The sequence below is a fragment of the Eriocheir sinensis genome, chromosome 29 (genome assembly GCF_024679095.1).
Source record: "Eriocheir sinensis breed Jianghai 21 chromosome 29, ASM2467909v1, whole genome shotgun sequence".
NCBI lineage: Eukaryota > Metazoa > Arthropoda > Malacostraca > Decapoda > Varunidae > Eriocheir > Eriocheir sinensis.
Genome location: NC_066537.1, coordinates 9795802 through 9936805, shown reverse-complemented (window position 1 = coordinate 9936805; position 141004 = coordinate 9795802). Strand labels below are relative to the sequence as shown.

At 42.9% G+C, this 141004-nt stretch overlaps 9 protein-coding genes and 2 long non-coding RNA genes across 28 annotated transcripts in view; 6 read left to right on the top strand and 5 right to left on the bottom strand.

Moving 5' to 3' along the window:
- Positions 1-15740: 15740 nt before the first annotated feature.
- LOC127005024 (uncharacterized) lies at positions 15741-21928 on the bottom strand. The gene is made up of 3 exons (XR_007758217.1): positions 21763-21928; positions 18568-18785; positions 15741-16034 (listed from the first exon to the last, which is right to left on the bottom strand). It is a non-coding gene; the product is annotated as an uncharacterized LOC127005024 (long non-coding RNA).
- Positions 21929-31429: 9501 nt separating this feature from the next.
- Positions 31430-43195, bottom strand: LOC127005023 (uncharacterized). Of its 3 annotated transcripts, XM_050873470.1 has the most exons (5): positions 42260-43195; positions 41933-42087; positions 40281-40344; positions 38485-38569; positions 31430-38150 (listed from the first exon to the last, which is right to left on the bottom strand). In XM_050873470.1, exons 3-5 carry the CDS (start codon positions 40300-40302, stop codon positions 37682-37684), a joined length of 576 nt encoding a protein of 191 aa, XP_050729427.1. In that variant the 5' UTR covers positions 40303-40344; positions 41933-42087; positions 42260-43195; the 3' UTR covers positions 31430-37681. The 3 variants fall into 3 exon arrangements, with proteins under 3 accessions (XP_050729427.1, XP_050729426.1, XP_050729428.1); XM_050873469.1 differs by lacking the exon at positions 41933-42087 and having other exon boundaries at positions 42277-43193; XM_050873471.1 differs by lacking the exons at positions 41933-42087; positions 42260-43195 and adding an exon at positions 42105-42186.
- Positions 43196-44650: 1455 nt separating this feature from the next.
- Positions 44651-55676, bottom strand: LOC127005021 (uncharacterized). Its single transcript, XM_050873464.1, has 10 exons — positions 52814-55676; positions 51642-52490; positions 50918-51061; positions 50245-50401; positions 49665-49828; positions 48269-48406; positions 47553-47676; positions 46855-47071; positions 45643-45742; positions 44651-45552 (listed from the first exon to the last, which is right to left on the bottom strand). The coding sequence occupies exons 1-10, from the start codon at positions 54599-54601 to the stop codon at positions 45418-45420; spliced, it is 3816 nt and encodes a 1271-aa protein (XP_050729421.1). The 5' UTR covers positions 54602-55676; the 3' UTR covers positions 44651-45417.
- LOC127005020 (mucin-17-like) lies at positions 47679-75607 on the top strand. Of its 4 annotated transcripts, none has more exons than XM_050873463.1 (15): positions 47679-47704; positions 59795-59949; positions 60630-60857; positions 61258-61391; positions 61746-61872; positions 62212-62418; positions 62744-62940; positions 63420-63533; positions 63907-64533; positions 64912-65100; positions 65779-66432; positions 66638-66913; positions 67246-67365; positions 67604-69092; positions 71081-75607. In XM_050873463.1, the coding sequence occupies exons 1-15, from the start codon at positions 47694-47696 to the stop codon at positions 71533-71535; spliced, it is 4983 nt and encodes a 1660-aa protein (XP_050729420.1). In that variant the 5' UTR covers positions 47679-47693; the 3' UTR covers positions 71536-75607. The 4 variants fall into 4 exon arrangements, with proteins under 4 accessions (XP_050729420.1, XP_050729419.1, XP_050729418.1 ...); XM_050873462.1 differs by lacking the exon at positions 47679-47704 and adding an exon at positions 57920-58297 and having other exon boundaries at positions 60636-60857; XM_050873461.1 differs by lacking the exon at positions 47679-47704 and adding an exon at positions 57920-58297 and having other exon boundaries at positions 64915-65100.
- Positions 75608-76529: 922 nt separating this feature from the next.
- Positions 76530-92766, top strand: LOC127005022 (uncharacterized). Of its 4 annotated transcripts, XM_050873466.1 has the most exons (6): positions 78710-79244; positions 79936-80029; positions 80542-80708; positions 81113-82056; positions 83452-83580; positions 84733-92766. In XM_050873466.1, exons 3-6 carry the CDS (start codon positions 80588-80590, stop codon positions 85297-85299), a joined length of 1761 nt encoding a protein of 586 aa, XP_050729423.1. In that variant the 5' UTR covers positions 78710-79244; positions 79936-80029; positions 80542-80587; the 3' UTR covers positions 85300-92766. The 4 variants fall into 4 exon arrangements, with proteins under 4 accessions (XP_050729424.1, XP_050729423.1, XP_050729422.1 ...); XM_050873467.1 differs by lacking the exons at positions 78710-79244; positions 79936-80029 and adding an exon at positions 76530-76548; XM_050873465.1 differs by lacking the exon at positions 79936-80029 and having other exon boundaries at positions 78712-79244.
- Positions 92767-95514: 2748 nt separating this feature from the next.
- LOC127005015 (F-box-like/WD repeat-containing protein TBL1XR1) lies at positions 95515-108321 on the top strand. 5 transcript variants are annotated; one of them, XM_050873451.1, is made up of 11 exons: positions 95515-95663; positions 96753-96817; positions 97041-97186; positions 97550-97688; positions 98226-98370; positions 99180-99318; positions 99836-99997; positions 100707-100964; positions 101326-101453; positions 101826-101991; positions 102858-108321. In XM_050873451.1, exons 2-11 carry the CDS (start codon positions 96760-96762, stop codon positions 102984-102986), a joined length of 1470 nt encoding a protein of 489 aa, XP_050729408.1. In that variant the 5' UTR covers positions 95515-95663; positions 96753-96759; the 3' UTR covers positions 102987-108321. The 5 variants fall into 5 exon arrangements, with proteins under 5 accessions (XP_050729408.1, XP_050729407.1, XP_050729406.1 ...); XM_050873450.1 differs by having other exon boundaries at positions 95531-95633; XM_050873449.1 differs by lacking the exon at positions 95515-95663 and adding an exon at positions 95723-95888 and having other exon boundaries at positions 98238-98370.
- Positions 108322-111564: 3243 nt separating this feature from the next.
- Positions 111565-117957, top strand: LOC127005018 (ATP synthase subunit b, mitochondrial-like). Its single transcript, XM_050873456.1, has 5 exons — positions 111565-111708; positions 113129-113311; positions 113790-113953; positions 114612-114800; positions 117522-117957. Exons 1-5 carry the CDS (start codon positions 111681-111683, stop codon positions 117696-117698), a joined length of 741 nt encoding a protein of 246 aa, XP_050729413.1. The 5' UTR covers positions 111565-111680; the 3' UTR covers positions 117699-117957.
- Positions 117958-118009: 52 nt separating this feature from the next.
- LOC127005019 (ribonuclease H2 subunit C-like) lies at positions 118010-129145 on the bottom strand. Of its 3 annotated transcripts, none has more exons than XM_050873459.1 (4): positions 128953-129145; positions 126660-126892; positions 125504-125553; positions 118010-120138 (listed from the first exon to the last, which is right to left on the bottom strand). In XM_050873459.1, the coding sequence occupies exons 1-3, from the start codon at positions 129110-129112 to the stop codon at positions 125533-125535; spliced, it is 414 nt and encodes a 137-aa protein (XP_050729416.1). In that variant the 5' UTR covers positions 129113-129145; the 3' UTR covers positions 118010-120138; positions 125504-125532. The 3 variants fall into 3 exon arrangements, with proteins under 3 accessions (XP_050729416.1, XP_050729415.1, XP_050729414.1); XM_050873458.1 differs by lacking the exon at positions 118010-120138 and adding an exon at positions 124495-124745; XM_050873457.1 differs by lacking the exon at positions 118010-120138 and having other exon boundaries at positions 124495-125553; positions 128953-129143.
- On the top strand, positions 121057-125267 carry LOC127005016 (ubiA prenyltransferase domain-containing protein 1 homolog). Of its 3 annotated transcripts, none has more exons than XM_050873454.1 (2): positions 121057-121203; positions 121726-125267. In XM_050873454.1, the coding sequence occupies exon 2, from the start codon at positions 121730-121732 to the stop codon at positions 122684-122686; it is 957 nt and encodes a 318-aa protein (XP_050729411.1). In that variant the 5' UTR covers positions 121057-121203; positions 121726-121729; the 3' UTR covers positions 122687-125267. The 3 variants fall into 3 exon arrangements, with proteins under 3 accessions (XP_050729411.1, XP_050729412.1, XP_050729410.1); XM_050873455.1 differs by lacking the exon at positions 121057-121203 and adding an exon at positions 121216-121496; XM_050873453.1 differs by lacking the exon at positions 121057-121203 and adding an exon at positions 121216-121515.
- Positions 129146-131955: 2810 nt separating the features above from the next.
- Positions 131956-135382, top strand: LOC127005014 (uncharacterized). 2 transcript variants are annotated; one of them, XR_007758213.1, is made up of 7 exons: positions 131956-132204; positions 132338-132675; positions 132819-132945; positions 133074-133262; positions 133338-133486; positions 133645-134187; positions 134333-135382. It is a non-coding gene; the product is annotated as an uncharacterized LOC127005014 (long non-coding RNA). The 2 variants fall into 2 exon arrangements; XR_007758212.1 differs by having other exon boundaries at positions 133074-133486.
- Positions 135383-137510: 2128 nt separating this feature from the next.
- Positions 137511-141004, bottom strand: part of LOC127005013 (mitogen-activated protein kinase kinase kinase 1-like) — a 56632-nt gene continuing 53138 nt past the window's right edge. Inside the window, exon 13 of the mRNA XM_050873446.1 lies at positions 137511-141004. This exon is cut by the window's right edge and continues 370 nt beyond it. The gene's annotated coding sequence lies outside the window, so the exon portion shown is untranslated.

Here is a 141004-nt window from a genome sequence, read left to right as displayed (position 1 = left end):
GACACACACACACACACACACACACACACACACAAACAAACAAACGAACAAACAAACAAATAAAAGTACTAAAAATAAAATAAATAAGTAAATAAATAAATAAAATAAATAAGAAATGAAAAATAAATGAAAAAGTAAAAAAATATAAATAAAATAAATAAATGAAATAGGATAAAATTACTGAAAAAAAATATATATATACCTTCTCTTTTTGATCTCTTGCTTTACTTTATTGACAGGAACAGCGCCTAATGCTTTTTTGTTGCTTTTGTTGTTGTTGTTGTTGTTGTTGTTGTTTGTCCTTGATCTGCTTCCCCTTACTGTAAAATAAATAAATAAATAAATAAAATAAAATATAACTGGAAAAAAAAGGAAAGGATAAAAACACACTAACCTTCGCCTTATCTCGCCTTACGCAAACACACACACACACACACACACACACACACACACACACACACACACACACACACACACACACACACACACACACACACACACACACACACACACACACACACACACACACACACACACACACACACACACACACACACACACACACACACACACACACACACACACACACGAGGGTACTACAAACAAACAATGGATGTCAATATAAATTAAAAAAAACTCACCCAAAAAAATAATTAATATATAAAAAACGAAAGACGTGGAAAGTAAACTCTGGGAACCAAACCAAAAATAAAAGAAAATCAAATATAAAAAAAAATACAAAGAAAAATAAAAAAAATAATAAAAAAAAAATCATAAAGAGTAAAAATCATAAACAAGGGAACCGAACACACACACACACACACACACACACACACACACACACACACACACACACACACACACACACACAAAATGTATAAAATAAAATATGTTAAAATAAAATTAAATAGAATGGGAAATAAAATGAATAAAATGGGAAATAAAGTAGGAAATAATAAATGGGAAATAAAATAAAAATAAAATAAAAATAAAATAAAATAAATGGGAAATAAAATGTAAATAAGGTAAATGTGAAATAAAATAAAAATAAAATAAATGGGAAATAAAATGTAAATAAGATAAATGGGAAATAAAATAAAAAATAAGATAAATGGGAAATAAAATGAATAAAATAGAATAAGTTAAAATAAAATGAAATAGGATGGAAAAAATAAAAAGTTAACCTTCGCCTTATCTCTCTTACGCAAACACACACACACACACACACACACACACACACACACACACACACACACACACACACATCAAACAATGCCTTATATGGACGTGTATCTCATCTCTGCTATCAGGAACAGGACAGGTGCAGGGAGTGACTGACGCCACTGTTCTTACCTGCGCACACAGAAAAAAAAAGGAGAGATAGAAGAAGAAATAGAAAAATATAAATGAATGCGGAATATGGGATCAAACCAGGAGGGGAAGTGTTTGAATTAGGAAGAAAGGAAAGAAAAATATCAGAGGTAAAAAAAGGTAATAGGCAAGGAAGGGAAACACACACACACACACACACACAGAGGGAAAGAATCAGGGAGATAAAGTGATGTAAGAGATGAAGAGAAAAAAAAAGTATAACATGAAGAAAGGAAGAAAGGAAGGAAGGAAAGAGAGTGAAGAGAAGGCAATATAAGGGAAGATAAAGGAAGGGAGGGAGAGGGAAGGGAAGGGAAGGTAAAGCAAGGGAAAGGAGCAAAAAACAGGAAGTAGGAAAGAAAGAAGAGAGTAGAGAAATTAAACAAGGGAAGAAAGATACGGAGGGAAGGAAGAAGAGAAATAAAGGAAGGAAGTGAAAGAAATAAAAGGAAGAGATAAAGAAAGGAACAAAGAAAGGAAGGAAGGGAAACGGGAGGGAAGAAGTAGAGGAATTAAAGAAAGGAAGAAAGATACGAAGATAGGGAGGGAGGAGATAGGAAGTCAGATATACAGGAGGAAGGGAAAGAGATAAATGAAGGAAGGAAGGAAGGAAGATAAAGGAATAGAAAGAAAAAACCCAACAACAACAACACTCATTTTCATTACGTAACTTGAGATAAGATAAGGATTCGTCTGTCCGTCCGTCCGTCCTCCTCCTCCTCCTCTCTCCTTCCTCATTCCTTCCTTTCCTTCCTCATTTTTTAACTCCTTGAGAAATAAATAGTACCATCCAACACCAGTCTTCCTCCTCCTCCTCCTCCTCTTCCTCCTCCTCTCTCCTTCCTCATGCCTTCCTTTCCTTCCTCATTTTTTAACTCCTTGAGAAATATACTAGTTTCATCCAACACCAGTCTTCCTCCTCCTCCTCCTCCTCCTCCTCCTCCTCCTCCTCCTCGAAGTCATTTCCGGCCTCCGTGTTCATCTTGTCTGTCTGTCTGTCTGGGTTTTCCTGGATTTCTCTCGTTATAGATTTTTATTTATTTATTTATTTTTGTGTTTGTTTGTTTGTCTTTTCTATAACTTTTGATGTGATTGTCTTTTTAGTTTGTTTGTTTAATATTTGATTGTGTTTGTTTAAATTGTTCCCTTCCTTTCTTTTGCTTTCTCTTCCTTTCCCTTCCCTTCCTTTCCTTTTCTTCTCTGATGGTGTTTTCTTTTATAATTTTTCACTTCTTTTCCCTTCCTTTCATTTCCTTTCTCCTGCCTTTTCCTTCCCATTCCCTTCCCTTCCTTTCCCTTCCTTTTACTTGCTTTCTCTTCCTTTTTCCTTCCCTTCACTTCCCTTTCCTTTCCTTGCCTTCCCTCCCCTTCCCTTCTCTTCTCTTTCCTTTCTTTTTTCTCCCTTCCCTTCCCTTCCCTTTCGTTTCCTTTCCTTCTCTTTCCTACCCTTCATTTCCCTTCTTTTCCCATTCCCTTCCCTTCTCTTTCCTTCCCTCCCCTTCCCTTCCCTTCCTTTCTCTTTCCTACCCTTCCTTTCCCTTCTCTTTCCTTCCCTTTTCTTCCTTTCCCTTCCCTTCTCTTCTCTTCTTTTCCTTTCTCTTCTCTCTCCTCTTCCCTTCCATTCTCCTCTCTTCTCTCTCCTTTCTCTCTTCTCCCTTCCTTTCCCTTCCCACAATGAACACCACAGAGCCGGGTATCGATCCTTGGCCATCTGAGCAGAAGTCGGGGCATCATACCGCCAACATTCCCGGCACTCAGCGGCGTTCATTACGAGATTTTTTTACTCGTTTATTCACTTCCCCTTAAAATGCCTTTCCTTTGTTTTCTCCTTTTCCTTCCCCTTTCCTTCCCTTCCTTTCCTTTCTTTTGATTTGTCTTACATTCCCCTTCCTTTAACGACCTTTCTTTCTCTTCCCTTCCATTGTCTTCTTTTCCCTTCCCTTGTCTTCTCTTATCTTCCCTTCCCTTCCCTTCTATTCCCCTCCCTTCCCTTCTATTCCCTTCCCTTCCCTTCCCTTCCTTTCTCTTCCCTTCCCTTCCATTCTATTCCCTTCCCTTCCCTTCCCTTCCCTTCCCTTTTCGTCCCGTCCCTTCCCTACTACTACTACTACTACTACTACTACTACTACTACTACTACTACTCCCACCACCACCACTACCACCACCACCAACAACAACAACAACAACAACAACCTGACCACAGCAACCCAGACAGACAGACACAGACAGACAGAACCGGATCAATAGTGTTGGGGTGTCCTTTCCGGCGTGTGTGTGTGTGTGTGTGTGTGTGTGTGTGTGTACGAAAGGTTACTTCTTTATTCCCTTAAATGCCAAAGTCAGAATGAGTCAGCTTTCTTTCCTTTTTTCCTTTCTTTCTTTCTTTTTTCTTTCTTTCTTTTTCTTTTTTCCTTTCATTCTTTCTTTCTTTCTTTTTTATTTATCTATTTATTTATTTGTTTATTTATTTTCAAAGTCATTTACCTGTTCATTTATTATCAACGTATGAATTTTACAGCATTTTTTATAGTAATGCCGAGATATCCATAAATTAGTACACACACACAAACACACACACACACACACACACACACACACACACACACACACCTGTACGATACTTGTAGCTTACGTATTTTTTTCTTTCTTGTTATTCACTATACTTAGAAGTGTGTGTGTGTGTTCTCTCTGGGTCTAAATTCTTACTGGTATTGATCGCATTAAAAGCGACGTGTGAGAGAGAGAGAGAGAGAGAGAGAGAGAGAGAGAGTAAACAGACAGCAATGCATCGTACACACACACACACACACACACACACACACACACACACACACACACACAACTTCGGAATAGCGAAGCACCGAACAAGGACGAGAAGAAGACTTACAAAATAAAAAGAGGAAAAAAATAACTGGCGACCCCCCTTCCCCCCCTCTCCCCCCTCCCCATAAAAAAAACGGATTCAGCAAGCACGGAAGAAAACATAAAGGAGGAGGAGGAGGAAGAGGAGGAGGAGGAGGACAAACACACAAACGATGAAAAATAACAATATGGAGGAGGAGGAGAAGGAAGAGATGAAGAAGGAGGTGGAGGAGGAGAAGAGGAGGAGGAGGAGGAGGAGGACAGACACACAAGCAAAGGAAAATAACAGCAGACATATGGAGAAGGAAGAGATGGAGGAGGAGGAGGAGGAGGAAGAGGAGGAAAATGGCAAACACACCTGTCGAAGGAGAAGAAAACCAGACACATCGAGAAGGAAGAGGAGAAAGAAAAGAAGAAGCAGGAGAAGGAGGAGGAGGAGGAAGAAGAAAGACAGAGATAGTCAAGGCTGTTTAAAGGGGGAGGGGGGAGGGGGAGGGGAAGAGGGGAGGGACGTGTGTGTGTGTGTGTGTGTGTGTGTGTGTGTGTGTAGAGAAAGGGGAAAGTGAGATAAAGAAAATGAAGGGGAAAAAGAAGGGGGAGTGGTTGAGAGGGGAGGAGGAGGGGGAGGGGGAAGATACGTGGCGAAGTTAAGGGGAGTGAACGGAGAGGGAGGGGAGACGATGGGGAAGAGGAGAAGGGAAAGGGATGGTAGGAGAGAAGGAAGAGGATGGGGAAAAGATGAAAGAAAAGGGACAGAAGATAACAGGAAAAAGAAGGAAAGGATGGAAAGGGAAGATGATAGGGGAGAGGAAGGGAAAGAAATGGATGAGGAGGGAGGGAAAGGAAGGAGGGGAAAGAGACAGGAAGAATATAGAGAAGAGATGGAAGAGAAGGAGGGGTATGGAACAGAAAGATGATAAGAAAGGGAAAGGGGGAAAAGAAAAGACGGGAAGAGGAATGGAAGTGAAGGTATTTTGAAAGAAAGGAAACAGTGAAAAAGGTCAAGGAGAGATGGGGAGGAAATGGGGAAGTCAAGCATGGGTGAAGGGTGAAGAGAAGAGGGAGAAACAGAGAACAGGACGAAGGGAGAAATGAGGAAGTGGAGGGGAAGAGGAGAAAAGAAATGGGAGAGAGATAAGAGTGTATGAATTTGTATATATGTCGGGGAAGGAAAGGGATGGATGGGTCTAAGGCATGGGAAGAAAGGGGAAAGAGGAAATAGGAAGAGAAGAAAGGAAAAGGAAAATGGAAAGAGAAAAGAGTGTATTTGTATATATTTAGAAGTTGAGATAGCAAAAGGAAAGGGGAGGGGAAAAAAAGGTATAAGGAAGGGGAAGGAATGGGGAAAAGAGGAAATGGGGGGAGGAAGAAAAGAAGAAAAAATATAAGGGAGAGAGAGAAAAAAAACACTGTATTTGTATAAGTCTAGAAACGGAGATGGGCAAAAAAGTAAATAGGAAGAAAGGAAGGGAAACATGGAAACATGGAAATGCAGGCAACAGAAAGCCTGTTGGGTCATTACGAGGTTGCCCGCTTTGGTGATTTAATCTGCTCGACAGCTACTTGGGGCCTGGGGAGCAGATGAACGCACCTCGACATTGAGGAGCAGATGAACGCACCTCGATATTGAGGAGCAGATGAACGCACCTCAATATTCAGTTTACTCCCGACGCAGCGAAGTGACGGTCGATTCTACATTTGAAGAAGTTAATGGTATTCGCATTTACTACATCTGAAGGAAGATTGTTCCAGTGGCGAATGACTCAGTTTGAAAAGAAACTCTTTCCGATGTCTGTGTTACATCGACTAGACTGAATGGGTAAACCGTTATTTCTAGTTTCTTTCTAGGAAAGGAAAGAAATGAAAACAAAAGAGAAGAAAAGAAAGAGGAGAGAAAAAGAAAAACAATCTATTTGTATAAGCCTAGAAGCTGAGATAGGCAGAAGTAAACAGAGGGAGGGAGGGAAGGGAAGGGAAGGGAAGGGGTTGGGGAGGAAAGGGGAGGGGAAGGGACAGGAAGGGAAGCGGAGGTGATGGGGTAGAGAGGGAAGGGGGCAGGATAGGAAGGTGATGATGGTGCAGGAAGGTGGGAGGGAAGGGAAGGGAAGGGGTTGGGGAAGGGGAGGGACAGGAAGGGAAGGGGGGGTGATGGGTTCGGGAAGGGAAGCCACATACTGTCTACACGTGTATAGTACAGGTATGGCTTCGTCTTTTGCTGCATTGCGAAGGACGAAGGGGAAGAAGACTCAGGAAAGGGGGAAGAAGAAAGGGGGATAAAGAAGGGGAAGAGGGGAAAAGGAAAGGGAGGAGGATGAAGAGGAAGGGAGGGATAAGAAAGGGCAAGAGGATGAAAAGAAAGGGAAGGGAAAGGGAGAGGGAGAGAGAGGGAGGAAAGGAGATAGATAGATCGATAGATAGATACAGAGAGAGAGAGAGAGAGAGAGAGAGAGAGAGAGAGATAACAAACAGCTCTAGAGGAGAAAATGAGAAAAAAAAAGAAAAAAAAAGTAAAAGAGAGAGAGAGAGAGAGAGAGAGAGAGAGAGAGAGATAACAAACAGTTCTTGAGGGGAAAATGAGAAATAAATAAAGAAAAAAAAAGAAAGTAAATATTTAGTCAGGAAAAGTAGGTCAAGGAATAAATTAAAAAAAACAACTCAGCAAACAATTTTAAGGTAAACGAAACAACACGTGTGGACTGATTGATTCGTTCTCTCTCTCTCTCTCTCTCTCTCTCTCTCTCTCTCTCTCTCTCTCTCTCTCTCTCAAGAAAAAACACACACACACACACACACACACACACACACACACACACACATACACACACACATATCCCTTCATTCCTCTCTCTAACTTTCCTCCCTTCGTTTCTCTTCCTTTCCCTTCTTCCCTTTCCTTCCCTTCCCTTCCCTTCCCTTCCCTTTCCTTTCCTTTCCCTTCCCTTTCCTTCCCTTCCCTTCCCTTCCCTTTCCTTTCCTTACTCTTCCCTTCTTTCATAGCTACTTCCCTTTTTCCTCCTCTTCCTTCCCTTCCCTCCCTTTCCCCCCTCTTTCCTTTCTCTTTCCCATTCCTTCCCTTCCCTTCCCTTCCCTTCCTTCCCTCCCTTCTTCCTTACCTCCTTCCCGCATTACTTCCCCATTTCCTTCCCTTATTCCACATTCCACCACCCTTTCTTTCCTCCCTTCCCTTCCCTTCCCTTCCCTTCTCCTCCCTTCCCTTTCTTGTCCTTTTCTCCCTTCCCACAATACTTCCCTCCTTCCTTCACCTTCCCTCCCATTCTCCTCCCTTCCCTTTCTTGTCCTTTTCTCCCTTCCCACAATACTTCACTCCTTCATTCACCTTCCCTTCCCTCCCCCTCCCTCCCTTCCTTTCCTCTCCCCTTCCTTCCCTTCCTTTCCCTTTCCTTACCACACCCCTTTCCTCCTTCCCACAATATATCCTTCCCTTCTTCCCTTCCCTTCCCCTCCCCTCCCCTCCCCTCCCCTCCCCTCCCTTCCCCACCCTTCCCTTCCCTTCCCCTCCCTTCCTATCCTCTACAGCGAAGCCACAATAAGTATAACACGTGTCTAAGGAACAAAGGCAAGAGTATGGGATCGCACTACTACAGGGAAGTCAAAGCTCTCTTCTGACTGGCTAAGAAGCTGGGATATAAGGCAGTGTCTCGCCACACACGAGCCGCCAGCAAGGGTGTTATAACTGTTATTCTACTAGATAATTCTTTACAAGAAGTCCTCCTCCCCTTCCGCCACTCCAGCCCCCCCCTACCCCCCAACATAACCCTGGGGACTTGTTAGGGTAGGCGGTGGCCGAAGTGATAGCGTACTGGACCCACATTCGCCGCGTGATGGACGACGCGGGTTCGAATCCTCACGCTACCACTCGGATTTTTCAGTCACCGCCGAGTGGCTTAAAACTACCCACATGCTGTCCTGAAGACCACCCATCAACCCGGACTCTAGAGGAAGCCGTTCAAGCGAATCAAGAACGAGTTCCGGGGGGCAGCATGAGCCAATGCAAGATGGCGCCACTATAAACACTCGCCTGCGCCAGAACGGGCTGGGCCGACCATCAGGCCCCACCTGGAAGAAGCCTTGGGCCGACCATCAGGCCCCACCGGGAAGATGCCTACCGGCGCAATAGGCAACAACGTAAAAAAAAAAAAAAAAAAAAAAAAAAAAAAATCTATTATAACATAACCTAGCAGCCGGTCTGTTGACGAGTGTCGGGCGTGTCACCCCGCCACCACCGCCGCCCAAATCCGTCCCGCGCTGCGTAATTTTCGACAGCCCCTCACATCCTAACCTCCGAAGGAAAAAGATCGTAGAAGTTTTTTAAGGATTTCTTTAGGGAAGTTTTGGAAGTCCATTCTTTAAGTACTCCCAATTCCTCTTGAGCTGTTGCTGGGTTTTGCCTTCCGACACCGAGAAGTTCACATTGAAATTCTCGGTGATCCTCTCCCATGCTGTTTTGCGTGCCAAAACAGCACTGTAGTCCGATGGCTTCCTGTGGACGACCGGGTTGTCTCTTATTTAGTTCACTAGAAACAGTTTCTGTGAATAAGAAAGCGGGGAGGTCTTGTCTCTTGTAGCCATTTTCAAAGAATGCGGCGCTATACTACATCAGCTGATACACAGGCCAGCCAACCTACTAGGGCGGGAGCTACCAACCTTTGCGAATCGTCCGCAATTCTGTGGTATGCAAGGTCACGAGAGTGGTTGTCTAGCTAACAATACACTACTGGGTTTGCGAGTGTTTAAGAAATCGAAACAGAACTTTCGGGTGCTAGCACACCACCGTGGTGTGTTGACCTACGAAACGAAATTTTAGAAGTTTAAGAAAACGGGGGAAGGAGACGAACAAATGGTATGGAGGAAGAAGGAATGATGAAGGGAAGGAAGCAAGAGAGGAAAGGAAAGAGGACAGAAATGTGGAAAGGGAGAGAAGGGACGGAAAGGGAAAGGAGGAAACGGGAAGGCAAAGGAAAGCAAGAAAGGGAAGGGAAGGGAAGGAAAGGGAGAAAAAGGGAAGGACTTTTTACGTTTTTTTTTTTTAAAGGAAAGGGAGGAAGGAAAGGAAGGAAGGAGGAAATGAAGAGGGAAAGAAGAAAAGATAGAGAGAAGAGAGAGAAAGGGAAGGAAGGAAGAAGTGAAGGTGAGAAAGTAAAGGAATAAGAGAGAGAGAGAGAGAGAGAGAGAGAGAGAGAGAGAGAGAGAGAGAGAGAGAATAAAAGAGAAAAAGAAAGAAGGGAAGGAAGAGGAAAGGAAGCAAACATCAATTTCTTCATTCCTCTCTTCCTTCCTTCCTTCTTCCTTCCTTTCCTCCTTCCTTCCTTCCTTCCTTCCTTCATTCATTCATTCCTTTGTAATTACCTAACGATTTACTCATTTTCTGGGAAGCACGAAAGGGGGAGAGGAGGAGGAGGAGGAGGAAGAGGAGGAGGAGGAGATAGATTGCAGGAAGATGATTGACGAATGCATTATAGACCGCAACAGAGAGAGAGAGAGAGAGAGAGAGAGAGAGAGAGAGAGAGAGAGAGAGAGAGAATGTACCCTCCCATCCACTATTCTTTTTTCTTTTTTGTTCTTTATCTATCTTTCCTCTTCCACCTTCTCCTTATCTCCCTCTTCCTCCCTTTTCCCTTCTTTTCCTTTACCTCATTTTCCTTTTCCTTACTTTCCTTTCCTTTTCTTTTCCTTCCTTTCACTTTATTTTCCTACCTATACCTTCCTTTTTTTCTCCATCTTCTTTTCCTTTGTAGTCATTCTTCCTTCCTTTCTTTCTTCCTTCCTTATTTATTTTACTTCTATCTTCTCTCCTTTTTTCCTTCCTTCCTTCCGACATACGTACTCTCTCTCTCTCTCTCTCTCTCTCTCTCTCTCTCTCTTCCCCCCCTCCACCCCAACGCACGCAGGTGAGGTCATGCTAGGTCAGGTGGCGAGAACGTGAATTTGGACAGGTTCTGAACGAGGGCAGGTAAGGTACGGGGGAAGGGGGGTGGGGGGAGGGTTGTGGTGGTGGTGGTGGTGGTGGTGAGGCCAGAACAGGTGGGTATCAAGTGACTGTGTGTGTGTGTGTGTGTGTGTGTGTGTGTGTTTGACTCTGTAACGTATTTTCGTATTATTATTATTATTATTATTATTATTATTATTATTATTATTATCATTATTACAATTATTCTTATCGTTGTTGCTGTTCTTATTGTTCTTTATCTTCTTTCTCGTCCTCCTCCTACTCCTCCTCCTCCTCATCATCATCATCATCATTTTTTCCTCTTTTTTTATCATTATTATTATTTTCGTGTCCTTATTTTTATCCCTTGTCCTCCTCCTCCTCCTCCTTTTTTCTTCTTTTTTTTTACTATCTTTTTATCCCTCCTCCTCCTCCTGTTTTTCTTCCTTTTTTATCATTATTAATATTTTCGTGTCCTTGTCTCACCTGGGTCCTTGCCACCTTAATTACTGTTTACCTGACACCAAAACACCATAATATACACCTTCCTGACCCCCCTTCCCTCTCTCTAACCCCCCCTCCCTTCCCCCTCTCTCTTTCACCCTCACTGTCTCTCTCTGTGTCTTCGTTTTTCTTTATCTCTGTTTAACTTTCCTTCTCACCTTGTTTTCTTCCTCCTCTTCCTCCTCCTCCTCTCTTCTCTCTCCTTCTCCCCCTTCTCTCTCATTCTCTTTCTCCTTTCATCTCTTCCTCTTTCTCTCTCCCCCTTTTCCTTCTACTCCTACCCTCTCAGTCTCTCTTTCTCTCTCTTTTTTCCTTTGTCCTTTTCCCCCTTTACTCTCTTCTCCCTTCCCCTCTCCCTCTTTCTCACTCAAACTTTCCTGTCTCCCTTTTTTACTTTCCTCCTCCTCTTTTTTCTCCTCCTCCTCCTCCTCCTCCTGTCCTTCCCTCCCACCTGTTTCTTCTCTTCTAAGTGATGAAGAGAGATAGTTTTTACTCTCTCTCTCTCTCTCTCTCTCTGATTTACTTACTTGGCCTTATTTTAATGAGAGAGAGAGAGATAGAGAGAGAGAGAGAGAGAGAGAGAGAGAGAGAGAGAGAGAGAGAGAGAGAGAGAGAACGAAGGAAAGAAAGAAAAGAAAGGAAAATATATGAAGGATGGAAATAATAAGTAAGAAAAAAGAAAGACAGGAAAGGAAAAAAAAGACGGAAAAAAAGGGAGGAAAATATAAAGAAAAAGGATGAATGATAAAAAAGCAGAAAACAAGGAAAAAAACGAGAGCATAAAAGGAAAAAAAATTGAAAACAACAACAAAAATAAAGAAGGAAGTAAGGAAAGAAAAGAAACAAAAGAATGAATGATAGAAAAAAAAAGAAAAAACGAGAGGAAAATAGGAAATCAAAGAGAAAACAACAACACAAACAAACAAACAATAAGACAGACAGACAGAACAGGTGACACAAAGTTGATTCAGTACAGAGGTGGACAGGTGACAGGAGGAGGAGGAGGAGGAGGAGGAGGAGGAGGAGGAGGGGCATAGTCTTCCTTCTCTTCTTTGCTTCTATGTAGTAAGTCACGTGGAGGCAACGGCGGTGGTGGATCAAGAAGAGGAGGAGGAGGAGGAGGAGGAGGAGGAGGAGGAGGAGGAGGATAGGGATGTATAGTATGTTGCAGGGGAGGTATTCGTAGAGAGAGGGGAGATGGAAGGGAGAGACAAGGGAAGCATGTGGATGGAGGAAACAAGTGGAGGAGGAGGAGGAGGAGGAGGAAAGGAAGTGGATTAAGGAACTTCCACTATTATTCAAGAGTTATCTCCATCTGTTTAAATTATCTTTCCCCATGAAGCAGCGAGCAGCGTTTTTTTTTATTATTGTTTCCTTTTTTGTATGTGCCCTTGAGCCGTCTCCTTTGTTGTAAAAAAAAAAAAAAACAGCAGTATTAATTATAAAATATATTCGTCTTTTATCTCATTCTCTCGCGCTATGTTTGTCTCGCTAAAACTTTAAATAAAAGTAATAAATCTCTGGTCCTGATACCGAACATGACACAGAAAAGTAAAAGAAAGAACATAATTTAATCGGAGAAGCAAATGAGTAAAAAAAAAATCATCGCCTTCTCTCGCGGTGTGTGTGTGTGTGTGTGTGTGTGTGTGTGTGTCGCTTATTTTATTTTATTTCACAGGTACGTTCATTTGTCTACCTCATCTACTGTGACACACGAGGAACCAGCTAAATTAGGCGTAGTTAATCAAGTCAAGCTAACCAAGGCGAACCGAGGTATGATAAGTGTTTTTTTTTCACGTTTCTCGACTTTTTATTTCCTCTTTTAGTGTTCCTGTTCTCTGTTTCCTTTGATCTTTTGTTGTTTTCATCATTGTTATCATCATCATCATCATCTTCAACAACAGACACAATCATCATTCGTTATTTCTTCTATTTTTATCTTCCTCTTCCTCATCCACTCTACGATTATTATTTTTTTTTAACTGAGGTCTTTTTTGTACTTTTATCCTTCTTAGTATTTCATCATCATCATTATCATCTTCAACAACAGACACAATCATCATTCATTTCTTCTATTTTATCTATCTCTTCCCCATCCACTTTACGATATTTTTATTTTCTTTTTAACCAAGATCTTTTTTGCATGTTTTTATCCTTCCTCGTACTTCAACATCATCGTCTTCCTCCTCCTCCTTATCATCCTTATCCTCAACCATTCTACCATTTTCTAACCGAGGTCTTTCTTACATTCTTTTATCCTTCTTTGTACTTCAACATTATCCATCGTCTTCCTCCTCCTCCTTATCATCCTTATCCTCAACCATTCTACCACTTTCTAACCGAGGTCTTTCTTACATTCTTTTATCCTTCCTAGTATTTCATCATCATCATCCTACGTCATCATCATACGCAATATATGAATTCGCGAACCTCATTTATCGTGAACCTCAAGTATCGCGAACCTCAAGTATATCATTACGTTGAAAAGAAGTGTCGCCTCTCAGCCTGTCCCAGCGCTTGCCACGCCCCTCGGTTAGCGCGGTCCCTTGAATTACGCGGATTTCCAAGTATTCCCGGGTGTCATACTGCGTGTCTTGTCCCAGCGTAAAGCCCGTTCGTTGCGTAAGGGAGGAGGAAAGTGTTGAGAGAGAGAGGGTAGAGAGAGAGTAGAGAGAGGGAGAGAGAAGGTAGAGAGAGGGAGAGAGAAGGTAGAGAGAGGGAGAGTAGGCGAAGTCTTAAATTTATCTACGCAGTTCTCTCTCTCTCTCTCTCCCTTATCTTTCCTTGCCGTTTCCTCTCTCTCTCTCTCTCTCTCTCTCTCTCTCTCTCTCTCTCTCAAGGTGAAGAAGGGGAGGGAGGAGGGACGGAGGGACCCACGGAAGGCCTCCTCTAATGTACGTGTGAATGTTTATTGATGTTCATTTGTTTATTTATATCTGTATCGCGTCTGTGCATGCATTTCCTTATCCAGCGAAGGTCGGTCAAGGAGTTCTGTAATCTTTTAGTGACAGTAAAGGAAGCAGCTCAAGGGTAAATATATAAATGGGGGAGATAAAAAGTCCCGCTAATCACTCTGCTCCTATAAAAATAAAAATAAGAGATAGAGGAATGATCGAAAGAAAGGTCAGTGTAGGGTGAAGTGACTCTAAGTAGTTGCTTTGTTGTTGTTGTTGTTTTTGTTGTTGTTTTCAGTGATTTATGAATGTGCCAGGGTAGGGTGGAGAAGTGTCTTGAACCTCCCCTCTTAATAAGTTGTTTTGTTGTTGTTGTTGTTGTTGTTTTCAGTGATTTATGAAAATGACCCCCAAACAAACTCTGACGCAAAACAAACAAGCAAACGAGCAAAAAACTAAGTCAACTTTCGAAGATAGATTCATAAGGAAGACTGTGAACTACCTTGCTATCTTTAAGTATCTTGTTATGAATGTGACTGAAGGCTCATTAACGTTAAAAGAAAGAAGAAATGAAGAAAGAAATAAAAAGTCAACGTTTTAAGATACATAAGGAAGACTGTGAACTATCTTATTATCTTAGAGTATCTTGTTATGAATGTGACTGAAGACTCATTAACGCAAACAACAACAACAATTACTAAGTCAGTGTTTTAAGATACGCAAGAAAGACTCAGAACTATCTTATTATCTTAGAGTATCTTGTTATGGATGTGACTCAAGGCTCATTAACACCCCCCCCCCCCCAAAAAAAAAAAAAAAAAAAAAACTAAGGCAACATTTCAAGATACCCAAGGGAGACTGAACTATCTTGTTATCTTTGAACCATCTTGTTATATTGTGCTAATCCCGTCCGATATATATATATATATATATATATATATATATATATATATAGAGAGAGAGAGAGAGAGAGAGAGAGAGAGAGAGAGAGAGAGAGAGAGAGAGAGAGAGAGAGAGAGAGAGATGGCTGAAACGAAACAGGGAGAGGTGATGGAATTGGAAGGAGGTGAGGGAGAGGAGGAATGAGGTGATGGGAAAGGAAGGAGATAAGGGAGAGGAAGGAGGAGGTCGGTGGTTATTGGTCAGTCTAGACATTTATTATTCGAATTTATTAACACACATTAAAAAGCTAATCAATATACATATCAAACATGCTAAAGTTTGTTCATAACGATAATACAGGCAACATACAAGTGGAGGTCGATAACGAGGGTTCTCTGGCACTGTATATAGCAAAATTAATAATCTGACACTGATCCAGGGTGGGCGGCATCTCCCTTCACACTTCGTCATCGGTGTACCTTTGTTCCCACGTTTTCCTGAAGCATAACATTACAAGCCTGCGTGACTGGGCTTGCAATACACGAGTCAATATATACGGAAACCAGGAACAGAGAGACGAAAGTGGCTTGTAGATCAAAGAATTGAAGAATAATTTTGAATGAACGCCGTCTGTGGACGAAGCTAAACCTCATGATCACGACAGAAATATAAGTAGAAAGTTAACGGGACTCCCGCCTGGACTGGATGACCTCCCTCTGGTATACCTCTCAGGAGGCGGTGGCCGAGTGGTCACCGTGCGGACGTGGTGAGCCCGTGGACGTAGGTTCAAGCCCCACCAAAACACGCTGATTAGCCGTCGCCGAGTGGCGGAAGATTACCCACATGCTGCCCAGATCTTCAATCAACCCGAACTTCAGCGACTTCGGTCAAGAGGAGCACCGGGGGGCAGCGTGGGCCAAGCAAGAGTCATATATCATGGCAGCAACTATAAATTAAATTTGCCTGCGGCACTAACGGGCTGGGGCTGCCCAAGAGGCACTTTAAGACAGCCCACCGGCGCAACAGGTAGCACCTAAAAAAAATATATGTATAGCCACTCAAACTGCTGCTTTATATGGCATATGTTTAACTTTGTTGAGGCATTAAAGACCACAGGAGGAGACAGAAATTAAGGGGGTGTGAAGAAGCCCATCAACAATTAGGTCTCAAAGAGCAGCCTCCCTTGTTCACCTTGTTCCCTCAAATCAACCAACAGAACTACAACTAAGGTAAACTACAACTAGAGGTAAACTTCTAGGCCGCCTCCCTTGTTTATCTCCTTGAACTTGTAGCCTCTGTTACCCAATAACTTTTGAACCTCTGGCTTGATCTTGGGTATGCCGTCAGGGCTGTGCAGGCCACGCCCTGTTATTATTCGCACACAACAACAGCGACCTCGCGACTGTTTCAGGAACATTTGCGTCACTCGTATTGCTTCCAAGACCCTCAACGTATGAAGGTCTAGCTCATGGATGCCTTGCTTTATTTTCACAACTTCACTTTCATCTACGATCCCTTTGAAGTTGTAGAAAGTTGAGCAGATACGGGACGGGCCATCAGGTGGTGTAGGTTGTCTGGAATGCAAGGAAAGTCTGAGAACACATATTTGTATTAGGCTAGTGTCACACATTCACGATCTTGACTCCCGACGCCTCCCAACGTTAGAGAATGTCGCCATGCCTCTTCCCGACCACCTTCAAGTTATCCCGGAGATCGTTTGCAGCATCGCCATAATTATCTCAACGACCGTCGCAGCGCCTCAGGCCACACGCCGACGGTTTTGGAAATTTCAAACTAATCGGCGCCCTCCCCGACATCTGTCATCCGTTGGCAATAAACCACGACCGTTGGATGTCCATCTCAACAACATCGTTTCGACGTCGCCAATGGTCGCCATTTAAGGGGATGTATTTACGATGGTCGTAACGTAGCCTACGTCTGGCAGCGCAACACTTTCTAACATCGGGAGGCGTCGGGAGTCAAGATCGTGAATGTGTGACATTAGCCTTACCTGCATGCCTTTTGAAATTCATTCACTCCGCCAGTTCTTTTCCCCTTTACAGAAGCTGTCCATATACAAGGGCCTGATGGTCGGCCCCGGCCTGTTATGGCGCAGGCAAGTGTTTATAGTAGCGCCATCTTGCTTGGCTCATGCTGTCCTCCGGAGCTCATCTTTGATCCTCTTTTTTCAAAGAGAGAATCTGAAGTCCGGGTTTATAAGTGGTCTTCAGGACGGCATGTGGGTAGTCTTAGGCCACTCGCTGGTGACTGAAAAATCCTAGCTTGAGGTGGCGGACGGGACGCGAACCCCGTTGTGGTGTCGTCAGCCATCCCGTATCGTGAAATATCCCATCCAGAATACATTCATGAATTTTGACACGGGACCGTGTCTTTTGTCGACTGCTTTTCGGGATCTGTCCCACCCAAGTTTATTCATATTATTATAAAAGCAAATGATGACGTATTTATGTATATAACTAGGATATCACTCTTCTTCTTCTTGTGACCTCTTCCGCTCTGCATCGCTTTTTAGGTCCTCCTTGGTACTTTTTACACTTAAATGCTTCACTTAGTTACTCTGTGAAAGTAAAGATTGGATTCCGCGATGCGAAATTCAGGATGGGATGTCTACGACACGGGATGGCAGACGACACCATACCCCTGCACACGACTTTCTACTCTTGCTTATTCTAGCCAAATATCTTATGCAAGAGCTAACCTGTATCTTCATTGTTTCATCCCTTCTACTGTTAAACTCTGGAATAGCATTCCTCCGTCTGTATTTCCTCCTGCCTACGACTTTAATTAAACTCTTTCAAGAGACCCTTCACCTTTCGAAATTGACCTCTCTTCTGGCCTCTCATATATTTTTCTTTTGATGGAGCAGCGCCTATGGGGATATTTTTTTAGTAATGTCGCCCACAATAATAATGTGTTCCGAAGATGACATTGAGCTGATAAGGAGTCAAGTTTGGTGTCGCTGTAGAACACTTCCTTTTCTACACTCCACACTTCTCAGTACGATTGTAGTTGCAAGAAAACAGTTACTTTAAAATTTCACCACGTTTTTCATTAGGTAAAAGGGGCCAATAGGCGCACCTAACATCACCAAATGTGGGGTACAAACTTGGCGGAGGGACTGTTTTTGTGCCGCGAGAGGCAGTAGTGGGCTAAAGAGTAGCCTATCGGGATTTTTTGTTTTTATTTATAAATGATTCACGAGACATCCTTGAGTTACGTCAAAGTATGTGCTTATCTTTGTATTCATTCACACACACACTGGTAATATTTCTGTGGTGTTTGATTCGCTTTATTGGGTGAAAGTCTACTGTGATAGTCACAAATTCGTGTCACTAGTAAAACTGAAATTAGTAATGTAACTTATGCCTCCATGAAATATACACAAATAGATAAATATGAAAGCTCACGAAGTCACAAGAAGTGACATCACCTGGTTTGCGCAGTAAAAATATGCTTATTTTTGGATCTGGATATTAATGCGCAGGGCACCTTTCAAGAGCATAACGCGCACATATATGCTTATTTAAGGTATGACACCCGCAAAATGGCGTGCGGTGCTGCCTCGTGCCACAGTTGTCGGATAAAATATGAACGTATTTTCATATTACTGTTCTGTTGTTTATTCAATGTTCTGTTCAAGAAAAAGAGTATTCATAATTTTAGTTAGTTTTTGGTTACAAGGATTCTTTACGAAATACAATTATAACATTACCGCCTATATATATATATATATATATATATATATATATATATATATATATATATATATATATATATATATATATATATATATATATATATATATATATATATATATATATATATATATATATATATATATATATGAGTTAGGAAACGTACTGGATCCTGAATCGGCTATGGTGCTACTAGGTGCGCCTTTGCCCGGAGTCCAATTAAAGCAAGGAACGGCCCCGCTCATTTCCCTGTTCATCCACTGACATACTCAACATTTCCTTAATGGACTCACTCACGAGATCGCTCCTTAATACAGTCACATATTCACTCACTCTGGTTTGTTTATACACAGCACATCGACTCCCGTTACTCATGCCCTCACAAGCTCACCTGTAATTGGAGAGACACTCCCGCAGGTACCGATATATGAAGTAGATGCAGATGACCTTAAGAACCAGGGTGATAAAATCTGCTTCTGTCATTTTCTCTCAGCTCCCACTCAGCCTTGGCTCAACAGGTGGACCACAACGTGTGCGTCAACTCCCCGGCAGTGTTTACATGGGAATTTGGGAAATTACGTGAAGACACTGCACTGAGCTGAGGCTTGTCTGTAACAGGGATGGAGTGATTACAAGAACTGTGTATTCGAATATGAATACGAACAATTCAAATTCCAAAGAATACGAATATGAAATCGAATACACTAAAGTGGTTTTAATACGAATACAAATACGAATACTTCTTGAAAGTATTCATGAATACATTCATGAATACTTTTCATTAAAAAATACCTTCTCGACGTAACTGGGTGTAGAACTGCTCTGAAGTAATGCAGCAGTAAAATGAGCTCATGAACCAGGGTTGGAAAGTTTTTTTTTTTTTTTTTTTTTGGGAGGGGGGATTATTTTATAGTTTATTCCTCGCATTTATATGTAAATCAATTTAAATAAGCAATTAAAAAGTAGTCTAGAGTAAAACAAAAGGTTTGAAGTGTTATCTGAAGGTTAGACACTTGTTTAGGTCCTGATGATACAGGTTATTAACTTGTACTGTACAGGAAACGAACGGGTGAGGTTTGACTACCGGTCAGTTCCTCAGTCTCTCCATGTCGTGAGTGAGTCACACTGTTTAAGGGCAAGGTATATATATTTTTTTTTTTAGTGAAAAATTCGACCAAATATGGAAAATGAGTTAAGCACACTGAAAAATACTCTGACTTTCTGGCAACACTATTTGCCCACTTTTAGGTCAATACGAGGATATTTAAAGTGATTTAAAGGGTCAGAAGTAAACAAACCACGCCTCTTAAATGTGAGTGTGTCAACTCTTTGTTCTGTAATTTCATAGCTATTTATCTTTTTTTTATGGATTATTTTTAGTTGGCAACATCTGGCATTTGTCCCAGGCTGCTGGAAAGGGAGGTAAGGCCCAAGGCCATCTATAGTTTGCCTCAGGCGGCAAGTTTAGTACGCGTGCGTCGGAGTTTCATCGGGCGCCTTCTCGTCCCGTTTTCTCAGTTGCAAGTTATTGACCTTTCATTGATTATATCTCGTTTGTTTTTCATTCTTTTTGCTTCAATCTTTTTGTATCATCTTCTTAATTACGTTTTCAAATGGTTTTGTTTTCCACTTTTGGAATTGGTAAATGATCTATATTTTTTTTCAAAGCGTATTTGGAGATCTTATGAGCCGTGTTGAAGTTGTTACTTTTTTTTTCACCATGAATTAACATGTTAAGGAATAAAATCAAAAATAAAATAAATTCCTGAATGATTAATCTCATCAGTGACAACTTCAAAATTAGTATATGTTATTAATTTATTTACAAGTAATCGATCAAAACTGCATATAAAGTTTAAGGGTTTTTTCCCACTTTTATTTTCTTCTTCTTTCTTTTTCATATATCGTCTTGAAACTTTCTACAGGAGTAAGTAGGTATCATAGCTATTACCTGAAAATATTTCACGTAAATTGAAGCAGTATTTAATTTTTCTCGAAAAATAACTTCACTTGGCCCTTAATTGTTGTGCTTACCGGGGCACCCTGCTGCGGTTAGTAATTACCCTAATATAAATTTAGCATAAATTATAGTCGAGTCAGAGAGAAGAAAAGTAGTGTTATTTCCTGTATGTGTGTTTGTGTCTCATCACTTAGACCAGGATTTTTCGACCTGGGGTACGCCAAGGGTCTGTCAGGGGGTACGCGCTCCCCACGGGTCGTTAGGGTTAGGGGCCTGGCCGCCCACTGACTTGTACTGTACGCGTACTGGACAGGGAGAGAGGCGCGAGGTGTGGTCGGGCACGCACCACTCGACGGTCGTGAACTGGAGATAGGTGTTGCAGCTTTTTGGCAGGTTGGTCTCTTTGTGGCTACTGTCTTTACTGATCTATTAATTTCGGAATGCTGTGTCGATTTCAGTAACATTATTATCGCAAAATGCTTGGCATTGACAAGTATAAGATTGAGCCCTGACTTATTCTTAATGGAAAAGGTTGATGAAATAGAAAACACTAGTTTTTCCATGTGTACGTAGTGGTGTTGAGCGAAACGATTTACTACAGCGGCGATGTATAGTCACGATGTAAGATGGCCTTAATTTAAGTGTGATTTGTGGTGTGACTGTGTGATATGGCTGGGTGTAATGTGGAGTATCTGAGTATGGTTCGGCTTGGTGAAACCGTGTCGTAGCGTGGTGGTTGTGTGATGATGTGTCAGGTGTGTGTGGATGGGAGTGATGTGGGGCACCGTGTACTGATGGGTACTGTTATATATCGTACCTTTTTTTGGGGGGGAAGATCATTATGGATTTTACTTTTTATATTTAATTTACATATATGGACCCTATTTATCAATAGGGGTATTTTTGGGTAGGTTTTTTAATGCCAACCCTGTTGACATGAACACACGTTCAGCGTCCCCACTGGCAAGTAGCAATTAGTCAGACTCCCGCATGTACAGGCCGCTCTCTCTGCAAACCTTGTACTATACACGACGATTACACGTCCGCCCATTGGCAGTGTTGCCAGGTCTAGGGAAATTTCCCTTTTCTCGGGAAAAATGGACCTATGCAAGGTAAAAGGAAAGAAATTTAAAAATTGGTCCAAATCTAGGGAAAAACTGATAAACTGCCACACAGTCGTTCTGGCTGTGATACGGCAAGAGTCTATTCTACTCCATAAAAGAAAATAATACACGAAAAGTACCCAGAGAGAGAGAGAGAGAGAGAGAGAGAGAGAGAGAGGTGGTGGGGGGAGTGGCAGAGAGGGAGGGGAGACACAATACGTACAGGAACAGTTCCCGTCCGGTGTGCGAGTGGCTGGAGGAGGGAGGGATCGAGGGAGAGGGGAGGGATACAAAGTCCCCGGCAGTTGTTAATATGGGAAATTACGTGAAAACACTGCACTGAGCTGAGGCTTGTCTGTAATAGGGATGGAGTGATTACAAGAATTAGAGTGTATTCGAATACGAATATTTCAAATTCCAACAAATACGAATACGAATTCAAATACTCTGAAATGGTTTTAATTCGAATACCAATACGAATACTTATTGAAAGTATTCATGAACATTTTTCATTGAAAAATACCTTCTTGGCGGAGCTGGCTGTAGAACTGTTCTGAAGTAATGCAGCAGCAAAATGAGCTCATGAACAAGCGTCCAGCGTCCACACTGGCAAGTGGCAACTGAGTCCCTCATGCATGGCTCATGCATGACGCATGATCATGCATCCGGCCGCGCCGCGCTGTCACAGTCTGCAAACCCTGTACTCTACACGACGATTACACGTCCGCCCAGCAGAAGGCAGGAGTTGCCTGTTATTTCTGATAATAAATTTTGAAGTATTCGTCCAAATATTCGCAGAATACAAGGCCTTTCCCCTTGTATTCGAATGCGAATGAGAATACTTTGATTTCTACTAATATTTATTCGAATACGAATACACCCAAAGTCGGTATTCGAATACGAATACTCCATCTCTAGTCTGTAAGGAGTAAAATGGCTGAATGAAGATTTGGCAATGCTTATTCCATTTGCAATAAGATAATCTGATGATAAGATAACTTTAGGGGAGGGAACAAGCGCTGCCACATCTGCCCCCGTGACTGACAGGCGCGTTTTGGTGGGCGTGATATCAATGCTCACGTCTCACGATAGTATTAGTACGTACCCAGTTATCGACCAGCCTGGAAGAGAAGATGATGTCATGCACCTTTCATAGCGATTCAGTACATTCCACTTTTGTCGTGGTTTTTCATAGTGCAAGGGCTTTGAAACTATGGAGACTAAGATAATTTTGGGAGAGGATGTGATGGAAGAGGGAGCCGTTGATGTAGAGAAGGAATGAGGTGATGGGAAAGGAAGGAGATAAGGGAGAGGAAGGAGGAGGTCGGCGGTCATTGGTCAATGAAACCAGTTGTCTCCCAAACAGTAACATTTATTAATCAAACTTATTAACACACATTAAAAAGCTAATCAATATACAAATCAAACATGCTAAAGTTTGTTCATAACGATAATACAGGCAACATACAAGTGGAGGTCGATAACGAGGGTTCTCTGGCACTGTATATAGCAAAATTAATAATCTGACACTGATCCAGGGTGGGCGGCATCTCCCTTCACACTTCGTCATCGGTGTACCTTTGTTCCCACGTTTTCCTGAAGCATAACATTACAAGCCTGCGTGACTGGGCTTGCAATACACGAGTCAGTATATACGGAAACCAGGAACAAAGAGACGAAAGTGGCTTCTAGGCCAAATAGTTGTAGGTTTGTCTTGAATGAACCCTGTTTGTTGACCAAGCTAAACATCATGAAGTGACAGGATGAGTGTATAGAATTTCCCTCCGTTCATTTACATACAACTGCAAGTAACCTCAAAGCCCCTTCCTGGTACACCCTGTTCACTCGGATCAGCCAAAAGAATAGAAATTATCACCCAGAAGAGGAGGGAAGGAGACTTCTTGGGAGGAGGGGACAAATTCACCTCAGAGAGTAAAAAGGAAGTTTATGTATACCTACAGCTTAACCTCTAGGCAGCCTCCTTCGTACATCTCCTTGAACTTGTAGCCATTGTTACGCAATAACTTTTCAACCTCCGGCTTGATCTTGGGTGTACCGTCGATGCTGTGCAGGCCACGGCCTGTTATTACTCGCACACGACGAAAATAATCTCGCGACTGTTTCAGGAACATTAGCGTCACCTCTTTAGCTTCCCAGACTCTCAGTCCATGAAGGTCCAATTCAGTAACGCCTTCTTTTGTTCGCACCACGTCACTTGGACTTACGATCCCTTTGAAGTCATAGATCTCTTTACTTTCGGGACGTGGTTGATCCGCTTCCTCTCGGATAAGCGAGGGTCGATCGGACCAAGTTGCGCCACGGTCTTCTGGGCGTGCTGTAGGTGTTCTAGAATGCAAGGAAAGTCTGATAACACACTTAGTATTAACTGCTAATGCATTCTCAAATTCACTCACTCTCTCACTGATTCATTCAAATCCTAGCAAACCCACTTATTGCTGCACTCATACTTTGATACACTCATACACTAACTCACGCCTTTATGCACTCACACACTTCATGCAGTCACACTTATTCCATACACACCTAATTCTTCATGCACCCACCCCCACACACTCACTTCTTCAATCACTCACACACTCAGTAAGCTTCCAAAAACCTTGGTCTTGCCCCAGGAGACCTACTAATAAAGCTCCAAAGGCTTCGCTTCCCCGTGCTGTGCCTCGAAAGATATCACCACGTCCTCCAGCGACCCGGCGAATATTACTGCAGGCATCCTCGGCAAGAACAAGGTCGGTGACCCTGGTATTGCCAGTAGATGCTCCAATATGACTTTGGTCCACAACTCTGCTTAATACCCAGCCTATACAAGTGCTGAGAAGTGATGGGGGCAAGGACGCAACCCTGCCTGGCTCCAGTAGTCAAAGCTGGACACGCTGGACCCCCACCCTCCTCCCACTTAACGGCACTCTCACTCAGATATCAAACACCTCAGTTATCAGCCTCCTGGATATTGCAAAAATAAAGAGAATGCTGCTGGTGTTTCGCTACATACCAGTCATTCCCAGCTCTCTCAGGGTCAGTAGTAGCAGTAACATCTCCCACAACATTAAGTGTTCACCTAAGGAGGCACTGTAGGTTTTTTTATGGAGTCAAGTCTGAAGTAGAGAACTTCCTTCTCTACACTTCGCACAATTCGGTAGGATCGTAGTTGCAAGAAAATAGGTACTTTAAAACATCACCGCGTTTTTCATTAAGTAAGAGGGGCCAGTTGTATAACCTTTGCCAGTTAGGGAACGGCTCCGCTCGTTCACCTGTTCATCCACTCACATACTCATTATTTCCTTGATGGACACTCACTCGCTCCTTCATACAGTCCCATATTCACTCACTCTGTTCATACACAGCACATCGACTCTTGTTGCTCTTTCATGCACTCACAAGCTCACCTGTCATTGGAGAGATACCTACCTCAACAGCCAACTGATGAAGACCCAAAGAAACAGCAGGAGGAGGATAATAGCTGCTTCTGTCATTTTCTCTCGACTCCCACTCAGCCTTGACTGTACGTAGTAATAAGAGCTGTTGACGCCTGAGTGGACCACAACGTGTGCGTCTGCTCCCTGGCAGTGTTTATGGGAAATGACGTGAAAACACTGCACTGAGCTGAGGCTTGCTTGCGATGAGCGAAATGGCTGAGTGAAGGTGTGTCAGTGCTTATCCCATCTGCAATAACATAATCTGATGATAAGATAATGGCGTCAGGGTGACCTGCTTCGAGTTTTCAAGTCCCCAAAACACACCAAGGGAGCCTGGCTGTTCCTAAACCTGCACCCCAAAGCCGCCACCATATCTATCTACCTAGACCTCTCTCTGGATATATCTGTCTTTGTATCCAGGTTACCACAGGTTACCTTCCCTGGGTCTCTCCAGGTACCTACTTATCGACCAGCCTGAAAGGGAAGATGATGCCATGCACCCTTCTTAGCGATTCAGTACATTTAACTTCTCTTTTTTTTCATAGTGCAAGGGTTTTGAAACTATGGAGACAAGTGTTTGTTTATTGGAAAACGTACTGAGAAAACAGAGATAGCAAATTATAAAAAGTAAATGACATTTGTTCCCTGACTATATAGCATCAGTGCACGGTACAAACAAAATCCGTCTGTAACAAGTCTTGGCTAACGATACAAGTTGACTCTACATTTCATTCACTTCTCGGTTCTGTCCACGCCCGTAAAACCTACAAATTTTAAGCAATGTCAAAGTCAGCCATAACAACAACCCACACTGAGCTACTTTAATTCTCATTTCGCCATGACTGTTTAGTAAGCCCCCAAACCAATACCACAGACTTCGAAAATACCTTGTGTAGTATTTTGCGTTCATATTTAAGTTGTGAAATTTGAGGAAACCATACGAGAAGTCTCTTGTGTGTCTGGTGTTGCATCGAAAACCTATACGTACGGAGTGTAGAAAACTGAATAGTTTGGTTAGGGCGATTACAAAGCCACTGTGTTGGACAGTGAACTTAGATCTGAAGCTCTGGGTTGAGCTGAGCCCTGCATGAAAATTTGTTCTTTTGGCAACAAACTGGGATGGGATAACTTTCGGGATGGTACACGGGCAACTTTTGAATTCTGTGCCAACTTTAGAACCCGACTCTTTGCGCCAACTTTTGAAACCTGCGCCAACTTTTGATTCCTGTGCCAACTTTTGAATCCTGCACCAACTTTTGGTTCCTGTGCCAACTTTTGGTTCCTGTGCCAACTTATGAATCCTGCACCAACTTTTGGTTCCTGAGCCAACTTTTGATTCCTGTGCCAACTTTTGGTTCCTGTGCCAACTTTTGATTCCTGCGCCAACTTTTGGTTCCTGTGCCAACTTTTGGTTCCTGTGCCAACTTTTGGTTCCTGTGCCAACTTTTGGTTCCTGTGCCAACTTTTGGTTCCTTTGCCAACTTTTGATTCCTGCGCCAACTTTTGGTTCCTGTGCCAACTTTTGATTCCTGTGCCAACTTTTGGTTCCTTTGCCAACTTTTGATTCCTGCGCCAACTTTTGGTTCCTGTGCCAACTTTTGATTCCTGCGCCAACTTTTGGTTCCTGTGCCAACTTTTGAATCCTGCGCCAACTTTTGGTTCCTGTGCCAACTTTTGAATCCTGCACCAACTTTTGATTCCTGTGCCAACTTTTGAATCCTGCACCAACTTTTGAATCCTGCACCAACTTTTGATTCCTGCGCCAACTTTTGGGTTCCTGTGCCAACTTTTGATTCCTGCGCCAACTTTTGGTTCCTGTGCCAACTTTTGATTCCTGCGCCAACTTTTGGTTCCTGTGCCAACTTTTGAATCCTGCACCAACTTTTGATTCCTGTGCCAACTTTTGGGTTCCTGTGCCAACTTTTGATTCCTGTGCCATCTTTTGGTTCCTGTGCCAACTTTTGAATCCTGAACCAACTTTTGGTTCCCATGCCAACTTTTGATTCCTGTGCCAACTTTTGGGTTATTGTGCCAACTTTTGATTCCTGTGCCAACTTTTGGGTTATTGTGCCAACTTTTGATTCCTATGCCAACTTTTGGTTCCTGAGCCAACTTTTGAATCCTGCACCAACTTTTGGTTCCTGCGCCAACTTTTGGTTCCTGTGCCAACTTATGAATCCTGCACCAACTTTTGGTTCCTGTGCCAACTTTTGATTCCTGTGCCAACTTTTGGGTTCCTGTGCCAACTTTTGATTCCTGTGCCATCTTTTGGTTCCTGTGCCAACTTTTGAATCCTGCACCAACTTTTGGTTCCCGTGCCAACTTTTGATTCCTGTGCCAACTTTTGGGTTCCTGCGCCAACTTTTGGTTCCTGTGCCAACTTATGAATCCTGCACCAACTTTTGGTTCCTGTGCCAACTTTTGATTCCTGTGCCAACTTTTGGGTTCCTGTGCCATCTTTTGGTTCCTGTGCCAACTTATGAATCCTGCACCAACTTTTGGTTCCTGCACCAACTTTTGATTCCTGTGCCAACTTTTGGGTTCCTGTGCTAACTACTGATTCCTGTGCCATCTTTTGGTTCCTGTGCCAACTTTTGAATCCTGCACCAACTTTTGGTTCCCGTGCCAACTTTTGATTCCTGTGCCAACTTTTGATTCCTGCACCAACTTGTGATTCCTGTGCCAACTTGTGATTTCTGCGCCAACTTGCCGAATGGTAGAAAGAGGAAGAAAGAGGAATGGGGAGGAGAATGGTTGGTTGTGTCTGGGGTGTGAAGGGCAGTTTGCATTTTTTTCTTAATAATGCCATACAGATGTAGGGCTGAAAAATAAACAAAAATATCGCCTCCTTCAGAAAAGAAAACCAAAAAAAAGTGTCATTAAATTTACTTCCAGAGATGTCATTATGCGTACTTTCCTCTTGAACAAAATGATATCGTAACAAGGAGGGAATACAGTAGAAGGAAGGCTGTTCAAATTCTACAATATTTTTCAGGGGTGTGGAGTCGGAGTCGGTGGAGTCGGCTACTTTTGGCCGGAGTAGGAGTCGGTAAAAATAGTACCTTCGACCCCGACTCCTTTACGTAATCATTAACTGTGTATTGTAGTTGTGATTTTTTTTTTTATTTTTTTTTTACGTGCTGCCAATAACGCCTAAAGACTTTCTTGAGCGGCCTCTTTCGCAATCCCAGCCCGTTACTGCCGTGATATAATATGACTGATAGGCCAGTTTTGCTACTTCGTGGGGAATTCCCACAAATTTGTGGGAGAAATTAGCTTTCTGTGGGTGTTCTTATGGGCGCACATTTCAGGCAAGCATTATGGGTTAAGTTATTATGGCGGGAATACTGATTTTTACGTGGATTATTTTTTATGTAAAAATGTTATATTTCATGATATTTCACATGATTAAATAAGTATGTAGACCATTGAGATAAATTACTAGACGGTCTCGGAGAAAACACATCCTGAACTGAACGTGTCTGATTCCTGTAGAATTCATACGCGTCGCCAATCTCAAGTCTGAACCTGATCCAGGCTGTTCAGCAGTTGACAAGAGACGCTCTTCTGAGATAGACCGCGTCACTAACTGTTACTGTTTTATTAATTTACATAGATGATTGAATATTCTGTGATTATAGCAGTTATCTGATGAAAAAGCAAGCGCTTTCTTACGGAATCGTTTACTGGCACAAGTTTGGAGTATGATTATCTTATGTTACATATTTTCATTTTTTTGTTTTACATTTTTCATCAAAAACGTTTTAACGAAACGACGTTAGGGCAGGACCTGGGGCAAATCTTAACCCTTAGAGTACGGATGGCGAGATAATTCTCTGGATACTGTGCACGGGGAAAATTTAGACATTTAAGTGGCGGCTCTGACATAGATAGCCCGCTAGACACTGGTGCTGTCTCCAACTGACTTCGCGTACGTCTCTCTCTCTCTCTCTCTCTCTCTCTCTCTCTCTCTCTCTCTCTCTCGTATAAAAAAAAAATATGTTTTTTATGATTGATTCTCTATCTGTGAGTGGATACAAAGAAATTTGTACAACACTTGGCAGCGCTGCCACCGCGGCGTTGTCAGCTCAAGTCAACCCAACACACCGCATTTACCAGTTAATTATCGCATTTCTGCCATTTTTCAGTGTTGGTCTGCCATCTGGCATACAATATTAGCCATATGGCATAATTATGATAAAATATGGAGACTGTACCTGTATATGGAATGCCAGGACCGTCAAGCAAATTTTGATGCGGGTCATCCAGGTGAATGGTGAGGTTCCGGGGTAAAGAGTCTTGGTGCATTTTTTGAAGAGGTTTATTATTAATATTATTATTATGCGTTGTCGTGCACCATACTCCCCGAATGAAGGTACACCCCCACTTTTCTCACACACACACACACACACAGAGAGAGAGAGAGAGAGAGAGAGAGAGAGAGAGAGAGAGAGACACACACACACACTCTCTCTCTCTCTCTCTCTCTCTCTCTCTCTGTGTGTGTGTGTGTGTGCGTGAGAGAGAGAGAGAGAGAGAGAGGGGTGAGAAGCATGGTGTGCGAGGTCAGTTGGAGACATGGCAACAGGGTCTAGCGGGCTGTCTACGTCAGAGCCGCCACTTAAGATTTGCTGGACTATAGTAAACCCTAGGTTCATTTTGTTTGTTTTGATCTTTACCAATGGCGGCGATCTCCGCTATAGTATTTCCTCGTAAAACTGGCCGATAGGGTAGTTGCGGCTGCAGGGTTAGCCTAGCCCCGCACCTTACCACACACTTTCAATACCTCTGCAGCCGCCACTACCTCAAAGGCCAGTTTCAAGTGGAAAACTATAGCGTCGACCGCCGCCATTGGTAACGATCAAAACAAACAAAGTGACTGTGAAAGCCGCCCTTAGTAATTGTGGAAAGTATACCCTTACTCCCAAGATGCCGAAAGTCCGTTAGTAGAGGTGTAAATTTAAAAATACGTATAATAATGAACCTAATAAACGTAAGTTTATTGTTTATGTTGTGTACGTTGTCTGGACGGTGTCTATATAAATTATATGTAATTTGGATGTAAATACATGTAAAAATATAGATAGATGGGTGCTGTACCTTGAGTGATGTTGCCGTGACCGTTCCTGTGCGCTCCCTTAAAGTTCGCCCGTTTCAAAATCCACGACTCAAAATAATAAATGAGAATACCTGAACAACTTAGATTCATATACTCTTGTTGAATTTGAGAAAAAAAAAACATTAACTGCTAAATTAATAATGTCCGTACTTATTTGATATCAGAGTGCTTCATATTTTAGTGATGGTGTGACGTGTGTGTGTGTGTGTGTGTGTGTGTGTGTTAGTTGAAGTATGCATGTGGAAGAGTCACCATTTTAAAACTTTATGTACTGGTGTGCGCCCATAGTTTCGTAAATAGGAGGAAAAAATTTCAGCAAGTTGGCTGAAAACGGCATACCAAACGTAGTTGAGACAGAAAGTACAGACTTCACAATATTGGCAACCCTGGTTTGAACTAACGTAACTGAGGGATAGGAGATTGAGAGAGGGAGAAGGGCGAGATGGCTAGCTAATGCAGTCACCGGGTACGGTCGGTTCAAAAACTATTCTCTGGCTGGAGCCGTCCAAGAGGACATCAAGACACTCTACCGGCGCAAAAAGCAGCACCTGAAAAAAAATAAAAATAAAAATAATAAAACTAGACATTGGATACTAACGAGTGCAAACCGCCCGCTGCCAACACCCTCTGGTCGTAGTGATCAAAATGTGAAAATATGCATTTTTGACCTCGGTGACCTTGACCTTTGACCTTGAAAGTCGAACTCGTCCGGTGGGGGGCCATTAGTAGTCCACCCATGAAGTATCAACATCCTAGCTGTAATGGTTCAAAGGTTATCGGGTTACAGAAAAAAAAAAAAAAATACAGCTGAAAACAATACCTTTCGCAAAATTGTTTTTCGGGCGGTAATATAATGCAGTAGAGGGGGAGGGGTAGGGGGAGCCGGAGTCGAGTCGCAACCTTAAAATATTTCCCAGAGTCTGAGTCGCAACCTTAAAATATTTCCCAGAGTCTGAGTCGCAACCTTAAAATATTTCCCAGAGTCTGAGTCGCAACCTTAAAATATTTCCCAGAGTCTGAGTCGCAACTTTAAAATATTTCCCGGAGTCTGAGTCGCAACTTTAAAATATTTCCCGGAGTCTGAGTCGCAACTTTAAAATATTTCCTGGAGTCTGAGTCGCAACTTTAAAATATTTCCCGGAGTCTGAGTCGTAACTTTAAAATATTTCCCGGAGTCTGAGTCGTAACTTTAAAATATTTCCCGGAGTCTGAGTCGTAACTTTAAAATATTTCCCGGAGTCTGAGTCGCAACCTTAAAATATTTCCCGGAGTCTGAGTCGTAACTTTAAAATATTTCCCGGAGTCTGAGTCGTAACTTTAAAATATTTCCCGGAGTCTGAGTCGCAACTTTAAAATATTTCCTGGAGTCTGAGTCGCAACTTTAAAATATTTCCCGGAGTCTGAGTCGTAACTTTAAAATATTTCCCGGAGTCTGAGTCGTAACTTTAAAATATTTCCCGGAGTCGAAGTTGGAGTCGGAATTTTTTTTTGCTCCGACTCCACACCACGGATATTTTTAAAGTAAATAAATAAATAAAACGATGATAATGATGCACTTGAACCTCCATCCTGGGGTAAAGAAAACACTTAAGATATAGTTAAAGGATGTCTAGGGATGTCTAATACACACCATAATTGCTTAATCCAACGCTTTATTATGGATGTTTTGGACTTAACATAATACATATTGCGTCATAAAAACTTGCACTGTCCTTTGATATAAATGTATAACCGTATAGTAGGAAAACGACGCTAAAAATGCTATCAGCACACCTCAAACTTGCCGTCTCTCATTGATAATAATAATAAAAATAGTGACATAGTGCCTCAGCAGGTTCCTGAAAGATGAAAATTTGTGACACTGCAGGAATACAACACTCCGAGTAAATAGAAAACTAAATATATAAAAAAGGGAATTCATGATAAGAAATTTGAACTTTTTTTTCTCAGGTACACAAAAGATGCAAATTTCGACACTGCTTGAATGTGACGAGGCAACAGAAACAAAAAGTGCCTAAGTATAATAAGGGCAAGGGAAAGTGTAGATGATGATAGGCCATGCACACTTACAATAAAGAAAATCAAGTGCCTAAGTAGTAAGGGGCAAGGGAAAGTGTAGAAGAAGCAAGACTATCCACAGTTACAATGAAAGAGGAATGAAAGTAATGAAAATATGAATAAACTACAAATAATTCTGGCATGCAAAACTTTATGAAAAATAAATCAAGGCGGCATAAAACAAATGGAACACAAAAACAAGACTATAACCAAAAATACACCAATAAGAGGGAAACAAAAGCACAAAGGAATTAAAAGGTTATACCCTAAAAACTAGTAGCCTATGAAAAGACGGCATAAAGCAAATGTAACAAAATTAAAACACAAAAACAAGAATAAAGCCAAAAATATACTGATAAGAGGGAAAGAAAAGCACAAAGGAATTAAAAGGTTATACCCTTAAAACTAGTACAAAAAATATGAAAAATAACCAAGATGGCAAAAAACAAATGTAACAAAATTAAAACAAAAACAAGAATATAACCATAGATACACCAATAAGAGGGAAAGAAAAACACAAAGGAATTAAAAAGTTATACCCCAAAATAGAGTACAAAAAATAATCAAGATGGCATAAAACAAATGTAAATAAAGAAATGGAACACAACAACATGAATAAAAACAAAAAGTAAATTGACAAGAGGGAAAGAAAAACACAAAGGAATGAAAAAAAGGTATAAAAAAAAAAAAAAAAAAAAAAAAAAAAAAAAAAAAATCAAGACAGCATAAAACAAACATAACAAAATTAAAACACAAAAAGAAGAATAAAGCCAAAAATACACCGATAAGAGGGAAAGAAAAACACAAAGGAATAAAAGAGTTATACCCCAAAAAATAGTACAAAAAATATAAAAAATAATCAAGATGGCATAAAACAAATGTAAAAAAAAGGGAACACAACATGAATAAAACCAAAAATAAACCGACAAGAGCGAAAAAATAACACAAAGGAGTTTAAAAGTTACACCCTAAAAACTAGTACAAAAAATGCATACCAACAACAGGAATATAAATCACTGAACATTAAACATCCTCGCAAATATAAAAATAAAAAACAAACTGACAATGTACCAAACTTACATTAATTAAACTGAACTAACACAACAGGAACTTGTAACAGAGATAACATAATGACTTGTCTTTTTTTTAACAATAGAACATCACTACAATTTACCTACAATAATTTCCTTCCTAATTAATAAACCGATAATACATATAATTCTTTCAGGTAGCTCCTAACAGCCGTGGCATCTCTTACAGATAACTTTGGCATGTGATATAGAAATTATTCCTCCTTCTGCCACAAGTACTTGTGTAAAAGGCGACCCCCCCAAGACTATGACTGGACTTGACTGGATAAATTTGTTGTTTTAAAATTTTGATTGGATTAAATTTAACCTGGTAGCAGCGAGGATCATGTTTCTTAATGGTCCCACCAAGCGAGAAAAATGAGAAAAAAATCACCCCTCACACAAACCATTTCATAATACTATATATCAAAGCATTTGTGATCAGATTATGTATCATCTATTTTTGGGGGTTTATATCATGGCACAAATTTGGCCCGTCGCTGCTACACAGTAAAGCCACAAATTTGGCCCATCACTGCTACCGGGTTAAGTACGTAATATGTGTGATTGCAAAATATAAATTGAAGTTCCGAGAAAAGTAATATACATAAAGATGGATCTCATAAACCTAGGTCAAGTAGAGGTCAATCTCCCGTTAAAGTTGACCTCTCCAAGGCAATGATTATAATGAACTGATGAATGAATAAAACTCTCAAGTAAAGCAGTAAAATGTAAAAGTAGACCCCTCAGACTTATCCTTAAAAAAATTTGTGACATATTTTACTTTTACACGAGTATGTACGGAACGTCCCCCCCCCTCTCTCTCTCTCTCTCTCTCCGCCTGACTGACTAGCTCATGCCATCCACCCCAAGCCAGTGCTTCAACAACTGCTGGTATGACAGTGATCAGTACCATCTTTCCCTAACATTACTTTGTGCACTCAGCTGGTGCCATTATGTTGACCAAATGAGTAGATATGTTTTTTTTATGTTAGGAAGTTCAAGTTTAGTCTGTGTGTGATTTCATTTGGTTATCAAGGTGAGTTGGGAGCATACGGTATTAGCTGTGCGTGGCGTGTGTGCTCATCATAAGATTGGCCATTAACCCTTAGACGGCGGCAGTATTTGAAGAGTAGCTCCCCCCAAAATGAATGGTCTGTTTATACTCACTGCCAACCTCAGGACCATAGCATAAATAGTTACGCCACACAAGAGATGTTTTAACTATCGTCTATATATAGATTCTACTGTGCTCTGGAAGTGTTGTTATATTTCTGCCATACAAAACTTAATGACTGAATTTTGGACCGTCTATATACATTTCCATCGCCGTCTATGGGTTAAATCTGTGGTAGGAGGAACCCATTAATCCAGGACACAAGGCCAGTGCAACATTAGGATTCCCACAGTTTACCTTCCCCAGACATTGATTTGAACCCAGGCTTGCAGATTGGTAGTAGGCACACTGGTCTGAACCAACCACTTTTCTTTATACTGAAATGGCATTTCAAGTAGGTATTCTGAATTGGCTATGTCATGTGGACGTCTGTTAAGTTTCTCCTCCCATCCCCCAAAATTAACCATTTACTCCTCGTTGACCTTCTTCCCTAAGGCACACAAAATAATTAGTTATCACAGCAATGTTATACTTTTGTGGTGTAAATATTACTTTGATAAATTGATGAATTAATTCATATTCTTATTGTGATTGTAATATTGCTCCTATTCATTAAGATTTCTTAACCTAATTGGCATGGACTTAAACATTATCCTACCAAAGCTAAAGTTACTATATGTTTGGCTCTCTTGGTCCATTTGCAACACATGTGCAATGGAAGAGTTTGCCAAGCCAGTCCATTCTTAACAACTATGTATCACTCTATTGCTGTATAACTCTGTAAAATAATAAACTTTTTGTGCCCATAACTGATTATCATGTAAAATTATGTGATGAATGCAACAAAATAACAGTTATCCATCAAAATAAATTATCCTTAGTAAAATGAACTAATTCATTGATCTAATGAGCAACATAAGGTTACAATGAACTGAAAAAAAACACAGCATTATTTTTAAGTTCCACCAACACACAATGTAAGAAGCACATAAATCTGTAGAAATTGGGAAAAATATAATATAAAGATTTTTTGGTCAAGCCCTAGCGACCTAACCTTGCCATGGATAAAGTGGTAACCAACAAATAACATGACCTTCCCCCTCCAACACACACACACTGAGCAGCCTCCTCCTAGAAACGGTGCTAACAAAGGTAATACTGTTCAATGTAGTAATAATCAGTGTACTAATTTTGGGGCCCATAGCCACCTTGGGTATGGTAGTTGTCATGCCTTACTCTGCTGTCCTGTACACTATTATACGAGGCGTTTAGTGTGAAAGGGGCGACCAAACCATTGAAGGCAGTATATCATCACCCTCATAAAATAATCCCCTAAGTCATTTTTCAGCGATTTCCAGGTTTTTGTTTACATCGATTTTCCATCATGTGACACCCATTTTTGTATAGTTGCATTCGTCATTCAGGGTTTGAGTGTTCTAGAATTGGCCTTTTCACTTCTGCCTAAATCTTAAGACAAATGAGATGATGACAGTTCTTTTCTGATTTCCTGAGAAGTAGAAAATAATGACAGGCCGGTTTGTTTACGAAGGTGACGATACGGTGGTTTTGGGCGGCATCTGGTGGCTAATTCTTGCTGCATCGTGTGGTGAAGCAAGATGAGGAAAAAGTGCCCTCTGAACGGGTTATTTGTATGCCTGAAGTTGCTTGATTTTTCTGTCAAACTTGTCTGGCATGGGATGTGTAGTCCGGCAGTTGTTTTAACCTGTCCGCTGCAATTGGCACGGATTTTTCCTTCACTGGTAGCCTGGTAACATATACTCCCAGGTCTCTCTCTGCCTCTGTGGTGGACAGTGGAGTGTTTCCCATGTGGTATTGGTATGCTGGATTTTCCCTCCCAAGGTGCATGACTACATTTTTCTTCATTGAATTGTAGCAACCACTTTTAGTTCCATTCCTGGAGCTTGGTGATGTCTGCGTGTAGGAAATCCGCAGTCAAGGGGTTAAAACATGATTTGCTCAGAAGTATAAAAACGGCAGGTCGCCTCTTGTACACTATACGCCTCATATGTAGAGGTTAGGATTTTATATATGGCACTTAAGACAACCCCTAAACTCTGTCCTTTAATTATGAGGTTGAAGGGCTGCCTTATACCCCGCAATGTACAGTAACAAGTGGTTGTCTTAACATAGTAACACCACACGCGCTGAAGGGTCTGTCATGGAATAAAAATTGCACATAAAAAAAGAATGCAGATAAAACTTCCAAATGAACGCAGCGCCAAGTTTTCAGTAATACGTATAATACTGGCGTTGTCTTACACGTAGGATAAGGAAAACTGTCACCAAATCTGTTACTACATGACCTGGCAACGGATCTTACATACACCTACTAGCCCTTGGTACACAATACTGGTCTTATCATATAAAAATAGATAGGGTGTGTGTTTGCTAATTCACAGACATCCTTCCAAGTGGTACCAGTAAAAAAAATTAAAAATAGTAGCAGAAGTAGAAGTAAAAATTATGCAATGTAAAAAATAACTGCAAGAACCATATTAAAATGATGACCACTCTTGTTTTAGGAAGTTGTTCACTTTTAAACCTCGACAAATCTTTTCCAGAGTAGTTTTCCCAATGTTTATACTAAGTGGAACGATGGATACAAATTGGCAAACACACACAGCTCTTCATGGATAAACTCTCTCTCAAAATTCTGAATCAATAATGTGCATGATTCCAGTGGCGTAAATGGACCTTTGAAGCTGTTATCGCCCAGGAGACGCTAAGCTACCATGTATCCAGAAGGCACTTTGTTTCCTGGAAGCACATACTGGGATGAAGTTGAGTTGGAATCATTTGTAAGGCACTTCAAATTGCTTCAGTCATGAGCCTGTGGTCCCTCTGATCTTTATTTTTTCTCTCTCTCTCTCAATATTCTGCTGCAGTTGATATTTTGGACATGTCTACTTATGCTGCTTAATGGAATGAAGTTAAGTTGGAATCATTTGTAAGGCACTTCAAATTGCTGAAGTCCTGAGCCTGTGGTCCCTCTAATATTTTCTTTTTTCTCTCTCTCAATATTCTGCTGCAGTTGATATTTTGGACATGTCTACTTATGCTGCTTAATGGAATGAAGTTAAGTTGGAATCATTTGTAAGGCACTTCAAATTGCTTAAGTCATGAGCCTGTGGTCCCTCTAATATTTTCTTTTTTCTCTCTCTCAATATTCTGCGGCAGTTGATATTTTGGACATGTCTACTTATGCTGCTTTGAGTATAAATCTATAGAAATGTGTTTGTCTTAATATGGAAGTCAGGAGCAGACAGACTCAAGAGGCATAAACCTAACAGTCGTAAGTAAATCTTCAGTGAACGCTTTCTGTTGACCACGCTCAACATCATGAAGTGACAGCAGGAAATACTATAAGAAAAATGTTGATGGGATTCCTGGACACCTTGTCACCTCTCAGTACTTATGGCCACGCAAACTGCTGCTTTACTTCACTTATGTTCCACTTTGTTGCCTGAAATAAGCGACAGGACCACAGGCGACAAAAAATTTTCCTTGATGAGTGAAGAAACCCATCAATAACTAGGTACAGGTTAACCTCAAAGCAGCCTCCCTTGTACACCTTGTTCCCTCAATTCAGCCAACAGAACTGGAGCTAAAGTAAACCACAACTAGAGGTTAACTTCTAGACAGCCTCCCTTGTTCATCTCCCTGAATGTGTAGCCAGTGTTGCCCAATAACGTTTCAACCTCTGGCTTGATCTTGGGTATGCCGCCAACGCTGTGCAGGCCACGACCCGTTATTATTCGCACACGACGATGGCGACCTCGCGACTGTTTCAGGAACATTTGTGTCACCTGCCTAGCTTCCCAGACCCTCAACGTATGAAGGTCCAGCTCTGGGATGCCGTTCTGTATTTTCACCGCGTCATTTGCACTTACGATCCCTCTGAAGTTGAAGGTAAATGGAGCTTCTCGGCTAATCTCTGAAGAAATTGAATGGACTGAAGAAATCGAAGATAATCGCGAAGGGGGCCGAGGCGGTGGGGCACTCGGGCGTGGGGACCTATACCCACTGGATCTGGGCACGTTGTAAGCAGGAGGAGGGGGAGCAGCCTCAACATCATCAGGTGTCAAAGGTCTGGAATGCAAGTAACTTCAGAAACCACACTCATCTTATTTTATTACTTGCTCATGCATTTTCACATTCACTCCCTCCCTCATGTAGCCACTAACTCACCTACTCTTCAAACTCTAACAAACTTGTACTCTTTACTGCATTCACTCGCTCACTCCTCTCATGTGCTCACTCATTTTTTAATACTCTCACACATTCACTCCTTTATGCATCCACTCACTCACTCCTTCCATATCTCCATTTACTCACTCTTCATACACACCCAACTTCACTCACTCTTCCTTGTTCATGCATAAACATAGAATCACTTTGCTCATTCACGCAGTCACAAACTCACCTTTTGCGGCGGCAGGGGCAGCAGGTGTAGTCCTTGAAGAAGACACAACACAGCACTAAGAGGAACACTGACACCAAGGCCACGGCTGAGGGAATAAAGGGAAGGACCTCGTGAGTCTAAGGTCGACATTATAAAACCTTCGCTCCTCACATCAACTATTTATAAAGGTCAAGGAGGGGACCAATTGGGTTCTAATGACTGTTTCTTTAGGTTCAAGGTATAGAGGAAGAGTCAGACTACCACCAGGGCCATAAAACTACTCCTGGAAATGCCGACAACTCCTATGAAAGCCTTGCCAAATATGTGTTCATGGGCGATGAAATGTTTTATATGACCCTGTGTGCTGAGAAGCGGAGGAAGGGAGAGCTAACAGAGAGAATAAGGTACTGTAGCAGATGAATGGAGTATAGAGTATATTGAACATTTTAAAGTTAATGGTAATAATGGACAGTTTTCAATGGAGGTTAGATCTATGGATGGTAAGGGTAGATGGTACATAACTGCGGATAAATGGAGTAAATTGAACACTTTTGAGATTAATGCTAATACAATGGGAAGTTTTCAGTGAAGGTTATATTTATGAATAGCACAGGTAGATGGTAAATAACTGCACTTACAAGGATTCAGTTATTTCTTAAGGGCTTTTAGGAAGTGTGTGTGGTTCAGATGTCCTGCAAGAAATTAGTGAGGTTTGATATTGATAAAATCGTAAGTGAACTGTTACTTTATTTTGACAATGTTCCACTTCTATGCCTCAGCTCAGTTTTCCCGAGTATCTTTTTCTTGATGTGAATACTATGGCGAAACCGGATTAGTGAGATTGTTTCTGTTCGCTCTCACGGGTCCCTTCCTCCCCGCCGCTCGGCCACACTGGGTCGTATTTTAAAACATTTTGTCACCCAACTCCACATATTTGGCAAGGCTTTCATAGGAGTTTGGGGCACTTTCTGGAGTAGTTTTATAACCCTGGTGGTGGTGTGACCCTTCTTCTGTAGCATGAACCTAAAAAACACTCATTAGAACCCAAATGATCCCCTTTTTGACGTTTAGAAATAGCTGATGTGAGAAGCAAAAGTGTCTTATAATATGTGCCACACAGTCCCAACACCTATCTCCCCCTCTCATATGTGACCTATAGCTAAGATATGAGAGGACTGTGTGGCAGAGCAGCAGGGAGGAAAGGACCCACAGAAGCTAACACAGAAACAATCTCGCCAATCTGAGCTGAGGTATAGAAGTGGAATGTCATCAGAATTAACCCCTTAGCAGCGACGAGCCAAATTTGTGGCTTCACCGTGTAGCAGCGACGGGCCAAATTTGTGCCATGATATAAACCCCCCCAAAATAGATGATGCATAAACTGATCACAAATGCTTTGATATGAATTATGAAATGGCTTGTTTGAGTGATGATTTTTACTCATTTTTCTCGCTTAGAGGGACCATTAAGAAACATGGTCCCCGCTGCTAAAGGGTTAAGTAACAGTTCACTTACGATTCTATCAATATCAAACCTTACTAATTTCTTGCAGGACATCTGAACCACTCACTGTTCCTAAATGCCCTTAAGAAATAACTGAATACTGGAAGATATACAGCCGATAAAAAAAAAAGAAAAAAAAATATCGACCACCCTTGGATTGCCTGAATAGAACTTGAGCGAAACACATGTCTATAGATTTCGGTCAAAGTCTCTTCAATCAATCCATGGGTGTTCGATACTTTTTTTTTATTATTTATTTTTTTTTTTTTTGCTGACCGTACCATACCCCAAAGCCCAAAGCCACGGCAACTCACCTGGTATCCACAGCCACTCCATGTTTGTGTTCCTTACTGCGGAGTGGTGGTCACACTTTCACTTCTGTAGAGAGAGAAAAGATGTCATCTATATTGAAGAGCATTTCTAATATCCCCTTTTATCTTTTTTTTTTTTTTTCCTGTCCGTTGTGATTGGCACGGATTTGGCCTTCACTGGTAGCCTGGTAACATATACTCCCAGGTCCTTCTCTGCCTCGGTGGTGTTTAGCGGAGTGTTTCCCATGTGGTATTATTTTTTTTTTTTTTATTTTTTTTTTTTACATTCTCCCTTCTTTCCTGATGGGCGGCCTGGGTTTTTCCAGGTGGGCCCAGGTGGGGCCTGATGGTCGGCCAGTCACAAGAGCCAAAGAAGGTTTATAGTGGCACCATTTGCATTGGCTCTCGCTGGCTCATACTCGTGATTTCTGATTCGCTCTTGCGCTGACGGCCTTCCTCGGAGGTTGTGGATGGTGGTCTTCAGGACAGCATGGGTAGTTTTAACAAGCGGCCGGGTGACGAAAAAATCCAGTGGTAGCGTTCGAACCCGCCATCCATCATCACGGTAATGTGGGGTCCAGTACGCCGCTATCACGCCACCCGCCACCCATTGCTGGATATCCCCTCCCAAGGTGCAGGACTTTACATTTTTCTTCATTGAATTAAAAATGTAAGGAGTCTGCAAGAGGCCAATTGGCCTATATAAGGCAGCTCCTGTAATTCTAACCCCGCCTTACCTCACTATCCATGAATTTATCCACCCTCTTCTTGAATGTATTTATGTTATTGGCACCCACAACATGACTGCCAAGCCTGTTCCATTCCTCCACCACTCTATTGGTAAACGAATTCTTGCCTGTCTCTGTTGAATCTGAATTTATATAACTGTTTTTGTTCCATTCCTGTAGCTTGGTGATGTCTGCTTGTAGGAAATCTACAGTCAAGGGGTTAACTCAAATTTTCACCACCATCCCATATCACGAGTTTGTAAGGTTTGGTGCACTAGGAAAGAAAAGGAAAGGGATGAGATAGGACAGGAAGGGAAAGGAGGAGAAATAAAGGGAAGGATTAACACAGGACAACCTAAACAGGGTGACATGAAGGGTAGGTAACTGAGCTCTCCCTTGATTAGAATGAATTTAGGATTCCATTCATGCACCATCCCACATCTCATTTTCTATTTAACCTTTATGAGGGGAAAGGGGGACATAAATCACCATAATTACACAAATTAATAAAAAAAAAACACTTGAAAAGACATTTAGATGATTAACCAGAGAAAAAAAAAAATCACCTAACCTAACCTAAATATCCTCACCACACCCACTAACAAAAAAAAAAAAAAAAATAAATAAAAAATAAATAAATAAATAAAATAAAAAGTAAAAACATACATCACTTAAGGAGACATTTAGAAGACAAGTAAGTAAAGAACCAGCAGAGAAACTAAGATATCTAACCTAACCTAACCAAAGTGTCCTCACCTTACACCCATTAATGGAAAGAAAAAAAAAAAAAAAAAAAAAATCATAACCCCAATAATAAAATAAAAAGTAAAAACATACATCACTTAAGGAGACATTTAGAAGACAAGAAAGTAAGTAACCAGAGGAAGTAAGATATCTAACCTAACTTAACCTAACAAGTATCCTTACCTTATTTTGCAGGCAGTAGTAAGCTCAATGTCCTTTCTCAGTCACACCAGGAAGTAAAAACACCCCTTCTCAGTCACAGTAGGAAGTAAAGTGCTCGATAATGTGTTTGTAGTGGCTGAAGATAACACGGACTAAGATATCTAACCTAACCTAACCTAACAAGTATCCTCACCCTATTTTGCAGGCAGTAGTATGCTCAATGTCCTTTCTCAGTCACACCAGGAAGTAAAAACACCCCTTCTCAGTCACAGTAGGAAGTAAAGTGCTCGATAATGTGTTTGTAGTGGCTGAAGATATCACGGACTAAGATATCTAACCTAACCTAACCTAACAAGTATCCTCACCTTATTTCCCAGGCAGTAGCACGCTCAATGTCCTTTCTCAGTCACACCAGTAAGTAAAAATGACCCTTCTCAGTCACCGCGGGATGTAAAGTGCTTGATAATGTGTTTGTAGTGGCTGAAGATAACACGGACAGCTGCATTTAGATAAGGGCGAACCGAGGAGGCGATACACGTCTTCTACATGTCAGGTTCTTGTCCCCACCACGTCCTGTATCCGTAGAGAGCAAGGCCGCTTTAGGAGGGTATTATTAGGTTGTTTCAGTTATTCTATTGTGTCAGTGCTGGTGGTTGGAGTGTGTTAAGGTGGTGACATGGCTTAACAAGGGTGCCATAGTGTTTTTTGTGGTGGTGTCAGTGTTGTTTTGTTATGGTGGGAGTGACCTTGGTGATGTCCCCCTCCCAGTGTTCCCAGTGGAAAAAACTAAAACGTACCATAAAAAATGATCAAAATGTAAAAATGTACAACATGACTGAAAAAAAGTATCAAAAAAAGTATCAACCGGTAATTTTAGGTAATTTATATTTTACAGTGAGGAAATTACTTAATTATTATTTTTTTAACTCTTACTCTTACGTCTGGCAGTGATGTAGGGTGTACCGTGTACACAATCTGCAGTGTCTATTGCAGCATGATGACTTGTATGGTAACAGAGAGAGAGAGAGAGAGAGAGAGAGAGATATTAAAACTTATAATTAAGATAACACAGACAATGTAGCTGATGCAGATATGATAAAACAACAAGAATATTAGTTATATAAATCATGTCAGAGTAGCTTCGCTTCAATCGTTTCTATGATTCCATGGCGCAATAAATGTTATTTAGTACTATTTCAATATTATGTAAGCTTTGCAGCTACTTCATGCACACACTATCACGAGAAAGTAACATTTTAGCAAGTTTAATGTCTTAAATTACCTAATAGTACTTAAAAAAAAAAAAATTACGCTGTTGGGATTTCCGCTTGTCTCCTCGGTCCTGTACACGTCTTGCTCTTGTATCCGACTCAGCGTCACCGGGGCAACGCCGTATACCCTGCCCCATCAGCTGCTGTATACTCAGATACATGATTTTAGCGGGTCACAAAAACACAGAAACACTGATCTGCGGTAGAATATATACGTAAATACAAATTTATACCGGGACTTTTACTTTTTTCACATTTCCCTGGATGCATCGGTTAGACGAAAATGTATCATTTTTCTTACTAAATTGGTAAAAAAGTATCAAATTTTTCCTCAATGATAATTTCGTACCACTTTAGCTTAATGTCGTAAAAATGTACCGCTACCAACAAAAAGTATCAAAATGGTACTTTTGTACCGTCACTGGGAACCCTGCCCCCTCCCCCTCTATCTCTCTCTTCAACGGTGCCTTAATTTTCTCTGCATAACTATAGCCTTATCTCTGCTCTTTCTACTTCATTCTAGCTTTCCATTTTGTTTTAACCACTATTAGAAACCCCTGGTAGTCAGAATCTAGGTATTTTGAACGCTCCTGTTGCATTTTTAGGTACAGTACTCATAGGTATATGTTAGTTACGGGCGTTCTCTAGCTTTTTTTCTTTCTTCATAACCTTGTGTTCTCGCCCCCATTCCCCATTTTCCTTTTACCACTTTAATAGTTATTATTAACAGTAACTGAAAGTTCTCGCACATTTAAATAGATAGATAGATAGATACGGGCATTCAACCTTCTGCCCGCATCCATATTCTCACAACTTTGGTTGAATAATGGTATTTTATCTATAGTTCCTTTCCCACTCCTTTGCTCTACCCAGTCAGCTATTTGATCTAGATTCGAAGTTTCAAACAAGTTTTATTCAGATTCCCGGAAAATTTTAACATACGTTCGCAGATATGTTACATTTGCATAGGCTACACGTTTTCCTCCTTTTCTCCTTTGAGTCAACCTGAACCTCCTTAATATATATATATATATATATATATATATATATATATATATATATATATATATATATATATATATATATATATGAGCACACTTATTTCCTGTCAACCTTATTTCGAGCCCTTCTTTTCCTTCATAAACTTTTTTTTCTGCCTAACTGAATTCAAGTGGGCCACTCTCCAACTGGCATGGTGGTAGGAATTAATTAAATGTTGGGGGTTGAGCATTACATAATTGATACACTCTATCTCACAAATGCACTGTCCTAAAGTCACTGTTTATTTTGCTATCAACACTGAAACATAGTTTGCCTAAGTATTAGTTATCTCGTTTCTCAGAAGGGACATTGTGCTTATCATTGTCACTCTTTACACAGAGAGAGAGAGAGAGAGAGAGAGAGAGAGAGAGAGAGAGAGAGAGAGAGAGAGAGAGAGAGAGAGAGTGCCCTCATGGTAAACTCAGAATTGCATTGTGTCACAGTTTATTAGGCCAGTACACAGAGTGTACAAATATTATGCTCATTTAATTCAAATGATAATACACAGAAATTGTATATAATAAATACTCTGAATCACGTAGGTATTTCAATATGAAAGACAAACATAATAGTTATCATAAAGTACCCGGTGAATATTCTTAAGTCCTTTAACATATAGAAAGCACATACAATATCATGTGCCACAACAATGTATAATTCACTCAGTAATTGATGTTAATATCAACTGTTTATAGAATTTGTTAAAACTACCGGCATGATTGATAATTTTTTAGCTTCATTTTAGATTTCAGACAGTGAGGGGCTGTGCTTATACCCGGCCCAGCCTTCCAGAACACACCCTACCATGCTTGTGATCTGGGAAATTATCAAGATCACTGCAATATCTTACTATCCCATGAAGCATTACCAGTGTGGGTTGTATATAAATCAACAATGAACACTGCAGGAGGACCATTTCACTGGCATTTAACCTGTTCAATTTACTTGCACAGCAGTGAAGCTAAACAATATCTTCATTCCTTTGGACCTTTCACTGGTAGGCAATGGAACAGTCTTCTTCCTTCTACTGTATTTTCTCCTTGGTATGACTTAGACACTCTTACTGAAGACTGAAGAATTGACAACTCTGAAACCAAATTAGTGGGTCATTATTTCAAGTCAATTACAATTTTACTAAGTTTGAGCAGTGTGTTGTGGACTTTCTGCTATTTGTAAAGCTTTGGTCTGTCATGTTTAGTGTTGGTTGAAGCGTTCTTGGGTTATCTGCAGCTGCTTCTTCCTCCTCGTAGCCCAGGGGTCAGGGGGTGGCGGGGCTGTGGGCTGACTGCTGCCCAGGCCCGCCTTACCCACCACACTCACTTGGTGGATCTGAAAGGTTAAGGTAAAGGGAAGGTTACAATGAAGTGAGTGTATGCAGCTTTCCCTCTCTCTCCAAATATGAAAAAAGTAGTTTCTTACAGGGTCTTTCCTGCCGGTGTTGTCCTTGCCAAGCCCTTGCCCCTTCGACCACCCCATCTTCTGCAGCAGGGTAAAGCCTCGGTTGGTTTCCTTCAAGGGCCTGTTGGGGAAGGAGGGAAGGAAGGATGTTGTGTTATTCGTTTGACCTGTTTCAACACATTTATATACAGTACCTATCTTAACTATTTCATCCATGTATTATAGTTTTAGTGTGAGTGGTGCTTTGATTGTTTGTGGAAGGTTAGTGAAAATCAATAGTGGAAAGTTCAGAATGATTTTTTAATAAGTAGTATTAGCCCGCTGACTGTGGATTTCCTACGAGAAGACATCACCAAGCAACAGGAATGGAACAAAAAGTGGCTGCTACAATTCAATGAAGAAAAATGTAAAGCCATGCACCTTGGGAGGGGAAATCCAGCATACCAGTACCACATGGGAAACACTCCACTATCCGCCACAGAGGCAGAGAAAGACCTGGGAGTATATGTTACCAGGCTATCACTGAAAGCCAAAACCGTGCCAATCACAGCGGACGGATTAACAGCCCCAAACCAGTTGCTTGTACAGGTAACTCGCGATTTACGCGAGTTTGGTTTACGCGTTTTTTAAATAACGCGGGGTCCAAAATCCAAATAAATGTTTAATTTACACATTTTTTCCACTTATACGCGATATTTTAGGGAGTGGCCACCAGTTGTCTCACGCAACTGGACTCACACGGCGCCGCGGCCACACAGCTGAGCTCAGTTCTTCCCGCGCACCACTTGAACAACAATACAGTACCCACGCTGCCACGCTACTCAACAATAAGGGTGTGCAGGAACCGGTACCAGTACCGGTACTAACGGTACCAGCTATATGGTACGGTACTGGTACCAGACTGCTCGGTACTGGTACCAATACTAGCCAGTCGCTCATGGTGTCCCTTATTTCTTCCTCACACGAGTGAGGCTGAGACTGAGTGCCTGAGTGGATATCTCGGAGATATGGATATTCTCTCTCTCTCTCTCTCTCTCTCTCTCTCTCCACTGAATGAAGTGAATATTTATTTTTCGATAGAAACCTACCTCTTGTTTGATTTACATTGTTTTTGATTTACGCGACCTCTTCAAGGACACAATACTCGCGTAAATCGAGTTACCTGTATCATTTGTCACCTTGAACTTGCCCTCGGTAACCCCACAACCCCATAACAAATGCCTATGTACTCACTCCTCAGCAGATGCCACTTCAGTCTTCTCGTAGGGGTTGTCGGAGCCTTTCTGTGCCTGACGTAGGAGGGTGCGGTCGGTGTAGCCTGGGGCCACGACCGAGGAGGCAGCCTGGGCCTCTCGGTGGGTCAATTTGTACTTCTTCTGCATGGCCTTCAGCTCCTTCCTCCGTGCCTTCTCCTTACACTTGGCATTCTTGTAGGAGGCGATTCCTTCTCCTGTATAAAAATCAACATAGGGTTATTTCTGTAGTGTAATTATTAGTCTTACATCCTAAGTTAAAGTATTATCACTGGGATGTTTTTTTTCTCATTAACTAATATATTTGCAATCTCTGTGACGTGTTTCTTGGTAATCTTTGTGTCAGAAAAGTTTGCTTAAAGAAACTGAAGAAACACTGGGAATCCTCTTGAGAACATCTACTTCCACCACAGCTTAAAAAGATTATGGGAATATTTTTTTTCTTTCAGTGGGGGAAGGGAATGATATTTTTATTAGACCCTTTCATGTTCCCCTCTTGCTTCCATTTCTTTCTTTCATCTCCCTTTTTATTTTATTTTTTTTATTTTCTCTTTATTTAATTTCCACACACACACACAAATACCTTTCTTTCTTTCATCTCCCTGTCAATTTATATCTTCTCCTTTCTTTTCCTTTACACACACACACACACACACACACACACACACACTCACTCACCTGACTGCGAGGGAAGGTTCTGCAGCACTAATCCCGGCTCACACTCGTTGCAGGTGAGGGTGCCAGGGTGCAGGTGACATTTAACCTTGATGGGCCCAAACTGCACCTCCCACCCATGGCCCACCTGTACAAGGGAAACACATGGGATACAGGTAAGGTGCTGCAATTAATATGTTACTACCCATCTATTACATTTCTTACAAGGGAGACACACAGGATACAGGTAAGGTGCTGCTATTATTGTTACTAGTACTTATTTATCACATTTCTTACTAGGGACCCACAGAATACAGGTACAGGGTTGCTATCATTTGTTTGTAACTTTGTACTATGATGTATGTTTTTTTTCTTCTATGTATTATTTTGTTTACGACAATGGAACCAGCTCAAGGGCAACAAGAACAGAGATCGGGGTACAGAGGAAAGGGAGAGAGAGAGAGAGAGAGAGAGAGAGAGAGAGAACTAAATAAAAGGAGGGAGACAGAAAAATATACATAACAGAAGAGAGGAAAAGAGAGAGGACTGGGGTAGGAGACTAAGGGAGAGAGAGGAGGATAGGAAAGGCTAGATTAGACTAGATGAAAGGAGGGAGAAGAGACAGAAAAATGGTAAAGGGTGTGAGGGTGTCTATTCAAGAGCACTAACAGAAAAGTGTAAATTATAACCCATTGTATTTGGTGAGGGGCGTGAGGGTGTGTCTGTAATGGCTCCCTCACCTCTACTTCACTGCTGGTCTGACGCGCCTCGCTCAGCCTCACACTGTTGACGAAGGTGCCGTTGTTGCTGCCCACGTCGCGTATGAAGTAGTGGTGGTCTTCGGGCCCTGAGCTGCGGTACTCTATCTCGGCGTGCACCTGAAACACACACACACACACACACATGAACACATACACAGAGAGACATAAAGAAATATAGCTTCCCGCAAAGAAACATAGAGGTTTGGAACAGACTAAGTGAGGATGTAGTATCGACGAAGAGTGTGCATGACTTTAAGGAAAAGCTGGACAAATACAGATATGGAGATGGGACCACATGAGTGTAAGCCCAGGCCCTGTAAAACTATAACTAGGTAAATACACACACACACACACAGAGGGAGGTTATTTCAGTGTGTCTTTTTTCCCTTTTATATTTGTAAGTTGAATTCATGTTGTCAGAATTTCCTTTTTTATCTCAATTTTTATACATGGTCTTAAATTTCCTACAACTACTTCTACTTCTTCCCATTTTTCTTTCTTCCTTTTATCTTGTTTATTTCCTCCTTTTCCATCCTCTCATGTATGGCAAACAGTTAGTCAGTCCTTTCTCTCCCTCTTCTCTATTCTATTCTTTCCATTTTTCTATCTCTTCTCCCTCCTTTTATTTAGTCTAATCTCTCCTTTCCTATCCTCCTCTCTCTCCCTTAGTCTCCTTCCCCAGTCCTCTCTCTCTTCCTCTCTTATGTTATGTATATTTTTCTGTCTCCCTCCTTTTATCTAGTCCTCTCTCTCTCTCCCTCCCTTTCCCCCCTACCCTAAGTCACCCTGTTGCTAATGTTAAAATCAGGGAGGTGGACAGCACTAGTTGACTCTCTCCCTTTTCTTACTTTCTTCTCCCTTTCTATTCCTTCCTCTCCCTTCCTCTTCTCATACAGCAAGTCAACCAGTCCTCTCTCCCTCAAACTCCAACCCACTCACCTTGCTAATGTTAAGATCAGGGATTGATTGATTGACCCTCTCTCTTTTCTTTCTTCCTTCTCCCTTTCTATTCCTTCCTCTCCCATTCTCCTCTCATACAGCAAGTCAACTAGTCCTCTCTCTCCCTCAATCTCCCACCCACTCACCTTGCTAATGTTAAGATCAGGGATTGATTGATTGACCCTCTCTCTTTTCTTTCTTCCTTCTCCCTTTCTATTCCTTCCTCTCCCATTCTCCTCTCATACAGCAAGTCAATTAGCCCTCTCTCTCCCTCAATCTCCCACCCACTCACCTTGCTAATGTTAAAATCAGAGAGATGGACAGCACTGATTGGCCCTCTCCCTTTCCTCTCTCTTTCTATTCCTTCCTCTCCCTTCCTCCTCTCCTACAGCATGTCAACCAGTCCTCTCTCTCCCTTAATCTCCCACCCACTCACCTTGCTAATGTTAAGATCAGGGAGGTGGACAGCGTTACTTGACTCCCTGCCGACGAAGCCACCATTGAGGGTCACGACATGTAGCTCCCCCACCTTCACCCTCTCCCCGCCCTCCACCACCATCAGCCGCAGAGAGGGAGGAACTTCTGCCGCTGGTGGGCCCTCTGGTGGAATATGTGGGACTTTAGAGGTCATGCATACAAATAGTGGTAGCTAATGTTGTTGTTTCTTCAGTCAAAATTATAAGTACTGTAGTCTGATTATTAACCCGGTAGCAGCGATGGGCCAAATTTGTGGCTTTACCGTGCACCAGCGACGGGCCAAATATGTGGCTTTACCGTGTACCAGCAACGGGCCAAATTTTTGCCATAATATAAACCCCTTAAAATAGATGATGCATAAACTGATCACAAATGCATTGATATATATTATGAAATGGTTTGTGTGAGTGATGATCTTTCCTCATTTTTCTCGCTTAGAGGGAAGAGCCTTTAAGAAACATGATCCCTGCAGCTACTGGGTTAATAGATTGGGTTTGGTTGCTTTGCTCAGTGGGGTCTGCGCTGCCAATTCCTCTCACCTTCCTCATGGCATTCTGGCGAGGTCACGTCTTCCTCCTCTCTCTCGCCTTCACTCTCGCTCTCCCCCTCGTCTTCGTGTTCTTTATCAGACTCTGTTAACTCTCCGTCCTCTTTTTCTCGAGAATCTTCACTTTTACTGGATGGTTTGCTCTTCCCCTGCAATGGAAGCAACACAAACTGATGTCTTTAGAGCAATAGTTAATAAAAAAGTAGAGTTGAGGTATACATTAAACCTATACAAAGCCTTAGTGCTCTTCTCTGTCACATTAGCCCTTGAGTATGTGATGGGAAAAATATAAATCAAAACATACTTCTATTACTAATGCTGCTTTTACTACTACTACTACTACTACTGTATGTCCTCCCATTCATACATGTCCAGACCAGTTAGTAATCATTAAAAAAAAAATAATAATAAATAAATAAAAATACTGATACACAAATTAACTATAGTTGTAAAAATGCTTAATGTTTATGGATTGTTGTAGTAATAGTCCACTTTCATATCTCAACTTACTTTCCCTGTATGGTATTTTTTCTTGAGTACTAACTGGAATATGTACTAGTTGCCAAGAATACCCTACTACTACTACTACTATTATTATTACTACTACTACTACTGCTATTACTACTACTACACTATTTTAAGATTTCACCACCATCATACTTCACCTTCTTGTCTGCCTTCTTCTTTTTGCGCCTCTTGGTAACAGCGGCGTCGGAGGGACTGACTTGGGAGTGGAACTGGTAACTCTGGGTGCTGTGGTCATAGTAGAAGTAAGTGCCGCTCTTTGTGTCGTAGTAAAGCCCATTCTCCTGTGGCGGGAAAGGGGGGGGAGAGAATTATAGGAGTCATGATTAAAAAGAGCAGTAATGTGAGAGGGTTCATGATTGCTGTTTTATTTATTTATTTATTTACTTTTTTACACTCTGGAAGTCACTATGGATTTTAAAAGAAGGTATGAAATGGAAATAGTATGCTTTTTTTTTTTTTTTTTACAGCAAAGGACAGCACAAGGGCACAAAAAAAGGAAACAACAATAAAAAAAAGCCCACTACTCGCTGCTCCTGTAAAGAATCTGAAGGGGTGGCTGAAAGAGCAGTCAGTTACGTGAGAAGAGGCTAAACAGAAAGACAGTGGAAGGACAGAGAGGCAGAGACAGAACCATACGAGTGTCGCTCAGGCCCTGTAGATATACTAGAACTAGGTGCACACACACACACATACACACACTCACAGCATTATAATAGCAGCCAGTGTTGTAGTCATGGTAGGCCCTATATACTACAAGAAGGTAAATACACACACAGACTCACAGCATTGTAATAGTAGCCAGCATTGTATTCATAGCAGGCCCTATATACAACAACTAGGTAAATACACACACAGACTCACAGCATTGTAGTAGTAGCCAGTGTTGTAGTCATAGTACAAGCCCAGCTCCTCCTGGAAGACATAGCCTGTTTCCACCACCGCCTGCGCTGCCACTGCTGCCACCTGCTGCGTGATGCTCTCCGAGGTGTCCCATCCAAGGCTCTTTTCATTCCCTTCCTTCTCGTCCTCCTTGCCATTCATCTCTTTGGTACTTGTGTCGGCGGTTACGTCCTCTTGAGGTAGTCTGGTCTTTACTGCAGTGGATGTGGATCTGGATCTGGATCTGGTTATGATTTGTCTGTTTTCACCGCTTGCGTTTCTCCTCGCTTTCCTTCTCCTCTCCTCCCTCCTCATCCTCCTCGTACTCTTTTCCGTGACCTCTTCTTTTTCACTCTCTTTACCTGTTTCTTCCTTGGAGGCCTTCTCACTTTTGTGCCGCTCCTTCTTCCTCTTGGCCTTCAGCTTTTTCCTCTTCTCGGTGTGCTTTGTGTCATCAGATTTTGCAGTACAGTGACTTGCATCTTCATTTTTCTTCTCCTTTTCCTCCTCCTCAAGATTCACTGCTTGTGGCTCCTCTGCAGCTCCTTCGTGTTCCTCTTCTGCTGTTTCCTGCTGCGTCTCCTCATTCATGGGGTCCTTGGCTCTGGAGGGGACGGTGCTCTGCTGAGTGTAGTGACCCGGCCAGTAGGAGGAGGAGGAAGGGTCACACTCGCTGTAGTAGTCCCCCCAGCGGCCGTAGTACCACCTGCTCCAAGCCTCAGTCAGGTCCTCCTCGGTTGTTTGGCTCTCAGCTTCCTTGGCCGGGGTCTTGTGGGTCTTCTGTTGGTTCTCCTTAGCCCTCTTCTTTGCCTCCTGTTGTAGCTCGAGGATCTGGAAGTACATTGTTTAAGTAGTTTTTTTATTTACTTATTTATTAATGGATAGGCTTGTGTGTGATTTTTGACTACTAATGGGGGTTAGTTAAGAGGTTTAAGTTACTGGTATGTAAAAAATCTGACTTTATTCATCATAAGTTAAATATTTATTTCTAGAGATGGCTATGTGTTTATTTTTTGTCAACTTGTGGGGTTGGATAGTTTTATTTATGTGCAAACCCTGACCTTATTCACCATGACTTAGATTTAAATTTCAGGATATGGCAAGCACTTATACACACTACTATCACAGAACACACACAAAACAGCACAGCACACCTTCAGCTTCAGGTAGTCCAGGTCCTGCTCCAACACCTGTCCGTGGCCCACCAGCTCCCTGATGACGCTGTGCAGACTCTCAATGATGGTGTCCCGAAGTTTGAGCTGGTTAACAAGCAGGATCGGCCACTCCTCAATGGCCACGTCCAGGTCCTGCAAATTCTCGACACACACGACTCCAGATTCCCTCTTCAGCATTTGGAGGTCGACAACTCTATCACGGAAAACACTATTGGAGTCGAGGAGGTGTATGGAGGTTTGAATTCCTTTACTAGCCGATGGTGTTTTCCGCTTGATTCCTCTTCTGACTTTCCGCTCGTTTTTCATCTCGTTCTTATTCTCTCCAGCTTCCGGATGACATGAATCGCCCTCCTGTGTGGTAGTGGTAGTGGGTATTGGTGTTAGTGGTGATGGGTGCAAGGAACTGTCTCTGGGTATCATCGTCTCTTCTACTTCTTTCTCCTGATTAACTGTGGGTATAGAAGCCTCTGGAGGACTTGATAACATGGCATTTTGATCCATATGGGTGGCAAGAGTACAGTCATTACTCTCTGTACTAGGGCTGTCGACGTTACCGCTAGACTCAGAAGCAAAGGGTAGGGGTAAGGCTGTCTCCATGGGGCTTAACGGAGGGCTTCTGATATTGTTTTCTGTGACTGCATGACCCTCACCCTCCATCCTTGTGTTGTCATGACTGCTGGACTGGCTGGGTGAGGGTAACGCTGCTTCTAGAGGGCTTGATGGAGTGGTGTGTTCAGTTGTTAGAGTAGCATCACACCTTTCACTTTCAATATCCAAGCTGTTTTCACTGTTAAGCTGAGTGGGTGAAGGCAAGTCAGTCTTTTCGCCTTGTGTTGCATCTGGACTGATCACAGCTATGCCACCACAGTCTCCACTCTTCATAATGGTGCTACTACTTTCTATATCAGGGTTCGGACTGTCTGACTGAGTGGATAAAGGCAAGTCAGTTTTCTCGCCTTGTGTCGTATCCGGACTGTTAACTGTTTCACCACCACATTCCTCGCTCTCCATAACCGTGTTGCCTTTCTCGATATCGGAGTTAGGACTTTTGGGCTGACTGGTTAAGGCTACAGATGTCTCTTTATCTCGTGCCATATCTGGGCTGTGCAACGTTTTCTCACTCATAACACCACAGTCCTCGCTTTCCATTTCCGAACTATCCTTTCCTGTACACGAGCTAGGACTTGCAGGCTGACTGGTTAAGGCTACGGTCGTCTCTTTACCTCGTGTCATATCTGGACTCTGCAACGTTTTTTCACTCGAAACCAAACAGTCCTCACTTTCCATATCCGAACTGTCCCTTCCAGTACATGAATTAGGACTCTGAGGCTGGCTGGTTAAGGCTATGGTCACTTTTTCATCTCCTGCCATATCTGGACTCTGCAATGTGTTCTTACTCATAACACCACAGTCCTCGCTTTCCATATCCGAACTGTCCCTTCCTGTACATGAGTTAGGGCTTTCAGGCTGACTGTTTAAGGTTAAGTCCACTTCTGCTTCACTTTCTTCATTATCCCGACTGTTTACCTCACTCTCCCTGTCATTGGTTTCCTTTACACTCGCAGGCTGGATAGGGGAAGGATCAGACACCCCCTCCTCCTGCAAAGCTTTCTCAGTGATTTGGATATTCTGCGAGCTTGAGTCTGTATCACCCTCATTCTCCATATCTAAGCTGTTATTGCTGCTGGCTATGGTTTCAGGCACTTCATTTGGGCTTTCTGTTGTGTCTTGACTCCTCGGCATTGATGTAGAGTCCTCATTTTCCATCACAAGTGTATTCGTTTTATTACCCACATGCAAGGTAGAACTGCAGAGGTGAAGGTGGGTTAGGCCAGGGTGTTTTTTTCCTAGTAAACACGAAATGTGGGTTTGTTGTCTTTCTGTGTTTATCCTCTGGTGTGGTGTGTGTGGTTCCTCTTGTTCTTATTTGCTTACACCTTTATTTACGAACTACAGGGAAAGATTGATCAGTTAGTTAATTCACGTAGACCACAGGTAAAGATGAGTCAAGACATTGTTTTGTTGTTGTTGTTGTTGTTGTTTAGGGCCGTGGCGATCTAGTCACTCACATGAGCCCTGGTGTCGTCCTGTGAGGGCTTCACAGGCGCGTCAGCTGCCCCGTCTTCCTGAGGAAGGCGCAGGTGAGGCGGATGACAGGTTCCTGCCGTGAGGGGTGGACGCCTGCCGCCGCCAGCAGCGTGGGCAGGTCAAAGGTGGGGACGCCCAGGGTGCGGAGTTGGTGTCGGAGCAGCACTCGCTGGGAGTGGAAGTGTGGGCAGTGCAGCAGGAGGTGCTCAATGGTGTCCTCGACGGTCCTGCACCAGGGGCAGTGAGGGTCGGGGAACAGACGCAGGACTGACTTAGGCTCTTCTGCGTTTTCTTAGTTATGTGTGTGGTTCTTCTTAGTGATGTTATTTGTTTACTTGTTTATTTATCTTGATTTACGAACCAAGATGTAAGTAAGTATCAAGACAGGTAAGACACGTTTTTGCTTCAGCCTTTTCTCTCTCTTCTCCTCCTCTAAGGTAACAGTGATCCCTCCTCTTGGTACTCTTATCTTCTTTTACGAACCAAGACAATCAAAAATCAAGAACGGTAGAAGTTGACAGGTAAGACACGTTTTGCTTCAGCCTTTTCTCTCTCTTCTCCTCCTCTAAAGCAACAGTGATCCCTCCTCTTAGTACTCTTTATCTTCTCTTCCTCTTGATATTTCTATTCACGATGCCTTGTTATGTGTCCTTATTCCCACAGTCACGATTTTAACCAAACTTTTCCGTCCCTGAATGATCTTGCCTCTTGTGTTTTGATGGCGCCTTCCTCCTCCTCTTCTTCTTTTGACCTCCTCTTTTCTATTTCTTTTTCTTCGGTGTTTATTTTTTTTTGGGGGGGGAGGAGGGAGGGATTGGTTACACACTGTTAGTTCTTGCTTTCCACGCTTCTTCTTTTCTTTTCCTTCTTTCGCTTCTTCATTTTAGTATTGAAATAGGTAAATGCAATGCTCTGAGTACGACAATCTGGTTATCCGGATGCTGAGTTGCCCATTCGGATGAACGATGTTTGATCCATTTCCTTATGCTCTTCTTTTAACAATAACATCAACCCTTAACAAAATATATATTGTCTGACTTGAAAAAAAATAGGAATAGGTAAAAAAAATAGTTAGCAGTATTTGTCTTTGCAACGGGGTAAGTAAAAGCGTGGCATTTACAAAACATTTTTTTGCGCATTTTTACGCACTTTCATATTTTTGCGCGGTTTTTACGAATCTTTGACGCACTTTTTACGCACGTTTTTACGGCCCTGTTACAGCTGTGGTGGATGGTTGATTACTGCATTATATTTATTTATGTATCGTAATGAAACAAAATATATAATAAGGGAGGAGATCGGAGATCGAGCCTGTAAGTCACATCCCAGTGTAAATATAGGACACACGGAAAATAAAGACATAATTGTGACCTCTCCCTTCCTCTTCATCTCTCTATTTAATTTCGATCCGATCCCTTATAATTTAATTCACCCTCTTTCCTCTCCCCTTATCACCCACTTAATTCCTTTCTCTCACATCCTCCTCCCAGGCGACGTTCTATGATAATATTAATTATATCAGTAACATTTCCCTCAAAGACTATATGGAATTTATGTTCATAGATCGACCTTCCAAATGAAAGCCACTTATTGTGTTAGGAATTAAGAGCGAAGCATGGGAGATAATATGTTTTTAGATAGATCTTCTTCGTTCTTTTTATTAAAATACTCATTGAATCAAACAAAGGTGACGCGCGATGACGGATGTGCCAGTCACATATATATGTAGCCTACAGCAAGAAAACTGTCAAAAAGCTTGCACATAATTCGTGAGGGTAATTAATGTTTTAATTTTATGTCGCTGTTTGAACAGTTTGGAGAACACTGCACGGGCCCGGGATAAGCTCTCATTTTTTTCCGGGTTCGAGGTCTTGGCTAATAAATTCATCGAAGGCAAAATCCTTGCGGCTCATGACACAATCTTGCATCGATCACTTCCCCTCTCAACTTCTTTAGTCCTCCCGAGGGTGGAGTAGCTACTTTTGTCAAATGTGCTTTCCACACATACTGGCGATATAACCAATTAAGATTAAAGGCATACAAAAGAGGTACACCAGCAGCATCCTGGCTCTGCAGCGAAAAAAAAAAAAAATTGAGGCACTCCGCAAGGAAGAGAGGACCGAGCGCTTTATATATCAGTTAATTATGTGTGGAAGGTCCTGGAAGGGCTAGTGGTCAATGCAGGGTTGATGACAAACACCCATCCACGGAGACGCCGCCTTTGCCGCATCTATATATTCCATCTGGGATTTGTCTTAATTGATCGAGTACGTCGCACCAGACATCTTCAAATCCCACCTGTAGGTACAGATGGCTGAGAACACATATCAGACGAGCCCGCAAGAGGCTATATCTCAGCACGACAAGAACTCAATCATAGCTAGATCGAGGTATAAATAGCCACAAAAAAAAAAAAAAGTGTACGTTCTCTGGCCACAAGCCCACAACTATAAGGTCTGTCCTAGCTGCATTCACCAAAGTGTCAAAACTATGTTTATCTTTACGAACACAGTATTCCATGAACTTGACCAAGGATCCAGTCTCTACTTGAACTTGGCGAATAAGCCCCGCCCACCTGCAGCCAGCGGCAGGGCACCAGTGTAGGCCGCCCCAGGGCCCAGCACGGACAGGCCATATCATGATTGGGTGTGGGAAGGGGTGTGATGCACGGGAAGGACCGGGGCCTAACAAGTGTAACAATTAAGGTAGGATATATCTATAGGAGAGCGGGGGATGAATGGGATGACACACACACACACACACACACACTTTCGACACATTCGGACGCAGCCGTCAAAAGGCGCGCTGCTGGAAATGACAAACAGATGAAAATTTTCCTTTTCTCGCCTCACGACCCTACCTCGGACATGTTAAACCTCTCAGCATCTTCCCCGCACCCATATGAACCATTAACCCACCCCGGAAGATGAGTGAAACAGGTAAAATAACGATAAAAGACAGGTTAAAATGGTTTGACGTCTCCGTGTAAGAAGGACGCGGCAGGTCGGCCCCCTCAGAGCAACAACAAGAGGGAGGGCGTGAGGCACAAGGCTCTATTTTGAGGCCATTATCCACCCCCCTGTGCGACCTGACCTCATTATCTCTTGTCAGGAAGGTCATGGAGGACTGTAGGCGTGTGTGCGTGAAGTAAAATGGTCAGTGGTGAGGACACAGTGCGTGAAAAAGGATAAAAAGTGAGGGAAGGCTAATGACCGGACGGCTGTGAGGGGGAGGACTGCTTGCAATATCGTGGGTTGGTCCTCTCTGTGGCCGCTCCTTCACGCACCATGTAGACACCTGAGCGACCCGGAAGATGGTCAAGAGGAAGCGGACTCTCAGCACCAGGGAAAACAGTGAAAGTGTCAGCCATGGGAGGTAAATAACGAAGAAAAAGTCACAGTGCTCCCACCCCGCCATCTTTGTTCTGGGCCCAATTCAGCTCCTGGGAGGGGATCTTTTCCGGGCCTGCCATTAACGCGTGAAGAGGTTCCAAGGGGTTCTGAGGCCGGGGTTTTGTGGTGGAGAGGTTAAGGGAGGGTTTGGATGGGTGAGTGAGGTGAGACGATAAGGTTATAAAGGTGAAAATGGCAAAATAAGAGTAGGGGGCTAGTTCCAACATGGCTGCCCACTCGAGGCGTAGGGGTATCCTCGTCTGGGAAATTCATTGTGTATTCATCTCCCTCCTGACAGTCATGAAGTTATTTCCCGCACGCCATGACGCCAGCCGTACTCTGCATGCCCTGTAGCCTCACTTTGAGCCCGAGTCCTCGTAAAACAGGTTACTGAGTAGAGGATTTTTTACCCTCCCTATGTAGAGTGAAGGCAGCTCCTCTTCCTACCTATGCCCCCTCTCTCTCCGTCATGCCCTTTGTTGCCCTTTAGACTTTACTACGAGACACATGCATCACTGTCAAGAGGTTGTATTCACTATTTACCTTACTAAACACTAATTAAAAGAGGTATGACTATTTCAACCCCTCATTTTCCTTTTCTAGCATGTCATTAATTCAGTGTCCATCCAGTAGTTGTGTGTAGCATATAAATCCGTCTGTTCCTGAGGGCTGGCAGGCTGTAGGGTGAGACAAGTAGGCCAAGACCTTAGTGTAGATGTGAGTGAGTGAAGAGGAAGGTGGACAGGGACAAACTGACAGGAAGGGGAAGGAGATAGAGGAGGGGCATGGCTTTAGGAAAATTTGGCTCACAGTTAAGAGCATTGTAGGCCCTGGATGACATTACTATTGCTTGTGTTGCCATGTTTTCTCTCAGTGTTGCTCATGTTATATATTAGAGACAATAACTTTGAATATTAGTTTATTTTGTGTGTGTGGGGGTAGGTTTGTAGGACCTGGGTTATGTTTTACCCACTACCTATTAATTCTAACTTGTGTTTTATACAGGACTGAGACAAGCTCTTAATGACACATAACTTACTGCATTGTTTGATATAATTGATTAAACTTAGGTGCACTGTTGCATGATTTGACAAAGCATTTTATTCACTACTTACTCAGTTTGGATGTGAACGTAGTGTTTGGGTCAGAGAGAGAGAGAACACACAGCTTTGAACATTACACTTCAATCATATTAAATACGATTAAAAAGTTATAGAATCTAGATTTTGTTTCAGCTGCACTCACTCCATTATTTTTGTATGCTTATTCTGACATTCTAATCTACCTGTAACTACTCATCAATTCAGTACCTATATAGTCTTAATGTTTACCTCTCAGAACTTCTCTAGTTAGCTATACCTTGAATAATTGAAATACATAAAAGATTTTGCCTTGTATCTGCATCATCACTATTTATTTATTTTATTTATTTTTGCATGCTCATTCCGCCATGTTAAACTAGCCATAACTGCTCCCTCAGCGATGGAGACGTTGTGGGTGAGGAGGCCAAGCGACTGAAGGCCCATGGCAGCCCCAGCAAGGTGGAGGGGGCGGTGGGGGGCCCTGAGACAGCTTCCACCACCCAGCAAAGCCACCCGGCAGCCCCCACTGGTCCCCTCAGCCCCACGACTAATGGTGAGCTAACCGTTCAGTCTAACCTCTTTATGATCAGTCAGTCAATTAATTATCCTTGTCTGCTTATTGAAGGGACTCTGTTTGGGTCTATATATTTTTTTCCCTTTGATTCCCTCTCATGGGTCTCAATAATAATAATAATAATGATAATACTAATAGGGTTTTTGTTATAAGGAAATTTATACAAAGATTTTATGGTTGTAACTTATTATTAAATTTACCTAGAGTTGGAATGTATCTCTGTGCTTCAAACTTTGTGATCATTTTATCATCTGTTCAGTTTTCATTGATGTGAATAATTTATTGTCCCCTTATCTATATGCCCAGCTATAGCATATGCCCCCAACTTTACTTTACTTAGTCTTTTATGACTATTCAAATCTCTCGTCGACTTCACTCAGAGCTCATTATTTCACACTAACTTTATTACTCATTATATTTCCTTTATCACCAGAAACATGCCCACCAAATCTATCTTTACCCACCCCCATTATCAAGAACACAGCCATTTCCACCTCACTGTTTCACATTTACCTGCTCCATTACTCACTAGTCTCTCACCATCACCAGGAAGATGGCCACCAACTCTATCCTCCCCCACTATCAAGAACACTGCCATTTCCACCTCACCGTTTCACATTTCCCTTCTACATTACTCATTAATCTTTCCCCATCACCAGGAACAGGGCCACACAATTCAACAGTTCCTTCAGCAGTCTCACAACCACTGCCCAATGTGCCTTCCCCTGTCCCCGCCCCAGCCCCACAGCCCGCCGCCTCCCAGCGCCCCACCCCACAGCTCCGCACCAGCGCCCGTGTCCTCAACAAACAGCGTCGTGAGGAGACCAGCAAGGCTGACCCACCGCCCTCGGCAGCATCGGTGGGCGCCAAAAAGCAGGACTCGGCAGGTTGGTATCCTCTCTTGGGCCTATGGTATTATTTTATGGGGTCTGAAATTCATTGTTTATTGATTAACTTGATTTTTTTTTTTTTTTTCCACTTATTTTGTGTAGTAATTGTTGGAAAAGTATTGGATATTGCATACACTCATGGTCCATTTTCCTTAATTTTCCGTTGTCACTGAGTAAGACTTGTAATGATTTCTATGAACTTGGTATGAAGGAGTTTTATGCTCTAGATTTTGAAGGACATTGAATAAAGCTTAAATTCATCATTAATTTGCCATTACTTTCCATAATCAGAAATCAAGTCTAGAGAACATCTTAGCTAATGGTGAAAAGTTTTTATTAATATTTTTTTGGTTTTTAGTACTGAGTATTGTGTTGTTAATGTTTGACTACCTCACAGGCCTGGACGGGGAGTTTGTCGAGGAGGAGGATGGGAAGAAGCGGCGCAGGGCATGGGAGCTCTGGTCTCTAGAGGACAAAAACATCTTCTTTGAGTCCATCAATGAGTGCGGCAAGGACTTTGAGGCTATCCAGGTCAGTTGTGGCAGTCCCGTCAATCTTAGTCTTTGGTTGATATGTGGGTGAAATTCATGTCCATTCCTCCAGTAAGTCAAAATTTATACAACTGAATTTTCAGACTTAATATTATAAGGACTAAGACTTGGCACTTGTTAGGAATTATTTAGATGGCTCACTTCATCATCATTTCCCCTTCCTATGTACTCACTAGGGAAAAAGATTAGAAAGACTTCAGGAAATACGTTAAAGGAAATATATGAATGAATCTAACTTTATACCATAGAAAAAATAACACATGATCGTTTTATTCCCCTTCTTCTTGGATAGCATAAGAAAAGACAACAATTTAACTTTTTTTCCCCTCTCTAGAACTACCTGACCACCAAGTTGAGGAAGAAGGGGGCGCCGCGCAGCCAGGTGAAGAACAAGGACCAGGTGCGCCACTTTTACTACCGCACCTGGCACAAGATCTCCAAGCACATCACTTTCAATGAAGGTGAGTGTGCTGTGAACAAACATCATGCTGTAAGATTACTGTTGTAAGGTATATTTCCCAACATGTGTGCACCATGAGAAAAATATGTACTGGGAAATTTAGCTGAGATATGAAATTGAATCACTACAGGGAAACTGAATTATGCAACAGGGCAATCAAAATCTACCTTTCACTTTAAAAAAAACCCTCCTGACTCACCTTCATGCATTAAGAGGTATAAACAAATAAAACCACAAACACTAAGAAGAGGCACACACACATCACACCAGAGAACAAGAAAACACACACAAAGACCCAAATCAAATCCACTTTTCTTCCTTTCTGTTCTTTCCTCTGTAGGGGTCAAAAAAGCCACCCAGGAACTGTATGGCCTCATCAACTTTGGGGAGCTGCGCAAGAAGATTGGCGGGACCCTGGACGAACGCAAGGCCCAGAAGCTGCAGGAGCTGATCAGGAAGGGGTCAACCAGTGTGCGGGTGAAGGGGAAGAGTGTGCGGGTCCGGACACCCATCTGCCGGGCCCTCAAGAAGCTGAACCAGATTGAGGGTAAGTCTTGTATATCCTCTTCTTTCTATGCTGTATTGTTGCCTCTAATGTGATCTGTTTTTGAGGTGATTAGCTTCTGTGTTCAATGTTCATCCTACACTGATCAGTATCTCGTGTTAAATTTATTAGAAGAAAACATCGAACATTCTCAACCTTTGCTCTCTTGGTAGAAACAGCATATTGGAAGCTGGGTTTTTTAATTTAATTTAATTTATTTTTATTTTTATTCTTTTTTTATCCCTTGGCCTGTCTCATTCACTGTAAAAACAAAACAACTGCCCCCCATAAATATCTCACCCAATTTCCCCTTTCTTCCCATCCCCAGAGCACCGGGAACAGGCCGAGTTGCGTGTGCCAGCCACCGTGACCCTGGAGGTGGTGCCGGCCAGCATGCAGGCGTGGTGCCGCGTGCAGGGCCTGGCGCACAACCCTCGCATCCGCCTCAACACATCCCTGCAGAGGCCCCTCACCGCCCTCATCTCACACCTCCAGGAAAAGTGGCGGAATTCTAACCTCAAGATGGTATCCTTTTTTATCAGGCTGCTGCTGAGTGTGTTTTTACTTTTATAGTTTTTTACAGGATTAGGTCAAGCTCATGTGCATATGTGTGTTTATTTAGTTGTTGCATACAGGATTTTAACACTGGAAAATACTCTGCAGTTATCTTGCTTATATGCTTCTCTGAGGATAGGTCATTTTATATCATCACTCAGAGGTCATTCTCATCTTTTACTTTGCCAAGGACCTCAGTTTTGTATTTTTGAATATATCAGCCCCTCAGATCGCCTGCTTGAAAATCCTCCTGTGGAAGTTGGTGGGACTCTTATGAGCTGGTTTGTGATTTTAGTGATAGTTATACATGTCCTCTGCACCTTGAGCAGAAAAAGTCACCCATGAATACCTGGTTAATCTTCTCTGTGTCCTTGGGAAATAGTAATAAAGAGAGCTTGGTACGTCAGCCTCATGTCTGCGTGTAGTGCATTTCCTTGACGTTTTGCCAGCGTGACACCCTGTGCTCCCGTGTCAACTTCCCCCTGGAGGTGGAGCCCGTGCCAGAGCCGGTGTTGAGGCTCACACCAACCAAGGGGGCCACCATCAAGCCCATCGCAGTCCAGGTAATGTATTCTCCATCTTCTTGTAATACACCATTTTCTTTGCTTGCAAGGGAACAGGTGTTGGGAATTTCCTGTAGAATTTACTAAGCCCATGAGTAGCCCTTGTGAGTCTCAAATCCATATTCATTGTTACATATTTGCCTTCTAGAGAAATAAGTTACTATTGCCACCATGACCAACACAGATCTTGCCAGAAACAGTCTATAAAATGCTCTCCGTCTTGTGGATGAACCATTATTTTTTAATAGTATCCAAAACTGACATTCGTTACAATAACTAGGTAGCTAAACTTTAACACTAATCTTCTTGCTTTTATAAGACTGATGCTTGTGACAGATTCTAAAGGATTTGTGTATGTTTTTTTCTACCACAGCCTGAGGTGGTGCTGAAAAGTTCCTTCGTGTCCCTGTCGAGCCACGAGGCAAGACTGAGACGACGCGGGGAGAAGGTGGGGAGGGGCGGCCGGCGGAAGGACACCAAGCAGCAGCAGCAACAAAAGGAGGCTGAGGACAGGGCACAGAGGGAGGCTGAGGGACCACGCGGGGAGGCCAGGGGTGCTGCAGGGGCCAGGGAGGGGAAGGGACGGGGGGAGACCGAAGTGGTGGAGCTTGAGGACCTGGGGGAGGTGTCTCAGGAGGAGCATGATGACTGCAGTGATGGGGAGGTGTGTTGCCCTAACTCCCCAGAGGATGAAGTGGTCAGACTCTCCCCAGACAAAGCCTCCACCACCACCACCCAGTGTATCCAGATCAAAGAAGAACCCCCGGACTTGGACTTCCCATCCTCGCCAAGGGAAGTGTTTGACCCCAATGTACAAGTAAAGGAGGAGGGCGAGGGGGAGTCCGGGGACACACTAAGGCAGCTCTTGGCCCTGGAGACGGTGGCGGGGGCTGGGGTGGTTGACGGTGATGCGGATGTGGTGTGCACAGGCGAGAGCACAAGACTCACAGCCCATGTTGCCTTAGACGCTCAGCACAAGGCACCACAACACGCCTCACAGGTAAGCATCGGTGTAAAGAATCAAATGAGAGTCTGATATTAAGCATCTTCCTCTTAATGACCGGCTTGTAAATTCAGACACTTTCAGCTCTCACAGGAATTGTAACCCCAGACATCCTAATACCCTGCATAAACACCTTTCCTCTTTCTATCTTTCACTCACTCTTGCTCTGATTTATTTTTTCTTCCTGTTCTTCACATTTCTGGTTTATTAATACCATAATTTTGCTCTTCTCCTTCCTTCCTTTTCTTCCTGTTATCATAAATTCTTTCTTATTCTCTTTTGGTTTTTATTTGTTGTATAATTTATGTGCATGTTTGGGACAGCTTGCAGTATCCCTCTTCTTCCTCTTCACTCTCATTAACGACATACCAACAGCAGAGCGCAGCCACAGAGGAGGACCGAGGAATGGCAGCCACCCCAGAGCCTGAGGAGGAGGAGAAGGCGCCGGCTGCAGAGACGGAGGTGACGCCTGAGGTGGACATGGAGGTCTGGATGCAGAGGATACGGAATGGCTGGACGCTTGCCACGGCTGCCGGCGTCACAATTGGGGAACTGTACCTGATTGTAAGTCAGGAGTTGGGGTTGTCTCTTGCATCTCTTGGTAATGATAAGAGTCAAAATGAGATCTATAAGGGTCATGATAGGATTGATAAGGATTACAAGTGCATTAATAAGGGTCACAAGATCATTAGTAAGGGTCACAATGAGATTAATAAGGGTCACAATGTTATTAAAAAGGATTGTAGTGGCATTTATTGAGGGTCACAAGGGAATTAATAAGGTAATACTGGCATTAATAAGGGTCACAATAGACTTATTAAGGGTCACAGTGGCATTTAATAAGCCACAATGGGATGAATAAGGTTACACTGGCATTAATAAGGGTCACAATAGACTTATTAAGGGTCACAGTGGCATTTAATAAGCCACAATGGGATGAATAAGGTTACACTGGCATTAATAAGGGTCAGAAGAGCCTCAATTCAACATGGTGTCATTGTAAGCACCTAAACCAAACTATGTTCTCCTTTTAAACTCAGGTTCCCTAAACACCCAATACAAAAGAGATTTCCTGTATAGTTTCCTTGGGTTTCTTACTTGCGATCTTAACACCAAACACTATACAAGGAAGTTTTGGTATATCTAGTACCTAATAGTTCAATATGATTGTATTTTTGTATTACTTTTACTTGTAACTTACTGGAGGAGTGAACTGCAAGTGTACTTTAATCTCTTCAACAGTTGGGGCAGAACAAAAAAATCTGCCTTGAATATGAGTTTGAAGACTTCACGAAGGTCAAGGAGAAGACGGAGGAGTTATCTAGCCCCAAAAATGAGGAAACAGCCACTGAGAGTCAGACAACCACCACCACCACTACCACCACTACCACTACCACATCCAGCACTTCAACTACTCCTATGGATGGGGCAACAGCAGACACAACTGGTGAGAAGGAGCAACCACAGCAGCAACAGCAGGGCAAGGGAGGAACAGACACAGCAGGAGAAACCACAAAGGAGGAGAACACAGAGGCCGAGGAGAAGCGTGTGGCGGTGGAGAACCTCTCAGGCATGTTGGGGCAGCTTCTGACAATGACTCGCATGATCCTTAGCAAACCAATGGCTGAGAGTACCTGCCCCTGTGGTCACACCTGTGGCCGGGGTCAGGGTGTGCTGCGGAGCCCTGCTGGGGGACGCTGCTTGGTGGGGAGGAGTCCTGGCAGCACCCGCAGTCCCCGCACCAGCAAGTTGGCATTGGTGTGCAGCCCTGGGGGACCAAATGTGAAGAGTCCTGGGGGTCAGGCCGGTCTGCCGCCCCGCCCGCTGAGGGAACGTAACAAACCAACCTCAGCCAAGAAACTCATGGCAGAGGCCCTGGACCCTAATGCTGCCGGGGTATGTGTGTTTAGGGGCGCTACTGTCACTCTGCATCCAGTACTTGCATTTACTTTAACCTCACAGGAATTTTGGTCCAGTCTTATTTGCTTGTATTTGATAATGGTCACACATTGATTGTTCATTTACCTCTTGTACGGTCACCCTAGATGATTAGTAACAGTACATAATATCTTGGAATAAACACACTGCTTTGTCTCTACAGAATGATGCAAGGGGAGGGAGAGAAGGAGCCAGCAACAGCATAGAGGTCAACTTCCAACCCACAGCCATCACCACCACCCCCACCACAGTCCCAGTCTCCACCCCCGATGCTGTGCAGGTATCCATACCAGGGATAGGCGCAGGAGGCACAGCAGCCGTTCCAGGCCTGCGTGTGGTGCTGGGGGGCGGCAGGGAGGCAGGGGAGTTTAAGGTCCCGATAGCGCCGGCACCAAGGCAGCTACATGTTCAGCAGGCAAACTTCAACGCCCAGCTCAGTGTGAGTGGTGGCCTGTCTCTGGCATCTTTATTCCCTTTGCTGAACCAACACTTTACAGTTTTTTTCTCTCACTTTATCTTGGTCTGTCTCCTTTATTAAAAGAAAGAAAGGAAAGAAAATTGCACCATTCCTCACAGTGCCTTTCCTTACACTTGAATCTTGTGAGTATGTTCTGAAATGAGAGCCAGGTAGAAGTTTTTTATTTACATCAGGAGAATACATTCCCCCTAATTATCAATGAAGATATGATTAGCCTTGAAATGAATAGTTGAACCATTCTCTGCACCAGACCTTGCAGCTCAGTGGTGTGTGTTTGTTCCGTCACCTTGCAGAAATTGTTACCGCGGTACAACAGTCGTCCAGGGCGGAGGCTGGTGAGGAAGAACGTGGTGGTGCAGCGGCAGCTCCCCCTGCTGCCCAAGACCATGGTGACGCTGCCCACACATGACAAGGTATTGCGGGCAGGGTTGTCTTCCACCTCAGGGATGAAATGTTTGGGCCTCAAGATAGGATGAGTGTCGTCTAGTTTGCAGATTGAAATGTTATGGTTATCCCTCACTCTACTTTCTTCATTGAAAACTTATGATGACTCTCCATCACTCTTCTGTCTTCATTGAAAGGTTATGATGACTATCTTTTACTCTCTTGTCTTCATATATAAGTCATGCTGACTCCCTCCCTCTCCTCCAGCTCCAGGACAGCAGCAGCACTGGCGGCTACATTCCCATTACCATTGTTCCGGCCCCCAAGGGTGGTGTCTTGTCATCGGCCACCACCTTCACCACCAGGGCGTCTCCAGTCATGTCCTCCCCCTCCCGGGCTCCAGCTCCTCTGCTGTCCCCCTCCAATTTGCCTGTTAGGGCTAAAGTCCTGCAGCCCATGCCCTCCCCTAACAGCCAGGCCAGCACCAGCACAGTGCTTCAGCCCATGCAGGTCCCCAGCTCACTAGGAGTTGCCACCAGTCAGGTGCAGCTGTCAGTCCTCTCCCCACAGCTGCAGCAGCCCCGCCTGCCGCCACCACCGCCTCAGATGACAACGATGGCCCCTGCGCCCAATGCCATCTCTGTCAATATATCAGGCCAGCCATTGCTGACGGTTGAGATGCCGGCACTGGTTAACACTCAGCCCAGTGTGCCTGCTCCCCAGACCATCCCTCAGGCACCACCACCACAGCCTCAGCCACCACCAGCACCACCACCAACACCAGCCACAGAGAACAGCATCAGTGTCACTGCTGCCCTGAGTGTGTCTTGCCCAGCCACCTCAGCAGAGCACAGCCAAGCCAATGGCCTGCTGAATTCTGTAGTTTCTCAGGTACTGAGTGAGTTGCCTGACCTCAGCACTCCCCCCAGCACACCCCAGCCTAGTCTGAGCAGCAAGTCTTCTGATCAGCCCAGCCTTCAGGTGGCTGGGTTGGACACGTCCTCCCTGTGCCGACCTGCCTCCCCAGCCCTTCTCTTTGGCTCAGCCCTGCCTGTGGAGTCCCTGCCTGGCCTGCACACCCCTGTATTGGAAGACACCAGCACCTTGGCGACCTCCTTGCCCCAGTCCCTTCCCTCAGCCCTGTCCCCCACTCTCTCCCAGACCGCCTCCCTGCTCTCCATGGCCACCACAAGCCACCTGGAGATGTCCCCTCCCCCCACCCAGACCAATGCCTATGCCTCCCTCCTCAACACCCCAACACCAACATCAAATACTTGTGCCAGCATCACCTCCACCCCTGTGCGCAACATCTTTCCCTCCACGCCCTCCATTTCCACCCTGCTCTCCTCCTCCCCGCCTGATCTCAGCAGAGGGTTCCCAAATCTCCTGGGTGGGTCAGAGGAGACGCAGGATGGCTCCATCGTCCAGGACTCAGGGGGACTCGTGCCTGAGCTTCACATCCCCGAGGGCTGTGGTGGCCTCCCCTTGCTGGATATATCACTGGGAGGCACAGTCACTATTGCAGACCAGGCACCAGGAGGTCTGTTGGACACTGGCAGCTCCCACCCAACCCTGAGGGAACAGCTGGCTGCTGCTGCCCACTCACCACCACCCACCTCCTCACACCTGCCACTCAAAGAACCGCTGACATCGTCCCCCATCATGAGCCTCGGCAGTGGAGGTCAGGACTCCACCAGCACCGACAAGCTTGTGGACATCACCCTCGGCAACTGTGACTCCAACTCCAGCTTCTCCAGTGAGTTGACGGACTGTGTTGTGTTGTTTAATCTTCAGGCTTAACCCCTTCACTCCGGCGACGCCAACGGGCGTTCGACGGCGTCACTGTATGGAAAGGGTTAGTCACAAAGGAACACAAAGGAAGAACAAACAACAGCAGACCTGATGGTCCTTACGAGGCTGTTTGTGACAAGCTACACTAACTATCTAATCAAAGGTGAAAGATGAAGGACAGCAAAGGCAAAGGCTCCTCCCCACCCCCAATCCCTCCAGCCAAAGCTGGCAGGAAAGGAAAAAGAATCATGCAGTATGGAAAAACTGCATGGAAATTATGTAGGGAAGAGGAAAGAACTACCATTACTGCTACCACTAACCGGGCGATAAAAGCGGACAAGGACACCAGTATTCGAAAGAACTTAATGTTATTACGACAATGAGTAATATCTTAGTTGCTGGTTAACAATTGGATTCAAAATACTTGTCTAATATATTCTTGAAGGCCGTAACTGTTGTACTATCAATGACATCACATGGTAGAGAGTTCCAAACATTAACAACTCGATTGAAGAAGTGTTTAGTTTCGTGCAACGAGAATCTTTAACCACTTATCTTCAAATTGTGATTTCTTCTCGTTCTATTTGATCGATCAATTGTAAAGTAATCTTCCATATTAATATCACTGAATCCTTTAAACATTTTAAACACTTCTATTAGATCGCCTCGCATTCTTTGTTTTGATAGGCTGAATAAATTTACTTCTTTAAGCCTTTGTTCATATGATAACTTTACATTTGTCAATGTTAAATTTCATTTGCCATTGATTGGCCCAACGTGCAAGTCGATCTAAATCTGATTATAAAGCTTCTTCGTCGAGTGTCACAGTTACTTTACTTGCAATTTTTGTGTCATCAGCAAATTTTGATACTTTGCAAGTGAGCCCATCATCGATATCATTAACATAAATTAAGAAGAGCATGGGGCCAAGCACTGATCCTTGAGGTACGCCGCTTCTGACATCGAGCCAGTTATATGTAACACCATTTAGAACTACTCTCTGTTTCCGTTCAGAGAGCCAGTCCACAAGCCAATTGTGAATGTTACCCGTGATACTGTGCGCCAACAGTTTGCTGAGCAATCGTTGGTGGGGGACCTGATCAAATGCCTTTCGAAAATCCAGATATATGATCTCTACTGATCTGCTTTCATCGAACACCTCAAAAATATAATGATAAAAATCAAGTAAGTTAGTTAAACATGAACGTTTACTGCAGAAGCCATGTTGCGAATTATTTATTATATTATTTTCTTCAAAGAGAGGGGACGAAGGAGAGGGGAGGAGAGAGGACGAAGGAGAGGGGACGAAGGACAGGGGACGAAGGACAGGGGACGAAGGACAGGGGATGAAGGAGAGGGGACGAAGGAGAGGGGACGAAGGACAGGGGACGAAGGACAGGGGACCTCTTATTCCTCTTCCATTTCCTCTTAATCCTCTTCTAAACCTCTTAAGAGGAAATTAAGAAGATTGAGAGGTTTAGAAGAGGATTAACCCTCTTCCATTTTCTCTTGACCCTTTCCATACAGTGACGCCGACGTCTGCGTCACGGATGGAAAGGGTTAAGCCGTCCACTACAATTGGCATGGATTTGGCTTTCACTGGTAGCCTGGTAACATATACTCCCAGGTCGTTCTCTGCCTCTTTGGTGGTTAGTGGAGTGTTTCTCACGTGGCAATGGTATGCTGGATATCCCCTCCCAAGGTATATGACTACATTTTTCTTCATTGAATTGTAGCAGCCAGTTTTTGTTCCATTCCTGTAGCTTGGTGATGTCTTCTTGTAGGAAATTGGCAGTCAAGGGGTTAAAGAGGAATGAAAATTGGCTAGGTACTGTTTGTCAAAGAACAAATTTTTATATTATTTTTAGGATAGAGAAAGTTTGAGGTAGATTAAGCAGATTGAGCCTGAACCAGTGTTGTAAGAGACATAAATCGTTGATGTTTTGCCCACAGGTCTCCTTGCAGCAGCTACGCAGCCCCAGTGTCTACACACCTCCCTTCTTGGGGCCACCACCGGGGGCACTGAAGGAGAGGGCTTGGGGAAGACTGGTGGAGGGGAAGTTGGTGGTATTGGTAGAGGGGAAGGTGGCTGTTTGGTGGGAGATGCCTCAGGCTTCCCCACCCTCTCCAACACCCCTCCCTCACCCCCGTCCTCTCCCTCCCGCCTCCTTCAGCAGTCTGACACCCAGTGGCTGAACAACGAGGTGAATGATTTCTCCTTGTCAAGCTTCCTCGGCCACTTCGAATCCCCAGTCAAGAACAACTCCAATTCCCGCAGCTCCTCCCAGACGGCTCCTCAGACCACCTTCATGCCCAGCCTCAGCTCCGTGTACAACGAGAACAGTGTGGACTTCACCGCCACCTTTGCTGAGATGAAGGCGCAGGTGTCCGGGAGCTTCAAGCAGTGATGGTGCAGGTAGCTACGTGTTCAAAGGGAGGCAGAGAACTGGGCTCGTGAAGTGTTGGGAGGAAATAATAGATTCTTTGCGGCTTTAAAAGGCCTAATAGGGAGATGGAACTCCAGATGATTTGTTTGTTTTAGAAGTGGAAAGGGAGGTGTTGTGGAGTGTTTAAATGAGAACAAGTAGTAGTCGAAGTGTCAAGTGAAGTGAAAAAGTAGAGTTTTCTGGGGAAGTCTTTGTGTTCCCAGAATTTTTTAATCTAAGTGACTCAAGACATTTTGCATTTTTCACTGATGCAGGGATTGGTAACTCTCCTTGACTTATTATCAGTATCAAGAGAGACTCCTCTAACTGTACCTGTGGTCACATTTTACACAATGCATTTGTAAAGCCTTTAACTTCCTTTACAAACTATACATCCAGTGGTAGTAATGGTCCTTAGTCACCATCCTAAAGAGTCACGGTTCATGATAGTACAAACCTGGTGACCCTGCCCCCCTCCAGGCTCTGATGACCCTGGGCTGCCTCACCCCACCCCTGAGGCCCTGCCACAGCCCCTGCTTGTGCCTGGGTGGGTGGGCAGGTCAGCCGTTCCCTGCACCCTACCACTCCATCTGGGCACTAGGGTATGTTTGCTGGATTTGTACAAACCATTCCAAACAGCATTCTTATCAGGGGGAAAAAATACTCCAGAATCAAGCCAAGGTATAAAAAATAGTCACAATAACAATGAAAAAGTTTGACTAATTCATTTTTCTAGTAAGTTTTGGGGCTTCTGTGCTCACTCATCTCCATCACATTGTCCTTTGAACTTGTGGTGAGAAATAGCCCATTGCCCCGAGAGGTTTTTATAGCTCTACTCAGTTTCCCAGAATAGCTTTACTGTCTGGTATGAGTAATAATTGGGATAGTGTGTACAAATTGGCGTGCGCATACTTTAAGCAGAAAGGAGGAAGATGCATGAGTAGGAGGACACCTTTTACAGCTTAGACCAGTGGCATGATGCAGAATGAACGCAGGTGGGGGATTAGTTAATTCATTAATTAGGAAATCCTTAATCGGCAACAGAATACCTCAGAACTGATCGTGTTCCTAAAACCTCATTGTCTTCCGTGTTACTTGCTGGAAGACCTCAAAGATAATGTTCCCAAGAATTCATAGGAAGCTTTCATTCTGCTCCCTCAAAACTGACCATGTTCTTACGTATTCACAGGACGACTTAGGAACGGATAGTCTTTTTTGTAGGAATTCACAGTTGGTGTACGTATTCGGTGTTGTAAAAAGGCCCTCTAGTGTGTCTTTCCAACTCTTTGTGAACTCTCTTGGGTCTGAGTGTCAGTGTCTTAGCAGGAGGTGCAAGGAGGCAGCGGTGATGTTAGAGGAAGGGGGAAAGGAGACGTTGCTCAAAGACTGGCTGAAGAGAAAGATAGTACAATGGGTCATGCAAAAATTCTCTTTTGTCACTGAACAAGATAGGAATGTCTTTAGGGAATCACAACGGTCAAAGGAATCTGTCTTTCACTGTGTGTGTTAGGTGTGACTTCATGGCTCCTTGCTTATTTTGGAGAGATTAACAGAAAATGCACAGACTTTCTAACCCAAAAGACAGGTAATCATGTTGTAGGAGCTCTTCATACGGTTTAGAGCATGATAGTTCTGCTGACAGAAGGTGGAACAACAATCAAACAATTACAAAGACATTTGCCATGTTTATAAGTATCAGTTTTCAGACAGCTTTGAAAATTCCCCAAGTAATAAAACTAACAGTGTGCATTAGGAATTCCTATTTTTGTTACTTAGCTTAAAACTTCCCTCATCTAGAGCAGGGTATTATCAGTACAAAGGCTGAACATTCAGTGGCTGCCTAACCAACCCTCTCAGGCTAAATTGTCCCTCACCTTAGCAGTAATTAATGATTAACTTACCTGAGCAGTCATAAGGAGAGCTCAGGTGCAATGAGGGTAATGTCATATGTATTCCTATTCAATGCCTAGCATCTTTAAATTTACATATTTCAGATCCATAAAAATGCCCGTTCATGCAGCTTTTTTGAGTACTGAGTTCTGTGCTTGGTGTGTTATTTTACGTAACTCTTTGCTGTGATAACATTACATACAAAGTAATTTGTGGACAGTGTTGGTCATATATTGAGATGCAGTTTCACTGAGAACAAATCTGAGAAGGGCTATCTCTGTTCCCCTTCTCATCCTTCGCCTCATGCTGTCTTTTTATAGTGAATGTAGCATTGAAGTAGGCTTCCTTATTTTTAAAAGATTTTTCAAGTAATCTTTACTGCTTTGAAGCTTGACTGGTGTTTTGTTGATACAGTTTCTTGTGTGTGGGTAGATGTGTCGCTGGTCATGATGCACTCTATATTAGTTTGTCATCCAGGGCCGTCTCTCTTGTTTCCAGTTTCTTGGTAAATTGTCTGAGATTTTTTGTTTGGGTCGTGTTTGAGTGTGTGGCTGCTGTAAGCTGACATGGACCACTGTTGCAACCCAAGTCAGTGATGTGCTTTAGATCCTCAACAGAGTGATCCACATCACCTTGCTTCAGCCACAACCATGAACTCACACTGGCCTCATTCATTCCTCACCTCTGTTGGCACCTCATTGCCCAAACTGTTCATTCATTATATCCCTGGACCTTTTAGCTACATTCATCATTCATAAATTTAGAAGGATGTGGGAAGTACTATGTAATTATTCTTTACTTCACTTCAGCCTTGAACAACAGTAATATGAAGCTTTAAACTTTATCCAACTGACATAGTAAGTGCATTCAGTACTGGTCATATTTAATGAAAATTTTATTTGCCTTTTAAAACTAAAATATTAAGTAAAAAGTATAATTACTTAAGTACTTGATATCCACTCATGTAAATATATACGTAAACAGTGTTTGTCACATGCAGTACATTGTAAATATTTCATTATATAAATTGGTAAATTATATATTTAGCTACCAAATGTTGATTTTGTAGTGGTCAGTGAAAAGTGGCATTGCATTTATCTTGAGAGCCTCGCATTGGATGTGTGGCCCACAAGGCAGCCTGGGTGGTGTGGCCAGACTGGGTGTGTGTGCCCAGCCCCTCCAGGCTCTGCGCACTGCCTGGCATGGTGCTTTATCGGGGTGACACGCTGCTCCAAACAGAAAAGGAACAAATGTACGCATCTGCAGATCTGTGGACAGGGTGAATGTCAGACCATGAGTGAAGTCTTACAGGGCTCCTTGTGTCAAGTGGGGACTACAAAAGTTGGAATATTTTTGTATTTACTCATGTAAATAATGCTCAGTATTCCTTGACAGGGCATGTAGTGTTAGGTTACATGACTTGGTGGTAGGGCGGTAGGGGAGTGTAGGATATCTCCAATTCAGATGCAATATTCCAATTACCATGCATCAGGAAAAGAAAATACATAGTCTGAGCGAAGGTATAACAACAAAGGAATGTTGATATAATGAATGTTTGTTGATAGTTACTTTGATAACAATTCATTTTTATACCTTAACTCAGTCTTCTATTTTTTTTCTGATAAATATTAATTGAGATATTGAATACAAACTGGGAAATGTATCCTACTTTTAGATGATCTAGAAAGGGATTTTTTTTATAAAGGAATCAATGTTACTTGTTCAAATTGTACATCAGTCTTACAGAGGTTACATATATTTTTATTTTAGTTCTTAGATTTGTTCCCTGACTTCGTTACGGATTGTCATCTTATTGCATTGTGTCACTTCGAATTACTTTTTATTTATTTATTGTCGTAATTGTGAGCCAAACAGTAACAAGCAATAATATTAATCAGGCAGAATTTGAGTAGATACAAAGATTGAATTTAATAAGTGGTGGAAACTTTAAAACAGTGGTAGTAAGAGATTTGGCAAGGTGAGAGAGAGAGAGAGAGAGAGAGAGAGAGACCACTACCACCTTGCCCACTCTTGAAGGCCTAGTGATCAAAGGGTTCTGTACAGTCCTGATCAGTTTTTACTCTGTGCTGAGATCCTTTTTGTACTCGTTATTAACACTTTCATAATGATGTGTTATTTTTGTAATAAACCGTTAGGAAAGCTGTGCCTGGTGTTTTCTCTCCCATAGTAAGATGTGCATTGATGTTTTGTTAAGATGTGCATTGATGTTTTGTTAAGATGTGCATTGATGTTTTGTTTGCAGAGTAAGGAGATGGTTGGAGGACACTAAGGAAATCCAACCTTCAGGTAACACACATGAGGACAGGTGACAGGTAAGCATGTTTTGATTGTGTGTGTGTGTGTGTGTGTGTAAGCATTAGTAGTAGTTGTAGTAGTGTAGTAGTATTGACGGTTTGAAGAAAGAGATGGGTTAATGCATTTACTTAGTTTTAATTAATACAGTGAAACTCATAGACAGTTGAACAAGAGTCATTAAGTGTGATGAGTTAATCTAATCGTGTCTAAAAAAAAAAAGTAAAGTAAAAAAAAACTTAAGGAGTGAATGCATTTTAACTTTTTTATAGTTCCATTTAAATATTGAAACTATCATATACAATTGAACTAAAACCATTTCGTGAGCTGCTAAAGACTGAAGAGTTACCTGTAAGCCTACCTATTACAATCACGTCCCTTCAAAAAGAAATAAAAACTAGAAAAATAAAAAATAAACGAAAAACTACAGGAGTACCAACATCTAGGCCGGAGGGGAGAAAGTGCAATGACCGAAACAACCCACCCAACAATACACGCAAGGAGCTCACCTAATCCACTGAGACACATGCACTAACCCACTAAGACGGGAAATAGCACTCCAGGCGGGTTATTTGGTCTTGTTTAGCGTGAATAATGGCGAGCGGTCACGAGACGCTCCCCCCCCCACCCCCCCTGCTGCCTACTTTCTGAGACACGCACACTCCCACACGTGCTCCTGCTCACCTGCTGGGTACTAATTGACAACATTCACCTGGTCTTGCCTATAAGGATCCCGCTGTGGTGCTGGTGTTTCAGTGGTGTTAGTGGTATATTAGACAGCAGCCAGAGAAGGTAAGCTGAGGAATTAATGGTTGATCGTTGTATGCATTGAAATTGACCCTGGATATTTATTGCTGGTACTTATTTTGCTTTTTCTTTCTTCCGTTTGATAGCTATTCTTGGGTTACTTAAGGCCTTAGTCACTGAAATTTACTCTGGGTATTTGTTCCCTCTATTACTGCTTCCTATTTTTGTTTTTTTTCTCTCATATTTGATAGTTAAATCGTCTGTATGCATGCGAAGTTTTAATAATTGCAGTCATGGAGTGGTTAGCAATGATCTAGGCCTACTATTACAGTATACTTACTAATAGCACTAAAACATAATAATCCCATTCCTATGCCAGGTTATACTCCTTGTGATATTGAGAGAGGCACAGTCCTTATCGTAACGTACTTCCTAATAACTAGATAAGAATAGCTAGGCCTATATGAAAAGTATAGGCCTAACTTTTTATGGCCCGATCATTGTTAACGTATTTTTGGTTATTCTGTATATAATGGTAACAGTCTTATATCCTTGGTAAGTTATTGATATAGAAAGTAATTAAGGTAAGGAGGGGAGGCATGTTCTTATAAAGATGTTCTTGTGTATTTTTGTGTTAAATATTGTAGAGTTGTAAAATGGTGAGCCTCCATGATAGTGGCTGCAGGTGAGGTGCATGGGGGAGGCATGTTCTAATGTTCTTATGTCTTTTTTTCGTTATATTGTAGTAAAAATGGTGTCAGTTTCCTTGATATTGGCAGAGGTGAGGAGAGGAGGCATGTTCTTTTGACCTATATATTTTTGTTGTTGTTATATTTGTAGTTGTATAAGATGGGAGTCTCCTTGATAGTGGCTGAGGTGGGGCCAGAAGGGATGTTACGTCCTTGTGGAGGTTCATGACGTGCTGAATGAGGGGAAGATTAAGGTTACTTGGGCCATCACCTCGTTCTTTATAGGCACATCCCTCCCGCTAAAACACACTCACTCACAGTAGCTACAATATACAGTCTCCTGCGGCTTATGATATAATTATTACGCAACTCTATACTTTATAAACATCAATATGAACAATAAAACACGCGATGCCTGCTGTAAAACATAAATAACCGGCGAAAATAGAAAGCTATGCTAGTTTGCCATCTTTCCGGCAGATCTCACATGACTGCATCGAATTATTATTATTACACAAAAATACAGTCTACAGACACCAGTAGGAGTGATAAAAGACTCATTATACCTATAGTTCAAAAGATGGTGACTTGATTGATTGATTGATTGATTAATAGTTTATTGACTTTAATACGTAAATATCCAGCGAAGAAAGAGTAAAAGAAGCTATATTATAAGTTTCCCATCTTTCGTGCAGAACATCCCAAACGCATCCGCAGCTCATGACTAAACTATTGTTACACAAAGATAATGTCTACAAACACCAATATGAGAGTAATAAAGCACTCAAAGCCTGCCAGATGAGAGGATAGCGGCCGTGGAGTAGACACAAAAAGCTAAAAGGATAAACAAACGTGAAGAACAAGGGAGGCATTGAGGATATGAAGGCCGTGTTATCTTTGAGCAACTGAGAACCTAAATGATCCTTGAAGACACGGATATATTGCCAGGGACACACCGGCAATCATACACCTGGTAGTAAAGCCAACCTGATGCGTAGGAATACTGTAACATTATACCCGGAAAGTTAAGGGGAAGGAGAGAGAGGAGGAGGAGAAAGAAGAAAAGGAATACGCAGTTACACTCAAGCGCGCGCGTGCCAGGCAGTCACTCCATGAAGCCTTCCACTGTAATTATTAGAGAACGCCGATCGATAATGAGTCATGCTAGGTAGTTAACTATGCATAGGAATGAGAGAGGAAAAGTGGGAAGGGGGGAAGTTATGGAGGAGAAATGAGACAAAGAGTATAACTATTGTGGGAGGATCGGTATAGAAACGCAAGCCAATCAGTCTGTTATATAAGCTATCATAATTATTAAACGACAAGCCGATTGACAATAAGTGGAATTGATGTATGTAGAAGTAAAATAACAGAAGAACAAAGGAGTGTGAAGAAGAGTACGTGTGGGTGGGTGTGGGTGGGAACAGAGGCAGCGCACGAGTCATTATTAAAGCTGTTACCTTGATGATTAAAGAACACCGCTCAGTAAAAAAAAAAGACAAAATAAAGCTTAGGGATAATAGAACAGTATAGTGGGAAGATGTCTCGAGGGTGGAGAGAAGAAATAGTGAGGAAGGAGGCCGGGATGAAAGGCAGTCTGTCCATTATTAAAACCATTACCATGATAACTAAAGAACACACCGATCAATACACCATAAAGAAACGAACCTTAGGGATAGAAGAACAGCAAGAGGAGAGGGAATGAGAGGAGGGAGAGAGGGATCGAGAAGAAGGAGCTGGAGAGGGAAGGAAGGAAGGGAAAGTCAGTCTGTCCATTATTAAAGCCATTACCATGATAACTAAAGAACACACCGATCAATACACCACAGAGGAACGAACCTTAGGGATAGAAGAACAGCAAGAGGAGAGGGAATGAGAGGAGGGAGAGAGGGAGAAGGAGAGGAGAGGGAAGGAAGGAAGGTGTGTGGGAGGGAGAGGAGAGGAGGAGAGGTGTGTCAGTCTGCCCTGCCCGCCGCCGCCGCCGCCTGCCAGCCTCCGCACGGAATCAATGGCGTGAATCATCCTCAGGACCCCACTCCCGGCTTGCTGCAGGTACACTCGGGGGGATGTACGTCTTCAGGATGACTCAGGGGGGCGTGGGAGGCTGGGAGTGACACATGGGAGTGGTGGGAGTGGGCGGCGACACTGGAGGAGCAGCATCAGCAGGCAGACGGTATTCTCAGAGGCTTCCACCTCCCACATCAACTATTTCCAAAGGCCGTAAAGGAGATTAATCGTTTTTTCATGAGTAGTTTTTCACATTCATGGTACAGAAGAAGGGTCACACAACCACCAGGGTCATTAAGCTACCCCTGGAAATGCCCAAAACGCCTACGAAAGCCTTGTCAAATATATGTGCCTGGCCGCCGTAAGGTTGGAGGCTATGGTCCCAGGCAGACAGGAGTGTCCTTGTCAAGGGTTAATTGGGAATTCTAGCAGCTGCATCCGCTCCTATTTGTGTGGGTGGTGTGGCTGTGGTGTGCCCCGCCAGTCCAGTGCCAGCTAGTGCCAGGGAGCCTCCGTGTGGCCCTGCGAGCGGTGCCACGGTGGGCTTGGGGTGACGGGGGAGAAGTGGCATTGAGTGGAGATACTTAAGGGAGGATAGTGCCTCAGCTGGGCTCCTCAGGGCAAGGCTCGTCGGTGTGGCAGCTCTCAAGGACGTGGTTAAGAGGGTGTGCTTTGTAAGAGCCGCTCACTGGGGCAGACAAACAGACCACACAGTCTCCCTCCCTCCCGCCCCCAGGGGAGTGTGTGCCGCGGCGTGCTGGGATGTGACGGCCGTGCACGTGCCCACACCTCCTCCCCAGGCGTGCAGAGAAGCTGAGACAACAGGCACAGTGAGTGGTGGACGTGAGCTCTGGTGGGTAGGCGTGTAGTCATTTCCTGGTTCATGTTGCTGCCATGTTCCGTCTGGGCACCGCAACGCGAAGGGCGGCCCAGGGGGATGTCCATGGATGTGTGCGGTCATGTGCGGTAGTCAGTGCTTGTGTTTCCTTGACGTAGCTGTGTAACAAACTTATTATGCATTTTCTCTAATTCTGGACTAAAGTAAAAACATAGATACATATGTCAACTTTGAATATTAGAAAAAAAATCATGATGAATAAGGATGTCTCACTTTTACAGTTTTTTTTTCCTGAATTCTTTCACACAACTACTAGTAATATACACTTGAACATTAAGAACATTTGAAGGAATGAAACTAGGTAGTGGTTGAGGGGAAATAAAGGCCTAATATGGATGCTGGAAATATGTACACTTCACAAATCAGCTGCTGCACTATGGGAGAGTCAAGGACAGGACACAACAACTTTTTTAGTTCAATGTTCATATGTATTATTTGTTGCAGGTGTGATGTAGAGGTGATGTAGAGCTGCTGGAGCCAGGCAGCAAGGATGGTCGCTCCAGAGACTCACAGCTGGGTGGGGGTGGCGGCCCTGGTGGTGCTCCTGACACTTCTGCTCCCCCGTGTGGCCGGAGAATGTAGCACACTAGAGCAAGACACCATCCTCTTCAGTGAGTGCACATTAGCCACTCAGTGAAATATACTTGTAAATTATGATTATTTCAGTGTTTCAATTGCAGTTTTTTCTATTTCTAGTGGTTGTCCTTTGAACCCTAATGCCATTGTGACTTTTTAATCTTATATTTATGATGTAGCAAAGCAAATATATCTAAAGTTTAGTCATGTAGTCTTGGGGTTAAAAGGAGACCATTTCTTAAGAAAAAGGAGACCATGTCTTAAGAACAAGGAGAAATATTGCCTGAGAGATATAGCTGCTCTGACAACTAGCATCAGAAGCCCTTTCAATAACAATACTCTTCATACTAACTGTGAATGCCATTGTATTTTCCTCATCTAATCTTATTGTTTAATAGATTGGTGTAATGAAGGTAGCTGACTGTTGTGTGTGTTGCAGATGACCTCAAGGACATGAAAGACAGGCACTGCTACAGGTGCTACCAGGCGCCTGTGACTCATCGCCTTCAGGTGCAGCTGCGCCGAGTGCGGCTCAAGGGCCTTTCCTCCATAATGATATACATGGCAGACTCAGCCAACCACATCTCTGCGGACTGTGGAGACTGCCAAGAAGGAACAGCCTGCCAGGAGTGCAAGGAGATCACAGCAGGAAGGATGTTTGAGCTGTACCTCCGCCAGGACACGTCCCTAAACTTGGAGGAGGGGCAGAATGCATGTGAATACATTGCCTCCTTTAACATTACCCTGAATTTGATCAGTGATGAACCTGAGGTGGAGGTACCCCCAGACTGTGACAGTGGCTTCCTTGTGAACTTTCCTCAGTCTGGTGACTCGTGCATCATCAACACCACTCTGCTGGGCACAGAGACGCACTGCCTAATGCCCACCTGCTCTGAAGGCATCCTGGCCTCTGACGACTTGGTGGAGAAAGTGGAGCACACTTTTAAATTGACGTCGCTGCCAGAAACATGCGTGTGGAAGCTGAACACTGAGCAGCGCAAGCACCTCACTCTCACCTTTTCCCAGGACATCCGACCTCACCTTACGGTGTTTGAAGGCTCCCTCATGAACCCACGGTGGGACATGGAGTGGTGTCCGGCCTACAGCAACAATTACAAGCTGGAGACTGAAGCCAACGCTGTGTTTGTGGTGTATCATAACACTAACCCACTCACGAAGAAGGGCTCCCTCTCCATAACCTCACAAGCAGCTGTCTGCCTCATCCCTCCCTCCCTGGAGCATGGCAATGTGGAATTCAAGCGTTTGGAGTCCGGTATGGTGGCTTTATACTCCTGTGACCACGGCTACAGCCTCATCGGTCCCCCCAAACTAAGGTGTAAGGACGGAGGATGGAGTGACCCGCCCGTGTGCCTGCATGACAAGGTGAGTGTTGCAGTTGTCCTCCACAAAACTGATGTGTTGAGAAAGTTTGCCTTTAAAGGGAGTTTCCCCCCAAAAAATACTCATTCCAAAAAGAGGGTTCTGTGATTTTTCAAGGCATTATTTTTTGGCTTAGAATGTGTGTGTGTTTGCTTAGAGGGACTGAATCTGTTTTTCCTCCCATGATTGACTTTTTTACTGGTATGACAATGATTTGGTAGTGAAGTTTGTGTTTGGATGATGAAAGTGCTGCAAGGTTTCTGCTGACAAGTGAACATTGCACACTTTACTGGCTAACCAACTGATCAGGACCAAATTGGGCTGGCTGACACACCTGCTACCACAACCTTCAACACCTGCTACCACCTGCTACCAGATCCTGCCACACTGCTGCCATTTCCTACCACACTGCTACTACCTCTCACCACATCATACCTTCATCTGTTACTGTTGCCTACCACACCTGCTACCCTGTTGTACCTCACCTGTTACTTTTGCATACCACACCTGCTGCCACCACTGACCACACCTGCTACTGTCATCCACCAGTGTCTACCACCTCACCACACTCCCTCACTTTGGGATCTAAGGCCACAAATAACATGGAGGGTTCCTCACTCACTCATGCTTGGTACCACACACGCAAACCATGCCATCAGTTTCAGTTTATTCGGGATATCATTATTAGAAGGTTATATTAAGTTTAGGATGATGTTTTTTTTCTGGAATCAAGGGGTTAATAATCATCTACTTACTCATCAGCTACATTTATATCCTTATCTACTCTTCTGTCAAACGTCATAAAACCACTTACTGTTAGTTAGACCAGAGTAAATGAATATGTAATTGTGGTGGACGAGTAACAAGATTATTTTTAACTCCTTGATTACAAAACATACCAAACTAAACTTAATAAAACCCTCTATCTAGAATAAAATTAAACTGATGTCGTGGTTTGCATTTGTGGCACCCAGATCTGACTCTCGTTTAACTTTGCTCTCTTCTTGGGATTCTACCTTGGACTAAAGGCTTTCTGCTCAGAGCTCAGGTGCGTGTGTACCTGTGGTTGTTTGAATGTAGCTTGCATACCTGTGAGAGGGAGTGTGTGTGTGTGTGTGTGTGTGTATAAGTGTGTATGTGTGTGTGTGTACCTGTGTCAAAATTAGCTTGAGCAGGAGTGTGTCCCAATACTAAGATATGCCTGAGGCTCTTTACTTCCCATGGTGTGGCAGAACCTGCATGACTCCCCTGTTTTGTACTGGTTAAATATACATAAAGAGTGTATAGAAGAGAGAGGGAGGAAAGGGAGCCTAGGAGGCTAGATGACTGCACTCATTGTCCCCAGTGCCAGCAGAACATCATGTGAAAGAAAGATGTCCAAGTTTCAATGCCTTTCAGGATAAACTGATGTCTGATGCCCCAATGGATTCAGTAGAGAGTGTGGACAGTGCCAATGTCACTGATTTAGCCCCAGAGAATGACACTAGCTTGAGCCCAGGTGACGACAGTGAGCAGCAGGTGAAGCTGGTGAGTGCGTCCCAACCAGTCCTCTCTACTCAGCATCCCTTACTGCCACCCCCGCCCCGTCCCAACCACCACCACCACCACAGTAGCCATCCCTACCACCACTTCCAGTACCACCTGAATCCCTTTTATATTGGCATTTGTGAACTTGGTGGAGTAAACACCCTAAAATGAGAGGGACACTCTAGTTTCCTTTCATAAATGAGATGCAGAATGATATTGTAGGCTTGGTTAGGCTAGTGCAAAATTCTCTATAGATATGTTGAGAAAATACCCTTGCATGAATGACGCATGTGTGTACGCATGTCATGAGTGATAAATATTCATATTGCGTGTGTAGGTGTTATTGTTCCGAGTGCATATGCAATCATTATGTATTTGATCATGTCTGAACATTTATTCTGTAGTAGCAGTAACTGTTTCCTCAGGTTGTGGTGGTATATATGTAATGACAATGTCTGTACTACTAACATGGCCTTTCTTTTAAAAGTTCGTTGGGGGTACATAACTGTTTTCCTTCAGTCTTGCATGGGGACCAATGAAACGTAACACTCATTTTCTCTACCACCTTAATAAGCATGCATGTTGAGGGAAGGTTAAGTGCGTTGTCCCTCTTCCGCCACGGGCAAGATGCGATCCTGCAGCTTCCTGGTGGCTATGTCCTTCCCTCACTTGATGCATGACCGTGGCAGCGGCAGCAACAGCACCACCAACACCACCAGCCCTCCTCCCGCCCCCTGACTCACCACCTCCCCACCCTCTCCCCGTCTTCCCCAGGGATGGATGCCGCAGGTGTTGGGTGCCAGGCCTTCATGATTAAGCATTGCAGTACCAGTAGCTTCATGAATTTAAAGATGGTGCATAGTGTCTTTCTTTTATTATTTATTTATTTATTATATTACCTGTGAGGACTCAGGGGTATTCACTTGCTTAGATAATTGAACCTGATGCTTCGTTTCTTTTTTTCATGATCACAGAAATGGCTGCACCGTTTTTCATTGTCTTTTTGATGATATTATTTGATGAGGATGATGCCCCCACTCTTATTTTGCAGTGATTATAATATATAGACTACGATTTTTGTTGTCGATGTGATATTACTGACGGAGGCAAGGCAGCTTCATCATCCTTACCTAACTTTCCTTTCACTTCTAGGCCACACCGGAAGAAGCGGCAGAAGAGGCAATAGAAATGGCAGAGGAGGAGGAAAAGAAGGAGAAAGAGGCAAAGGAGATGGAGGAGGGTGCGACTTCAGAGCCAGAAATGGAGGGTGAGATAGAAGACGAGGTGGAGGAGGAGGTGGACTTGGAGACATACAGCACCTCCACCTCTGACATTGATTGGGATAGTGATGACTACCCTTCAAACGACACCGAAGATCATGTGCTGCAGCCGTCTTTCAACTCCACCGAGACAACCAGCAGTGGCGGAATATTCTCCAACCTTCTCAACTTTAACCTGGAGGAAAACCTGAAGCTGTATATCATCATCGGGGGCGCAGGTCTCACAGCACTCATCCTCATCATCATCATCTCCGTCATCGTCTACCGCAAGAAGTACCCGATGAGGCTTGGTTTAGGGCGACGCTTTGACACCTTCCAAAACCCGATTTACGAGAAGGCTGTAGTGCGTGTGCCTCTGCAGGTGGAAGAGCCGCCCATTGAGGAGAAGAAAGCGAGTGATGCAGAGGAGATTAGTAATTGCACAGTGCTAGAGCCTTAGGAAAGAGGTTGCTGGAGTCATAATTTTTCTTCTTTTCTTTTTCTTTTATGTTGAGCTTAAGATTTTTATATTTCTTTTCTTTTATGATTGCAAGTTTCCTCTCCTCTTGTTTTATGCTTTTATTTTTTAGAGCTGTGAGAGAAAGGTCAGCTTAAATTATCCTTTTTCTTCATTGAGGTCTTTTATTTATTTGGTTTTATCTTATTTATTTCAGAGCTGTGAGAGGATTGAATGACAGTTTTCTTTTGTTGTGTGAGTTTGTCCAAACCTTCTGTTCCTATTCTGATTCATTTTCAGAGGTGCAATTAATACTTGGACTCTTTCTTTATTTCACTTGTCCATACCTTCTTATTTTCACCTCACTTTCACCAGGTAATGAATACTTCTTGTGCAGCCCCTGTGCTCTGAGTGTCACTTGGTGCAGGACCCGGCGGGGTCCTGGGGGCTCTGCAATGTGAGTACCTCGAGGTGTTGAGTGTCAATTCAAAAACTTGTATTAGAGGAAGCCAGCATTGCTGGAGTCTAAAATGGAGCTTTATGTAACTCTACAATTTTGTAGAGAATAAAGCTTTGTATCATGTGTCTTAAATTAGGTATATGTGGTGAGAGAGTGAGACGATTTCACAAAGTGAAATATTAAAACTTTTTTTCTTTTTATCAAATGTGCCTGCTGGGGCTCAGACCAAGGGCTGAGTGAAGAGTGCAAACTAAGTTTGTTTCCCAAAAATGACCTATGTGAGTGTGCCCAGTGGAAGACTAATAGTGCAAGCCTTCAAAAGAATACTAAAGAATGACATTATGAGGCTCGCCCTGTGGTGGTGTCTCAGTCACTCACAAAAGCTGCAGGTGGAGTATTGCCTTGTGCTTTTTCTTCATGTGGTTTTAGCAAGTAGGGACATTAATTTGTGTTCACATGAACAAAAGTGAGAAATGAGCAAAACCAGAATTTTACTGTAAATATACATATAATATTTGGTGTCCATTGTAACAGATTTTGCCGTGGAAGGGACCAAAGATGTGTAGGAGGAAAAGAAGAGATAGTAGGCAGAGAGAGAAAAAGTTCACCCATTAGTGATTTTATGGTGTCATAGGAACTGGTGTGTCATGGTTTATGGGGAGAGTAATGGGAGGTGTGTGCAGTTTAAACCAGTCTGCTATGGGTTGGTGGGAAGCTGGATATGTGGGGTGCTGAGGACTGCATGGTATGGGTGGTGTTTGGCTGCTACAGGGAAACTTGACTCTAGTGGACACAGGTTTCCAGTTTCTGTTATAAGACAATATGCACTGGGATTTTACTTTTAATCTCCCATGACTCGCTAGAATGATGTTTTTGATCTCTGCAACAGGACTTGACAGGCTGTGCTTCTCTCCTTCCCCTGAGAAAGTGTATGTCTGCTAGTCTAGCTGTACAGAATTTTATATTACTCAGCCACTATACATGTGATTTGATGTGTAAGAGTTTTTACTTGCAGATGTCATGCGTATCAAAAAGTTTGTGTGCATTGCTACGTGAGCTTGTGCAAGAGTAGGCGTGTTTACATTAAGTTCTGCTTGCAAGAGTGCTTGTCTGTGGCTTGGTTACTGCAATGTGGAGGCATCTCAGGCCTCAGGAGGAGCCTAGTGTGTAGCTGTATGACAGGATTCACTAGTTAATGATCCACAGTAGCTGTAGTGTATAATTAGGATGTAGCAGCCAAGAGAGCATCTACTTTTGGCATCAAGAAACCAAGTGATTTGGTTTTAATGAAGACTGTACTAGAGGACTTTTGAGCTCCTCGACACTGACATTGCCATTTTCTTCTCTGTGCCATGTCATGATGCCTGTGATGATCCCCTATAGGAGAACACTATTACAGGATCCTTCTTTATTTACACTCACTTCTCAATGATATAATTCCTTACATTGCTGAGTGGCAGTGTAGTTTGTTTGTCAGCACAACGCAGCCAAGGCTCACTTTAAGTTACCATTGTATTTATTGTAAGATTCCCGTCATGGACAACTTGACGTCCAGAGTTTACATGCACTTCCTCCTTTGAAATAACTATATTTGGGTCTGTTAAATGAATGACCTTGAATAAGATGTCTTATCCTCAAGTATTATCAAACTGCTTCCTTTCACGTGTGACTCAATATTTTGAACTCGTGCTTATCTTTGCATTTCCTGTATTTATGGAGCAGCTGCACAAGAAGCCTCACCCACTCCTCACTCACTCCCCAGTTAGCACACGTCACCTTAGGAATAATCATCTGGATACTTTTGTAGCAGAGACAGGTATTGCATTGACCTAACCAAACACTTCATTGCAGAGTTGTCTTTAGGAATATTTGCAGCACAGACAGACTTGCCACTCATTCATCTTGTTACATTTTTAGCGCAAAGGAGAGCCAGGGTGTGAGGAAGGCCTTGGAGGCATGGGAGTGTAGTTGGCAGGCTCATGCGGGTGGGTGTGACGGTGGTGCATCATGATACCAATACAAGGAAATAACCGTTTGTTGGGGTGATGTGTTATGATATAGTTTTTTAGCAGGTAGATTGTGCTGTAAGCAACAATACCTCATTTTTGCCATATGTTGCAGCTTCTCTGGTCATTCTTATCTTTTTTAGTGTATTTTGCTATTTCTTTACTTTGTAAGTCACCACAATTTTATCACCAAAATTAAAGCACCAGCCTCTAGGAATTTTGCCAAAGTACATATGTTTAGAAAGAATTTATTTTTTTCTCTTTTTCAAGTTTGTCAAATATTTTTTCTTTGATGGCCATGACTTTGATAGGATGTTTTCTCCCATTGTCGAAGTCACTGTGTGTTGGAGTGTATTTCTCTACTTTAGTGAGGAGGAATAGAGGAACATCTGTGCTGGAAGAGGTGTGATGTTTGGCTGTGTCTTCTCATCATTACTGGCAGGAGATGGCCATGTTAGGTGCTAGAGTATGCATGTGTGTGTGTGTGTATGTGTGTGTGTGCATTCGCTCTGTGTGCAAATTTGTGGATACCTTGAGTTTCCAGGCGATGTAGGGATGTGGTGGGATTACCGGGTGTGGCTGGGCACTTGTGGGTATGGCATGGGTGTGAAGACGGTGCTGTGGTGAGTGACGGTGCGGCAGTGCTTGACTTTGTACTTTTCTTCCTCATTTAGGTACAACAGGCTAAGGAATATCGCCCCTAGCAGTGAAGGGATTGTTTTATATTTTCCTCATAGTATGCTGAACCCCACTTTAATTATGTGCCAAAGTTCTGTATCTTTCTTTACTGAGCATACCTTGATGAATCTCAGAATATTCCAAATCTTGGTTGTGTACCTGACGAAGAGTGTCCGGTAAGGAACCACTGATGATTACCTTGTGTTCCTGCCGCTCTGTTTAGGTTTACTCTTCAGAACGTATCATTTCGTATCATTTAAGTTGCCGATGCATCTCTAGTATTACCGGAAATGTTCGTTTTGCATTCTTACATGTTTTTATACAGTCGATGCATTCTCCATATCGCATCTGTTTCATATACTAGCCTCAGTTTGCAGCCTGCGTTCTGAGGTGTGAAACAAATCATGTTAAGTGAACCAATTACTCTTAGGTACTGGTAATATAGAAGTGTTTATTTCTCATAGCAAACAGATGTATCTACGTACAGTTAGTGCATGCCCCATTATATCAAAGTTTGTATTTACCTCAGTTTGTAGCCTCTGGTCTGAGGACTGCAGTCAGTGTTTTCCTGCTGTTGGAGATCCTCCTTTAGGCCCTGCTCCCTGTAACTCACTCGCTAGACAGCGTGATCAATAATAGTATTGAAAAAAGAATAATTCCTTCAGTCAGTAAGTACCAGAAGGAGCCAAGACCTAAATAAGCACCTCCAACGGCATAGATAGCATTGCCTGTAGAGAAGCAGGTCTGAGTCTGTATGTGTGCAGTCCGTTAGGAGAAGTCTGCATTAATGGTCCTTCTCTAGTCAGTTAAGAGAGTGCAGGAGGCCTTGGCTGTGTGGTCCGGCTGACCCACCGTGGCGCAGCAGTCGCCACACGCCTCACCACCGAGCTGCCGCAAGACAGCCGCCAGCCGCGTCCTGGTGGGCCGCTGGTGGCCTCGGCAGCTTTAGTGATAGCTTTCATTATGCAAGTGTAGCTCCATGTAATTGATTAATGCTAATGTACGTACGTCTTAAGCCTCGGAGTGACGTCTTCTTCCTTTACGCTGCTACTCCGGCTCTGAATTGTGACATGCTATCGTGTATTACTCTCGTAGAGGCGTGTAGTGTATTCTCATTATGCATTTAGAGGAGTAAGGAAATTTATCACATCTTTGGAGATTATTATTAGTCATTATCATTATTATTATTTTCATTATTTAGAAGCTTGATTTTTATTACGATTTTTAATACTTATACGTGAAAAGGTAATACATATATGTTCAGTAATATTTTATAGATTCTATTATATTCTATTGGAATGATTATATATGTAGTAGTTTTTAAAAGTTTTATAATACTGTCATGAGAATTATGTGTAGTGTGTGGTGCCAAGTAATGATAATGTGTAGCTGCTTCATGCACGGGGAGGCTTGGGAGAGCAGGTGATGGCAGTGCGGGAAGGAGAGAGGGAGGCGAGGGTTTTCCTTTCCCTTGGTATTTAAAAGGCAAAGTTGAGTTGGAGGGAGAATTGAGGAAGCTTGAGTTTCTTGCTTCCTACACATAATACTGGGGTGATAGAGTGCTTTGTTGATGTCAGAGATGTAGTGAAAAAATTGCTACATCCGCTGCGTGTAACCTTAGGAGAGTAGAGTGGTCCGAATTGCCTGGTTTTGGGATTAGTTGTCTCTCTCCCTCCTCCTTGTATAGGCCGTCACCTCTCAGCCATAACCCAAGGAATTCTTCTCCATTTGTGCTGTGGTGGTAACTGGTGTGTGGTGTGGCTGCGTGTCTGTGCCATGGTGGAAACACACACACACACACACACACACACACACACACACACACACACACACACTGTCTCATTAAAGTGAAATAACCTGATAAGATTTTGAGGAACATTGCTTATGTATAAAATGATTTCTGAAGGATGCTACTTAAAACGATTTTGTATATATGATGGAACGTATTTACGGTTTAGCTCACATTCTCTGCTCAAAGTTATTGAAATGCGTTCACTAGTTATTAGGTCCTGTTGAATCAGCAATCATTATATTGTTTACTTTTCAATTCAGATTAATATAGGGAAGCAGATGTTTCCTTTACCTACACATAATGAGAAAACGACCAATCACTCTACAGACACACACCACATTATAGCCGTGTGTTTGTGGCAGATCACATCACCACCACTGTCACCACAGCCACAGCATTATGCAAACATACGCACCACTATTTAAATAGGCTGATTCTTACGCACCAAGAACCTTGTGTGTGTGTGCGTGTGTGTGTGTGTGTGTCAGTGTGCGCGTGCTCCATTTATGGTTTTGGGGTGAGCAAAAAGCCCCTCAAGGTGTATGTAAGATATGATTTTTAGGGGCACAGTAGAGGCCCCTAAAAATTTGTGTGTAGGATTGCAGTCGCTCCCAAACCTAGGCTGATTCACACCTGCTGGCCGGGTCAGGCTTAGGGGCATTGCGGGTCATTAGGTAGTTTATTTTACACATTCTGATGCTCTTGGGTTGCCCTTATCTCTATAGAGCATGTTTCCTATGTTTAATTTTATTGTTTTACCTCATTAACAAACAAACTCTAAGCACAAAACCAACTTTTCTTGTTATTACACAATTGATTTTCCTTATGCATACAAAAGTAGTCTTATTAACACATAGCTGTCCCTAACTTTGAAAACACAAATACAATGCCTTCTTTATTAAACAGAACCATCATTATAAATAAAAACGCAGACTTCTTACTCATATAAATTTTCTCTGCAAGCAACATTTTATTTTTAATCACAAAGCTCTTCACTGTTATGTCAACTCATCTTTACAGAACACCATTGTCTATTTTATGTTTAGTTTTCTTTCTTATTTAGGTACAAAATCACTTTCCATTAGTAACACAGAGTCACCCTTCTTCACAAAACACAAAGACAAGACCAAGCCATCCAAGCATGGTCACCCAAATTGTGGGTCCACTAAAACATATCCAAATGTCGGGTAAAGCTGGGGTTGGGAGGTGGCGGCAGCGTTGTGTGGGGTCAGAGAGCCACCGCATTGTGTGTTGTGTCGTGTGTCGTGCTGCAAGCGTGTTTGTATCGCACAGAAACCAAAAAGACTATTATTTTGTATGCGGTGTGTGCACGAGTGTGAGGTGACGTTTGATTGAGTTATCGTATACGTATTGTTTTGAGACGTAACGGAGATCAGAAACAAGGAGGATACCTCTTCCGTAATGCATTTTTGATAGCTTCTAAACTCCCAGCAGATCTTAAACTTACTCTGTGCTTACATTCTTTTATAACTTGTCTTCCCGCGAATCGTTGCAAAGAAAGTATCTCCCAGGAATGCACAAATTAGTCGATTATCATGTTGGGTATTTTTCTGCTTACATTATGATAAAAAAAGACAGGATTTCATGGATTTTTATCGGAGGCAGCTGTACCTGGAGGAAAATTTACTTCCGTAGTCTGTAAATTTTTCTTTTCAACTTTTGGAGGTCTTCTTAATATTCTTGACGTGCTGCAGTGTAATATTTTCTGCGTTAAGATTTATTTAGGAATCACTTAAGACCGAATATCAGTTAGACAAGATCCTTAAGTCTTTGGCGTGAAGAATAGAACCGAGTTAGAAAATAGGGTTTCCGAGTGTTACTTCTAGCTAATACTCCTGACCCACTGTAATGTATTTTCCGCATCATAGTGTTTATTTAGGAATCACTCGAGGTTAGATGAGATCTTTAATTCAGTAGCGTGGAGAATGAACTGAATTACGTAAGCAAGTCTCAGATGTCTGTCAATAAAACCCACTGTAGTATATCTTCTGCATCGTAAGGTTTATTTAGCAATCACTCGAGACAATATTAGTCAGATTCTTGAGTGTCAGTGCCATGGAGAATTGACTGAGGTACATAAGAAAACCTCCTGTAATGTATTTTCTGCATCTTCAGGGTTTAGGAATCACTCAAGGCAGAACATTAGTCAGACAGGATTCTTAGGTCAATGGTACGTAATAGGGTCTCCGAGAGCTGTCAAGAAAGCCCGCTGTATTGTATTTTCTGCGTCTTCAGGGTTTAGGAATCATTCGAGACAGAACATTAATCAGACGAGATTCTTAGGTCAGTGGTGTGAAGAATTGACTGAGGTACGTAAGAAGGTCTCCAAGAGCTGTCAAGAAAACAGGCTATGGTGCGCGTCACTCTGCGTCGCCTCATTTTATATACAGTAGCGGGAGAGTGAGTGTCTTTCAGCCTAGAGTAGCGGTCCCTACGCCGGCTTGTTTCCAATCTTCCTATTTTCTACCGTGTAAGGAAACTTGTCTCAATTAAATGTTATATAAGATGGAGAACTTGTCTTTGTTTGTTCCCATGCATGGTGAGTGAAGGGAGAAATATTGTTGTACCCTTAAGCAATCTAGAGTTTTTTATTTGTTTTTGTTTGTTCCGATGCATGGTGACTGAGGGAGAGAACAGTGCGGTACCCCAATGCAGTCTGACTTTTTTTGTGTTTGTTTATGGTCAGTATTGTTTGATAGACGCTTCCACCCCTCACATCATCTATTTCCAAAGGTTAAAAAGGAGATCAGTCAGGTTCTCATGAGTGGAATTTTAGGTTTATGGTAGAGAAGAAGGGCCACACTACCACCAGCAGGGTCATAAAACTACCCCAGGAAATATTTGCCCACAACTACGAAACTCTTGTCAAATGTGTGTGTTTGGGGAACAATGTGTTATAATGCCGCCCTATTTTTGTTTGTTTCAATACATGACTGAGGGGAAGGACAATGTAGTCTGACTGGACGGATTAGATCTGTCGGAAAGAAAAGTGTCAACCATCAGAGTGAGTTGGGTAGTTTGGGGGATAAATACCAACAGTTCCGTTCAACTCAGTCCTCTCTTAGTTAGAATATGTTTAGAATTAGTAGGAAATATGGATAGATTTATACAGGTAATTGAGGCAGAGGTATAGTTGTTTATAGGAAGAACCTGGAAGTTGGTGAGGTGGAGGAAGCATAAGTCTGACGGGAATGACAGATATGAAAATGGAAGGAGTAATACCCAACATTGTCTTTCCAGCTGTTGATGATGGAACTTTACATAAAACTCTGTTAAGACTGCAAGCCAAGTTACCTCTATGAAATGAGATCTACAGAGTTATTTTGCTTATATTTAAATAAACGCCATTGATAAGAGACTAGGGTTGACCATGACTGCATTAAGGAAGGTGTATTGAGATAGAAAGAATGTGATATTGAGCGACGCTATGGCTGCGCGTTGCCCCTGTGGTCGTCTCCGTCACATTAGCCCCTTGACTGTGAGGTGGTAAGATATAAAATGATATAAAATAATTAGCAGCATCATATCTTGACACCTTGGGATAAAAAAGCCAGTACGGGAACAATCGAATTTAAGCTGGAAACCGGGAGACATGCGAAGCGGACGAGAAAGAAAAAAAAAAGCTGTGATGGTAAATTAACTCAATACCAGACTACTTATAGCTGAAAATAATAATGTGAGGGTGTTATATATAGTTTGAGGAGGATAAAAGGACCCAGTGGTGAATATTTCTTACGTTTGTGTCTAGTGTGATGTGTGTCCGCTATGAAAGTAACTCAATACCAGACTTTTTATAGCTGAAAATAATTATGTGAGGGCGTTATATATAGTTTGAGGAGGATAAAAGGACCCAGTGGTGAATATTTCTTACGTTTGTGTCTAGTGTGATGTGTGTCCGCTATGAAAGTAACTCGATACCAGACTTCTTATAGCTGAAAATAATTATGTGAGGGTGTTATATATAGTTTGAGGAGGATAAAAGGACCCAGTGGTGAATATTTGTCGGGTTATAAACTATCAATCATCATCAGGTTCGCGTCTGTGCGAGTGTCCGCCATGAAAGTAACTCGATACCAGACTTCTTATAGCTGAAAGTAATTATGTGAAGCTGTTATATATAGTTTGTGGAGGATAAAAGGCCCAATGGTCAATATCTTGGGTAGGCGGTGGCTGAGTGGTAGTGTGCTGGGACACACTCGCCGCGTGATGAACGACGCGAGTTCGAGTCCCCACGCTACCACCTCGGATTTTTCAGTCACCGCCGAGTGGCTTAAAACTACCCACATGCTGTCCTGAAGACCACTCATCAACCCGGACTCGATCTAGATGAAGCGGTCCAAGTGAATCAAGGAGTTCCGGGGGTTGTATGAGCCTAGAGAAGATGGCGCCACTATAAACACTTGCCTGCGCCAATACGGATTGGGGCCGACTACCATCCAGGCCCCCTCAAGAGAGCTTACCGGCTCTATAGGGGTACAAAAAAAAAAATAATAGGTTCGCGTCCATCAGTGAAACTCAATGCCAGACTTCTTTTCAGCTCTCTATACCAGACTTCTTATAGCTGAAAATCATTATGTGAGGCTGTTATATATGGTTTAATGAGGATAAAAGGGCCCAGTGGTGAATATTTAATAGGTTCGCGTCCATCAGCACTGTACGTATTTCAGCTCTGCAATACAAGACTTCTTATAGCTGAAAACAATTATGTGAGGCTGTTATATATATAGTTTAATGAGGATAAAAGGGCCCAGTGGTCAATATTTAATAGGTTTGCTCAATACCAGACTTCTTATAGCTGAAAATAATTATGTGAGGGTGTTATATATGGTTTGAGGAGGATATAAAAGGCCCAATTAATGGTCAATATTTAATAGGTTCGCGTCCATCCGTGTAACTCCATACCAGACTTCTTATAGCTGAAAATAATTATGTGAGGCTGTTATATATGGTTTAAGGAGGATAAATTATACCAGTGGGGAATATTTGTTAGGTTCGCGTCCAGTGTCGTGTGTTCGCTATGAAAGCAGTACCAGATTTCTTTTCAGCTCTCATTACCAGACTTCTCATAGCTGAAAATAATTATGTGAGGCTGTTATATATGGTTTAAGGAGGATAAAAGGCCCAATGGGGAATATTTGTTAGGTTCGCGTCCAGTGCCGTGTGTCCGCCATGAAAAAAAAATAAAGTAACTCAATGCCAGACTTCTTATAGCTGAAAATAATTATGTGAGGCTGTTATATATGGTTTAAGGAGGATAAAAGGGCCCAGTGGTGAATATTTGTTAGGTTCGCGTCCAGTGCCGTGTGTCCGCCATGACTGTTGTGGCCGCGGGGAGGAGGCGCCGCACCATGATCCTGGGCTGAGGCGTCCTTATGCTGCCGTGAGTCCCGCGCCGCCCTGGGGAGCCCCGGTGGGTGTGTGGCCTGTGGGGGAGCCGGGGTGGGGCGGGGCAGGGCGGGGCGAGGAGGGGCGCCGTGGTTGCCGGGGACGCCTCGCAGCAGTGCTTGGAGGGCCGCGCTGACTGCCGTGTGCTGAGCTCCTGTGCTGCTGCTGCTGCCCCTGGCCCCGCCGCCCCGTGCCCCGTGCCCTGCCCCATGCCCTGCCCCGCCGCGGACACTGATCGCTCGGGAGACACGTAACGTACCTGTGGGGGGCGGGAAGGGAGGGCAGCACACACACACACACACACACCATCAACAACAACATCAACAAGAGGCCATGAATACTCGTTTATGTAGACTAGTAGCTGCAGTAATGTTAAGACGTTTATTGTTCAATGGAGAGAAAGTAAGGAACATAGTATGTGGGGAGGGAGGGAGGGCAGCACACACACACCTGAGACAATGAATGGAAGAGCAAGAGGTTATGAATACAGCCCCAGCCTGCCCTCTGCCTTACAAGGGGTGTGGGTGGATGGGCTGGGTTGCTCACTAGATGGGTGTTTTACATATGAACAAACTGGGCTCTACAAATAGCCACAAGAAGCCAGGCCTAATGAATAGCCACTGGTTTCACTGTGGGACAAGCCAGGCTTGGTGAATAGCCTTGTTTTTACTGTCAGACAAGTCGTATTCAGTGGACAGCCACAGCGAGCGAAATCTCACATCTAGTAGCAGAGAGGAAGAAATAGAGGCCATTACATGAAATATTATCTTGGTAAAAGTAAAACTCCAGAAATACACCCAAGCCAAGATGGCTGACATGGCCCTTACTGAGCCCAAGCACTGCCACTCTGCATTTTTATCAAGCTAACAGAAATCCACCATAAGCTACCCTATAATAACCTATCACCTCTGAAATAGACACCTAATGCCGTATAATAGTAACATCACCGTTTAAATAAAGTTGTTCAAATTTGAAAAACGAGTAGTAATGTGCAGTGGCAGAGCAGTTTGGCAGTGTGTTATGTGCTCAAAATACTTCATGCAGCACAAGGGTGTCTAGTGTTCAATGAAGCAGACAAACTTTTGGAATGATATTTTTTTTTCTCCCCGCACAGATCCATCATGAGCATTACAAGTGATGAGGTGAACTTCCTGGTCTACAGGTACCTTCAGGAGTCAGGTGAGGCAGGCTGACCTACTACAATCATATATTAGCACTATTGTCTTCTCTTTCTAATTGATATTATACCCTTAGCTAACCCACTTAAAGAAAAACTCATAATTTATCCTTTGTTCTGACATACCGTACAAACCAAGTTGAACCATTTACAAAAACCTAACATCCCCATAGTGAGTGAACCCAGGAAAGCTCACACCTACATTCCCCCTTTCCTCTCCTGCAGGCTTTTATCATGCAGCCTACGTGTTTGGGATCGAGTCGCACATATCACAGTCTAACATTAATGGCGCGCTGGTGCCCCCCGCGGCGCTACTCAGCATCATACAGAAGGGCCTGCAGTATACTGAAGCAGAAATCAGCATTGGGGAGGTGTGTATTGTGTGTGTGTATTTGTCCCTGTCCGTCTGTGTGTGTCTGTCTGTCTATCTGTGTGTGTGCGTGTGTGTTTTACATATTCAAATTTTTACATAATTAAGTCCAGTTTTTATAGTTCTTTTTTTAATTTTTTGATCATATAGCTCCTTAAATAAATGGATATTTTTGACAATTTCATCCAATAACTCATTCGCTCTTTATTGTTTTATGATTTTATTTATCTACCGTATGTATTATTCATTTATTTATTTATTTATTTATTTATTATTATTTTTTTTTTTTTTTTTGTGTGTGTGTGTGTGTGTGTGTATGGGGTCATGGAGACATTAACATGGTGCGTGTGTTTGTTTGTTGCAGGATGGCACAGAGAGGCTCATCGACAGCCTCTCCCTGATCGACGCGGTGATGCCTGACGTGGTGGCCTCCAGGCAGCAGCAGAACCAGCAGCCCAAAGCCGTCGTCAAGACTGAGATTCCCAGCACCAATGGGGATGAGGGTGGGTGTCTCCTCCTGATGGTGCTGATGATAATTCTGCTCCCTATCCTCATCTTCTATCGCTTTCTCTATCTCTTGTCCTTTTATCTGCATGGTGTTTGTCTGTCTCCTTTACTTTGTTTCCTTTTCCTCCTTTTGCTGCTGCTCTTCGTCCTCCTTCTTCCCTTTCTCTTCTTTTTTTTGTTTGTCTGTCTTGTTTTTCTTCTTGTTTTCCTTGCCTTCCTGCTGCTGTGCTTTCTCCTCCTCTCCCTCCTCCTCCTCCTCCTCCTCCTTCTAAGTCGAGCCTCCTCCTTCATTTCCTCTCATTTCTTTGTTTGGTGTCAGTCTGCACTCTATTCCTTATTTTTCTTCCACAGCATTCTATCATTATTTTGCATTCTTACATTCCTCTTACTCTTTGCCTTTCTCACGGTTCTGGTTCTGTACATATATATTGTTTGCTCAAGATGAAGCAACAATCGTCGACATATTCTTAAGGTAGTATAAGGTAGATAGGCAAGACTCGTGAAAGTGTGGCTCAGTTAAGATGAGGCGACAGTTCCTCCCGCAGGCACGACGGGGGAGAACATGGAGGTGGACAACAGCGTGGAGATCCCCCTCAACAAAGCCACCATCCTGCGGGGCCACGAGAGCGAGGTCTTCATCTGCGCCTGGAACCCCACCACGGACCTTCTGGCTTCAGGGTGGGTGCAGCACACACACACACACACACACACACACACACACACACACACACACACACACACACACACACACACACACACACACACACACACACATGGAAGAGCACATGGACATATATACAGGCACACATATTTACAAGCAGACAGCCTTGCACACACCTACACACACACTCGCTTGCTTCCCATATATCACAACTTAAGGTAAATACGTACAAAGGAGTGCACAGATATACATACACACACACTCACAAATGTACACACAGACAATCTTGCACTTACACATTTACACACAAACACATCTATATACATACTCACTGCATTTCAATTCTCTTTCCTTCTCTGTCAATAAGAAAGGAAAACTAACACAAAACTAAACTTAACCCAGTAGCAGCAACAGGCCAGATTTGTGGCTTTACCGTGTAGCAGCGACAGGCCAAATTTGTGCCATGATTTAAACCCCCCAAAATGGATGATACATAAACTGATCACAAATGCTTTGATATATATTATGAAATGGTTTGTGTGAGTGATGATTTTTTTCTCATTTTTCTCGCTTAGAGGGACCATTAAGAAACATGATCCCCGCTGCTACCGGGTTAACTAAAAACAATAAACAAAACTATAAAATTAATAAACCAGGGTATAAAACAAACCTTTAAAAGAATTCCCACCATTATCGGTATAACAAATAACTGCAAATCCTCTTTAGTGATTAGAGAAGAGATAATAGAAATCATAAAAAGAATAGTTAATGTAAATGCCTGTATTTTCCTCGGTAACCATATGTTCTCTCTTCTTTGTCCCCACAGGTCAGGTGATAGCACGGCGCGTATATGGAACATGAATGACAGCACCACGTCCCCCAACCAGCTGGTCCTGCGGCACTGCATCCAGAAGGGCGGCACGGAGGTCCCCAGCAACAAGGACGTCACCTCGCTAGACTGGAACGTGAGTACCGGGCACAATACTTTTTTTCTCATCTTTATCCTTCTTTTTTTTGTGTGATAGATTTTTTTGCACTTTTATGATGTTATCTCACTAGACTGGAATGTGAGTGCTAGAAATGATACTTTTTATTTTATTTAATTTTCTTTTGCGATAGATTTATTGCAATTTTTTATGATAATTTTTTTCTTTGCGATTTTCTTTTTCAATTTTTACATATAGTATGCAGTAAAGGAGGCAGTTTAAGGGAAAAAAAAAGATAAAGATGAAGAACATTAGCCTGTTATTCTATTATTTTTTTACAATTGTATTATTCTTTGTGATTGTATTTTAACATTTTTTATATATAGTATGCAGTAAAGAAGTTAGCTGAAGGAACCCCCCAAAAAAAGATACAAAAAAAAAACATAAGCATTTTATCCCCCAACCTTCCTTCATTCCCTTCTGCTATAGTAACTCCATTTCTTCCCTATCTCCTCCCCTCATGTCCTTCCTTACTCCCATCTCCCTCGCCGGGCAGTGTGACGGCACCTTGCTGGCCACGGGTTCCTATGATGGCTACGCAAGGATCTGGATGACGGACGGGCGGTTAGCGTCCACGTTAGGCCAGCACAAGGGACCCATCTTTGCCCTCAAGTGGAACAAGAAAGGCAACTACATCCTCAGTGCTGGAGTGGACAAGGTGAGAAGAGTTTATTTATTTATTTTATTTTATTTTTTTATTTATTTATTTATTTATTTATTTATTTTTTTTTTTTTTTTTTTTGGTGTGTGTGTGTGTGGGGGGGGGCAATTGGCAGAAAAATGTTGATTTTTATGGTCAGAGAATTAATTAAGTTTGTCTAATCAGGAGTGGTGATGTGTGTAGTAGTCATTATTAGTTAACCTGGTAGCAGCGACGGGCCAGATTTGTGGCTTTACCGTGTAGCAGCGACGGGCCAAACTTGTGCCATGATATAAACCCCCAATAATAGATGATACATAATCTGATCATAAATGCTTTGATATATATTAAGAAATGGTTTGTGTGAGGGGTGATTTTTTCTCATTTTTCTTGCTTGGAGGGACCATTCAGAAACATGATCCCCGCTGCTACCTGGTTAAAAAATCAGTTTCGATATCTGACGCTACTTCCTGCCTGATTAGAAGTGATTTAAGATGTCACACTTTCATAAGCTCAAGAAAATGCAGACATTTTTGCTCTTATTGTTTCTTTTATTTATAAACTCAAAGTGGATAAAGTCTTGTTTTGCTTATGCTTATGTTTGTGTGCCTATGTATTTGTTGTTTATGCTGATATTTTTTTTTTTCAAACAATAGAAAATAAGATATAGTTTTGCATTCATTTTAGTATTCCACATTCGTCACATACATTTTTCTCTCTACTCCAGACCACCATCATCTGGGACGCATCCTCGGGCCACTGTACGCAGCAGTTTGCCTTCCACTCGGCCCCAGCCCTCGATGTGGACTGGCAGACCAACACCTCCTTCGCCTCCTGCTCCACGGACCAGTGCATCCATGTGTGTCAGCTGGGCCAGGACAAGCCCATCAAATCCTTCCAGGGACACACCAATGAGGTCAACGCCATCAAGTGGGACCCCCAAGGCAACCTGCTGGCGTCCTGCTCAGATGACATGACCCTCAAGGTGTGTAATAAAGGTCATGGTTTACCATTGAGAGATGAAAATTTAAGATACTGGTAAACTCTTGCATTAGGAAGTTGGACGTTGGTGATGGAGGATGGAAACAGTGAATATGGATGTACAGTGATGCTGTGAGATGAAAGAATTAAGATAAAGGTTAACTCTTGCATTAGGAAGTTGGTGATGGTAATGATGGAGACAGTGAATGGGAAAGAACAACAAACTCTACAATACTGTGAGAGAGATGAAAGAATTAAGATACTGGTTAACTCTTGCATTAGAAAGTTGGAAGTTGTTGATGAAGGAGGTAATGAATATGAGTGAAGCATAACTAACATTGCCTCCTCCTCTCTCTCCCTCCCAGATCTGGTCAATGCGACAGGACACATGCGTCCATGACCTCCAGGCACACAGCAAAGAGATCTACACTATCAAGTGGTCGCCGACAGGGCCCGGCACCAACAACCCTAACATGAACCTCATCTTGGCTAGGTGTGTAGGGGTAGGGGAGTGGGTGTAAGGGATGATGGGAGTGGGTATAAGTGGGTATGATCGTCTCTTTCATCTCACCACTTAAACCCCATGCATTCCCTTCCTCCACTGCTATTCCTCATACTTCCCTTTCTTTCACGTCCCCTTCTTTCCCCTTTCATCCTCATGCTTCCACTTCTCATCCTCACACTTCCTTTTCTTTCTCTACTTATCCTCATGCCTCCCCTTTTCATCCCTACTCCCCTTCATTGCTTCCCTTTCTTTCCCTTCTCATCCCCATGCCTCCCTTTCTCTACTCATTCCCCAATTTCCATAATTTTGTTTATGTGTTTTCCCATCCTCCTAAGTCACCTCTTCTTCCCTCCCTAACAGCGCCTCGTTTGACTCGACCGTGCGGCTGTGGGACGTGGACCGGGGTGCCTGCATACACACCCTCACCAAGCACTCGGAACCTGTCTACTCGGTGGCCTTCTCCCCCGACGGAAAGTTCCTCGCGTCGGGGAGCTTCGATAAGTGTGTCCATATATGGTCCACACAGGTAAGCATTAATTTCTTTCTCCTCCTCCTCCTCCTCCTTCTTCACCTTCACCTCTTCTTCTCTTGTCTTCATCCTCTTCCTCCCCCTCCTCTGCTTCCTCTTCCTTCTTCTCCTTCTTTATCAATGTACCATCTGCTGTCTGGTGCTAATATCTACAGAGGTAAGCACTACTTTCTCTCTCCTCATCCTTCTTGACCTCTTCCTTCCTCATCTTCATCCTCTTCTCTTTCCTCTCCTCTATCTTCTTTAGCATCATATCATCTGCTGTGTGATGCTAATGTGCTGTTGTTTCAGTTTTGTTTTCAGTCTTCCTCCATTTTATACTCCCTCTCTTGAAGGAATAATTAACAGTAAGTCTTCCTATTTTATTACATTTTGTACTCCCTTTCTTGAAGGTTCAACAGTAAGTCTTCTCATCTTTGTATATTCTTTAACACAAACAAAAGAGTAGCTTTGATGGGTTGATGCAAATTATGACTGTGGTGGAGATTGCCAGGACAGGAAGTCAGTTTGTCCATAGGTTTTCATGTGGATTATGTTTTGACCTGTTGAGATCTTCTGAAGGGCAAGAGGGAAGAAAGTCATTTGCCCCATCAGGTTAGCATTAAAGCAAGTCAGTGTGTCCTTAGGTGTGCATAAGGATATTGTTTTGAGGTCTCTCTGAAGGGCAAGAAGGAAGTTATTTGCCACTTCAGGTTATCATAAGAGGAAGTCACTGTGTCTATAGGTGTGCATGTGTCTTATGTTTCAACTTTCGAGATCTTTCTGAAGGGCAAGAAGTAAGTCATTTGCCCTGTCAGGTTAGCATAAGAGCAACTCCCAGTGGCTCAGCATTGCTCAGCCCTCCCCTCCCTTGCCTGTTTCAGTCCGGCCAGCTGGTGCACAGTTACAAAGGTACAGGTGGCATCTTTGAGGTCTGCTGGAACTCCCGAGGGGATAAGGTCGGTGCCTCGGCCTCCGACGGCAGTGTGTTCGTCCTCGACCTCCGCAAGTAGCTGAGTTGTCCTGCTGCCGCCGTCGTTCGTGTCGGCGTGTGTGTGTGTGTCTCGGACTTGTCAGAGACTCTACTACTACTGCTGCTACCACGTGTTTGCTCTTTATTCCCCTGTTCGGGACTTGGACGGAAGCCACGTACACTGAGTCTTTTTTAATAATTTTTTAAGTAAATCCGCACGCCGCAGCAAGGTGAAGAATATCCACGCTGAAGTAAACTTTCCAGAAACCTCCGCCACGTGCTCGGAAGAAACCTGACCAAGTGTGCGTTAACAGGCTGATGATTCGGTACTTTATACGACTACTGCTGCTACTACTACAGCTGCAACTACTAAAACAATTCATGTCAAAAGCAAGCAAGCAGTGATAAAGGTTCAGTGACTTAGAGTGAGAGAAAAAAATAGCTCTGAAAACAAGACTAACATTGTGATGATACCCCCCAATTTTTTTCTTTTATTGATCTGTAATTGTTTCCCTCTTCACCACATCAGTTTAGGTTGGTTTTGTCCCATGGTCTCCCTAATAGGCAAACATTCCTCTATTGGACTCTATTCGTATGAGTTTCATTTGAACAAACACTTACTACAATAAGGATTCTCAGTTTCATTTTATTTTTATCATTTTCATTTGCTCTCGCGGTGCAGTGGCTGTCTGTCTGTCTTCTGACGTGTGGTGGAGTGGTGGTGATGGAGCCAACGTACCTCTGGGTGGTGTAGATGTTGCTGTTGGCTGGAGGAGGAGGAGGAGGAGGAAAGCAGTGGAGGCCTGGAGGAGGCAGTGGTGGCCCAGGCTCCCCCTGGTGTGTGCCCAGTAACGGGGTGAAGGGCATTAGTTGTGGTCCTGTACAAGTTTTCTCAGAGTGTCGTCAGGTTGGTCTGCAGTGATGGTGTGTATGAATGTTTGTGTGTGTGTGTGTGTGTGTGTGTGTGTCCTGATGAGTGCCCAGAGCTGGGTGCCGAGAGACGAGGATTTTATGATATTCTTAATTAATATACATTTTTTTTCTTGTCCCCAGAATCAGTATACTATATCAAGATTTTTTTTTACATACGTATTTTTAAGTGTACGTTATCTTGTTTTTTATTCACTTAATGATGTCTAATTATTTATAATAAATGAATGATGTAAGTGTTGTGTAATATGTATGTTATTTTCTGTCAACTTTCCTTTTCATCTTCCGCACCCACAAACACTTTAATTGCTCCTCTCTCTACAATTATTATAATACTTATCCAGGTATAAGTACTTTGCTTCCATCGTCATCTTCAAATGGTTTTCTTCTACTTTCTTCTTCGTCATTTGGGGTTGGCAAGCCTGATGCTCTCTTGCTGACATCTTCCTGACACAGGCGACACAAAAGTCCCTCCACTGTCACTCCTTTCTAATGCACAGATGCATCATTTTTCTCTCCTTGCTTCTTTGCTCTCCTCACCTCCCATCTGTAAGGTTTGGTGGAAAGCTTGCCTCTCCAGTATTCATATCATCATCCATTCCATGAGTTCCTTCCCGCATGTCCCCAAGCTGTCCCTGCAAGGCTGTGGGTGTGTCGTACGTAGCTCCAGACTAACCCAAGTAACAGTTTGGTCCTCGTTGAGCCCAGTGAACAAAGAGGCTGGAGTTTGCACCATTTTTGTGCCATTCTGATTTTATTTTCCATTTTTTGTTCAATCAGGGATCTCTCCAGTGACTTCTTTGTGTTCTTTTCCTCTGTAAATGATTAATTGCATGTGTTCTCACTGCCTCAAGTGAAGTGCTTGTTGCTTGGTAAAATGATTGCATTGGTTCTTGTTTGTCCCAATGATGGTGATGATGTCTTCCCTCAGTGCTGACCTTGATTTTTCCGCTTCCCTTCACCTCGGCATGTGTCCAGCCACACTAACTAAACAGAAGTCCTTGGTTGACCCTTGAAGTGCCTGCTGACCAGTAAAAGTTAAGAGGAATCCTCACAATCATTGCTGCGCACGCTGATGTTTATGTATTTTCTATGAGACGGTAACCATTAATATTCCTAAGAGGTACTGTGTCAGACTTATCATTAGAGTATATTATGTGGTTAAGGTTGACGGGTATTTGCATAAACATGATAAATAAGACTGATTTTCTCCTGCAATGTTTCCATACAGGCCTTCCTTTCCTTTTTAATATTTCATGAATCATTTGAATTATGATTAATGAAGAGGCCTCTTCCTGTATTTGCTGGGATGACGAGCTGTGTTCTAATGTGAAGCTATTACATTAGCACAGCATAGTTTTCCTCTCCTCTCTGCCTAGTGTTCCTTGAGTGCTCTTGATTGATCTGTTGTGGTATTGCATTTTATATATTAGCTGTATCCTGTTGTGTCACGTTTTATGGTTTATTTAGGTCAAAGCTGCACTCCCTCTCCACCCTTTTATCTCCCCTCCACCCTCTCCTTCCCACCTTGCTCCCTGGCTGTTCGTCCCCTTGACACACCTGCCATCGCCTCACACACACCTCCCTGCACCTCTCTTTACATTCTTTCCAATAGTATTAATATTTTTTTAGGTTAATTTATGGAAAAGAATTTATATCTTTAAGTTGATGAAGGAGTATGTGCAAGCTGAAGACCTGCAATATTTATAACTTCAGAGTGCAAAATTACTTAGGACAGTGAAGGAGTTATACTACAGTACTATTTTATGCAATTATCACAGTATGTTGATTTCCTGTACAGAATGGTTTGGCAGGAAGTAAGTACTGGCATAAATATATATTAAAAATTTTAAAACCTGCAACAGAATATTGTCACAAATTTATATATCTTTTTTGAAGTTTCCTTCCTACTACAGAAAACTAACTTTGTACCTACCATAATTTTAGAATGAAGGAGGATAAGGCAAGACACTTTTCTTTGTAACCTTGATGTCCGGTACACTTCAGCTCCTCAGGTGGTGACAAAATAATTGATTCCTTTTATGATTCATGCTGTCTTGATATGTCACAGCATGTCAGCTTGTGTGTGTGTGTGTGTGTGTGTGTGGATGGATGGGTGGATGGCTGCATGTAAGGCCGTGTGCATGTGTCAGCATAAAGCATCTTTCTGCATTTGGCATTATTCTAACTAAGTATTATATTTTACCCTATGATTTTAAAGGCTCTGCAAGTAATCCACATGATGCCATTGTTCCCTGGAGGGACTTCCATTGAGGGGGAAAGTGGATATGGCAGCAGTGTCTTCAATTTTCCCTATTTATACACTTTTTACAACAATCACCCCCACCCCTCCCACATGTATTCTTTAATCATTTCCATCAACCTAAAGTGAAGGATACATGTTGTTTTGCAAAGGTTTCTCCGTAGGAATGACTTGCAGACATTTTCAGGGACAATGACAGTACAACTCAGAGTGACTTCCTTCTTTATTCATCCATTTATAAGCCACCAGCACAGACACTAGGAACTGTGGGGGTAATACTCATACAAATGTCTTTTTTGTGGAGCTCATTTCCATCCTTTGAGTCTGTAATGGGTTATGACCATGAGACTAGGCTGGAACAATGGATTATCATACAAAGATTTTCTTAAATATATATTTTTTCTAAGTGCTGGCCTACAGTGGCAGTGGGATGTCTTCTGAGTCTTGCAGTGTGGTGTGATCCAGTCAGATTTTCTGTGATCTTTTTGGAATATATATGCACAACAGAACAAAACACCTATGTGCAAGGAGTTCTGTGTTTCTAAATTGTTAGGGGCTTTGTGGTGCAGTGGTTAGCACACTCGGCTCACAACCAAGAGAACCCAGGTTCGATTCCCAGGCAGAGTGGAAAATTTTGGGCGGCTTTTCCAAGACCCTATGCCCCTGTCCACCCAGCAGTGAATGGGTACCAGGTATTAATCGGGGCTTGTATCCCGTCTCCTGGGATCTGTTCCCTTCTCCTATAATTCCTTCCCCTTCTGTCTCTCTCCGGCATATGACCACAGATGTTGTGCCGACTTAATGAAACTTTCCAAACTTTCCTTTCTAAATTGTTTTCCAGTCATGTATCTCCCTCCACATATAAACTACCTCAATTCTTTGGCTTTGCTGAAGAAAAAACTTATAAATGGATAAATGAATACTGACACACATTGCACACATGAGTGGTATGGTACAGCAAGGCCATCTGTCTTCTGAACACTTGGTGGAGCTTCATAGAAATACAAAACCCTGCTGAAAATATATCTACATAGTAGTGTATAAAACCCTCGCCTGTCACCCAGTACAAATACATTACTGAACACTATATATGGTTAGAAGACGCTGTGGTCAGACAAAGTGCTCGGTGCAGACCTTGAACATTAGAGCATCGTGGAGTGCTTTTTCGGGCTATACATTGTGGCAGCAGAGAACAGTGACTGCCTTGATCTAGGTACACCCAACACCCCACCAGTGCACAGGCTGTCTGCTCAGCATACACACCTCAAGAATTGCACATGCATCACACATACCATACGCATAAAAATGAAAGACATATTGACATCCATTACACTAGCAACAAAGTATAGGCCTAGTCAAAGATACAGGTGATCTAGCTCATACAAAATTGATAAAAAGAGATGTGACAAATATGAATGAACTACACAAGCGCCTAAAATCTGTGCAGGTCAAGTGGGTGAGCGGAACCCTGAGAGCTGCTTGACGCACACAAAGAATACTGGACACACGATGTTACACAATTTGTACGCACCATTTGAATTAGTTTTCGTATCTCGGGAAAACCAAAAAATACTGTAAAAATTCAGCTCTTCTTTCTCGTTTGTCCTTATTCTTCCCTTATTTAAAATTCAGTTGGGGGTGTGAAAATAAGCTACTGCTGTCAAATGTAGGAATATTTATCAATCTTTAGTTTGGGAATGTCATTTTCACACCTTGGTTTCCAGTTATTTTTTCCCCTATGATCACTAATTGGAAATGTGTACAAATGGTAAACATACCCTACTGTGATTCCTCAACCCTTTTCTCGCTTTTAAATGCTAATAACAGACATTCTTACACATACCTAAAAATATTAACATAATCTTCATTTCCAAATGATAATGAGGTTGCAATTGTACAAGAAGTTTACAGTGTTGCATAAATAAGTGCTGTGAGAGTCAAACCCATTTCTCAGTAACTGAAAGAAGCACAGGCCAAAAAAATGTACAAGCAATGTAGATTCATCTTCATAAATACTATAAGTTGCCAAAAATGAGAGGGAAAGTGGTGAATGCTGCTTCCATTACTGACAATAATCTCTGTAATGAAGCAAAGCCTTGGAGCAATTCTTTGTGATGACAAAATGAAGAAAAAATGTGAGATTAAAGCTGCAAATTGAGAAAAAAAGACAGAGAGAAAGAGAGAAATAAAAAGTAATGAATAATGTCAAATGGGATATGATGCGATGTGGGTGATCATTTTCATTACGTTGATCCAGATGTCCAGTGTTTCACATTCAGTTCACTTGCCACTGGTTGAAAAGATATGAAAAACAACATTAGTATCTGCAAGTTCACATCCTAGTTGGTATATCATGAAGCACTAAAAATATTTCCTTCCAGCACTATCTTATCTCAGATACTCTAATTTTAGGTGACTGGCAAAAATCAAATAGATGTTTATATTCCATACTGACTGATTCATCTAATGCTGCCTTACCCGTAACCCCCCTCCAGGCTGCCCTGCCTCTTCCTGGTGCTTGCGCTCCAGCTCTTCAATGCGTTTCTGCCGTAGCTTCAGTGCCTCAGGGTTCTTTAGTCCTCTGCCCTCATGAACCTTCATTCTCGACTCTGCTGCCTCAGCCAATTTTCTGCGCCGTGTCTCCTGTTCAGGATGGAATAAATTTTGAGTTGCTGTGGTCACAGTTGTAGATCTGCATGTCATAGTGCTATCTCATGGAAAGAGGAAGTATGGTTGATAAATTTAACAACAATAGCAAAATTTTAGGCTTTTAAAACATACTATATAATACAGTAGGTGTGTTATTTGAAGTAGAGGCTGATTTCTGACGTGTAGAACTAAAAATTTACTATGTTGCACTCTACAGCACATGGGCATTAGATATGTTCTCCAGTGACTAGTAATAGATGAATATGATGATTTAGCCCTAGGTCTGTTTTCTTAATCATGGGGGGAAAATATGACGGAAGCCTTTACTCACGGGGTCGTCTGCGCTGCCCATGTTGTCGTAGTCTGATGACGAGCCACCGCCACAGCAGGAAAGCAGTATACCCATCCTTGCCCTGCCCACGGAGAGACCATATGACTCATTACTTTATTGAAAGACACATGGGAGAGGCAGATAGTTGTGCAAGGTCTGGAGGCTGATAAGAACATGTTAAAACTATAAATGTTTCATTAATGGAAGTCAAAGCTATTATTTAACATTCCTCTCCATTACCCTCGTTGTGGTGTTTCTGTCTTTATGTCCAACAATCTCTACCTGTCCTCTGAGTGATTTAAATATTGACAAACATTTGCATCTTCTTCCTTAGTGTTTCCTCGCTTACCCTGTTTTCCTCCTCTAATTATTTTACTATTATTTTACATTTCCTTTCATTACTCTCGTTGTAGTGTTCCTGCCTTTATGTCTTAGCAAGCCTCACCAAACTTAAAAGCTCTCCAAGTAGTGACAAACATTTGCTTCTTCCTTAATGCATTGACACGTTTGCTTCTTTTCCCTTCTTCAGTGTTCCTTGCCTCGCCTTGTTTTCCTCCTTCAATTATTTTACCATTGTTTTACATTCCCTTCCATTATCCTCGTTTTGGTGTTCCTTTCTTTAAGTACAACGATTCTTACCTGTCTTCTAAGGGATTTGAACATTGCCAAACGTGTGCTCTCCCTTCCTCAGTGTTTCCTGCCTCGCCTTGTTTTCCTCCAATTATTTTACTCCTTTCCATTATCCTCGTTTTGGTGTTCCTTTCTTTATGTACAATGATTCTTACCCATCTTCTATGGGATTTCAATATTGACAAACGTGTGTTCTCCCTTCGTCAGTGTTTCCTCCCTCGCCCTGTTTTCCTCCTTCAATTATTTTACCATTATTTTACACTCCCTTCCATTACCCTCGTTTTGGTGTTCCTTTCCTTATGTACAACGATTCTTACCTGCCTTCTAAGGGATTTCAATATTGACAAACGTGTGCTCTTCCTTCCTCAGTGTTTCCTGCCTCGCCTTGTTTTCCCCCTTCAGTTATTTTACCATTATTTTACACTCCCTTCCATTACCCTCGTTTTGGTGTTCCTTTCTCTATGTACAACGATTCTTACCTGTCTTTTAAAGGATTTCAATATTGACAAACGTGTGCTCTCCCTTCCTCAGTGTTTCCTGCCTCGCCTTATTTTCCTCCTTCAATTATTTTACTATTATTTTACACTCCCTTCCGTTACCCTCGTGTTGGTGTTCCTTTCTTTATGTACAACAGTTCTTACCTGTCTTCAAAGGGATTTCAATATTGATAAACGTGTGCTCTCCCTTCCTCAGTGTTTCCTGACTTGCCCGGTTTTCCTACTTCAATTATTTTATTATATTTTACTCTCCCTTCCATTATCCTCGTTTTGGTGTTCCTTTTATTATGTACAATGATTCTTACCTGTCTTCTAAGAGATTTTAATATTGACAAACGAGTGCTCTCTCTTCCTCAGTGTTTCCTGCCTTGCCCTGCTTTCCTACTTCAGTTATTTTATTATTATTTTACTCTCCCTTCCATTACCCTCGTTTTGGTGTTCCTTTCTTTATGTACAACGATTCTTACCTGTCTTTTAAGGGATTTCAATATTGACAAACGTGCGCTCTCCCTTCCTCAGTGTTTCCTGCCTCGCCTTGTTTTCCTCCTTCAATGTTTTGGTTATCAGCTGACTTCCAATAAGAGACGAAAGAATAGTAGTTTGTAGGATCCGAATCTATTAAAAGGTTCGGCTGGGTTTTATATTGGCTTGTTAATAGATAGTAAGCCAAAGAATACTTGTTTTATGTTATCTGTATGTGAGGAAATTAGGGAGAGATTTATCATGATATCTTAATTACAGGATACGTGAAGTCAATATAAAGATGCAGTGATATCGAACCCTATCAGTAAATTCATCGTGTCATCTATACTTATTAGGGTCAAATGGGAATCCGTCATGTCATTAAAGGGATATTATACGTACATTTAAAATACAGCTTAATATAAATACATGATAGCCATATAACAGTTTAACACTAAAAAATAAGTCTACAACCAAGTTAATTTTCCATTATATCACATCACAGGCTTATTCACAGCACATCCGCGTGCCTTTAATTAATACACAACCTTGAGAGAAATACAGAATAGCTCTAAGATAAGGACGTGTAGCCACTCTAATCTTCCATTACATCGCTGAAATAAATATACAGCTTGATAGAAATACAAGCCTGATAAAAAATACACCACTAACTAACAAAGTCAAGCAACTCTGTACAATCAGCCAAGCCAAATATATCACTGAAATAAATATAAAGCCTAATAGAAATAGAAGCCAGCTGATAGAAAGATTGATTGATTGATTGATAAGTTTATTGTTGTAGAAAGCCATTATAACATTGAAATAGATATACAGCCTCATAGAAATACAAAATAGCCATAGAGCACACTATGGCCCTATATAACCAGTCAAATCTCCATTATATCATTAAAATAAATATACTCCACCAACACCTCTTCAGATGCTCAGTTGACCGCCATCTTGCCCTGAGAGATGTTGTCCCGACTGGCCGCTCGATCTGGTGAGAATTTTCCCTTATTTTGTCTTTTCTGGCTTATATTTTCCCTTCATGGCGGGTATTTAAGAAGCGGGAGGGATGTTTTATGGATTTGCTTGCTGTGGGAGGGTAATAATAGCTGGGAATGGAGTTAAAAAGGGAAAAATGACTGACCCCGGTGACTCTTGAGGGCCGGCTGATTCTCCCTTTAGCAGAATCTTCCTTTATTTTTTCCTCTTCGTCCTCTTTATCAGCCTGACGGTTCGATTATCTCCTCAGTATTGATGAAGAATAGGTAGAAAACGTTAGTGATGGATGCATATTCGTGGTTTATGAGCGTAGGGTGATATTAGCAAGAGTTAAAATATCGAACTTGTCCATTTTCTGGGATTGGTTAGTGTTAGGTTATTTCTTGTGATTATCTCCTCAATATTGATAAAGTAAAGGTAGGAAACGACAGGGATGGATATATGTTCTTAATTTAATGGCTTAGGGTGATATTAGCAAGAGTTGAAATATCGAACATCTTTATTCTCTCGTCTTTCTTATTTTTGGGTAATTCTGGCGATTATCTCCTCAACATTGATAAAGAAGAGGTAGAAAAGGTTAGCGATGGATGCATATTCGTGGATTATGGGCTTAGGGTGATATTAGCAAGGGTTGAAATATCGACCTTTTTTTTGTTTTCTCGTATTTATTTCGGGGTTTTTAGTACAGGTATGGCAATGCAGGTGTGGACAGATATGGTGAGACTATGTAAGGAAGTTGTTGTCACCTGTAAGACTTTTCTAGTATAGGTAGGGGATTATTCGGCAAATCAGCTGATGGAGGGGGGGGACGGGGTGAGAAATTGTACCATGCAGTTTGATTTTCTTTTTCTCCTGTATCTTACTCTCTTAGGGCTGATATGATAATGTGTGTTGTAATATCTCAGCTGCATTCCTGTGACCTTGATTATGTAACAACCAAGAGATGAAGTTATGCAGATTTAGGTAAAGTTAATGAGGAGACTCAAATTCATCTGTATTCCTATAACTATTGACACCATAGGATGAATGTATGGAATGTCAAGTAAAATGAAATGTTAAACTGAATACTAAATGTGTTAGGTTATGTAATTTAGATATGTTTGAATGCCTTTCTAAAAATATAATGTTCCCCAATTCTCTTGATAGGTTAAGTAGTTTCAGTAGGTTTAAATGCTTGTCTGAATAAGGTTACCCATTTCTGTTTCTTGATTATTTGATTTCAATAGATTCACACACTTTTCTAAATGAGATCCCCCAATTCTGCTTTATGGCTAAATAATTTCAATAGATTCCTAAATTATTTTAGGTTAAATAATTTCAATAGATTCAAATACTTTTCTTTATAAGGTTCCCCAATTCTGCTGCTTAAAACTGAAGTGTGAATTCCTAACATTACACAATCTCAAACCCAACAGTCCAGGAGGTGCGGCCTCTGGTGCTGGTGAGGCCCACCAGCACCAGTGTTGTGCTTCGGGCGGAGGAGAGGGATGAGGTCAACTTCCCACGCAGGGTGAGGCCCGTTGAGCCCGGCAAGGTGCGCCTCGGCTTCGTCCCCGAGGAGTGGTTCCAGTTCCTCTACCCCAAGACCGGTGTGACTGGTATGTATGCATTGATACACACACACACACAGGCTACTGTTCTGTATATCTCATTATTTTATCTGTATTTTGCTGACATTCTCCTTTGGTGTTGTAAATATTTAACTAGATCTTCCCATCCCCTTCCTAATTGTTTATTTTTAGTTTTATTTAACCTTCATACTTAAAATTTTGTGAATTTGATTATTTTACTTTACCCATTTATTTTTATTTCATATTTTTCCATTTATTTATCGTTATACTTACTATGTTTTAAACTGTAGCCCTTTTCTTTAACTTCTTGAATCCACCACCTCTCACTTCTTCGTTTTTCTTACACACCCCATCAATATCTCACCCTTCCTCATAACTTCTCATACTCTTCCCCTTGATACACTCCCTCCAGTCATTACCACACACACTCCTTCCAGACACACACACACATACTCCTATCATCACTAACACATTCCCTCACCCCTTCTCCTCCACCCCTGTACAGGCCCGTACATGCTGGGCCTGGGGCTGACCACCTTCCTGTGCTCCAAGGAGATCTACGTCATGGAGCACGAGTACTACACAGGTCTCTCCATCTTCATCATGGTCCTGTATGCCGTCAAGAAGTTTGGGCCTGGGCTTGGCAAGTCTCTGGACAAGGAGATTGAGGTGAGGTGGAGTGTGGACAAGGAGAAGGGGTAAATAGGAGGAATGGGTGTATGGGTAAGAGATGAGAGGGTAAAAAATTAAAGGAAAGGTAGAGGGAGGGATCAGAGGGTGGGAAAGCTGGGAGGAGGAGATGAAAGGAGAGTGAATGGAAGGAAAAGTTTAAATTGTAGTAATATTGAATGGAGGGAGAGGCAGAGGAGGAGGAGGAAGAAAAAGAAGAGCTGAATGGAGAGTAAGTGAGAAGCAAACCGGGATGATGTGGGAAAAGTAGACAGAGAGAGATAATATGTGTGTTTGACAATAGTGGGTACAAATGGACTTACATCTTTGCAGTTTCTTTTTACCTTATTTTCTACCTTCAGTTCTTCTCTCTACTTTATAATCTATCTTACTAATGATTTTATAGATCTTTTATAGCTACTGTCTGATATGGATACTCCAGTCTTTTTATTTTATTTTCATTTAATGTAATAATTTTCACTTGCAGGATTGGACGGGATTTGTCTCCCCCACTCTTGACGATCTTATACTCTGATTCCATTGACATGATATTCTTTAGTTTTGTCAATCTGACTGGGCGGCTTGACTCTTCTTGACGTGTAATTGTGTGGGGTGTGCGTCCAAGCCATCTTAGTAAACCCAACTTCTCTCCCACCAGGAAATCGAGAACTCCTGGGGGCAGTATCGTAACGGCAGCATCGAGAACGTGAAGGAGGCCATTGAGGGTGAGAAGCAGGCCCAGCACTCAGCCAAGGGGGAGGTCATGCTGTTTGATGCCAAGAGGGAGAATGTTGGCCTGCAGCTCGAGGCCACCTACAGGGAGAGGCTGGCCCAAGTGCACTCTGAGGTAAGATGGGATGTGGGGAGTGTAGGTTGTGCGTATGTACTTAAGGGATGACGGAAACACACAAGTCTCTTAAGTAGGTTCTACTCTAGTGAAAACGAGTACAGGCAGTTACGGGTGCATGTAGAGCACCTATCTAAACTACCCACTAGCTAACTAGACTACCCGCTAGATATCTAAAATACCTGATAGCTAACTAAGCTAGCCCACAGGGAGCTGCTAAGGGAGGAGAGATGAGGCTGGGGAATGTATTGAGGGAGGGAGAGGTGCAGCTGAGGAGAGGCTGGGGGATGTGTTAAGGGGCGCGTTTGAGAAGAAATATCCCCCTAAAATTCGATTTTCTGTTTTTCGCATTTCTACTTTGGTCTATGTTCATGGATAACCATTTTAAAATATCTTAGTGGTACGATGCCTGTTTCCAATGGAAATTAGCCATTATCTGACACTATCTCAGGCCTGGAGTGGCGCGCGACCGCGCTCTAGAACAAAGGTGTTATGTGTTTATTACGTTATTTGTATGATTTTTAGGCAGTTTGTTGATATATGTAGCTGCAAAGCAGCTGACTGACGAAGTTATTGACAAGATCTCCTCATACTACACAAAGGCTGTCAGAGACAAGCATGAGACTGTTGGTAGCATGAGGTCAGCGATATGGCCAGCTATTATCACCACACTGCCACCAAAAATGAATAACATCAGCTGTGCCGAAAGAGTCAATCCTCACGGTGCTGGGTGCAGAGAAGCCTGGCAAAAGGGGAGAGACCAGCACCACACACTGACAAGAGGATTTACTTGTCCCACATATCATACGACAACCTCAGCCTCATCAGGACGGTGTACTGTGACCTCACAAGACCAGAGCTGCTGGAGAAGTGCCTGAAGGGGAGGACACAGAACAGAAATGAGAGCCTACACAGAAAGGTCTGGAGGAAGGCTTCAAAAGACAAATTCTGTGGCCTACATAGGACTGTCTTTGTGTCCCAGGTCACAATCCTGGAACATAACTTTGGGCACAGTGAAGCCAACCTCCTGACCTCGCTTGGGTTCAAGAGGTCCTCCAACTTCATAGATTCTCTTGAGCGGAAGGAAAAGAGGACAAGCAGAGCCAAGAACGAAAAGAGGAAGAAGAAAAAGACAAGAAAACAAGCCAGCAAGGCAGCAGAAAAAACATTATAAGCCTGGAGGCTTCTGAGTAAAAACCTATCTACAATGAGTGGGGTGGTGCCCCATGATACCCACACCATTGAGTGTATAATATCCTTTGAAAAGGAGGGGACCAGGTACCATAACTCAGAAATATCTGTAGAATAAAAAATACATTGCAGAAATAGAATATCAAACATATTATGGTAACATAATGTAAAAACGATGATTTCTCGAAATGTAAGTTATTGGCATTTTTGGTTAAAATTCTGATAACCTATAAAAGACATTTCCAATTGGGTAAGTTCATTCAATAGGGTAATGGTGAGACTAAATTTCCATCAAGACAAAACTCTTCTAAGCGCCATAGAATATTTTTTTCATATATTTTACACCGAAACAGTGAAATGTGTTTGGTTACGTAATAAAAAAAATTATTATATGGAAACAAAACATTGCCAACACATAGTCCAAATGTTAGCACTGAGGTTGTACTTTACATTGTCCAATGAACAAAAAAGCTGAAAACCCATATATAAAAAAGTTATTTAGAACTCAAATTCAGTAAAAAAAATATGCGATCAATGGGTAGTGTTATGCTAGTGCTCGTTGCAAGCGTTTAGCAATGAAAGGGTTAACACATGCAGGATAAAAGAGGGGAGGATCAGTTCATCAGTGCATTTAAGGGGAACGCCTATGGGTCTCCTCCTGCGCATATGGTATGTCCAATAGCTTTAAAATTGTAGTATGTTGTTTGTTGACGTAAAGAAATGATATTCTGCGAATTTCATCAAAATCGGGTGAAGTTTAGGAGAGACTCAAACAAAGCTTCTTTTTCATTTTTTTGTTTCACAGGCTTTATTTTTCAGTTAATCGCTTTGAAAAAAATACCATAGAAACTTTGTTTACCTATCTACGTTTTATTGGAAGTGAATTTTGAGATATCAGCTCCTAAACATTTTTTATTTGTATCTATCTGGTGAAAAATCACATTCTCATTAGTATATATACCTTGTTGACTTACCTCAGAATGATAAGGCATCTGGTCCCCCTTTCTAAGATTTTGGTGACTTTTGCCTTTTGCCTTTGGTTTTTTTGTTTTTTTGGCTTTTTGGAGAGGGAAGTTTTTGGCTGGACGGATCTTCCCATCTGTTTCCCATCTGTCCTCCACTGGGGCTTCTCTCCTCTCCTGCCTCCCCTGCCTGAAGAGGATGATGACAGAGATGAAAAAAATAAAGAAATAAATAATCTAAATTAATTTAATCGTATATATGAATGATATATACGCATATGTTGACAACGTCTCTTATGACAGCATGTCCGATATACTCTAAAGCCCCCCCAAGGGGGAGGGGTTTTAATTTTATGAAAACAAACCTCACCACATGGTAATTTAGGGTTTCCCGGCCACGCTGAGCGAAAAACATGTACTCGCCCGATTTTAAATATATTTGTCCCAGAGAAGAGGAAGATGAGTGACATGCAGGATAAAGAGGAGTGATGGGAGGTCAGTTTATCAGTACATTCAGATTCATAAAGGTCAGGATCTCATCGTCTTCTTTTCTCCCTTCCCTGTGCAGGTCAAGAAGCGTCTGGACTACCAGCTGGAAGTGGCCAACGTCAAGACCCGGCTGGAGCAGAAGCACATGGTGAACTGGATCGTGAACAACGTCAAGGCCTCCATCACCCCCGCCCAGGAAGCTGCCACCCTCAAGCAGTGCATGGCTGACCTCAAGGCACTGGCAGCCAAGGCATAGACACGCCTGCCCACTACCGTGATGGGCTGTCTCTCCTGTAGCTGGTGTGTGGCGGGGGTGAAGTGCCCTGTCTTCTCGGGTGCCTCTGTCCACGCCATACTCTCACTTGCGGGTCACTCGCTCCACCATGTACATTCAGCCTGAGAGTAACTTAATCAATGGCAACATTGCTTTTGGTGTATAGATATGATTTTATAATGAAATTGTGAATGTAAAGAGTTCTCTTCTGTATATAACAAACAAAAAAAGAGGAAATATTTGATGTGGTATTTCAACCTGCTCTGAATGAGGGACATGTTATCAGGCAGAGTTCACTGAGAATGGATGTGTTGCCCTTTTCCTTGTGTAGAAGTACAAGCCTCTAAGAGGTCATTTTGATTTACATATACAATGTTAAGGGTGCATACAAATTTGGAACTAATATTCTTGGATTTCCCAAAATAAGACAATTCCCAAAACTGTTTTTTACATTGATGCATCCTCAAAGAAGTTCTGACCACTCAAAGAAGTTCTGACCAGCGTGAGGGTTTAGCACAGCCCTGTGTGAAGCAGCAGCACAACACATGATCACAGTTGCTAAAGTGTTTAATAGATCATCAATAACTAGTTAACTAAGCCCACCCAAATAAAAATAAATTCTACTCATTACTGCAAAGAAATATAAAATGAACTGTATTACAAGGGGATGAGGTTAGCTATAAACCACACAACAGCATCTGGGTGTACATGTCCCATTAAATATAGGTACCATAGTGTGGCTCTAAATATGGAAAATGTAGTGATATGGTTGGAAGGTAGGGAGACGTGGCTTGGAGGATTATGGTAAAGGGAAAGAGAAGAGCTTGGAAAGTAGAGATAGACAAAAGAAGAGAGAGGAAGAGGAGAAAAAAGAACTAACAAGAAAAAGATGAAAGGAAAGTGCTGGTGTTTGATGGCTAAGAGCTGGGATATGTAACTGCTGTCATAATGAGTTAGCACACAAACAAAAAGATTAGGTGGTGTATTGAATTCCAGCATGACAAGTAATGGTGGTGTGGTTACCACGCCCAGCTACAAATTTGCAGGACTGCATCTGTATCATGGCCTTGGTAGTCGGTATGCAGTTTACCTATCTGTTCATCCTCCCTTTCTGGCAGGCTAATAGATGGATACTTGGGGACATTGGCAGATCCAGGGGGGGTGGGGGACCCCATGGTCCTGAGCAGATACAGGAAAACCAGCTCAAAAGTGCGCTGTGGCTATAACAATTCTTTTTCTCAGAGGAATCGGCCGACTCATTCAGATCCGAAGAACACTGGCCACCCAGGAATGCTTTGGCACCAAGTCCAGGATGTTATGCCCATTGATTCAGGTCAGTCCACCAGTTATTCAGGAGCAGGACTGCCGAGAATGGATAACTGGTAATGCTAATGCCGCTTCCACCTGCAAAAATCCTGGCATTCAGCCCCCAAAAAACTTTTTTCCTGGATCCGTGTCTGCCTGGGGAAGGTAAACTGTGGTAACACGGGCAATGGGTTCTTCTCACCACAGACTCAAGGACCAATGCAAAGGAGATAAGCATCGAGGCCTCGTGCAGTTGTAGCATATGCCCCAACTTTACTATAAATCACCTAACTATATGCTACTGCAGAAGTCGAGTCTTAGTGATTTCCCACATCTGGCATTTGTAAAAAATGGAATCCATTAGACAAGATTAGTAGTATCCCACTTATTCAACTTCGCCTCTATTTGGGTTGGTTGTCATCTGTATCACTAAGGAATGACCATGATTGGAACATGAAATGTTATCTTTACAGACACAAGCCAAGCTCTTTGCTGTGAAGCCATTCAGTCAAGAGAGAGGGGGCAGTTTACATATACTGACTAGTTTGGATTTTATCTTAGAGCCTGTAAATGTAAAGTTAGGGGCATACAGTTTAGCTGAATGTGGCCACAATGTTCATCTCTATCCCCTTAACCCTTCAGCCTGTCATGGGTGAGAACCTATTACGTCAGGACACGGCAAATGCAACTTCCAAGTTACCTTGCTTGACTTTCCACAAATATACATTATTACCCAGCCTAAAAGGGTGGATGAACAGCAGGATGAGCTGCGTGCAGACTGTCCAGGCTGGGATTTAAACCCAAGCCTGCAGAATTATGCTTAGTACCCATGCTAACCACTGCACCATGGAGGCTATGATACTTGTGTAATAATAAGAGCATGTTGTGTGCAGTCCAGGTGAGGCTGTTGAGTCTGCAATCCCTGTGCAGATCACAGGGTTGGACTTCTACCCCACAGCATTCTCCTTGTGTCCCTGCCATTGTGATGGAGGCCTTGGGACCAGCTGGTGCCCTGCTGAATCCACTATCTGGTTATGGCTAAGCAGGGTCTTTCCTCACCAGTATATCAGTCATTCCCTCCTGATGTGAGAGATTGTGGCTTACTTGAAGTTGTCATCTGTAACAGTAAGTGTTGTCAGTTTGGGACATTTCTTGAAGGTAGCACCATGAGTAAGCTATTTTAAGTGGTTTTAATAAAAGCTCAATATAGAAGAGATTCTACAATCATATTATTAGACCATTTGGACCACATAGTAGTTTGGGAAGATGTATTGCCCCTTTACTATAACACAAGACACAATTGGTATTATCAGGGGTGTGGGCAAGCTGACTGATGCTTGTAAATACCACACAATAAACTGATTACTCTGCTGAAGCACTGAGCCTTGCAATGATTCCTGGCCATCATTGCTGCTGGATCTATACAGCCTACCTAAGTGCGACAGTTATGCATAGACGTAAACTGTAATAATCGTGAAACTTAGCTGTGCCCGCGTGTCTCGGCTCAGTGCTACCTGAGCCGCGATGAACACTGGCCGGCGAGTTTCAAGTTTCGCGCCACACCTGTCAGGCCGGTGCTGTTCGAGGCGAGCCGCCTACCTCTACATATGACGAACACGGATTCATATTTTTTGTGTCAAGTTCATTAAAAATAACAATTGCAACATATAATCCACGCAAAAATACCACGTTACAAAGGTATATCTAACCATAAATTATTCTTTCCACTTTCGCACGTAATATAAGTACCAAGGGTAACCTCGTGTGGAGAATGGCCAAGAGGCATTAAGGATAAATTTAACCCTCACGTCACTCGGTGTGATGGGCGTTCAAGTGCGGCCCTCAGCACTCCCTCCCTCGGCCTCCCGGCGCGGCGCCCGCCCCGCCGTGTTTACCGCCGCGGTACAGTCTCCGCCGCGGAGTGAAGGCTCGCACGCCCACCCCGGGGACACACCTCCTGCCCTCAGCCCGCCCACCGCTACCTTTGGTGTGCCATTCCTCCCTGAGTGGGCTGACAGGCACGCGTGGGCCGCGGCTGGAGGCTTACTGAGAAAGATTCCCTGCGCAAGAGTGTCCGTGGAGGAGGAAGACGCCCGCCCCGCCAGGCCAACCCTTCCCCGCAGGCCGCCCCGCCCCGCCCCGCGATGCACTGAGCCAGCCAGCGTGCCGCAGCCAGCCACAGGTGAGGCTCAGGTGTCCCCGGCGGCGGTGCAGCAGGTGGCGGGGGTCAGGAAATGCCAGGCTTGAGCCGCGGGTGACCGCCGCCTCCCAAAGGTCTGCCCCGCCCCGCGGCCCCGCCATCCCCGCTGCGTGCACAGCCCCCTGCTGCCCTGCCTCACACCACGCACATTCTAAACACACAGTAGTCACTTCATTAGTGGCTCAGGTTTTGCTGTCCACACTTGAGCTGTGTGGTTTGGGTTCCAAGAGACAAGTTTTCCTGTTGCTGGAGTAAAGGCTCCAGCTGTTTCAGAGGCAAGGTCATGGGGACAAGGTGTGACTATTTTGAGTGGTCAGGTGTTCTTAGGAGGTGACTTATCTTTTCCACATCTGTGTCACTTGTGAATGAAACCGACCTCATGCCACATGTCACTTCATGTAGTATCTTTGTATTCTGTAGCATTCTTAATTTTTATAATCATAATACTTGTAATACTCATCACAGTAAATTATTATGTAAGTCTCACATTCTCTCTCTTGGCAGGCCCATGGACATGAGTGGGAACAGTGAGGGCAGGAAGGACAAGGGAAACAGCCATGGGTCGCCCCTCATGAAGCTGTCGGCCTACGTGCTTGCCCTGCGGCCATGGTCCTTCAGCGCCTCTCTGATGCCAGTGCTGCTGGGGAGCACGCTGGCAAGCAAGGCCACAGGGGACATCAGCCTGGTGGCACTCTTCACCACGGCGCTCACAGCACTCTCGGTTCATGCCGCTGGGAATGTTGTCAACACTTACTTTGACTACATCAAGGGCATTGACAGCAAGAAGAGTGATGACCGCACACTGGTGGATCAACTACTCTCAAAGGATGAGATTGTGACACTGGGTGTGATCCTCTATTCGGCAGGATGCGTTGGCTTTGTCATCCTTACTATGGTGACACCGGCCCGCCTGGAACACCTTGCCCTTGCCTACTTTGGGGGTCTCTCCAGCTCCTTCCTGTACACAGGTGGCGTTGGATTCAAATATATTGCACTCGGGGACGTGCTCATCCTCATCCAGTTTGGGCCGATGACGGTGCTGTTCTCTTACATGGTGCAGGTGGGCCACGTGCACTGGGCCACCATCCTGTACGCAGTGCCACTTGCCCTCAACACCGAGGCCATCCTGCACTCCAACAACACCAGGGACATGGAGTCGGATAAGCGGGCAGGCATAGTCACGCTGTCCATCCTCATTGGCTCCACAGCCTCGGAGGTGCTGTACGCAGTGTTCCTCTTCGCTCCGTACACCATGTTTGTGGTGTGGGGCATTAAGTACAGCGTGATGCTCTTCCTTCCCCTCATCACCATCCCTGAAGCTTTCCGGCTGGAACGCCACTTCAGAACAGTAAGCAAGGCCACTATCCCCCAGAGGACTGCCAAGCTCAATGCTTATCTGGGCTTCCTTTATGTGCTCGCGTGTGCCCTCTCGGACCCGGCCAAGCTGCCCTACATTCTGGGATGACGCACCGTTGTTCCCTTCCCTTGAGCTGTGTTCCTGTGCATTAGTGGCAGTTTTTTTTAATGACTGACGTGTGTGTGCGCTGTTTGGCCATTTATTTATTGTATTTTTATAGTAAAGCAAACCTGAACTCAGAGCAGCTTTGGAATACTACTGTAGTTTAGTTTGTGTATGTGATGGTGTGATGATCCATGACCCTCCACCACCACCAGTTTCCTAGAAGCCAGACTGAGGCTCACGCACTGACTGTTGGTTGTGCATTGAGGGGCCACCACCACTGCTCTCAGCCCAACACTGCAGCAGTCTCTCAACATGGACTATAAATAATTCAAGGTTTAAAAGAATGGAACAATACTCAGAATATATGTGAAATTACTAATTCAAGGCTAACAACATGATTAAGATTTTTTTAGTAACCTTGCCAGTCTTCTGTTACTTTTAGATTAAGTAGCCCAGGTTTGTTTCACTGACAAAACAGAATCTCAACATCACCCATTAACTTTTCACTGGCCTTTCACATAAACTTTTCTTTTTAAATACAGTAAAAGCTCAAGGCTGAGTATTTTCCTGGAATATCATTAGCATTTGTGCAGTTGGATTTCTTTGTGTGGATATTCATCACAACCTGTGGTGTCAGATTCTCATTACCAAAGATAATGACAGTCTTTGGTCTCTATACCTAAACTAATATTGAAATCACACATGAAAGCCTCATGTGCCTTTTCATTCCAAGGTACACACACTTGTAAAGCCAGAAAGGGCAAGTTCCAGGACAGGCATGACCCACATCTGTTTATGGAATGGTCTCACTAATGATTATGGTATAATTAAACGATGAAGAGGCTGGCATGATTTAAACAAGTCACTCATCCTACAGACAGATGGTTGATTTCAGGGAAAAATGATTTTAAGGACAATCTACTACAAAGTACAACAACCATGAATTCAGAAATCTCTAAACCTGTGCTTCCCACATTAATAGACAACCAGTTCAGACAATAAAGACCATGTCATTGTTGTCTGCTAAGAATGCCACTAATTAAGCTACTACTGATGCTTGTCATGATGAGCTCTGAATTTGGCCAAAATATAATGTATACTGTGACGTATACTGTACTGGTGGGTGACTGGGAGGCTCTGCAAGATGCTTGGCTCATGTCTGTGATGGCTCGAGTCCACATTTTCATAACATGACAGGAGAGGCACCATTATTGTGGCCTTAGAAGAGCTGCAGAGTACAAGTTGCTAAGCTCAAAAAGAACAATATTTTACTTTTTTTTCCCCCTTATTTTAGGTTATTTTTCAGAATCCCATAGTGAAATAGGGCACATTTTCATCATCTATCTAGAAATAAGCAACAAAGAACCAGGTGTCTGTAGTGATTCCACACAAAAAGAAAGATAAAAGCCATTTAATTAAACAAAGTCCATGGGTAAGGATGCTGGATCTCCCTAACCCAGTGCTACTCTCCAAATACCAACATATTCCTTAGTACAGCTGCAGGCAAAAGTATTAATCCACCTAACTTTAAACTTTTGCCTATTTGTGTGTGAAGGTCACATGGGGTGGAAGGTGAATGGCAAGGAAGGGATGTGTAAAAAGGTGGATTGATTGTTTTGTCGGCAACTGAACACTGGATCGATTCATTAAATATCTTGGATCTCCAGTTTCCCTCCAGCACTTCTTTGCCCATGTGTGCACGCCGTACTTAATGGGAAGGACTTGCCTCCTCCAAGCATTGAGTGAGCAGTGTTTCCTTTCTTTTATTTTGTTTTGTTCCCCCCAAACACAGGTCATTAAAAGCCTTGGAATAAGGTGTATAAATGGATTCTGGCAGCTCATAGTGTATTTTTCTTTCCGATACTTAAATACTTCAACTTAAAATAACACATACAATCTACTATCAGATAAATACAGTGCTAGTCCTAGGAGTAGTACATACTAGGCTACTTGGTGTCCGTGGCATTAGTGTAGTGCTACCGCTACAAGTACGTAGTGCTAACCCTCCCTTGGGCACACGCCAGGCAGCAGGGTAGAGGTGGTGGTGGTTTCAATAAAATTCCTGAATGAATAAGTTTTTCACTAAACCTCAAAGACAGGCAGACAAAATAACCCCTTAATTCTGACTGCCAGGACTGCAATGATTACTGTGGTACTACTTTGCTTAGTGAGCCAGCCAAAGTGCTTGCTCATCCACTCTAATGCAAAGTCAATCTCATCTGCTAAAGTTACAGAGCCCTGAGCAATCTGGGTTTATGGCTGGGAAGAGAACAACGACCTGATCCCAGCCCATGTCAATCTCATGAAGGCATTTGACGCAGCTCATCATGAGGCACTCTGGGACATTCTGTGGACCCATGGGATTCCTGCAAGGATTATTGACCTGATGACTGACCTTTACTTCGGGACTGCAGTGCTGTGAAGTGTGGGGGAGGCCTGTTGCCAGCTTTAATAAAAATGCTACTAAGAGTAGCAAGACTTCTCCATTCAAAATTGACCCTCTTTTCTGTCCATTAAATTATATTTTCTTTAAAGGAGCAGTGCTTACGTGTTATTTTCTTTTGACCTTAAGTTGCTTCCTTGTGGGAAAAAAAAAAAAAAAAGGGGGGGGGGGGGTCCACTCAGTGTTATACAAAACTCGGCACCAGAACTCAGGATATCTCAAGCCCTGATCTTCTCATTAGCTACCAGGCACCACACCGCCCCTCTACTACACCGGGTTAGTTGTGGTGCAGCAAAACCTAAATATTAAACACTGCTGTCTTCAGAACAGAGGACAACACAACCAAACTATACCAACTCCAGACACCAGTTTTGTACCTTATTATCTTATGCAGAACTTATGGCAATCAATCCTTGGTCCCATGGATCTGAAACAGGAGATAGAAGAAATTAGTAAAGATAAAGAAAATTTTAGTCTTTATTTCCTTAACCCGATAGCAGATACGAGCCAAATTTGTGGCTTTACCGTGTAGCAGCGACGGTCCAAATTTGTGCCATAATATAACCCCCCCAAAAATAGACGATACATAATTTGATCACAAATGCTTTGATATATATTATAAATGGTTTGTGTGAGGGGTGATTTTTTCTCATTTTTCTCGCTTGGAGGGACCATTAAGAAACGTGGTCCCTGCTACTACCGGGTTAATCTCGGCTTCTTCAAATCCTTGAGTGCCATTACATAATTGATCATTTCTTACAATATAGGTGAATATTCTTATTTCTTCATTATTTCTATCTCAATCAATTGCTGCTTGTAAATTCCCATCCAAACATCGGGACTATTAAAAGTCTTTGATCAATGTGAGTTATGCACACACACACACACACACACACACACACACACACACAGCACATAAATAAATTATTTGAAGAATCCTACAGGATGATGCAAAATATAAGGGTATCATTCCACTATATGGACAAAAAAATAATGAAGAAAATAATAACAACACTGATAAGACAAAAACTAGAATACGCTGCAGTTGTGTGGTCGCCTCACAAAAAGAAGGATATCAGAAAGTTGGAAAGGTTACAGAGAATTGCAGCTAAAATGGTCCCAGAACTCTTGAATATGATGTATGAAGACAGATTGAGGGAGATGGCGTTGAGGACACTAAAACAAAGAAGGGAGAGATGAGATCTGATCACGCTATATAAGTTGGTAAATAAGTTTGATGAGGTGGATAGAGATGATCTCTTCTCAACTGCAAGAACACAGAGGGTGAGAGGACATGGAAAGAAATTTAATAAAGGAACCTGTTTGAGTGACTTGAAAAAGTAATGTTTTCCACAGAAGTGTTAACACATGGAACAGCTTGTGGGAAGAGGTGGTGGAGGCGAGCAGTGTCCATCAAATGAAGGAAAGGTTAGATGAATGTAGATATGGAGACGGGACTATTAGAGCTTAGCGTGGGCCCGGTAGACTACAAATAGGTAAATACACAACAGCCCCACCCCAGTCTCCACTCACCACGCTCGCCACCTCCAGCCAGTCCAGCGCTTGTTGATACTTGTCCGAGCGCGACGGCTGCCGGTCCCAGTTCCAGTAGGTGAAGGTGTCAAAGCGCGCCACGCCCCTCACCATGCGGCGCCCCTCGCCCTCCCCGACGGCCTGGGCATCCTTCAGCACTACCCCGGTGTACCCCTCCGGCACCTTGATCTCGCTGCCCTTGAGAGGGAACCCACGCAGCCGGCCATCAAGCCCTGTAGCAAACACACACAACTTTGGTTAGGTGTAACAAATTACAGAAGCCTACCACATGAAAGATTACCTCACTGTATCTAAAAGTTCATGTAATATAAAGGGTCACTTCCTATTAGGGACATGGGGCAAGTGTGACATCCATGTTTCCAGTTTACCTTACCCCAGTACTAATAACCAGCCCAAAAGGAAAGGAAGGGTGAGCATCTGGTAAGGTTGAGTGCTGACTAACCCAGGATGAAATTTAACCTGACCATGGAAACAAAGTAGTGTGCCGAAAGGCATGAATGATGACATGCACAAGGGAGCCAACCTTAACCTAAAGGATAGAAACCTAGCGCCACTAAGGGTGGAAACCTAATGACGCCAATATATTAACCTAATACTTTGAGACATTTTGCAAAGTCTCGCATTACACAAAACACCTGACATTTTGGACTGATTTGATTGGTAAAAGCGTTGGGTTCAAGTCTGTGGACACTCAGCTCTTACTGTCCTGAGTATATGAAAATGGTCACATGCATTTGTCAATGTGAACACAGTATCAGAGAGGTTACATTAGATTTAGGATATTTCAGCTTTTAATTTACATTGGTTTGGTGTCGAGGCATGAGGTCATCATCTCAGGGGACAGTATGTCACCAAGGAGTGGGTGGCTGCCAAGTTTGATTATAGTCCTGCCTCTGCATAGGCCAAGTCAATCTGCCACAACCAGAGGTGCTAAGTTACTGATAACAAGGGGCCATGTTATTGACCACCACTATGTTACTAGTTTCAGGAAATTAAACTATCCCCCCCCCCCACAAAAAAAAAAAAAAGTAGAGAAAATGTATATACTACAAATACAAAATTGCCTTACATATTTTTGCTCTACCCTATTTAACTTTCCTGAAGGCAGCAGCATTAGACTCTGACATACTGGAATGGGGAAAAGGTTTGAATAAAATTTACCTTTCATGGGTGGTGACAAATGGCAACCCCTGCACCAAGTCCTTCTAACACTGTGACCAATGACCAGACAAACCTAACTAAACAATAAAATTTACCCTACAGAAAATGACAGCCTAGCCCTTCCACTGTGCCAACCTGACCAGCCTACCAGTAAACTATAGAGGCAGCCCCATAATTTCACTGGCGGGTCTCGTCCTGACAAGTGGGTGGAGCAACAGCAGGTGAGTAACTTTAGGAGACATCACACGTAAACGCTACCTCACCTGTTTAATCGTACATGACAGGTGAATATGTTTTTGTTACACACTCATACGACACGGCCTCCAGCACCACCGAAATGTCTCTTTATTGTGTCCTGGTAAATGTCTTAAGTCCTGGTGTGTGCCATCCTGCAATGCTTCTTTCTTGTGTCCTGGTAAATGTCTGAAGTGCAGGTAAGTGTGCCACCCTTACCCTACTATTGCTTTGGACTTTTCCTACAAACAATCTACTACGGAAAATCCTCCATATTCTCAATTTTTCACTTCATTCGTGTCTTTCTTCCTTCTTCTCTTTTCCTTTCTCCAATCTTGTCTATATTATTATTCTTCCTTCCTTTCTTTCCTTCCCTCTCTTCCCTTTCACCTTCTCCATTCTTCAGTCTATATTATTCTCCTTCCTTCCTTCTCTTCCCTTTCACCTTCTCCATTCCTGTCTATTTTTCTCCTTCCTTCCTTTCTTTCCTTCTTTCTCTTCCCTTTCACCTTCTCCATTCTTCAGTCTCTATTTTTCTCCTTCCTTCCTTCTCTTCCCTTTCACCTTCTCCATTCTTCAGTCTCTATTATTCTCTTTCCTTCCTTCTCTTCCCTTTCACCTTCTCCATTCTTCAGTCTCTATTATTCTCCTTCCTTCTCTTCCCTTTCACCTTCTCCATTCTTCAGTCTATATTATTCTCCTTCCTTCCTTCTCCATTCTTCAGTCTCTATTATTCTCCTTCCTTCCTTCTCTTCCCTTTCACCTTCTCCATTCTTCAGTCTATATTATTCCCCTTCCTTTCTTCCTCCTTTCCTTCAAACACGGCAGTCGACCCTCCCGCCGTGAACACAACAGGCAATACTTCATCTTTACTCACCCTTCTCCTCCTCGCCGTCTCCCTCGCTCACAGTCAGCTTGAAGTACTTGTCCACCTCCGCGTCGCCGTTGTACTCACTGCTGCAGGGGACGTAGTGGACGTGGGAGGCGTCCTTGGGCGTCGCTAGGGCCTTGGAGCTGAGGTCCATATTCACCGCCATCCTCCCGCCGAGTGGCCAAGGGCGCGCGGCAGCCTGACCACGAGCCTAACTGTTTTTTTGTTTTTATTATGGTATACAATAGATCCTTTTCTTTTGCGTTTTGGTTTAATTTCCTAGGTTAATCTAGCTAGCTATTGTTTCTAATACATCGAAATAATAGCATTGCGTTTTGCTTAATTTCTTCTGTCCTGCCTGGGGGTTGGGATGGCATGTTCTTCCCTTCTCCCTTGTTGTTTACCTGCAACAATAAACTATCAATCAATCAATCACTTTATGGGTGATCTCCCTTGTTGTGCTTTCCTTCCTACCATTGTATCTTTTTAGTTTCATGGTGCTACCCACACATGTATTAATAGTTGTATAATCACACTCTGTCCTGCCTGGGGGTTGGGATGGCATGTTCCACCCTTCTCCCTTGTTGTTTACCTGCAACAATAAACTATCAATCAATCAATCAACAATTTTTGACGGTGGAGACGCCAAATAACACAACACCGGTTCAGGCATTTCTAGTATTACCGTCCATATGTACGTGTCAACGTGTGGTTTTAAGGTTTTGTAAGTTTCCTAAAATACAGATAATGAAAATTTGAATTCATCAATGTTGTTCTATCTGAAATATCAATATAGTATCGTTTTCGCCTATCGGACTTATCGCTAGCTAGTATCGGAATTGTGGATTTATATCGGGTATCGGTTATCGGTTATCGCCTATATTTGTGTCTCTAGTTAACGAATATCGGTTATCGCCGTTAAGGGTTATCATTATCAGTTATCGGTTATCGGGAATAAGGTTTTCTGTTATCGTGCCCAGCTATAATGACCTCAAAATGAACTGCTATCCCTCCCTCCGTTCCTGAGTCACACACCTACACCTCTTTTCTTAATTGAGCCATTACCATTAATAACCAATGAGCGGCTGTCCAACTCCCTCATGCAAGAGTTAGCCAGCATCTTCATTATCTCATCACGGTTACTGTTACTAAACTCTGAAGTAGCCTTTCCCTCGTTTGCATCAATACACCGCTCCAGTCGTTAGAGAATAAACAAGCCATTTCTATTCTTTTTATATCGTTTTAGGAACATTAGTCTATTATAGTTCTACTTATCTATCTATCTATATCTATCTATCTATCTATCTATATCTATATATCTATATCTATATCTATATATATATATATATATATATATATATATATATATATATATATATATATATATATATATATATATATATATATATATATATATATATATATATATATATATATATATATATATTATTTGCTACTCGCTCTCTCTATCAAGACAGCTCCCCCAATCGTTTAAGAATAAGCCATTACGATTTTTTTTTATTTTTTATCTCGTTACAGGAACAGTATTCATTATAATTTTGCAGGCTTTTCATCTTATTTGGTATTCGCTCTTGGATGCCTTCTCTGCTCTCGGGAAAAAAAAACGAATGCACTGGTAGCCTACTAATTGTTTCTTATGACCCTATTAAGAATTTATATTTTTTTCCTCTCTCCTTATATGTGGGCCGCGCCTCTACCTCCCCAATACACTGAAATAAGCCTATATACACCTCAAATTACACTTATATTCATTCTTACCGCATTTAATCATCATTATGAACAATAGGAGAGAGGTATTTCGATCGCCTAACGACTCACAGCATCACTTTTCCTCAATCTGTATTTCAGTTCCTCTTAAAAAATCGTAATTGCCAATATCCCGAATTACACCTCAGACTTATATATCGTTATCAGTGCATTTAATTACTTATATACACCATGAAAGGGACATTTAAGCAGTAGCCTAGTTTGCCCGGGGTGGGGGTCGGTAATTTTCTGGCTAAGGTCATCCTATAATTCCTATTTGTTTCCGCGTTTTCATTTACTTGATGCGGGATTATCCTTTCTCGCAAATCTCCATGTTTTTCTGTCCTCCTTCCCCCTTCCAAACTCCATATGCACACTGCTTTCCGCAAAAAAAAAAAATAATAATAATAATAATAATTAATTAAAAAAAAAATGCAGTAAACTAAGTAGCAAACAAATCAAAACTCACCAGAAATAAAATTGTCGTCCTCAGAATATGTAACAATTAACGAGGAATATGTACTTAACCTTTTACTGAACCCTCTCGTAAAACCATAGCCTCTTATAGTACATAAAAGAATATAGATTGGTTGTATTAACACGTGACATCTTTCGCTTCCTAACCATACAAGTACTATTCTGTCGTCATATACGTATTCCAGTAAAGCCAAGGCCTCCCGAAAAAACAAAACTTCGGCATTACAAAAGGAAATACACGAGCACTACATTCTTTGGAGCTAGTGATCTGAGCCCTGGACGCGGCACCCACGAGCAATGACCGCAGCCCCGCCCACCGCCATCACTGCTCGTTGGGCGGCCCCGCACGTAGACAAACCCGAGAACTATAATCACCTGTGCTCGTTAGGCCGCCCCGCACACGTCACGGGCTCGGCTGAGGGGTATATATACCTGGGACGGCCACAGAAGGCACAGTGGAACGCCAGCGGTGGGGGGCTTTTCGGTTCTTCTACGGGTGCGAGGTGGGGTCATCCTCGCTAGGCCCGCCAGGCCACCCTCAAGTTGTCAAGGTCGGCTGTCGGCACGTCAGCACGCGGTGTCTGCTGGCGCTGCGCCCAGAGAGCCGTGCTCCGTCGCTCGGCGCGGCTCGCCGCTGTGGTGGCGGCGGCGGCGGAGGCGGAGGCTTTCGCCGCGCCAGCGGCGCGCGGCCCCTCTGACGGGCCGTCGCCCACCGACTGCCGTTCCCCCCATTTTGGGGTAAATCATTCACCACCACCACAGAGAGACGCCTGTCCTCCTCGCGGACAGCAGCGGACTGCACTCTGGACCTGCTCGTCTCGACACGATTCGAGACCAAGCCAGGCAGGCGAAAATCGCGGCGGCATTTTTGTTGTTGGTGTCTTTCTAACATTATTTTTTATCAGAGGCAATTAAGTCTCTTGGAAAGTGACTTCTGAATTGTATTTAAACTTCCTGCCTCGGGATTTACCTCCACCAGGCGGATGGGGTCGAAACCCACTGCTGACTCCACAGGTAAGAATATTCTACTGTACTATCTTTGCTGAGTGTTGCAGCGGTGCATATTAATGTAGTCCACATGCTTTTGTTATGTCCCTTTAAGCTTGCCATTGCTCATCGTGTTTATCCATTTCCTGTGTTATTCCAGAGTGGAAAGCACTGCCTGCACCTCCTTTGTGTCTGCGGCAACGTGCGGTGAGGAAATTTAAGCAGTTGCTCCCATCCGGGTAAGAATCTTTTACTGTACAATCTTTGCTTGCCTATTACAGCATTAATATTAGTGGTTCGTCCACATGGGATGTTCTCAATGTGCTGTATCATTAGTCCCTGTGAAATTACTACTATTGCTCATTGTGATTCTCTCTAATGTTTATTCGGGGGTGTGAGGACCTCTCCTCCATGATGGTCACGGTGGAATCCATCCCGATGGCACAGATGCTCCTCCCCATGCAGTCTTGGGCAACGAAAGCTATTGCCCCGCCACAGGTAAGAATATTTTACTGTACTATCTTGCTTGAGTGCTACAGCAGTATGTATTATCGGCTTCGTCCACATTTTCATTCTCTATATTGGTAACTTTGAATTGGTAATTGCTCAATTGGCTTATCCCTTTCCTAACTGTTATTCAGGAGCGAGGACCTGACCTGAACATCGCCTTTCTGTTGCTGTAACGAATGCCCTTGCTGCTGGCCCTGCTGGAAGAAGTCTACCAGTTACTCAAGACGGTAGTGCAGCGGGGAGCACAAGATACCGCGGGTAACTATTTCTTTACTGCATCATTTTGCCTTGCATGTTACACCAATGTGAAGTACCAGTTTACTACAGCTTGTTCCCGATATGCAATATGCTCATGGGTTTGTTTTGCCCATTTCCTAATTGTTCAGTGTGGAAGGAAGTCTGCCCATCGCTATCGTTCCCTGAATCTCTTGCAAAACCTTCCCTCGATGATGGCTACGATGGAAACTTAACATGATGGCACAACCGCCCCGAGCTCGAGACTCTAGGATACAGCCAGACAACAGAGGATCTCTCTTGCTCCTCCCCGCGATGCTGGCCCTTGCAGAGTGTACAAGGTGTAGGATAAAGCCAGACAACCGAGGATCTCTCTTGCTCCTCCCCGCGATGCTGGCCCTTGCAGAGTGTACAAGGTGGTGCACCAACTATAGCGACGGACTGGATCGCACTATGCACTTGGATGCCGATGAACAATGCTATTACCAGACATGCTGGCCCGTCTCGTTGCTCGCCCCTGACCACTGCAACCAATGCAGCCTTCGATGGCCATCGCTGCCACCAGGTAAGATTTCTTTACTGTTCTGGTATAAAGTTTCTCATTTTTGCATATTAGAGCATTGTTATTAGTTTGCTCCACATGATGTTCTCAAGAGTATGCTAGACGGGTATGCTAATCCTCTCTAGTGTTCATTTATTTTTCTAAATTCCCCTTGTCCACAGGGGTGGGTGGAGCCTGGCCTGGACCTCCCCTTCATGATCCTGCTGGAGAAAGTCTACCTCCCCATCCTGGTGAATTCAGTTTGAACTTCATCCCCTGCGTATTCTAAGGCCCGGCGGTGACTGTCTAAATTAGATTCAGTGACATGCCTGAGTTCAGTTTGAACTTCATCCCCTGCGTATTCTAAGGCCCGACGGTGACTGTCTAAATTAGATTCGGTGACCTGCCAGAGTTCAGTTTCAACTAAATCTACTAAGGGCTGGCGGTGATAGTCTTTAGGTTGAGACATAAGTTGGATAATAGCTGTGTTCTTCCGAAAACCCTTTGACCTCAATAAGTGTGTCATGAGCTTGCCGGTAGAAATTCAGCAAAAACCCTTTTACCTTGTTGGGCCATTAAGTGGGGTAATAACTGTTCTCGTCCGCAAACCCTTTGGCCTTGTTGGGCCAATAAATGGGGTAATAACAGTTCAAGTCCGCAAACCCTTTGACCTCGTCAAACCCTTTGACCTCATTGGGCCAATAAATGGGGTAATAACCGTTCAAGTCTGCAAACCCCTTGACCTTGTTGGGGTAATGACCGTTCAAGTCTGCAAACCCTTTGACCTTGTTGGGCCAATAAATGGGGTAATAACAGTTCAAGTCTGCAAACCCTTTGACCTTGTTGGGCCAATAAATGGGGTAATAACAGTTAAAGTCCGCAAACCCTTTGACCTTGTTGGGCCAATAAATGGGGTAATAACAGTTCAAGTCCGCAAACCCTTTGACCTTGTTGGGCCAATAAATGGGGTAATAACAGTTCAAGTCTGCAAACCCTTTGACCTTGTTGGGCCAATAAGTGGGGTACAAGGGCCAATAAGTGGGGTAATAACAGTTCTCGTCCGCAAACCCTTTGACTTCATCAGACCCTTTGACCTCATTAAGTATGTCGTATAAGAGCCAGTAGAAATCCAGCAGGCCTGTTGAAGTGTAGCACCATACCTTGTCTGTCCAGGTACACTTGCGTGAATAGTGTCGATCCAGGACCAGCCTACACCACTTTGTATCTTGATAACGTGGGCGAGCACGTCATCGTTAAGTACGATGCCTAAATTAAAACAGTCTTCCATGTTGCTTTCTGCGCCATCGCTGTTGGAAACACTGTGTCGAGCTTTCTGACTTCTGTGGCCGTCCCAGGTATAATTATATACCCCTCACCCGAGCCCGTGACGTGTGCGAGGCGGCCTAACGAGCACAGGTAACTACAGTTCTCTGGTTTGTCGCATTCATCACTAGTTCCAGGGAATGAAGTGAATAATTACCACGAGTATCCAATAGTATTTATCCCAAGTAGCCAATAATAGATAAAAAAAAAAAATACCCCACTCAAGTCAGCGATGTGTTTGTTCGACATCATTGAAATTTTTGCTTGTGGACGGACAAATTAAATAAAACGACAAATGAAATATAACTGTCTAGGCAAGAGGTGTATTGCTAGCCATACTGCAGTGACACTTTTGACCTTCACAAATTGGTCATTCCAGTAAATGCAATTTGGTGTTCGTTGTGTATGATTTAATTGACTGTTCCCTGGGATAACACCAGTGTGCATGTAAAGTGTAGCTGAACACCCTTCCACCTTAAAGGAGCACCACACCAGCCGTCACTCCAGCCTAGATCCACTTCCGGCTCATCTCGTTGTGTTCTCATCTCGGTTGTGTTCACTAAGTACAAGTTTATAATAGAGCAGCAATACATGAAAGTGATTTACTGAAACCCTTCCTAGCTACTTACATATGTCGATAGTTGTGTATCCTGTATTTGCCCCTAGATATGGTGCTACCTACATATGTCAGTAATTGTACAGTAATTTTACATCATCACACTAAGCACTGCCTGGGGGTTGGGATGGCAGGTTCCTCCCTTCTCCTTTGTTGTATACCGGCAAAAATAAACTTATCAATCTTCAACCCTTCCTAGCGACTATTGACATATCCGTAGGTAGCAGCATGAAACTAAGGATATAATTGCCTCCTTTTATTCTATAACCAACAATAAACCAATCAATCACTCCTTCTTAGCAGTGTTCAGGCAGACATGACCGGGAGATTGTGAGGGCCAGGTCAAGGGGGAGCTAATCTAAAACTTCATTATTTCTTTGTCTATGCCAGTAATGACCTCAAATTGAACTGCTATTCTTCCCTCCATTCCTGAGTCGCACACCTGCCCCTTCATTCCTGAGTCGCACACCTGCGTCTCTTTTTTTTTTTTTTCCTATTTGTCATTATCGTTAATAACCAATATATGAGCGGTAATTCCTTGTTGATTACGTAAATGGCAGTGTTCATGATGGGAGATTGGGTGGGCCAGGTCAAGGTGGAGCTGATCTAAAACTTCATTATTTCTTTGTCTAAACCAGTAATGCCCTCAAATTGAACTGTAATCCCTCCTTCCGTTACAGAGTCACCTACCTTCGCCTCTTTTTTTTTCCTTCCGGTGGCTGATAAATTACTATGATAAATTTTAGGATATTTCCGTGCAAGTAACTCTTCTATTTCCTTGAATTTACAATGGGTGTGCATTCCTTGGGAAATACTAGTATCATGTGGGACATTCGGCTTGCCACAAATTGCTTTACCAAGTGTCGCCCGCAGCACCTCCCTGTAGACTGAATGAACCAACGAGGAGCCACTCAAACCGGCTGCCCCGACCCTGTTGCTTCGAACCACAACCCATGCTCTTAAAAGTTTCGAACCTTCGACGCCTTATTATATACGTTTAAAAGAGGGTCTTGGAGGGACTGCCATTGGTGGTTTTATATATCTGGTGGTCATTTTACAAGGTTTCTACGCCATGAACAAGTAAAACACTCTCGAGAACCCGATGTATCTTTTCTATCGTCCCGATGTATCTTTTCTATCTTCTTCAAAAATTATAATGTCACGAGCCCAAAGCGGTTTAGAATCGAGCCCAGGTCTCGATAATATGTAGTTCGCTCACTGATCTCTATTATAACTGGATTAGTTAACTCCGTGTAAATCCTGACGCCAGCAGCCGCCATCCAGTTAAAATAGATCAGTGAGTTCGCTAGAGCCATCTATGCTGCGCAACAAGGACGGAAGGTGGCTGGGGAGTAACTGGATATTATGCTGTTCCGCTATTCCGACTCTTATGAAACAATGTAGTCATGCTTATAAGATTCAATACATGATTTCATTTTAATACATTTTGAGCTGGTGGAATTGAATTTTACCTTTATATAGTAAAATTACACGCCAGTTTAGGATTCATTTTGTGAAGAATTATTAATGGGTCGAGGGTGTGGCAAGGGAAAGGAACAATTATTTATTTCTTAAGTGATTGAAGACAAAATGAGGTGGGAGAGAGGGTAGGGGTGCATTTCTGGGGGGTTGGGGGTAGAGGCAATCCCAACACCTTTACACAATACTCCTTCTGACATACGTGAATGAAAACCAATAAGACAACTTCATTTAAGGAAGGGGTGAGAGTATAGACCATTCCAACACCCCTATACAATACCACCTCATACATTACACTGAAGGAACAACAGTAACAAAACAAAAATAATTTTTTCTGGGTGGGGAGGGGGTATAGGCCATTCCAACACCCCTATACAATACCACCTCATACATTACACTGAAGGAACAACAGTAACAAAACAAAAATAATTTTTTCTGGGTGGGGAGGGGGTATAGGCCATTCCAACACCCCTATACAATACCACCTCATACATTACACTGAAGGAACAACAGTAACAAAACAAAAATAATTTTTTCTGGGTGGGGAGGGGGTATAGGCCATTCCAACACCCCCCTACACAACACCACTGCACACATAATACTGAAGGAACAACAATAACACAGCATGACTAATTTTTCATGTTTATTTTTTTTAGTCTACCAAAAAAAGTCAACTACAAAAATTATATCAAACATTAAAAGGTCTCTTCGAAAAAGTTGGTCCCAGGCATCATCAAGAAACATCAAAACAATAAAAATAAAAAACAAAACAAAACCGATTCACTAGAAAAATGCAAACAGTGAACAGGGCGTAGAAAAATAGCTTAAACTAGGGTTGTGCACTGTACAGATTTGGCACCATGGAGAAAGATGGTGGGCTGGTAGGTGGCTGGGGGGCCGGGGGGGGCAAGGCTCTCTCTGTGTGTGTGTGTGTGTGTATGTGTGTAAGGCAGTTTTTGTTGTACTCATGTAACGAATGTGTTGTAAAAAGGCACTTGATGCACACACACACACACACACACACACACACACACACACACACACACACACACACCAGTTATTTTTCTCTCTCTCTCTCTCTCTCTCAACTGCCACCACTCTCAGGCACTTTATTTTCATTCTTTTTTTTTTTAGTTTGCTTCTGTGTTTCTTTGATTTCTTGCTTGCTTCTAAATCTTTGTTGTTGTTGGGTACATCACTGAATTTAGGGAGAGCAAGCACCCCTCAAATCATAAACCTTTTCTTTTTTTTTCACTTTCAGATTGCAAACACAACACTTCTATTCACTTCACACACACACACACACACACACACACACACACACACACACACCATAGGCCCCACACTTCCAATAAAACATAACATTCTCCTTTCCCACACTGAGAATCTTGTTTTTTATACCTCATCGATAATTTTGTTCACAGTCTATTGTTTGTTTGTTCGGCGCTTCTTCAGTGGGTTGGTTGGTAGGTTCTTGCTTGCCACAGAGTTCAGTAATACATAACAGTAATAATAATAGTAATAACAGTTCTCTAGTATGTAGTTGTATTAGTGAAAACTCTCCTCATATTTTTTTTTTGTCCCAGCTCGTAACTAAGTACTTAATCTTTTTTTCTCCTAAACTCAAAGAAAACGTCAACGAGATCTGACACCAATGCAAAGTACAGGCAGGAGCTCCAATTCCCATTTTCTGTTATTCTTGATTCCATTTTCTTTAAACCCACACAAGGGGAAACTTGAATATTCCTCTTTATTTTTCTCAGCTACATGAGTGAGTGAATCAAGGGGAATGCAAGAGGTGCGGGGAGAGGCGCTCTCAGGCCAGGGCAGTGCCGGTGGTGCCAGTCTCGTCTGACTCTTAATAACTAACTAACAAGAAAACAAAAGTTCAGAGTTATGCAAATGTTCAGTGGCTCACCAGGTATTAAAAAGTCTTAAATAAATAAATTAAATACAAAAGTTCCTAGGCTTTTCACTTTGTTTTCCCGCCTCCTCATTCATCGAGACGGAAGAAGGGAAGGGAGGCAGGAAAAATTTGGCTTTCGAAGTTAAAAAAAATTATGCAACTTTTTTTTGTTTTTTTTTGTTTGAACTTGGTGCTCATCACTGCAAAACTCCTGTGTAATGATGGTGTTGTAATGTTGGTGATAGTGGTGGTGATGAGGGTGGTGGTGGTGGTGAGAGGCCTCCCCCAGACCTCTCACTCACTCACCACTCCCTCCCTCTCACTCACTCACTCACCAATCCATCATATTTTGTTCTGAGGAGGTGAGTGTTGGCAATCCTCTAGGGAGTAGCGAGGAACTGCTTTCGTATTCAAGTTCATTTTCTTGTTGACAAAAAGTTCCGATCTCTATTTTTGTTACGTTTATACCTAGTCCACTCCCCTCCAAGGTCACATGATTGCTTCTTCATGTCTGCCAACACTTCCTCTTGACCCATAGTAAGAACAGGCGCCCTATGAACACAGGAAACACAATGCTGAGAGAAGGAAAGAAGGAGGTGAACACAGGAAACACAATAATGAGGGAAGGCATGAAGGAGGGAAGGAAGGAGGATTGGGGACAGACAGGAAGACAGATGGACAGAGCGACTACGTAATCCACACGAGGAGTAATAAACGGGTAGTGGAAGAATGGAAGACGGTACGAATAATTTAAATAAAATACATAAATAGTCGTAATAAAAGAACAGGTCAGGTTGGTCCCCTAAATTACAACACTGAGATCTGTAGTAGTAGTAGTAGTAGCAGTAGTAGTGGTAGTAGTAGTAGTCAGGTATGTGTTTGCCAATATGCACTTATACCAGAAAAATAATGTTGTCGAAACTTGTGCAGAGGTATGAGAATATAATAAATCAAAATAAAGACTGAAAACATAATACTTTGATTCATTACATTTTCATTTCTCTGTTCAACTTTCCTGGATATATTTTGGTGATATAAATGCTGATTTGAATGTTTACTAATTGGCAAGCACACTCGACTCATTTTGTAGAGCATCAGCCACAAATGCATTGGAATTTTACAGTCGTATTTGACAGCACAGACGTCTGATAACAAAGAGGTCCCACCAGTAGAGGCAGCCGTCCCATCCCAGCCAGACTGACACCCCCCCACCCCCACCACACCCCTGGACACTTGTGAGGTGTGTGCAGAGTGTGTGGGTGTGTCGGCCATACCAGGGACACAAAGAGGTGGAGGAAACAAACATCTGTGGTTAGTGGGTGCTGTGGTGGCAGAAGTGTTGATGTCACCCACACAACTTGGGTGTTCTACTGCTGGACCATACATTTATGATTGGCACCTCCTATTACCTAGCTAAGTGGCACCCTAGCAAAGGCATGTGTTCCTCGCCTACTGACTGTGCCACTCAGCCCGGTCACCCACACACATGGTCAGGCATGCGCTGGTCTGTACAGCAACGTTCTGGACCCCTTACGCCCAACACAGCACCACCAAGCTTGTGTTCTGACCATAAATAGTGGGCATGGCAAGTGAGGGCTGCTACGGTGATGTGGAAACACCCTCACACTCCCCTGTGATGGGTGTGGTGCTGTGTGGTGGTGGGGACCTCCTGCGCCTCACACTAATGCTACACAGCCTCGTGGTGATCTGAGGCTCTCCCTCCCTCTCTCTCTCTCTCCACCAAAATGGTTAAGTTGTGAGTGTTGTGTGTCCCTGAAGGAGGCTGGCTGTCACCTCACTCGTGTGTACAGTCCTGGCACACACCAGGAGCTGCGCATCCCTCACAAAACAATACAGGAGATGCCAGTTCATATCTGACAAATAATAATTAGCTTGAGAGGAACTCCCTAAATAAATAAAAATAAAAGTGATACTGAGAGTAACCTAGTGAAAAAATTTGTACTATTGGCTTTTAGGACAGGAGGTCAGACACACAAGACAGCACTGGTTCCTCTAGCATTATGCTGAAAAATAATTTAACAAGCCGACAAGCTTCAGCTGGAGGCACTTTGGCCGTGACCGCCACCCTCGGGGATTGGCGTCACACGTCAGACTGTTTGGCTCCTGCCTTGGGAGACAGTGTCTTCTTCACAACTTCATAAATTAACCATTTGTTGTAGAGCTAAAATTATGCACATAAATTTAAATTTTGAAAATG

Excerpts from the sequence above, each read along its gene's own strand:
- LOC127005023 (XM_050873470.1), bottom strand. The coding sequence starts at position 40,302 with ATGGAGTGGCTGTGGATACCAG. Across the intron at positions 38,570-40,280 it reads GGAGTGGCTGTGGATACCAG|CCGTGGCCTTGGTGTCAGTG; the intron begins GTGAGTTGCCGT and ends TTATTCCCTCAG. Across the intron at positions 38,151-38,484 it reads TGCCCCTGCCGCCGCAAAAG|ACCTTTGACACCTGATGATG; the intron begins GTGAGTTTGTGA and ends CTTGCATTCCAG.
- LOC127005021 (XM_050873464.1), bottom strand. The coding sequence starts at position 54,601 with ATGGAAAATGAGGACTCTACATCAATGCCGAGGAGTCAAGACACAACA. Across the intron at positions 49,829-50,244 it reads GCCAGAATGCCATGAGGAAG|AGGGCCCACCAGCGGCAGAA; the intron begins GTGAGAGGAATT and ends ATATTCCACCAG. Across the intron at positions 45,743-46,854 it reads GAAGTGGCATCTGCTGAGGA|GCCCTTGAAGGAAACCAACC; the intron begins GTGAGTACATAG and ends CTTCCCCAACAG.
- LOC127005020 (XM_050873460.1), top strand. The coding sequence starts at position 58,236 with ATGGTCAAGAGGAAGCGGACTCTCAGCACCAGGGAAAACAGTGAAAGT. Across the intron at positions 64,534-64,911 it reads CACCACAACACGCCTCACAG|CAGAGCGCAGCCACAGAGGA; the intron begins GTAAGCATCGGT and ends ACATACCAACAG. Across the intron at positions 65,101-65,778 it reads TTGGGGAACTGTACCTGATT|TTGGGGCAGAACAAAAAAAT; the intron begins GTAAGTCAGGAG and ends TCTCTTCAACAG.
- LOC127005022 (XM_050873467.1), top strand. The coding sequence starts at position 80,588 with ATGGTCGCTCCAGAGACTCACAGCTGGGTGGGGGTGGCGGCCCTGGTG. Across the intron at positions 80,709-81,112 it reads GCAAGACACCATCCTCTTCA|ATGACCTCAAGGACATGAAA; the intron begins GTGAGTGCACAT and ends TGTGTGTTGCAG. Across the intron at positions 82,057-83,451 it reads CCGTGTGCCTGCATGACAAG|GATAAACTGATGTCTGATGC; the intron begins GTGAGTGTTGCA and ends AATGCCTTTCAG.
- LOC127005015 (XM_050873448.1), top strand. The coding sequence starts at position 95,848 with ATGCCCTGCCCCGCCGCGGACACTGATCGCTCGGGAGACAC. Across the intron at positions 96,818-97,040 it reads CAGGTACCTTCAGGAGTCAG|GCTTTTATCATGCAGCCTAC; the intron begins GTGAGGCAGGCT and ends CCTCTCCTGCAG. Across the intron at positions 101,992-102,857 it reads TCCATATATGGTCCACACAG|TCCGGCCAGCTGGTGCACAG; the intron begins GTAAGCATTAAT and ends TGCCTGTTTCAG.
- LOC127005018 (XM_050873456.1), top strand. The coding sequence starts at position 111,681 with ATGTTGTCCCGACTGGCCGCTCGATCTG. Across the intron at positions 111,709-113,128 it reads CCGACTGGCCGCTCGATCTG|TCCAGGAGGTGCGGCCTCTG; the intron begins GTGAGAATTTTC and ends CAAACCCAACAG. Across the intron at positions 113,954-114,611 it reads CTCTGGACAAGGAGATTGAG|GAAATCGAGAACTCCTGGGG; the intron begins GTGAGGTGGAGT and ends CTCTCCCACCAG.
- LOC127005019 (XM_050873459.1), bottom strand. The coding sequence starts at position 129,112 with ATGGCGGTGAATATGGACCTCAGCTCCAAGGCCCTAGCGACGCCCAAG. Across the intron at positions 126,893-128,952 it reads AGACGGCGAGGAGGAGAAGG|GGCTTGATGGCCGGCTGCGT; the intron begins GTGAGTAAAGAT and ends TGTTTGCTACAG. Across the intron at positions 125,554-126,659 it reads GGCTGGAGGTGGCGAGCGTG|ATCCATGGGACCAAGGATTG; the intron begins GTGAGTGGAGAC and ends CTCCTGTTTCAG.